This window comes from Passer montanus, unplaced genomic scaffold (assembly GCF_014805655.1).
Source record: "Passer montanus isolate IOZ18808 unplaced genomic scaffold, ASM1480565v1 scaffold38, whole genome shotgun sequence".
Lineage (NCBI taxonomy): Eukaryota > Metazoa > Chordata > Aves > Passeriformes > Passeridae > Passer > Passer montanus.
Genome location: NW_024368596.1, coordinates 7896907 through 8041085, shown reverse-complemented (window position 1 = coordinate 8041085; position 144179 = coordinate 7896907). Strand labels below are relative to the sequence as shown.

Here is a 144179-nt window from a genome sequence, read left to right as displayed (position 1 = left end):
CACGGTGACAGATTCTGCCTGACAGGTCTGATATGAATTTTGCCTGCTGCATAAATATTGATGGCCTTAATGCTCAGCATTGCAGACTTAATCTTCTTAGCAGGTACCTTTCCAGATTTGGAGCTGTGCTGGCTGCAGGGTCCCCTCCTTCCCCAGCACAGCAGTGATCAGCTCAAGGTGCTATTTAGAGTCATTAGCCCTTGAAAGGGAAAGTTAATTGACAAGCTTTCTCGAAGGAATGGTGTGTACTTGACCGTCTCAGAGGAATGGCTCTCAGCCAAGTGGATCCAAGATCCTGAAGAGCCTCTGACACAACGAAGAGGGGATGGGGAAGGCACACAGGGGAACAAGGAGGACAAGGAGCCTGTGATGGAACTGCTCTTGTCGTGGTGGGGGAAACAAGCCAGCCTGGCACTGCCACTTCACTTCCACATTTCCTGCAGGAAAATCTCCCACAGGAAATCTCTGTGATTGAGATGAGAAGGAAGCAGAGATAAACAGGATTTCAATGTGAGTGTTTGTTTTCAGACCTTGATCTTCCAACCAGCTCTCGAGAAGGTCTGTGTCCGTGGGGGCTCAGAACCCATCTCCAGCAGCCAGGTGTGTCATTTATAACTCCCTTTCTTCAATGTCAAAGCCAACGACATGAAGGACATACAATATTGAGAAAGACCTAACTTTACTGACACTATGAAATATTAAGGAAGCAAGATAGGAAAAGAATAATAAAAAAAAAACACATCATTTTTCTGGGTTTTGTCTTCTGCACACCTCCCATTTGTTTATTCCAGCTGTATATCTCAGTCCAACTTTAGGTAACTTGGCTGCTGAAAGTTTATTCTCACTTTTAAAATAAAGAAAGTTTTAACCTAATTGCTTAAATTAATGAGCTCCTCTGCAAATTTTCTATTTTCAGCTGGAGCCACTCTCAGTCGGCCCTGCCAAACCAAATTCTTTGACCCAATTTCTAAGAATAAATTTCCTCCTGAAAGCTGAAAACAGCCACACCAATCTGTATTGTCCAGCCTGCTGAAACTGGGACTTTATAATGGAAATATGCAGAGCCCTCAGCAACAGTGATGCAAATTACTGTGGTTTTTATTTTTTTGGAAAGGCTATTCTGAGATTCTGAGGTCAGTACTTACACGGCTTGATGACAAGGGAATTAACTGCACAAAGATCAGGTGATATTAGAATTAAAAAAAAAAAACCTCACTGGGAAAAAATAGAAACATCCAATATTGTATGAAGCATAGATGTGCCATTGGTTAAAGAGCTGGAATGATTTTTTTTTTAACTTTTACACGGACAAATGGATACAAAGGAAAGGAAATTATTTTGTGCTATTAGCCAATATTTTTTAAAAATCATAATCAAATCCCTATGATCAAAGCTTTAAATAAATATTCTATAGAATGGAATATCTGGGTATCATAAATTAACTGCCAGTTACCTGCAGCCATGCAGATCATTTCCCCTTGCCTCTCCTTTCTCTTTAGGCTGCACATCCATGCCAGGGATTGTATCTCACTGTCACCTCTTGCCTGCACCATAAATCAGAGGCAGTTTTGTTGCTGAGCTGCTGTGCTTAAATCAAGCCCTGTGTGTATTAATAAATATAAATTGCATAGCAGCTGAGTGCTGTAATCCTGATGGGGGTCTGAGGAGGCTGCCATCAGCAACCTGGCAGCAATTGTACCCTGGCACCCAGGATTTGTATTTCTGCTCTTGCACTGGCTAGAGCAAGACTTCTGTTTGCTTCAGCTAATGCAGATTATGCCCCTTTGATCTCTCCTGGTGGTGGTATCAGGCACTGTGTTCCAGGGGGGGTCATGATGGAGGGAGAATACACAGCCAGGAGTTCTAAAGGCTTAATCTGCAAACTCCTCACTCAGTGGGACCCTGGGGCAGAGCAAGCCTGGCTGCACTGAGCCAGCAACAGCAGGAGCACCTCAGGAAAGAGCTTTTGGTGCCACAGCCCCAAACCTCTCTGAGCAGAGTGGGAGGTGGCAGCAGCACCAGCCCAGCCTGTCAAAGAGCAGCAATCTCTGCTCTCCCAGCCCAGCACTTGCTTCAGACACAGCAATAAATGAAATGCCCAAGTCTGGAAGGATGCTGAAGTAATGAGGAATTTAACACCAGGGGATTTGACCCATAGAGAGAGGAATGGCAGCAGCACCTCAAATACTTGTTTCAGACTCCAGGTTTTCCTAAGAGCCATTTGCCTCTTTCTGAAGTTGTAAAAACACAAAGCAAATTTTGTAAATGTGAACATCTCATGAGCACAGACAAAGCACCCTCTGCAGCACATCTTCCCACCCACACATGCTGGAATGTGGCAGGATGAGGCGCAGGCAGTGCTCCAGCTACCCTGAGAACTGCCAAGGAGCCCAGCACTGTCACCCAAAAATACCACCCAGAATAATTTACGATGCACTTGTATTCTGCCTTGTTTCTTAGAGCTGTTTTATTTCTGCTGGAAGCATACAAATTTATTTTGTAAAATTGATGTATCTTAAGAGTAGAAATTCTGCCACTCCATCATTTCTGTTTGTTCCAGAGAGAGGACCTATCTCTGAATAAGGGCAAAGCAGGGATTTTATTTCCTTTGATTCAGAAACAGAGATCTGTACATTTCAAAGAAAAATATTTAACCATAGTCAGATGGGCTAAAATGGTGCTAGAAGGTCTTGTTTAGATTTAGCATTATTAGCAAAAATAGTTAAAAGCTCTTCCTTAATAAAGCCAACAAAGTAAGACAAATCTGAAAGAAAAATAGAACTATTATTCTATACAGACAGCAGCAAGGATATACTCATAATTTGAAAGAAAGAGAATACTTAATTTATTTGCAGTCTTTCTTTTAAGGGAAAAAAAAATTTGCTTCCAGCTGTAGAGAACAGAGCTATTTCCAGTCTATCAAGGGGAGAAATACAGTGCAGACCCCATCAGCCATGCCATCAATAGCAGCACCAGTGCTTGATGGAAGACCCCAGCAGCAGTCCTGAGGACTTGCATCTCCTTCAGCCACCATTTCCCAGTCAGGAAAAGGCTCTCCTGGGGCACGTGGGACTGGCATGATGCTACAGCTGAAGCACTGCAGGTGCAGCAGAAGGTCCTGTCAAATCAATATTTGGCTTTCATACAAAGTCTGAGGACACAGTCTGACCACTGCAATCTCCACAGCTTCTCCTTACTCTTTTGGGAAGAGCAGCACTGGTTTACAACCCTGTGTCATCCCAGCCTGGGGAAATATAAATGTGTTTGTGCAGAATGGGCCTGTTAGCTAAACCTCTGCTGCAGGGCACAGCTCAGGTGATCCACTGAATTTTATCTGCATCCCCTCAAAAGCCTCTGGGAAGCCTCAGGAAGCTTAAATAATGTAAGGGCACCAAGCACTGAACCCAGCCCCTTGATGCTTGAGTTCAACCACTTTGCTTTTAGCCTCATCACCCAGTGAAGAGGAGGGAAGTGGCGCTGGCAAAGTTTGCCTTGCAGTGGGGTGAGAGCAGGGAGAGGCAGGGGAGGGGTGCAGGGGAGCACTCCAGTGCCTGAACACTCCTCAGCATCATCCCTGGTGTTCTTCTGGCTGCTCAGGAGCCTGGAGCCCTGCCAGGTCTGGGAGTGAGGTGAGACTTGTACAGAACCCCCAGAGAGCAAGGGCTCTGTCAGGGCAAACCACCTGAGAGAGCCAGGAGAGGAGAGGATTTGGGGCACCCAGGTGACCTGGGATGTGGCTTTGCTTCCCTACCCTTGCTGGAGTAAAGGTACAGTAAAGATGGAGTAACTGCAAGTATCAGTGGAGAAGAAAACCATGGCAACAGAAACTTAGCTCCTATGTTAATTTATTGCTATCAAGATATTTGCCAAGTGCCAACTCCCTGGGAAAAACACATTTTTCATCAGTACTGCACAGAAATTAGCATCAGAAGAATTAATGCACTTAATAACTGACAAAGAACACTGAGAAATGTGCATGAGATATGAAGACAACTGTATTTATGTGTCCCTTCAACCTATAGCAAACACCAGCTAACTGGATAAATGTCACTGCAAGTTTGAATCATGACTTGGTGTCATTTTAAATTCAAGTGGAGCAAGGATTTTCTTTATTTAGCTAACACTGGAAGTGACATAATGAACAAAGGGCACAAGCTCCTTGTTTGTGTTGCAAATCTTCCGGCCTTTAACCTAGAAAAAGGTGAAAGCATTTCTGAAACAGGTCAGGTCATAGGCTAATCTGCTGGTTTGTACCCAGAGGAGATGTGCAGCAGACATGGGACCTGTCAGACCCTTTAAGTCCTGGGGGCTTAAGCCATCTCCTCCTCCTCACTTTTCCTGCCCCATCTAAGCCAGGAGACTTTGCAGCCCCTGGCCTTGCTGTGCAAGCATCTTCCAGCCAGGAGAGCCCCCACATTCAGCCAGACCTCTGCTGTCCCACAGAGCAGCAGCACACAAAATCCATGCCTGGCTGTAGGAAATCCAGGGTTTGTGTGCTGGGCTGAGTGCCTCCAAGCCCACTCTAACACTCTGATCCTTGGCTTATCTCCAAGGTTGTCTCCTGCTACCCCACACTCCCAACAGCACAGCTTCCCCACAAGGGTTTGATATCTGCCCTCCTTCCACACCACAGCCTGCTGATCTGAAGTGCTGGACAACAAGCAACCAGCTTGCCAGAGGATCTCTGGGCTGTTCACCTTCCTCTCAATAGAGTCCACTTGGCTTTGGCCCACAGAAAAAGAGAAGAACCATTTCCCCCCAGCTCTAATTCATTAAATACAAAACACACAGACTACAAGCAGCATCAGTACATTAATATGAATATTTTTGAAGGAATATCAGTCTCTGTATCTTTTTTTTTTTTTTTTAAATATACTGCTTCACCGACAGACAGGACTGTCTATTGTCAGATATGCACTGCAGAACCAAGTCCTGGGTTTGCTTTCAGGACCTGCAGAGACTTTAGGAAACTTGGGTGGTGATGGGCTTGTTTTTCTATCTGAAGCAACTGCTCATTCATATGTTTCTAGAAGATGGTTTTTCCAGACCTGCCCCCAGACCTTCCCCTCCCAATGATTAAGCTCTGTTTGCTTACACTGAAGGCAGTATAGCTGATATGCATTCTGTCTCTCAGCCTGTAACCTTGGAATAAACTGACCACTTTATTCAGCCTCTCGATTTCAACAGGGAACATTATTTAGTACCACATGCAAATTGGCATCTTAGCTGTGAGAAAAATAGAGACTGATTCACTGTTCAGCTGATGGGAGGAATTACCTCCATCACTGTGTGATTCATCTTGATTCATCCCACATTAGGAATCACGAAGGAATAATTTAAAGCCAACTCAATATATTGTAAGCTCTAAGTGGGAAAGCCTGTGCTGAGTACACATTGCTGATGGGCAAAATCAAAGTGTGGGGCTATCCTGTTGCAGAGGAGCAATACTGCAAAGATGGAAGCACAGTTACAGAAATGGGTTCTTTTCCCCCACCCATGGTTCACTGTGGAAAGCTGACTCTCACAGGACAAGGTGGAAAAAGAAACAAGGTAGAGAAAAGGCATAAAAAACTTATTGTAGGCAAAGCAAGATCTGTGCAGGGAAAGAGTGACAAAAATTGAACTGCTACATATCCTGATGAGACAAATAGGAGAGGACATGGTAGAGCATCCTAAAACAGTGCAAAGCCTGGTGCTTGCATGCTTGCACATGAGACAAACAGAGGACAGGTGACAAAAAGGGAAAGCACACAAGCTGGAAGAAAATGTGGGGGAAGAGGAGTTAGGAAAGCAGCAACACAAAGCAGATACTCCAGGACTCAGTAACACTGAAAGATAGGGATAATGAGAAACACAGCCAGGAAAATAACTCAAAGACCAGAAGGATTCAGGTTCCCTGATGGGGTGGGGTAGCAGGGGTGACCTTGTAGACAAATTGCAGAGTATTTATCTGCCACAAAACACCATTTCTTTCAGGATCCTGCTATGGCCTAGGCAAAGGGCTGCATGAGACAAAAAGATAGTGATTACTGTTCCCATGGCACAGGTTTAGCATATCCAGAAACAGGGGGGTTTCTAACCCTGACCTAGCAGAGACTAGAAAGCCCTGCTGTGGTGTTGGGGGAACAAAGGCAGGGCAGCCCTGCAGAGCTGGGACCAAGTTATGGATTTACTAAGTGAACACTCTGAAACACTGTAATTGCCATCTGGGCTGCATTATTGCAATATGGGGGTTTTAATGGAGAGTTAAGAGCAGTGCTGACCTTTAAATACCCTAAGTATTTTAAAGCTGTACTAGAAGATTTTGCACCAATTATTTATTAGCATTATAAGTAAATGAGTTATTATCATTCATGAATTCTGTAACAGTCAATTTGTTTCTCTGCCCAGAGCCTTGAAGTGCCTATTTCACAATTTCTTAGAGATGTAACCATAGGAACTAAGTGGTTGCCAACATAAACCCTCACAATTAATGACAATAAGCTTTCACCCTATTGAGTGATAGTGAAATGTATACAGAGCTGATGAAATGCACCTCAAGGGCCATGGGACCCTGAAGGCAGAGGCACATCAACTGGCTGTGCAACACTCACATGCTGCCTCAGTGAGGGCATTGGCTCAGCTGAGCATTTTTGAAACTCTCCCACAGAGAATCATGCAGTGAAATGAAAGACCAAGAAGGCAGATTTTCTGCCCTGGAAAGCAGAGATCCCTCTGAGCTGTGATAGAGCAAGGACAGTGCCCTTGACCCACTCCCTGAGCATCACATAGGAATGGGAAATGGCAAGAGAGAGGAGCCACAGCTCCCCAGGGACCCCGGGAAAGCTGCAGCACTGGAGGGCCACTCCTGCAATTTGAGCAGAACCCAGAGCTCCCTGCAGTGCAGCACCCACCCAGGATGAGGGTTCAGCTGTGCTGCCTCCTGCACTCATTTCTCTTCTGTGGAGATCCTTCCTGTCCCTTTCACATTGGGATGAATATTTTGCCTCTGTTCCCCTCTGAAGAGTGGGTTTGTTTTTTTCCCTGAGAATCTATTGCTGGAGGAAAGACAGCTCCACTGCAGATGATCATCCTTATGTGGGTGTGTGATTTCCAAGCAATAACATGGCTTTTCCCAAGAAAGGTTCACAAAAACTCCATCTCTGGAGGTGATAATTTTATATGCATAAATACCAGACCAAGGACAAATTCTTTTGCTCTTGCATGCCTGTGACCAGGAAGGCACAAGACCTTCTTGCAGGGGAAAATGTTCAGTAACACCTGAAAGCAAACTGGTTTCTTGCCAGGGAGACTTTCTCAGGAGTTTTTGACATTTATGGTAACAGGCACAGAGGACATCTTGAAAGACATCTCCATTTACTGCTTCAAGAGAAATACCCAGCTGACTTTTCCCACAGCAAGTTATGGTAGAAATTAGAATATGGAAATTAGAAGCATCCTTTTAAATGGTTTTGGGCTTCATGAGGTGGCTCTATCAGAAAGAAATTCAAGACTTTTCTGTTTCTGAGATTCTTCCCAGAGTGATGCTGTGGAGGAAGATTGTGAGCGTGCTCCAGCTCCAGAGAAAGAAGCAGTTCTTTGCCCACAAGGTGGTGGAGAACACAAGAGCAGTCACCTGGAGCCTGAGCAAAAGGGAGCAGAGACCTTTGGCTGCCAGGGAGATGTTCAAGGAGAGGGTGCAGGGAAATGTCAGCAGCACGTGAGGGGCTGCAGGCACATCTCCAGTCTGGCAGCACCGAGGGAGTGAGGGGCTGCCAGAGCCAATGGGATCAACCCTGCAAAGGAGCAGAACTGAGAGGTTGTCATTTAAATCCTTGTGAATGAAAACAGCTGAAAGGGGGCACAGCAATACCTTCCTTTTTTTCCTTGGGGAGCGCTGCTAGAGAAAAGTGAAGTGCTTCAAGAGGGGTAGCACAGGCAGGGCAGAGCTCTGCACACACACTTCCATTTCCATCTGAGCTCTCTGCATAAAATCCTTGCATTAAGTGATGCCGTGCTGATTTTTGCCTTTTTTTCTTTTATATATTCTCTGTATTTTTTACACAAATATTTGTGGCTCTGTTGACTATAGTTGCATCCAGAGCTAGTTTTCTCAGTACTTTTCCCTGCCGTGATAGGCAGAAAGACAAAATATATTCCAAAGCCCCTATCCTAGCTTGCTTCTCTCTGGGACCCAAGACCAAAAAACAGCTCTTAGAGACACATTTTCATCAACAGGTTCAGTTTCCATCTGAGGGGGGAGGATTTAGCAGGGGCTTGAACTGGAGAGGAATTGCATCACCACCAGTGTTCCTAATCAGAGATTTTTGTCAATTATGATAATTTAATAAATTTATAAAACTGTATGCACCCCTGTTAGGGGTGAGCTTTTGTTGACATTTTCCGTATTTGCCCCTGGAGGCCTCCAGTAAAGACCAGGCTTTATGTTACTACCTATGCTACTATTACCTCAAAAGTACATGTTGTTTCATTTCTAAGTTTCTTAAGGCATCATAAGAAGCCTCATTTGGCTTCTGCAGTGCAATAATCCTACCAATAAAGAAGCCTGTTTGAATATTTGATGCTATTGAGGAAGCTGTACTGAACCCTTAGACAGGTTTTTGGTTATCTCAGTCATCAGAAACACTCAGAATCCTCTGTGTTTAAATGTATCTGTCTTCAGCTTGGCACAGATACACAGTTCCTGGCAGATAACAGTGTCACACCAGATAATAAGCTCCTGCTGCTGGATAAAGCACTTGGAGGAAGATGCACATCTGAATTTCTATTCCCTCGCCTTTAATGAGATGCCATCAGCTCAAGTTTGGCCCCATATTTAAATGTCATTAAGAGAAGTTCTCTGCAACCATAACAACAATAAAAAAAAAATATTTCAGCACAATTTCTGCTGGAAATGGGATTGTCTTGCAAACCCACATTTCTTTGCAGTCTTCATGCAGAACTGAGTTGGCAGATAAGAAATCACACCCAGCGAGGATGGGACTGAGAGATCTCACAGGGTGACCCAGGGCTTGGTCACCCTGGAGGGGCCGGGTGTCCCCCAGGCAGGGATGCAGCCTGTGACACGTGGCAGCCCTGTCCCCACCCCGAGCACTGCTGCCAGCGTGGCACAACGCTGTGCAGTTTAATTTGACACTGACACACTGGTGTGGCCACAGCCACATAGGCAGAAGAGCTCTGGAGACTGAGAGGTTCCATTTCCAGAGGTCTGAGCTCCTCTATGCCCCAGCACACATCCATTGCTCCCCAAAGCAGCTCCTCCCACTGAGGCAAAAGGCTCAGACCAGTCAGATTTGGTGTTTTTCCTCTTTCTCTGCTTCATATGCTGCTGACTTCCAGTGTGCCCACTGCCACATCCCAAACTTGATGAAAATCTTGGTGACCTCTGAGGGTTTTAAGATTTCAGAAACTCATTTTCTCCTTCATATTCCAGCAGGAATAACTTGGAAAAATAATCATTTGGCCATATATATATATTTATATCCCACCGTATTATATTCTAAACAACTGCCTTGGGGCATGAGAAACCACATTAAAATGCATGCAAACTGAGTTAACAAATGTCAGCCAGAGGTCCCAAATACAAACTGTGCTTCTCAGACCCCAGGCTAGAAGTCTGAATAAACAGATGTTCTTTGCACTGTGCCCTGAAGGTTAAACTTAACCTTTGTTAGACAAACAAGGGACACTGATACTCTTTGCTAAATAAGAAAGGTCGATGGCATGTATAATCAATAATATTAGACCATTTGACATATTTTAGGTTAAGGGTATTAGCAGAGGAAGAGAAGTTATAATATTTCAAGAAGAGGAGAAGCAGACACACTGTGCACAATAAGTCAAAAGATTAAAGAGTTCAGAGGCACCCAGTGAGAGGCAGCAGCTCCCTGTTTCCACACCTACTTTATTTGCAGCTTGGGCTCCTCCCCAGCTGGAGGGATGGTATCCAAGCCACCTCCAAGGAGTGGCTCCTCTGACACCCTGCTCCTGGCAGGGTTTCAGGTCGACTCACAACAAGACCCAGGTTTTACTCCTTCTTACCAGTGAGTAAGAAGAGAAGTTTACTTCTCTTACCAATTTTGTTAGAAGCACTCGTATCCATAGCTCCATATCCATGCTCACAAAGAGACTTAAATGAAAAGTCCAGAAAAACCTGTAAGAAAAACTGTGAAACAATTTCCCATGATCATAAAAACAGAAGAGAAAGGTATGGAAATCCGAGTCACTGTGTTGTTTTTTCCCTGGAAACACAAAAACTAAATATGCTGGAAGACTTTGTTTCCTCACAAGTTGGTCAGCAGGGTTTGTTTTTTTTCTTGTGCTCTTTTTTGGCTTTGCAGTTTGAAATCAAGGCACGTGCTCCTCTTTGCTTTTTTTGCAATCTCCATTGATTTATATTCCTCTAGGCTGTGCTGATTTTTCCTGCCTGTGCTTCTATTCTGCTCTAAGCTACCCTGCATGCCTTAATCTGTGGAATTTTTTATTATCTTCTAACTCATGTAGATATCCCTCTTTCTAGCTCAGCACAAACTAACAGGAATATGAATGGTCTGTGTTCCAGCTGTGTGTGTGGCAGGAGATTCCTCCCACATCTGGTTGCTCTGACTTACCCGTCTGATTTCTCTTCACATAACCAAGTGAATCCTTTCTCTACCCAGGCCGTGCTTGCTGACCACGGAGATTATTTTTAATGTGGTTCCCATCCCACAGGAGCAAGGATTGCCAGGGTTGTGCTCCTTCCTGCTCGGCTGAGTTGCACATCACTAACTAGTCTAGAATGACTCTCAAGGACCCCTGTTACTCAACAGAGCACAATCAACAGAATTACTTAATGTTTTGTCATGTTGTTTCAAGAATAATGGGTTCAAGTGAGGTGACAATGCCTTGTAAACTGTCTGCAATGAGATACATTCTATTAGGAAAGTACAGAACTACAATTGTTGATCATCTAATTAAATTCCAGGCTAAGTTTGCTGCAATTTGATTAACTCATGTGTTCTGAGTGACTCACAAACATTTTGAAATAAGGGGCTGGTATGACAACTGTGCACAATGATACAGAAAATAAAGGCCTTTTCCATGCCAATTGGAAATAAACCCACATTTATTTAAATAAAGATATGAATTATTTATGGCACTTCTGAAACACAAAGATGCTGATGCAGACACTATCATAACAGAGAATATAAAAGCAGAAACTAAACATGTGTCTTACCTGCCAATAATCCTGCAAGACATCTAAAGAAATAGTGCCTTGTTTACTGTAGTGGGCTGTTCCTCCCAACACACAGTGGACGTGCGTTTTTCTATATTTCATCTCAAAGTCAACTAGAATACCTTATATACTCATGCTAAATACTTCACTCCAAAGCTGAATCTTTATTATTGTTATTATACAGAGAAAATCTCTGTTGATTACATCCAGACAAATATGCCCATTTCTATCATAAGCTTTACAACAGTTTTATTGCCTCTCACTGAAAAGTCAGCAATTTGCAAGATTTAACAAAAAAAAAAAAAAAAAAAAGAGAGAGAAAAAAGAGAGAAAAAAGAAGAAGTTGAAAACTATTAAACAACACAAGTTTCATAGCCATTTTCCATGGGAACAAAGTCTTCTATAGTCAGGGCAATTATTCCTTTTAAAGTATAGCTTCCAATGTTCTGTCGTGAGTTGCATTTAAAAGGGAATGAACTCATCATCTCACTGTTTAACCATCTGTAAATAGTCTAAATACAGGACATTAGATCTGGATAAGAAATCTCTGCAAAAATGTTCGTTGGTATTTAGTACAAATTAGAGTAAACTCCATTTTGTAGACGACATCAGAACTCTTTGTTCCTCACTGATTATCTGGAAGAGTTGATATTTCTGCCAAATGGTGGCATTTTGGCTGCCTTGAGTGAAAGCTGAGGGAGCATGGCTGAGGTAAAGTGTACCTAAATTCTAGCTAAATCAGTAGCTAGGCCATGGCAGATTCAAACCAGAATCCATGGGAAAGGGTGTGAGCCTCACAGCCCTGCTTCAGGGACCCACTGCTAGGGCTGTATCATTTCAATTATAAGCTGTCCAGCAGCCATGAATAAGATAAATATAATGATATCCTAGAGGTGTAGCACTTGCTGCATTTATAGCATTATCCCATCTGCAGCAGGGCATAATTTCACCAATACCCTTTTAAAACACAACTAGACTCTACTTTCAAGGGAGGGAATCAGTCCACTGGTGCCACACGAAGACAGAGTTGTCGTTCAGGAGCACAGCAGCCAAACATCGTTTCCAGAGGAGCCCTTAATTGACTGCACTTGTGAAAGATGCATCAAAATGTCCCAAAATAAGCACGTTGTCACTCTTATAATTTGCTGACAGTTTGCCCCCAGGTAAACCTCCAGCACACTAATAGTTTTTCTTGGCCAGCACAACCAATATAGACTTAATATCTTTCTTTGCTAAATAAGAGGAACATTTACAATAGCTGCTGGGTAGAAAATTAACCAAATGAACTCTTCAATTTGTCTGTCCCTGTCTGTCTCTCTCATTAATTTTTTATGGAAATCAAAGACTAATTCTGTCTCTCTGCTTGTAATCACATTCAAAACATGCTCATGACTCAGTAATCTGCTTATGAACATTGCTGTTCTCCGCAGTAACTCTGCAGACACCCACATTTGGGGCGGTCTGAATGTTCACACAGCTTGCAGTTGCCAACACAATTTTTATTCCTTGCTGTTTTTGTCATTTTAGAATCTCCCTTCCATTTTGAAAGCTATCAGGGTGAACAGGAAACTCATCAAGCCAAAGTCAGAAGTCACAAGAAGCTATTCACCACACTGCAAAACCCTGGTAAGCAATTTCTGATGGCTTTAGTAAAAAAAAAAAAAAGAATTTACTGATGATGCTTTTTTTTAAAGTATCCTTCAGCTGATTAAAAAAAAAAAAAAAAAAAAAATTTACTGATGACGCTTTTTTTTTTAAAAACAAGCCCAGCCTGAAAGGCCAGATGTGAAATCCCACACTTATTATCCCAATACAAGGGAAGTCTGATCCAAATTTGTTCTTTTGGCTTGAGCCAACGCTATTTGCTCAGTTCCTCTGCATACAGAACATAATGGGAGCGAGGTTTTATTTCAAATTTCAACTAGTTGCCAAGATGTTAACTTTCCTAGCTGTGTTCAGCATCATAATTACCTGCTTCAACCAGTAATTGGTTGCCTTCATACAGCAGCAATAATCTAGTTATTATTCCTCATTCCGCCCCAGTCAAAAAGGCTCTGGGGAGGAACAGCGAGCAGGTATCCATGTCACCTTCCCAGCAGCTACTGGAATAAAAAGTGGCCAAGGAGAATTTCCATTTAATGGCAATACCATAATTTATGTGCTCCTTGACGAGGAGAGACAAAAGGCAGTGATGAAGCAAGGACCAGGAGCAGCTCTGTGGGAGCACGAGGGGCACAGCTGGGCTCATCATTGTTATCCTCTCAGCTGCATTTTGATGGCTTAGCAACACAGCTAATTTTACCTAAGAGGGAAATGGTGAAGCAAAGTGATCATACTTCTTTATTAAGCAAATGCACTCTTATTTATAGCCAGATTTTGGATCACAAAAAATAAAAGAGATGAACACAGAGCTTCTTTACTATTTTTTTTTGTGTGTGTGTGCATAATTAGTACAAATGTTTTTCCACATTCAAATCATGTACCAAAATCAACTATCCTCCAGCATGTAAATGTTTTCCTGACTGTATGGACAGCACAAATACAATGTCAGGAGAGTTTGTAGCAAAATGGTTTGAACACTTCTACTTAAAACCCTGCTCTATAGACAAAAAAATGCATGTATGTATTGCAGAGATCTGGTAATGTATTCAAACGTTCTCTTATGCTTCCTGTGATCAGTCCCCAGAGCATAATATTTTGGAAGAAGCTAATTTGTTACATAATCTAAAGAAAACAATCACAGGCTTCCCAGCTTTGCTCACACAACAAATATAAAACCAAAAAGGATTTCTTTATTCTTAAAGAATGAGCCATGGGTTGCCTAAAAATAAGCTTTCATAAGCACATAAAAATAAACACCACAAATATGAGTGAGAGAGAATTCTAAATGAGACATTTCTTAGACTTGGGATGGGAAAAGAATAATGAAGTAACATGTGAAAACTAATTCTCTTTGATTTGACATGTTGATTTTTGTGTGTTTACAGCTAGACAGGGATTTGCTGAGAGGTGTCCATGAGGACATGCAAGTGGGTCAGAATGACAAGTTTCTTCAAGCTGAATTGCACCATTTTTTAAAAATTACCTTCTGGAGAAAGTCTAAGGACAAAAACACACCTTTGCTAGCTAAGCAAAACTCTCCTAAAAGTTCTTGTGCAGAATGTACTCTACTTCTGATTATTTACCATTTCTTTGTTTTATTTTGCCAAGTACAGTATTTCCATATCAATCTAGAGCATGCTCATTTTAGGCTTTAAAACTGGGTCAACACACCCTGGAAATTCACACCAAACTGCAGTTCCTGAGCACAGATAGGCAGAGTTGTCAAAATATTCTCATCACTGAGTAAATTTGTGCTTAGAGCAAAACCAACAGCCTGGAAAACACAAGTACCCTGCAAGCTATCAATTAAGCCTTACATCAGGACAAACTTGTGTCAAGAGGAAATTATTTCTATTTTACCTGGAGAGATCCAGCTCTGCTGAGACGCACAGAGAAGGACAGCTCAGGAAAGAGTCCACTTGCCTAAAGAAAGGGCACATCCTTGCTGTGCTCTTTGATGAGGTGCTACAGGGAGCTCCTGCACCCTCACTGGGGTATGATTTAACCTGAGCATTACCTGAGATTTCAAAGCATTCCCATTCCTCATCAAAATGAAGGAAAAATGCTTTCAGGACGTGCTTTTGCAAAAGCCACAAAGTGTCCCCAGAGTGAACCCAACACTTCATGACTGGGGCAGGAATTTGGTGTCTGGACTTTGCACACAAAGCCCTGGAGTCAGGGAGGTGCAGTGGGGAGATAAAGCAGCTCTCCACAACAACCTGGATGTCAGAAAATTCACCTTCCTACAAATCCTCTGGGGAGCCCCCTTTTCCCCCAGCTGGTTTCTCCCTGCTTACAGCTTTCTGTGCCCATGAACCCTTTTAGCTCAGAATAACAAGATGACTCAAAAATACTGAGATATAAGTAAAACTGCAGGAAGAATGCAACATATTTTAAATTTTTGAAGTTTCTTTCATTTGCAGTGGCTCAAATTGGACTTTGTGTCTTTTTTAAGCTTCTCTTAATGCCTCTAATTAAAGAATTCATTGTGTTTGACTAACACATGTAGAAACATATTTCATAAAATAGTACCTGAACCACATTTTTTCATTAACTTTATCAAAATTGACATCTGGTAGGTTTTTTCTGATCTTTGAAACAGATTGAAGACAAGAAAGCTTTTAGAGCACACGTATCCCAGGTTATGCTTACCAACCACTCTTCCTAGCTCCATATCAAACACAGAGCCAGATGGGAAAATCAGGTGGGTTTTCTCTCCCTGTGGATATTCTTCCTATGGAAATGGGTAGGAACTGGGTCTGCTTGGAGGACAGGATTCTGAGTGGGTGGTTCAGAGGCCAAGATTAAACCTTTGAATTAAAGGGAAGGTAGAAACATATTAAAGACTATTTCATCACCTCTGGTTCTGGGAGGTGTGTTACAATTCACTGCAAGTTGTGCTCAGATGGAGAAAAGCATCTTGCTCAAGATTCAGCTGGCACCACCAGCCTGGGAAGGGTGTCACTATTCACTGCAAGTTGTGCTCAGATGGAGAAAAGCATCTTGCTCAAGATTCAAAACATGGCACCACCAGATGAAAGGGGGAAATATTGGTTCCATAGAATCCAATAAAAAAATTCCCATAAGCTTGGGAGATGCCAGATCTTCCTCCTGAAACATTGGCCACATCTCTGCCTCCCTGCACCGGCATTTTCCTGTTCTAGTACCACTCTTTTCTCTGCTTTTACATGCCATCCTCCTAACTTAATCCTTCCTCCATTTAAGATGTATTTTATGAGGTTGCTTTTCAAGGCACCACCTTGCCCCACCTGCTCTGTATCTTTATCTGCTGCCCTTTCCTTTCATTTCACCTTTTGCATCTTTTTCAAAGCAACTGAAGAAAATTTAACCTTTACTGTGCAGCATCTTGCCAGCCAAAGGAGGCAGGAGAAATCAAGATCTACCTCCCTTTTCCCATCCCAGTACCTCGTGAATGTTTTGGTCCTAAGAGGAGTCTGAACTAACAGACATAAAATTTGTTCAAATGTATTTTCCTAGGCTGGTCCTAATTCAGTGTTCTTTTACAAAGCCACACTGCTCTGTCTTAGATTCCAGTGGGATTTAATGAACAGGGAAATATCCCTTTTGAAACACCCCATGGCTTTCAGGCCACTGAATGGGGTAAATGTAAATTGAATCTGAAGATCATATGATTTAAAAAAAACTGCAATAGATGAGCCTAATTTCCAACCAGATACATTTTCTAATAAGACACATCTTTCCCTTCCAGTTCTGGTGCTGCCAATATCGTGCTGCATCTCATAGCATGGCAGCACACAGGATGGATGGGTCAGAAGAGTTCAGTCTTAAATTTGTAGGAAAAATGATGCTGTACATATTTTCCAGTTCTTGTCCGTGCTAAACTCTCCATCTTGAGATATGCAACATTTACCAGCTTACACATTTTACATTTCCCACTTTGAATGCCCATTCACCTTCTGCTTTGAACTGTTTCAGGGTCTGTTAACAAGGGAAGATAGAGCTGCTCAGAAAAATAAATTACTTTTCAAAAAATATCGCAGTAGTGCAGGCATGTTTCTGAGTAACTGGGTTGAGAAAAGGGACAGCAACTACAAACCATGAACTTAAAAGTACCTGGACAAATTGACTTTGCATTACAAATTGGGCCTTTGCTATTAAAGGCATCAATTTTTATTATGTTAGTAGTCAATTCAAGTAGTAGTTAATAATATTTCATTAAAGTTAGTAATTAATTCAATAAAAAATTAAATATTATCAACATTATTTTAAATTATTATTATTTAATACAAATATTAAATAATCAAATTCAATAATAGCTAATGGTTAATTCAAATCACCTACTTAATGTCTAAAGGACCTATGTAAAGAGAACTTACTTTCAAGACTACAGTACCAATGAGCTATGGTATATATATATGGTATAAAACATCATTTTTTAGCTCCCCAAAGGGTGATTTCAAAAGTTAAAACTAAATTTCTGACCTTACACTGTTACCCAGAGGCAACCTTCTGTTGCCCACTAACACAGCACTAATCTGATTTCCAGGAAACATTCAGCTTTAATTCCTCTTGTCATCAGTAAAGGAAATGAGCTGGCCCATGCCCTGCTTTTACAGCTGTTGGTGATGAGGCTGGCAGGATAATTCAGGCTGAGTCCTCTGTCCCCAGACCTCAGAGCAGCCTGGTGTGTCTGTGCTGCAGAAATCCCTGCCCTAACCTGCACTGGAGTGGGGCAGGACTGTCTCAGGTGATGGGAGACCCTTCCCCACCTCCTCTCCAAACTCCTGTTAGGTGAAACCCACCTCCACAGGGTCTCTCCCTGCCCCAAGTGCTCATCAGGCTCCTGTCTCTTGTACATGGCTCTGCAACAAACAAACAGACAGAAACTGCCTCCTGCCAAAGGAGAAAATTGCAAGAAGGAAGAGATTAATGTGGAACAGCTGTGCTGTGGATTTTTTGAATAATTTCCTGAAAATAAACTTTAATGGCAAATTAAGAACAGAGATTAGCTCTGCAGTTCTGTGTCCTCAGAGGGTAACTTGATTGCACAAAAGCAAAGCCAGAGCTTGGCACCAGGGGCAGCTCAGCTGGCAGTGTCTCCCTGGAGCTGGTCAGGGATGGGAGAGTGGCTGGCAGGAGCTGCTCTGCACACCCTGCTCATCTCTGGTCAGCTCTGCACACCCTGCTCATCTCTGAGCTGCTCTGCCCACCCTGCTCAGCTCTGGGCAGCTCTGCCCACCCTGCTCAGCTCTGGCTCCTGCTTTTGGGAGCTCGACTTGCTGTGAGCTCACTCAGGAGGAAAAAGGAGGTGATGGCCCAGTGGATCAGCTTGGCTGCTCCTGTCCCCTGTGCCTGAGAGGCAACCCAAGAGGTTCTGGGCAGTGGTTGAACACATTGCCCATGGCAGGGAAGTCACTGCCTCTGCCAGTTCAGGCTTCCCTCCTGAATGTATCTTTTTTCAGCAGTTCAGAGGCCCAGATGAACCAAAACCAGACCTTTCAGGTCTCCTCAAATGTTGGTTCCCACCACAGGAGCTGACAACAAGCAGGCAGCCTGCACCCCACTGGCATATGTGAAGGTGTTTTCTGAGCTCACCAAGAACTCAAGTCCTTCAGTTTGCATCTCCCAAGTTCTCAGCCACTCTCCCCTCTGCTTTCCACTCCTAGAGCAGCTCTTACCCCTTCTCCCAGCAGCAGGGCCCCAGGAAGGTGAGCTCAGTGGTGTGACAGCCCCTTCCAGGCAGCGATGGGACACAAGGTAAGGCACTGCCTGCCTCGTGGAATGTCTGCTGCCTCCAGCAGTGTCTATTTCTAGGACCATGCCTGGTTCAGCTTGCCCAGAAAACACCTTCCTTGTGGAGCCCCCAGTCCTGAACACAGATCTGTCAATGCAGAGGGTGTCAGCTCCCCCCTGCAGCCCCTGAGTGCTGGAGTGGTGCCTCTGCAGGGACTGCTTGGGCTGGGGCTCCTGGCTGGGTGGCAGATGGAGGCTCCTCCTGGGGGAGGGAGGTTTCCCTGCTGCACTCCTGGGATCTGTGAATTAAACACCCTGGCTCCATCATCAGTTTCTCCTGTAATGACTGGGCACTGACAGAGAGGGATGAAAACACCAAGTCATTCCTCCTCCTCTGAAAGGATAAAGGCCAATAAAAGATGGATGTTGGCAGGCTGGCATGAATTACCACGCAGGCTGATGTTCTGAAAAGTCCCAGCTTTGCCAGCATGCCTGACTGCTTCATGGACATTGAATAACATGACCCCAAACATGACAGAAACTACTTGTGTCTGCAGAAATGATGTCAATTCATTTTGAAGTTAATTCATCCAGCTCTGATCACTGCTTTTGCTTCAGCTGAGAAAGGACATTAATCTGTTTAATTTCTCCCTCTGTGTTTCAGATCAGACAATCCATTTACTGAATGTGATTGATAAATGAATTAACTGTGCAACATTCATTTCTTTCACTAGTTCAGAACACACAAACTGAAAATAAGTCACTACAAAACTCTATATATGAAAGATAAACTACAGATCTTTTAGGATATTGTGGAGTTCAGTACTAGAGGAGGATTGAAAGATTGTTTAACCTTGTCCAGTCCAATTCTTCCTCACCTTGCACCCTCAGCAGCCATAAGAAATCCCCAGCATTGCCTGGTCAAACACAAAAATCTGTTTGGATGGATATATTGCATCTAGCAGGAGAATTTTCCCTGCATGCTTTTCTGATTTGTTCTCTTACTCCAACAAGCAAAATTCCTGTTTTGAAAATATTTTTGACACATCCTACCAGAATGTAAAATGAAAGCACTTTTGGTACTAAATCTTTGCCACTTTTAATGTTTGCTTGCTTGCTGAAAGAGCAAATGTGAAGTGCATGGTATGTGAGAGGAGAGGGGCAGAGGTGGAAGCTCCCAGAAGCAGATCCAGGTTCACAAAAAGTGACACTTTCTCCTTTACCAACCCACAGAGACGTGTGGGGAAGGTTGCAGCTGAGATACACCTGATTAATGGAAAATTGCTTCTTAACAATGATGAACCACTTATCAGGAAACACAAAGCACATCCAGTTCCTTCCAAACATGAAGACATTTACTATCTGCTCTATAAGCTTTATTACAGTATTTCCTACAAGTTTTATGCATGCAATCAAAGCATCTACATCAAGTTCTGCACATTTTAAACACCTCCATAAAGCAGAGTAATGACCTCCCCCCCAAAAAAAAGTTAATAAACCAATAATATTCAAGTTTTACATTGGTGAGGCACAAACATTAAGCATATGCAAATTGCACTGATAAATCGCTCTATAAGCTTTATTACAGTATTTCCTACAAGTTTTATGCATGCAATCAAAGCATCTACATCAAGTTCTGCACATTTTAAACACCTCCATAAAGCAGAGTAATGACCTCCCCCCCCAAAAAAAAAGTTAATAAACCAATAGTATTCAAGTTTTACATCGGTGAGGCACAAATATTAATCATATGCAAATTGCACTGATAAATGTGGAATGAGCATGTAGCATCCAGCACTGTGCATAGTCACTGGAGATGCTGGGAAAACAGACAGCATCAGGAGAGGCTGATGCCAGACTTCTTGAGTGAGGAAACTAATGCAAACATGTTCATAGTCTTTGGAAATGAAAGGGGTAGAGCAGTAATTCAAATGCCACCTAATCTTCACTAAAGCAAAGAAAAATTCCTTTCCCAGGGTTGTTTAAAGCCCCTCTAATGGCACATAATTGGGAAAGGCACTTAATGAGTGCCCCCCCTGCCTGCCTTGGGCTGGCTGGCACCTCAGTGCAGGTCCCTGCCAGCTGAGAGCCTCGAGCAGCCGGGGGATACAGAAAGGACACCACGGGGAGGAGAGCATGGCACACTCAGCAGGGCTGCCCTGGCTCACTGCACGCTCCCACTGCCAGCCCAAGCCATCTGCCACGGGTGGGAAAGCACCCAAAGTGCTCCTTATTTTGAACTGAGTGATCATATAAAGAGGTACAGGTAATCCCACAGCTCCCCCACAACAGAAAGGTTTGATATATGACTGATATATGACTGATATATGATATGAGGACCTGCTCATGTCTTCATGGATTTCATGCACTGTGCATCTAACAGCAAATGTTGGCTGCTTTTCTTTGCATTGCACTGCAAGCTCATCAACAGAGCAGCAAGGTCGACTTCTTTGTAAGTACAGAGAAAGCAAATGGAAAAAACAGTCATTGCATTATCCCCTCGTTCATCCCTGCTCCTTCTCCCACGCTCCAAGGACACACAGCTTTAGGGGTTACCCATGCTGCCAGTCTGGCCCAATAATTACATTTCAAAATAAAGTCACCTGTCAAGATGAAGTCTGCTTTCCTGATGATGCTGATCTTCTCTTCTTTTTGTACTGCAAAATAATACAAACAGAATGAGAGTGCTCCCCCCCCCCCCCCCCATGTTTTTTCCCTTTTAGGCTGTATAATTTTAACCTCCAAACTAGGCCAGCTCGGAGAAGGAGCATTTAATCTGTTACAGTGATTAACAAAGCTGTTATATTGTTAAAGATTACATGTGAAGTGTTCACCAAAATACCATCCACTTTGTGCAAATGCTTCCTAAATGGTGCTAAGAAAAAGCATTGCAGAATGCAGAGAAGGACTAAAGAAAAGAGCCTGACTGAAACCCACCAGTCTGAAGCTCTGACATTTTTGGCAGCCCCTCTTCCTGGGATATGAAATTATGTTACCCATCCATTAAGAAAGTCAGAACAATCCACAGCACACATAAATCAGTGATGTGTCAGGGGTGAGGAAAGCCTTGTAGACTCCAAGATTAAATACAGCATGTCTCATATCTTCTGTTGCTAACTTGTATCTTTTCAAAATTAATCAGGAAATGTAGTGTATAGCCCTTTAACATAAATAAAATAGGGAGCAAACTTCTCTTCTCCCTTCATTTCTTCCTGGCATTTGTGCTGCCTGAAGATACAAACCTCCTGGTGAGTTTTGGGGGTGTTTGTGAACAAGTCCTGGCATCTTTATTTTGGCTACAGCCTCAAGCCTTCTCCAGTGGTTGGAGGCATTTAAGCAGGCTTGGGGTCTGGCCAGGGCAGGAGGTTTCCCACCAGAAGAGCCCCATCCACCACTGTAATTTCACTTTGGTATCCCTTCATTTTGGTTTGACAGCCCTTGCTCTGTGGGCTTTCATACCTTTTTAAAATTTTTTTAGGACATTCCCTATCCCAGCTGTGGTCCTGAAGGGCCAGGCACAGCTCCATAAATTGGATGTCACCCCTTCCTGCAGCTCTGCCCCCACCCAGACCCTGCAGCCCAGGGAGCTGCCCTGGAGCAGAGCACACACCTGCTGGCTGCCTCCTTGACTGAGCCATGATGGAGAAACATTTAATTACCCATTTATTACCTTTGTTAGGAGTCTCAGCAAGGGAAATGAACATTCCCATGAAAGCCTCTGCTTTTGTGCCCAAGTCAGGCAAGCACTGTTTCAGTAGAACCCCACCTGCCCATGCTGCAGTGTTTGCTGCCTTGTCTCATTTGCTCTTCTGGATCTTCTCTTTGCTTCAGCACGGCTGCTTTGCTGGAATAAAAAATAAAAGCATGCTGGGGAGAGCCTGGAGCTCAGCCTGGCTCCCTGTGAAACACACAACGCCGTGGGAAAAGGAGCTGACCTTTAAATCTTGTGTTGCACTGGGCTTGGATAACTCAAAGCTCTTTCTGCATGAAGATTTTCCAGAAAATTAGTAATATACAACAATTCATGGAGGCTCTGTGTTAGTTCACTGCTTTCTGATTTCCCCAACCCCCCAGCAAATGACCTCTCCCACATCTGGTGTCTGAAGTACAGATGCTCTTCAGGTGCTGTGCTCATCTCTTGCCAGGGAGTGGGGGATATTTTACACCTTGCAGTGAGGGATTTTGTTGCCTTTGTAGAGATGTTCTGCAAAAGCTTCAGCTCCTTTTAGGACTAAAATTAAGCCTCTCTCACTGTGTGTTTAATTAACTTTTATTTGCTTGACATTTCATTTTTTTATTATTTTTAAGCAGTCTGAGGTTCTTGGCATTAAAATCACATGTAAACTAATTCAGCTGATAGATTATCTTCACAAAAGACATTTTTTTTTCTATCATCACACCACTAGGAATATTTTTCTGAGGAAAGAAAGTGGCTGCATAAACTCCCCTTGATTACCTGAGTACAATGGATGCTTTGCAAGGCAATAACAAGGGGAGAAAGTATCTGCTGAGAACATGTTAACACTAAATCAGGGACTTTATGCTTCTGGTTGAGCTCCTCCAGGTACCAGTAAGGGAGAGGAGGGGCTGCAGAATATTTATTTTATTGGGGAAAAAAAAGCATTTATTTCCTCAGTGGTTTAAAACCTGATTTTAACCAGACCAAAGAAGAAAATAATCCCTGTACTCCTCCACCTGGTTACTGCCAGGCTTCTCCTCCCTCCCCTTCTATTTTGGGCATATTTTGGAAAGGCTCTGGTGTCTCTGAGATGTGAAGCCTTTTCTGCCTGAGTGACCATCAGAGGCCACACAGGAGCAGGGACAGGAGCAATGTAACCAACATGAAGAATAAAACTAAGGGGAGTACAAAATCCTCTGCTTTGGACAATAATTTTATGTATACACACACACACAAATTTACCTAAGAAGCAGATGAAGATTTTAGAAGAAATGTTGCCTATCCCCCCCCCCAAAAAAAAAATTGAATCAATTAATATCCTGAGCATTACCAAGACACCAGCTTGATGAAGTGCCCTCATGAGAGGCAAGAAAAAAAAATCTATTTTTGCATTTACAGAACATCTCAACCCACAATGTTCCACCTATCCTTTTCAAAGCACTCATAATTCACCAAAGAAAGAAAACCTGGCACTTACTGCATATGAGATATGTTTACAGTGGCACAGTTGGTATATTGATTACATTGCTTCCTTTTAAATATTTTAGCACAGTCTTTGGCTAATGGAGTATTTAATTAAAGAGAAATAAACATTAGTTTTCAATTTATGGGTAAGGAATGCCCTTACAGTATGGGCTGCAGGATATGATCCTCCCTGTCTTTGCAGATTTATCACTTTTCCCAGACACGGAGGATATAAATAACATCAGCCTTAGACTGGTGACTCTCAGTAACTCTTCAACACTTCAAAATATTCTGCTGAAAAATCGGTGTTCTCTGGATTCCTAGTCCTGCATTGCCAGCAATGTCTTCTCAGCAGCAATCAAAAATTGTTGTGAGATATGCAGTGGAGGTGCAGCAGTCATTATTAGGCTTACAGACACCATAGTCTGTTTGGCTGATAATAAAGTCAACATGCTGGTTTTGAGAATAGAAAATAATGTTAAATAAGCATCATGTTTGCAAACACCCATTCTATTCCTTTTTTTTTAAATTAATTTTTTTGCTTCCATTTCCTACAATCTGATAGATTCAAAGTCAAAAAATTAATATGGCTGATTCTACTCCCCTAATGAAAAAACTATTTCAACCTGCATGGATGTGGAAAATAACTATTCAGTTTCCTGCAGAAAAATGGGCTCTCTGGAGTTTTTTTAGGCAACATCTCCCGAATTTGTTCCTAATATTTGATCTAAACCTACCATCCTTGATCTTGAAGCCACTGCCCCTTGTCCTGTCCCTGCAAGCCCTTGTGACACCCCCTGTGGCTGTTCACCAAATGGCAGCAGCAGCAGCCACCTCTCCCAAGGCACCCTCAAACTCTGGGCCTCCTATTTTGCAGTGCCACTGTAACATTTTGAGGGCTGTCACCTGTCCCACAATTTGCAATGTGACATTTCTACTTCTGCATTTTGTGACATGGTTTTTGTGGTATTTTCTGAGACCTCTGTCAAAGGGAGAAAATTATGAATCTGACTTCATGTTCTTAGAAGGCTAATTTATTATTTTATGATATGATATTATATTAAAGATAAAGAATGCTATACTAAAATGATACAAAACTATACTGAAGAATACAGAAAGGAAACAGACAGAAAGCTAGAAAAGATACTAATGAAAACTCTTCTCAGAGAGTCCAACACAGCCTGACTGTGATTGGCCAATAAGTAAAAACAATTCACATGAAACCACCTGTTGGATAAACAATCTCCAAACCACATTCCAAAGCAGCAAAACACAGGAGAAGCAAATGAGATAATATTGTTTTCCTTTTTCTCTGAGGCATCTCATCTTCCCAGGAGAGAAATCCTGGCGAAGGGATTTTTCCAGAAAATGACTGTGACAGCTTTTCACCCTGTCTGCAGGAAACCTGGAGCTCTGTGCCCACTGCTCTCCTCCTCGTGCAGCACCTTGCAATGCTCACCACTGGTTTTCAAAGCTTACAGTGCAGCATTAACCAGGAGTTGCTCTTTCTAAGGGTTTTCTGCTGGCTGTTTTTCTTCTCCTTCCCTTTATTTTTCTCTCCTCAGACAAGTCTTTGGGAGAGAGTGCCTCAGCACAGAATTACTTTGTTTGGGTGCCAAATCCTCCTCGCGGTGGGGTGTAGTCAGGAGGCTTGCATTCCTCTGCCAGAAAAACTCTGCTTTTCAGTAGCTCTCAACCTCCAGCATCCTTCTGGCACCAAGGCAGAGAAGAACAACCTTATTCCCAACCCAAAGCGTTTATTTTTTTTTCTCCCTCCCCTGCAGGCTTCATCTCCACCAGTCACAGCCATGCTCTGGTCCAGGTCTCTCCCCACAGTGTCTTCACACAACTGACCTGCAATTTGCTGCCTTGGCTCCAAATAGAGCTTTTAAAATCAAAAGGAAAGCCAAGCATGGAGGGAGAAGGAGCAAGCCAGCTCTCAATACCAGCTAGCCCAGCCAGCCTGCCCAGCCCTTGGCTCCATATCCACAGACAGGGCTCCCCCACCCTGCTGGCTCACAGCCCTGCTTCAGAGCAGAGCAGGGATCCAGAAACAGAAGAGACTTTTTATTTGCTGCCTCTCTGGAGACCTCTTGAGCTGCTCTCTGAGCAGCTCTCATTTAAGAGCTGGCATGGCAGCCATTTGAATTCTTTTTAAGCACTTGGTGGTGGAAGCAATTTTAGAAAAGGAACATAATTCTTGTAAGAGTGACTTCTGCCTGGGCACATGCTGATGCCAGCAGTGGCACAAATTAAAATGGGCAAAGAAAATTCTGCCTCTTGAGTGGGATGGGAAGAGCAAAGGCTGCAGCACTGTTCCAGGGCTTTGATCTCCCAGGGACCACAGCACTGCTCTCAGGAGAAGTGAGTTACCCTGAGCCATGGAGGTGGCACCTCACCCAAAAAACCCCGCAGAATGTCCCACAAGGCTTTCCTGTCTCTTAAAGCAAACAGATTATTTGCCTTTCTTTTCAGCCTTCCTTTTTTGACATTTCTTCCCTGATTCTGTTCCTCCCTCAGATTCATCCCTATCCCATCACCACCTGACAACTTCTAGTTATTACTAATTTCAGCAAGTAAAAGAGGACATATCTCTCCCTCTCCAGTCCAAGAGCCTGACTTTTAAAAATATGTGCAATGAGATGAATAAACCTCAACACATCACATGCCTGATCTGGGCCATGGTGGAAGAGACCTCTGCCAATGGCAGTTTCTCCTAATAAACTTTTGTAATGATGCATTTTCAGGAAAAATATATCAAGCCCCAGGAAAGAACTAAAACTGCTTAAGTGGCTGAGTCTCAAACAGCCACGTTTACAAGGTTAATAGCTGTTAGAAACAGAGCATGCAGCACCACAGAGCAGAAAAAAATGCCCCACTCATGAAGCCCAACAATGAAAACCAGTATGCAATTTCCCTTTCCAATTTGGAGATCACACTCTGCAGAAAGCTAGGGGGAAAAAAATTTAGATATTTTCTTTCCCCTTGAAATGCTCTGGGGAATCTGATGGCACCTGGACCTATCAAGCAACAGCAGCCACGTGAACCCAACAGAGACACAAGCAGGCAGTGATGGGCTCTGGACAATCTTTTGGCAAGTTTTGCTTGTGGAGATCTTCCCCCCATCCCCAGACCCCTGAATTTAGCAGAAATACTCCTAAAACCACACTGGAGAATTGGAGTTTGCATAATATTTCCTCTCCCAGATGCCTCTGGGAACAAGGAGTCCTTTGGCAGGGAGTTTGAGAGGTTTTCCCTCTGCTTAGTGCCCACATTCAGTTTATCAGTGAGTCCAGGAAAGATCTGGTGTTTGTTTCAATCCCTCCCTCCATGCCTGGAGCCACGGGGTTGGCAACTCACACCAGGTTTGCACCAGGCTCTGCCAAGCTCTACTAGTGGTGGAATTTAAAAAAAATACACTTGCTTCTATCTGCCACATTTCTCTGCTGACAAAATACAATAGCAGAGATACACAGTGCCAGCATGAATTCCATTTGCTAACTGAGCCTATTCTGCTCACTGAAACAGCTTTGGAACTATGTTTGTGTTTTGCTGCAGTGGCCAAATTGCTCAGCACAGACAAAGCTGAATTCCCAGCTCCCAGCACGGCCAGGGATGGGCTCTGCCTCTGCAGCCCCTGGAGCAGCCTGGGAGCCTCTCCTGTCTCTGGCATGATTCCTTTGTTCCTGGGCTTTCCAGAGGGGAGAGATGACCTCAGATGGGTCAGTTCAAGAGAGGACTTTTCACACCAAAGACTTCATCTCACACTTTGTATGAGCTAAGTGTTGCCTTTCTTGCAATTTTGCAAATTAAAATATTATCCAGCAAAACCCAAACATGACTCTCTGTTTGATACAAGCTAGATGCAGTATCTTTTTAAGGAAGGCTCCAAAGTGAAGGTGTATTTTAGTTAGGGCAGCAAGGACAGGTTTAATCAGTGTTGAACAGTTGAGTTTCTCCCCTAGCCCTTGATTAATGAGCATGGAAGACCATCTCCCTTATAACTACTCCCAAACACTCAAATATGTTAAGCAGACTTTTGATTCTCTCCAGCTTCTTGAGTGTGTGTGAAGCTGCAGCTGAATCCAATTTGTACCATCAGCAACTGGAACTATTCTGCATTTGTCACTGGCACTACATTTGGCATCACACTCCTCCTAGCCACAATGAGGTGACACTGAGTGACAGAACTCTTTGTACTGTGTTAGCACTGTGATCATCCAGGTGGCTGGGATCTGTAAGGGCACTTGAGCTATATGTCTGCCAGGACAGAAAGGGAGGAGTGTTTCCAAGGAATTTTGACTGGGCAAATTGAATCACAGCTGAAGCCAGGAGTGGCTCTCCTGCTCCTCCCCTGCGTCCTTTGAGGGATTTGCTGAAACATCCCAATTAAATCTCATCTATCAGTGGGAGCAAGACAGCCCTGTGGAAAACAGCTTTTGTGCAGAGGCCAAAGGCCTCGGCCTTTCACCCAGGCCTAGCGAAGCCATGCACCCTGAGGGGGCTGGAGACACCTTCCTGTCCCATGGAGGATCCAGTGGCCTCCTGAAGGTGTGGGGGAAGCCTTGCTAAACCCCACAGATGGATGCCCTGCCCAAAACAGCCACTGCAGGACAGAGGCAGAACGACACAGTGCACAGTCATGAACATCTGCAGGAACCTCTGGCCACAAGCACAGCACACGCTGCCTACCAAAGGTGGAAGGGGCCATTTTTTAAATTTCTGCCACAAAGGGAATCTGCACTGTCCTCCTAATGAGAGGAGAATGAGAATATTCACCATAAAGCCTGAACTGAAAGAACTACTAAATATTTTAACCAACTCAGTCCTCCTATGGAAAAGAAGTAATTTTCCCCTCTCAGGGCTGCATGGATGGGTGCACACTTGCTGCCTGATGTAGCAGTGATCATTTATTTAGGCTGCTTTAGCTTAACAGCTAAAATTCAGCTCTTTGACTTTCTGTGCTTAGGAAAGAAATTGATATACATTTTTTAAACCTTGAAATAGACAGAAGCTAGTAAAAGCCAAAAAGAGGGAAGGAAAAAGGGAGCATTCAGTACAAATCAGCCTAGAGTAATCCAGAACAGGTTTGAGCATGTTTCCCCTCATATTGCCTATTTCCTTCTGGACAGTTTTTACTGTCTTATTGTGCACCTTTCATCCTGTGGACTTTTTATATGTCCAGCATTCTCCTGCCTACAGGACCAAATACCAACCTCTTCCACAGCCCTTAACCCATAGCAACTCAGGGAATGCTGCTCCTTGCCACCCCAGGTATTTTCCCCTATAAATAAAAGCACTGGAGCTGCTTCCCTAGTTTTTTACAACTCTTATCCAGCTTTCTTTAATTTGTGCATGTATTTTCTAATAATTACCATATGCTCACAGTGTCAGCTCTCCTTTAAAAGCTTTAATCTTTCTTTTAATCTGAGATTTTTGGTTCTCATCTGCCTTTCTATTCCCCATCCATTGCCAAAATAAAGGAAAATAGCAAGCAGGAACCTGACACCCATTAATTAATCTGGGCAGCAGAGCACCTGAAAACAGTCAGTCCAAATGCAAATTACAGGACAGTTCATTTTCATCATCTTCCAGGAAAATCACATTTGATTCCTAATGGTAAATCTTTAATATTAAATTTATAAAACTAGTTCAACAATGAATGAATGAGAGAAAGCAGAGGTAACAGGAGAAGAGATATATTTTCAGATTATTAACATAAAAAGACGTTAAATATTCCCAACTCTGGGCTGCTTTCAGAGGTTATGTGTATGGTGAAGCCATTTCAGTCCAGCTACTGCCCTGCTGCCCCACTAACTCCAGTGACACCCCATAACATCAGAAATAGTTGGCACCAGTATTCCCACCAGTACTCCCCAGTTCAAAGCACTGATTAACTGGCTGTTCACCACTGGGAATACCAACGTGGAAAATTAGCTGCTTGTCTCAGGAGAAGGTCTCCCTTTCATCTTAAAGACCCACATCAGACTTTACATTGTACTTGGATGATAAAAAGTTTTGCAGCAGAATCACAGCTGCAGATAGCTTGAAATAAGCTTAGAGAGCCATGGGCAATGAGCAATCATTCATTGAATGTTCATTACCAGATTCATGTTTGTCATATGATATTTTTTAAAAAAATGTATCTCTTTATGAGTGAGTTCAAGTACAAAGAAAAAAGAGCAATTAAAAATAAACCCAAAACACCACAAAATCCATAAACCAACCAAACAAAAAACTCAAATACTGCAGGCTGCATTTAGAATAACCATAAACTGGATTTTTAGTTCAATTTAGACAAGTGCTCTGCACAAATATTTGTTGATAGAAAGTGCAGACAAACTTTCATCATCTCATTTTGCTGAGCTGAGGAAAAATGAGGATGCTATGGGATATATTCCAATTATATTCACCCAGAACTCATATATGTCATTCCATTATTACTAATTCAAATTTGTAGTATTGTAATATGGATTCCAATAATAATTTAGACTGGAAGGTTTTTTTGGAATTTTCTAGTCCATCTCCTGCTCAAAGGAAGGCCAAAGTCAGAGATGGACAAAATTCCTGGTGTTGCATCCTCAGGGAGAACATTTCCATTTGAAACCCTGGTGAGAGCTGCATTCAGAAAACCCTTTACAAGCTCCATGTCTGGCAGATGCATTACCTGTCCCAGCAGATTTTCCACCTCACCACCACGTTCTAAGCACATTTCCACACAGGTTGAATAATAAAGCAGGGACAACAACATGACTGTCACCAACCAAGGCTCTTTCCACAGAGAGAAGACTAAAATGTACCTGCAATGGGTCTGGCCTCAGAACCTGTGGGAACCAGTAAAAGGGGACTGAGAAACCAGCAGGGACCAATTTAGTGCCCATCTCCATACACAATGGGTCTGGCCTCAGAACCTGTGGGAACCAGTCCAAAGGGGACTGAGAAACCAGCAGGAACCAGTTTAATGCCCATCTCCATACAGATAAGTGAACCTGAAGATGTAGGTAATTAACTGCCATGCAAATGAGACACAGCAGCAGCCAATTTTGGCTCAGCCTGCCTGCTCCAGAAAACAGTTTGTGCCTTGCTATTGGCTTCATGGGCAGCAGGACCCAGCTGCCAGCTCAGCGTGAGGCTCGTTGTGATTCCCCAAACTCTCTGTGCCCTGTGGCTGCCCCTCACATCTGGACTCTGGCTCCTCGTCCTGGTTCCTACCTGGGCCACTTCTACCTGCTCTCATGAGGGCTGTGTGGGAAATTACTGAGCCTTGGATGGAGGCACTAAATCCCCGCAAAACCCTGCCCAGGAACACACTGGTTTTGGCACCTGCACAGCAAATCCCCAAATGCAAATACTCAAATGAAAACAAAGCCCTCCATTCTTATGGGAGAAAAAAAAAAAACAACAAGAAAATGCATCACTTTCTGTTTATTTGTTTCTCATTTCCTTTGTATGAGTGTTCTTTGCCAAGGTCTCCAAAGTCAGTTTTCCCCCTCAGATTTTGTAAATTCCCAGTTTCCACCACAGCAGCCAGACTGGCAGTCCATGAGGGACTGCTCAGTGCCTGGGTCTGAGCAAACTGAGCAAAAAGCTTAAGGGCTGTGTCTATAACTGGAGGTTTCCCTGGCAACATGGAGAATTTGGTACATCTCATGATTTGCAGTGTGCACACACTTCCTCACTGCAGCTTCAGCTCAGGGATCTGCAGGGCTGGAGGCAGGAAAACCTCCAGCTGCCCAAGCACCCAACCACCTCCAGCCCAGCACAGGCCAAGGCTCATGGCTATGCACTGAACAGCTTCTGGGGGACACAGCCTCCTGTGGTGGCTTGTGTCCCAGAGAATGACCACAGAAAACCCATTAGACTTGTAATGTCCTCTGTCCCAGCACAGAGCAATGCCATAAATGAAGAAAACATAGCTTGAAACACTGCTTAAATTCATTTCTTCTTAAAAAAATTGTATGTAGCTTTACTTCAAGCTTTACTTGACTTTGAAACCACCTAGCAACTTGGCATTTAGTAGAGCAAAGCCTGTGAGAAACACAGATCCCAAATCTTAAAACTATATAAATAGAAAACTCAGGCATACCATGACTAGGAAATTAGTCCCAATTCCCATAGCACAGCTGGAAGTGTAACAACAACTCCTGATCCAAGGCGAATTACACAGAGGCCTTGACCTCTGATAATGAGTCCTGGCTCCCCAAGCTGCCGTGTCAGGCAGTGGTGGTAAATGTGTGTTTGGACTCAGTGTTTGTAGAGGAAAATGCTCACCATGCAACCCAAGTAATCAAAAAACACAGAACTGACACGATGATAGGCAAGAAATGAACAAGAAGTAATCCAAATTCATCTTGTTTGCTGCTTCCCACTGAAGGTGTTTTAGCATATTGTTCTTCAATGCAATTCAAACTATCAGCTGATAGAACAATTATCTAACTAAAAGATTTAACCGTGATTAAAGTCTAAACAAGCTGCTGAACAAACACCTACTCAGCCTCACTTGAACTCCATTTCAATTCCCTGCACGTTGAGGGCTTCAGCTGCTGATTTTTCTGATGATCAGGCTGGCAGGGCTCTAGGCAGCATCTCTTACCTGCTCACCCCCATTTATAGTCTAACCCCCTGCCAAGGCAGGGTCACCTGGAGGGGCTGACACAGAAACAATTCCAGGTGGGTTTGGAAGGTCTCCATGGAGGGAGACTGCATGACCTTCCTGCTCCAGGGCCCTGCCACCTTCAATCTAAAATTCTTCCTCATGTTGAGGTGAAATTTCTTATGTTTTACTTAATGGGCATTGCTCCTTGTCCAGTCACTGGACATCACTGTAAAGAGTCTGTCACTATCCCTGTACCTGCCTTTGAGACATTTGTGTGCATTAATGAGGCCCCCAGTCAGTCTTCTCTTCTCCAGATTAAATCCTGTGCTAAGGGGCTGTCACAATGGTACTTTCCAGCAGTCTGAGGGAAACCTGGAAAACTTCTTGAAGCTCCCGTTGTAAACCACACCATCTGAGCTAGATCCAGGTAGTCACTGGTACTGGACACCAGCAGGTCCCACAGAGCCCATGTGCAGGTGTCCACATGTGCCATTTCCAGCCCAGTATCTGACCTTAGAAATCACATTCCTCTTTTCATTTAAAATCCCTGGAATTATAAAGCAGAACAGGACACCAACACAGGCAAGTGCAGGGACACCCAGGCATTTACATGGATCAGCTGCAGCTGGGAAGAAACCTTGCATTCAGGTGAGTGCAGCACAGGAGGTTAAGGCAAGACTGGCCATGAAACAAATCTTTCTTCAAATGCCTTTCCACAGCCAGGAGAAGGAATTGAAATAGAAACCTGTTCAGACAGCAACAGAACTGGGATCTGACAGTGCCAGAACAGCTGCACTGCCAGCAAACCACAATGCTGGGAGTCACTTGGTGCTGCCAGTGCCACACAGGGCACCCAGCTCAGCAATCACAGCTGAAATGGTGAAGAGATATCCCCACAGCCAGGGTGACAATGTTCTCCCCAGAGAAAGGCTGCAGTGTCCCCTCTGTCCCAGTTAATGGAGCTCATGGCAGAGCCTGTACTCCAACAGGAGTCCTGCAGAGCTCAGTGCATCCCTTTAGAAAGGACAGATGCCTTTAGCAGACGATTTCTGCAGAAAAGACAAGTCAAAGACTTCAGGCCAGTCTGCCCAGGCCTGAAGCAGAAGATAATTTCATAACCTTGTGCAATAAACAGCACCCCAGTGAGTGCTGGCAGGAGGAGGAGAGCCAGCACTCCCCTCACTTCACCCCAGCAAGGCAGCCACATCTCCCTGACCTTTCCATGGACAATGGGAGACCAGACCCAAATGACAAATGGCAGAATGCATCAGATGAAGAGTTTTACAGCAGTGAAATGGCAAAATGCCAGCGGGCACTGGTGGGTTTCTGTGTCACCAAACAGCATGTCCACATCCAGGAAATGTCATTGTCTTGTGCCAAGAGCCAGAGGTGGTCATTTGGGGACCACAGCCACACTCATCATTACCTGCCACCACGCATGGCTCAGCCAGGAAACACACCATCAAGGAGCAGGATCATCCACTCCTGAAGGAAATGAGAAATACAAACACAGCCTGGGCTTACTACACCTCCTGGGCTAACTCTGAAGCATTTGAGAAAATGCTCAAGTGCTCATATCAGCGCAGTATTATGCCATGGGTGCATCAGCTGAGAAGAAAGGAGATTAAACTGACAGTCTGTATCCTGATTTATGACATAAAAATGGCAGGATCTTTACTCATTGGGCTTGAAAAATAGTTATGCTGCTTGACTATTTAATTAAATTGTGAAGACTATTTATTATATGACCATAAATTGTTTGTATAAATACTTATGGTTTTGAGGGATCTCAGTGCAAAGGACAAACAAAATAAAAACTAATAAAAATGTATTTTTTACCATTAAATCAATAGTAATTCAAGCATGCCAAGGGTCACAATTCTATTTGAGAAAGATTGATCATCCCACAGGAAGAATTTTTTAACTATTTGGCTAGTTCCTTGCACTTTCCTTGAATCAGCTTCTCTTGGGAAACCAACAGCAAAATGTTAAAACCCGTTGATTTTAAATGGCTGAGCTTTTGAAAATCACCCACATTTGCACAGCTCAGGCAAGTGATGAATAATAGATATCTAAACAAAACTGCCCACAAGCTTGCTAAGAAGAGTGGAACACACCACAGTGGCAATAAAAGTAATCTGTAATACCTATTTCCCCATATATGAATTCCATAACAGGCATTAAAAATGAATGCATCATAGAAGAGGATCTACAGGCACAATTACAGATCTGGATTTGTACCTCTGGTATAAAAAAAATCTGTTAATCTACAATAATGTTAAGACAGCAACAGAACTGGGATCTGACTTTCTTTCAATGCCATTTGGATGACAGAAAACTGTAAGGAAAAACTACAGCTGAAAGAAGCTGATTATGGAAAATCCTGTACAACTTATTGCTGAACACAAAAGTGAGTATAGCTTCCCCTCTTTTCTGCATTGCAGATGTACAAATTTGTTTAGGTAAATATCCCTGAACAGTAAAGAGAAATTTGAGCATAAAAATAATAAATTTTGGTGGAGAAAATAAGAAGCAGCAAGCTAACACTGGTTGGGAATTCCTCCCTTTCCTTCAGTACATCTTCACACACACCCAGGGAGATCTTCCCCAAAGGACCATGTCTTGGCAGATACAACAGGTTCAATATCTTTGCTTATTTATGTGCACAAGTAAATAGGAAGGGCTGGAGAAAACTTCAGATTTTACAAAATATTAGATATGCAAGTCTAGGGAGTGAAGTTTGCAGGGTGTCAGCTCATTTAGTCCCTAAGAGGAACACAGGAATCATTACCACACCTCATGCCTTGGAAGCTGTTATTTATGGGCACTGTGTTTGAAAGCAAACCAGCCCAGAGCACTCACCTTTCCCTGGAACTCATTCTGGGGTTTGTCTAATACTTCCTATTAGAAATTGTGCCTGTCACCTGTTTTTGAGAAGGTCTCACACCTCTGCCACTTGCTGCCAGATGCTGAAATTTAGTGGGGAGAGAAGCCCCCAGCTAAACAAGCTCTTTTTCTTCAGTTCATTCTGATTGGAGCTGCTCATGTTCCTTCTGCTCCTGGTGCCAACAGCAATATTTTTTTTTTCAGCCTGTCAAAACAGTGATTAAATCCACGACTGCAATCTAAAGCCAGCCCAGCAGCCCTAGAGAGCTGCAGCAGAGGCAGACAGATCCTGCCTGTGCCAAAGGTTTCACTGGGCACCTTGCACAGGGAGGGATGGCAGGGATGAGGGGATGGAGCCCAGAAGCACATCCCACCCTCGGGTGGATCACCCTGCAGCAGCAACAAACCCACCTGAGGGTCTCACTTTCCATAAACACTGAAGCAGCAACCCTCAGCCTCACCTCTGCTGCACACCTCCTTGTGGATTCCTGCCTGATCCAGACTCCAGCAGAGGAGCCCCAGCCATGCACAAGCAGATTTCCCAGCCATGCACAAGCAGATTTCCCAGCCATGCACAAGCAGATTTCCCAGCCATGCACAAGCAGATTTCCCAGCTCGCCCTCTGCAGGAGGGTGTTTGAGATGTGAAGAGGGGTGGCAGCAAAGGCAGCATCCTCAAGGGGGTGAGGGAAGGAATAGATCTGCCAGATAAACCTTTTTCAGAGAGAGAGAGAAGATGCTGTTGGTAGCCTGGGGGGCCTGCACCACAAGGCACTGCAGGGGGAGAAGTTCTCAGAGAAATGCTGATTTACCAGACACAGAGCAAAACCTGCTATTGTGGAGCAATGATCACCTCTGGATGAACAGGATGGTCTGGACCTTGTAAACCCTAGCGCACACCTCAGCAGCCTCTCAGGACACGCCATTCATGGCAGATTATTTGCCAAGAGTCCCAGTGCCTGTTGCAGCCCATCCCTGGGGGCTGAGCACCCTCTGATCCCTTTGAGCTTGTGCATGAGCTCTGCACTGCTGCTCTTGTGCCACGATGCATTTGAAAACAAATCACCTGAAGCAGACCCCTTTGTAGGCTGCAACACTCCAAAAACACAGGTGTACTCACTAGCCCTCCAAGGTGCCATCCCATAAAGAAATTAAGCAGTTCTATAGAAAATATTAATATAAATATTATTATGTTAATGCAAATAGAAGGATAATAGATAATAAGCTATATTAAAACATCAGAAAACATGGACTTCTGCAAAGTTGAAAAACAGAAAAGGATGCTGTGACTTCCTGAACTTTGCTAAGGATGCTGTGACTTCCTGAACTTTGCTAACGTTTGTGATTCCTCTTGCAGTACCTGCTGAGAAAGCAAAGATTTTGCATTATGCAGGTCACATTTTTTCACTAATATTTCTATTCAGAGGCAAATTATAGCACTTCTAAATATCATGAAGCTATCTCTGTATTCACACTTGTTTTATGGTGTATCTTTCTCCTCCTTTAAAAACTTAATAATGCAAATTAAATTTAAAAAGCTGTGTAGGCTGGATTGGTGAGGCTTAAAAATGTTTTGGCTGATGAAGTTTGGAAAGATGCCTTGCTTTGAAAACATTTTCATTGTCCCTGTGCCTAGAGCCAAAGGTGACTCCACTTTGCAGCAGATTCCAGCTGAACTCCAGAGAAGTGGGCTGATAGCACAAGATACACATCCAGCCATCCTTTATGTCTCTCCCCTTCCAGCCCCCACTTTGCATTCCTTACACTTGCAAAGTCATATTTGTCTATGCACAAAGGCCCACGGGGGGAATTTTCAGCACCAGGTTCACAGAATTTGCCCTTTATCACCTCCTACAGATATCTAAAAGGAAACATGCAAGCCAGGGTTCCAAGGATAGTGGGTGTAGAAACCCAGGACTCTCAGCATCATGACAACTGGAATAGCAATAAGGAAGTCATATGTCTTGGCCAAAGTTCTGTGAAACCTTTCATTTTCAATGAATTGGCATTTTCAAAGGGAAAAATGCATCATTGCTCCATTTATCTTCTGAACTCATACAAAGATACACCACAATAATTTGCTTTGCAACAAATCCCTCTATGAAAAGTGCTGAGCTTGCAGAGCTGTCTGCCTGAGAGGTTATATGGAAGATTTGTAGGGGTACAATCAAAGATGAAATGACATGTTAACTTCTGGATTATAGCTAATCCCTCTGGAAATAATCATTTATTCAATCAACAAAATAAAATCAGTTATATTAACCTTGAAAGATCCACTAACAGCTACTCTCCAAGCTTCACACACAGATTATAATGTTTAGCACTGACAGTTCTCACTATCTGATTTTTCACTCTATTTCTGTCATGAAACAGTGAAAGATAACCTCAGGCCTTTTTACTGTTTTACTTATAAGAGAATGAAATTTTATAGAAGGTAATTTTCTTCTCACATGCCCCAGCCTCTCTAACTGGGCCAGCAGCATGTCCATCTTCAGAGCCATCAGGAATGGGCTCTGCTGGACATGGTGGAAGCTTCCAGCAGCTCCTCACAGAAACCATCTCTGTGGCTTCCCACCCACTACCAAAAACCAGGCTGTGCTAAACCAGCACACCCTGTCATGCATGATTTCATTGCACCATCCAGCCTGGTGTATTTTTGTCACAAAACCAGCTCTGGCTGGAGACAGCTTCCTGTGGCAAATGGCACTCTGTGCTGCCCTTTGATTCCTGGTGTGTTGCTGCTCAGTGCAGATGATGCTGTGCCTTCCCACACTGCACCAAACACCTGCAAAATGAGAGGCTTTGCAGCAATCCCAAGCTCAGCATGGCCATTTCTGGAGAGCAGCCACTTGCAGCACTGGAGCACTCCACGAGGCCTGAAAGGATGAGCACTGAGATCTTGGATCCAGCCCATCTTCAGGGGAGCAGCACGCACAGCTCTGTGAGCACACAGAGGAAAAGGCAGGAGCATTCCCCCAGGCATCTCCTGTTTCCTGGTTTTTTTTCCTCAGAAGAGAAATTCAGAACAAATGAAACGGAAAAGGTGATTCAGATCCACAGGCAAACAAGCTACAGGAACATCTGAGCTTTTTGCAAAGTCAGGCCTGTACACTGCTAGAGCTTCACCAGCCCTCCAGAGCAATAGACTGACAACAGAAAGTGCCATGAAAAGGGTGGCTCTGGAAGAACCAACAACCAGCTGGAAGGCAGCACGAGGCTGTGGTGTACTGCAGTCAGCCTCGAGCCACACTCACAAACCTGCAGCACTGCTCAGTACTGCTGGAAAGCTGTGCCACTTACCTGCTGGCTGTGAAGAGGCCCCTGGATGGCAAATTCCTGGAATTACCTGGAGAATGGGCACCAAAGTCCAGATCCACAGCAGGATTTGGGTGGTGACTGCAGTATAAGCTGACACCTGGGGAGAGCAGGTGGCCACAGGATGGTTTCTACCACAGCTGGGTGGTTACACACAGGAGCTGCCTGCAAGAACCCGAAAGAAAAGCAGATATCTCCTGTTAGCCAAGATTTGGCCACAGCATTCACATGTCCAGCTGCAAGCTGTAAATATTGAAAAATGAAAAACAGCAGCCTGAGCAGGGGCTGGATGTCAGCACTGAAGTCCAAGTCCAAAGTCATGTCCAGCTGCAAGCTGTAAATATTGAAAAATGAAAAACAGCAGCCTAAGCAGGGCTGGATGTCAGCACTGAAGTCCAAGCCCAAAGGCTCAGCTCCTGGATGCTCAATCCTGCTCTGACTGAAGCCAAAAGGAAAGCTGGGAGAGCTCTCTGCAATGCACTAAAAAAGCCAAGTTTACTGGTGTTTATGCTTATAAATATATAATTAATGTTTCTGAAAAATTCATTCTGGGAGCCATGGAAAACAGCAACATCAGAAGAAAGCAGACTTGAAAAGAGAAGGGAGAGGTTGAGTCAACAACAGAGCATCTTTATGATCCATATATTTAACAACTGCACCTTTCTGTGCTGTTTTTAAAAATCACCCTTATTTGTTATCTGTGCATTTGTGCAACACCTTTACCCTGCAATCCTTCAGGAAAATTATTAAATTTAATAGAATCCACCCACGTTTTAAAGCTGAGATGGAAAGTACTCATATTTAATAAAAAGTACATTTTCTAAATGGTTATGGAATTTAATTTGCATTCTCTTTGCTATTTTAACTGCAGCTTTATTAGAACAGCATTGTTGGCTGCAGTGTTTATTTTTCACCACCATTGTCATTATAAGAAAAACATGGAAAGCAGATGAAAAACATGGAAAATATAAAAAAACACAGCATGAGCAGAGTAGGCTGAAATGTGTGTTTTTTGGGAAAAATATCTCAGATCTCTGCAAAGCTCAAATCCCCAATCACCCTCCCCATGAGCTTCCAGGAAGAGAAAAGAAGATGTAGGATGTTGCTGGCTTATTTCCATAGCAATTAAACATCCTTTTACTTTGGCAGAGAGGCACAGACAGGCAGCAGGTGAAAACTCAGCCCTGCAGCCAGCTGTGCCCATTGGCACTGGTGGAGGAGGCCTCTCCCAGCATGTTTCCTCCATCCTTAGAGGGTGGGAATAGAAACTCCCTTTCCTTCCTGTGCTGTCTCCCTCTCAGTTCCCACTAAGCTCTGTGGGGTGGATGTGGTGCCAGATGTCTGTGTCTGCCCAGTTCAAATCCCCAAGCAGAAGATTAGACACGTCTGCACCCAGAGGATCATCCCCAGCTCCTGCTAATGAAATCACAAAGATCAAGGGGTGAGGTTGGAACTGGCCACAGCAACTTGCCCCGGCCCAGAGCAGCCACAGGACCTGGCAGAGGTGAAACGTGGAAGGAAGGGAGGAAGGATGGAAGGAAGGAACTGGCAGGAAGGGAGACAGGGAATGGGGCTGGTGAGCCAGGTCTGGGTGGGTCCCAAAGCCCTCCTGAATCCACAGCCCTGCTCCAGCCCCACCAGCCTCAGCCACAGGGATCATCAGGAGTCAGAAGGTAAATTGCAGAGGGAGAAAGGTGAGTAGAAACAGCAGCTTGATCACAGGCCCCAGTAATCTCTTTCTGAGCTGGAATCTAGAGGATATTCACCACTGGGGAGGTAAATAATCACACGGGTGAAAATGATGCAGTGAAATGGTGCTGCAGGCTCAGCATCCACATTCCCCATTGTCACAGCTCAGTGCCACCCCACAGACCCAATTACAGCAGCCCTGCCAGCCCCCCAGCCTGTTCTCCTGCCCGAGTGCAGATGCATCTCTGCCTGCCTCTGGCAGCAGGGCACCAGCCCTGTGCAATGCCTGTGGAGCTGCCAGGGGAGGAACAAGGATCAGATCCCCTTCCTAGAAACCAGCACAACCCAGTGCTGAGGAAAGGGCCATCACTGTCAGCATCCTCCTAGCCTGAACCAGGCAGAGAGCAAGGAATGAAAGAGGGAAGATGGGAAGACTCCAGAATGCCACAGCACAAGACGCTGGGAGCACTTAGCCAGAGCACCCCAATGGCATTGACAGCTCAGTCATGCAGGATGATCCATGTGCATGCAGCCAAAAGATGGTCCCTGAAACCCCAGCAAAAGAGTCCAGTTAAAAAAGGGGTGAGACCAGAGGAAGCATTCTAGAATAACTCAGATCTTTGAATCTGAAGGAAATGTGATACTCCACAATGAAAAAAAAACTCATATAGGAGACTATATCTCTGCTGGTTCTGAAAAATTAGACTTTAAATTCTCCTTTGACTTTGTCCATAGATAGGGACTTGCTTGGATTCATTTAATCATCTTTGTTGCTGAATGGAACAAGGAGCAGCAACTCCCCTTTCTATAGATGTCACTGAGTTTATGGCCCCATGTGCTACAAAGGCAAGGCACACAAAGAAAGTATTACGCCTTCATTTGCTAAGAAATCAGATTCACACTAAAATGTAATTGAAGTATTATGATTTGTTTACTGGTTCTCTTTTTAATAGAAGAAAAAAAGTTACTTTAGTGAACTATTTAAGCTGGTTTGGTGTATAACAGACTTTTTGGGAGAATAGTGTGTCCACTGATTCAATTTTGACAGAAATTGCATGGGTTTTTATGTTAACTGGTCCTTTTGCTCACTGCTGTCATGAGTTTAGACAGATCCCCACCAAAAATCAAACTTTGATCTAAAATGACACTCACCAAACATGGAGCAGAGCCAAGAATGCCTGCAATTGCAGGGCAGCAATCTTCATCTGTCCTGGGGTTCCTGTGCTGCAATACACACAAAACACTTCAGATGGAGTAATTCAGATAATATTTCAGATAGAAATGGAGTAATTCAGATAATATTTCAGCCAGAATAGCTAGTAACAATTGTTTTAATTAGCCCTTGTCAGAGATCACAGAACAAAGCACTGTAACACCAAGACTGGTGCAGATGTTGTAAGATTTGCTCAAACAGGTTCAATCAACAGCTTTGTCCTGGCAGGAAATTCAAAGATGAGAGGATAACTAAAACATTTATGCAGAGACACGTGAGCTTGCAGCTATTAAATACAAACCTACCAAAGAGCTTACTCAAAGGGGCGCCACAGATTCATACCAGAATTATTGCCAACTGAAAACAGCTCTTCAATAGTTTCTCTGTGCCTACTGAATGTCTGTCTTCAGCCCTTCTCTAAATATATTCCATGTCATCCTGGGAGAAATACTAGAAAGGCAAAAAGATCTTCAGTACTTGTACTCTTTTTTGTGAAAGGGCTGCTACCACCTCCAGCCTCCTTTTTAGATCTGCTACACAAAGTGGCCCTGCTGAGGGGGTTTGCATAGCAAAACTTCTTAAGATGATGATGCCAGAGCATGAGAGCAGTGGGCTCACCCCTGGCCTTTCCTTGGCAGCAAGAGAAAACAAGGTGCCTCCAGCTTTTGAAGTCTTCTTTTGAGCAGGTCGGTTCATCTGATCAGAGGCAGGCTGGCTACTCAGGAGTAGATTTTATAGGCAATTAAAATGGCAGAGAAATAAAGTGTAAATACCACATTTAAGTTTAATTAATGGATTCATGTACAGTTCTGCCAGGACGGCACAGAGGGTGGCTTGGCAGATCAGAGACAGACACGTGTGACCTCAGGAGTGCCCACACTGACCCAGTCCTGAAGAACACAAATCTTGAAATGCAGAATGCTCCAAATCCTCAGTGTGGCTCGTTCCCATCTCACAGTCTGACCACAGGCTGCTCACAAGGGCTGTGCTGGGCAGGTTGAGTCCTGCAGTCAGCTCTGACTTGAAGCCATGCAGCAAGCCCCTGCCCTGGCACGGATGGCTGTGCCAGCTGGAGGTGCCACTTGTGAAGGTGAAGCCTGGAAGGTCCCTCTGATCCACGAGAGGTGCCACAGTGCAAAAAGACCCCGTTCCACTGCACCCCACTGCCCCAGTTCTGGGACCATGGCTGCACCTACCTGGCTCCTTTGCTCTTTCCCAGCCGTGGCTCACTGCTTTGTGCTCCCCTCAAGGTGAGCTCTTCCTTCAGGTTTAATTGGATGTGTCGGCGTGTTTTTGTGCTCACGTTAAAGTGAAGCTAATTTTACATGGCAATATGCCAGTTCAGGAAAGCAATACGCAAACTTGTAATTATTCATGCATAATTCAGGGATTATTTGCATACAGTAAACAGGCCATCATCCTGATGAAGTGTCAAATGATATAAAGTGCTAATGAAAGAAAAGAGAATAGACAAGAAGAGAGCATGAGATCAAGAGGGAGAGAAAGTGGGAGGGGAATATATCCTCTAATGAACTTTCAGAAGTCTCCTTAAACTGTTTTCATGACAAGAGGCACTAAAACACCTTTAAGCACAGCCCCATGAGCCATCTTCTCTCCCACATTTCAGTCCAAAATCTTCCACCAAGCAAAGGCACATTTTCAGTCTGGCCCAGGGTTTATGTGGGTGTCAATCAGATCATTCCAATCAAACCAGAAATTAGTTCTCTCAAGACCCAGTAATCCAAAAGGCCCATCATTGTCAGAGGTGCAATGTTTCATTATTAAAGGGCTCCTCGGCTGTCCCAGGAGGGTACCTACACTTTATTGATGTATTATGGATGGTGAGATCATTTTAATCATTCCAACATAAGAACAAACATTTCCCAGCCTCATTCAAATCTCTCTCTCACTCTTATCCTGGGGTCTATGAGGGAGGCAGAGTCCTCACCTCCAGCAACTGCAAAAATACTCTACATTACTGAGAGTCCTTGTCAGCAACTTGATATTCACTGAGGAAGAAAGGGAGAAGTGGATTCACATGCTGATACTCAGCACTGGATTAATTCCATCATTTTACAGTGAGGGTTATCTCTCCACTGGAGAGACACAACTCTTGCTGAAAGCATTCTCTTTGCAAGGAAAAACAATCAAAGGTGTTTGCTGAGAGTAAATTCTTTCTTTTTAAATATACAGACTTCATTACTATTACCTTGAACTTTAAAATGTAAATATTTCAGAAAAGGGTTTCTAGCTTTCAAGATTCACAACAAATGTGGGGTTTTATGTGTTATATGTAAATAATATTTCTACCAAACCACAGGTGTTAGTAATTACTAAATACATGTATAAAAAAATACTCTGAGAAAAATTACAAAAGCTGTTGTAAAAATATGCTTTTAGAGGATTTTTTCAATATTTGATTTTAAAAACTTGGCTTAACTGCTAATGAAAAACTTGAGCATGGAATAGTGCAAACACAAATGAGAAAGGACTGTTCCTGATGTAAAGTGTACTAACCTGTTGCTTTGTGCGCATTACAATTGGCATAAAATTAAATAAAATAGTGATGGTACACTCCTGGTAGTAGCTCCTGCTAGACTGAAGCCCAACCAGACTGGTCCAGGCTCCCTGGGGCTATTGGAGTTTCTGGTACTTTTTGTACACATGTTACCATGTGGTTTGTCATTGATTAGGTGTCATAAAAGCCCCGACTTTGCTATCTGCTTCCACTGAAGTGGAAATCAGTGGGATCCACCCAGACTTGCTATGGATTTATTATAATTTCACTGAACTACAAACACTCCTATTGTTCGTGGAGGGGCAGTCCCAATCTTGCTAAATACAAGTACCAAAACATTCATTATTTTGATTGTTCTGTGCTTTGCTCATTTCTGCCATCACACCAAGAGCAGCAAGGTGGCTTTCAGAGGACAAAAGGAGAGACAGGATTTCTTTGTGTGCATTCCTGCTTGTTTGCTTGCTTCTTAAGCAGATAATATTGCCTCTCCACAAAATCTATTTATAATCAAGGCTTCAGTCTTGCTTTCCTCTTGGGTTTTTTTGGGGGGGTGGGGATTGCTGGGTTTTTTCCCCATGAATGGACTGCCAGGGGGAGCTGAGCCTGGGAGATAAATATATCAGCTGCAGCAACTCTTGAGCAGAGCTGAGCCTTGGCACAGTGCTCTCTTTCACGCTGCTGTATGCATGATAAAAAGGATTTTTTTCTGGTGAAGATGCTTTAGGAGAAAATGTTCTAAGCATGGTGCACAGTGGAGAGAAAAGGAAGGGAGACAAAGTCTGGAAAAGAAGGCAGGAGCACTTTGTGCCATAAGAAAAGATTTAAGCTTGTCAGAATGAAAGACAAGCATTTTCAAAGTGCATAATATCCCCAGAATTACATGGGATGTGGGTGGCTTCAAGGCTACAGCTCCTGCTCTGCCACATATAGGTTTCAAGGTCAGAGTCTAATTTTATCCTGTGATATAACAGCCTGTGCTGGAAGCTGCTGAGACAAGTCTGAGCCCCGAGTGATTAGTGCCTTGCCTGCCTTGTTTCTCTGAAGCTGAGGACAGGGAGAGAATGGGGCAATTTGGGATCACTCCATGACTTCCACGTCTACAGGTGACACAGGGCAGCCACAAACACTGCTCCAAGGCACAGCACAGCTTCCACTGCCAGCCTCTAAGGTGAGCTGAAGGTGCTGGAGGGGAGCAAACGAAAGCAGAATTTCCTGCCGTGGGCACAAGCTGTGGAAGATGCTGGTTTCTTTTTCCAGTTAACCCACAGAAGCCTCAGCTTGAAAATTAACGACTTCAGGGCAGGAACCAGAAGTGCAAAGCAAGGAGGGAACATGGCAAGGCAAGGCAGCAGTGATTCTGTGCTCATGAATTCAAGGGTTCATCTCAGATGAGCTTGGCAGGAGCCCGAGAGAAGCACTGGGATGAAATCTGACTTCAAGCAAACAACTAAAAAAAGGACAGGATGGAAAATGCAAATTAAAAGTCAGTGAGACAGGCCTTGAGAAACCTGATAAGGATTAACACTTCTGATGCCTGTTCCTCGCAGAGGAAAGGAGGGTTTGACAGGATAATAGGGCTAAATACTTGTGACCTCTGGAAATTGGTCCATCGGAGCTCCTGGATGGGCTCCTGAGATTAGGGCAGAGTGAAACCTACGCCTAAGTGGTTCCTGCCTTGGAGCAAGCACAGGGCAAAATGACTTTGTGCATTATCTGCCAGTCCTGCTACTCAATCATTTCACAAATTCTCCCTAATGCATCCATTGGCATCTGCAATGCATCCCAAAGAGGGAGGGAGAGAGAGAGGGAGGGAAGGAAGGAAAGCAGGAAGAAAGGAAGGCTTTTTTCTTTGTTACTTTTCCTATGACCAACAGAGCCACCTGCCAAAAATGAACACAGTTTTGTGGGTTTGGGGTTTTTCCCTCCACAAATATATGCCAACAGATCACAGAAAATGTTGGAGAGCCAAACATCTCCACAGCCGAGGGCCACTGTTCTGCCATTATCATACAGAAAATGTCACCACAATGTTCCAGGGCTGGCTCAAATAAATCATGGATGAAGACAAAGGCAAATTCTGGCCAGTGGTTCCCTTGCAGTGAAGTGCAGCCCCTCAGGAGAGGTCTGCTGTGAGCACCCCCAGGCTCACACAGGGTTTTTCACTCAGTGCAAGCCCTTTCTCTCCTGTGAGCTCACCTGTAGCACTGCTTGAGCTGTCTCCTAATGACAGTCTCAGAGAGAGATTTTTCCTTGCCTAAGCAAGAGCACTGCCAATTCCACCCATTAGAAGTATTGACTGCCACAGGGTGATGTGTGGAGCAGTGAGAACACAAAGCTGCAAATTGTAAAAGACAAATTAAGTCCCCACTGACAGATCTGAGCACCAGCACAGAAGAGAGCTGTTCCTGCCAGCAGAAGGATTTTTAAGACTTTGCTAGATTGAAAACAAAAACAACACATGGTGACAGTGACCTTTGGGCTGAGGAAAAGCCAAGGATGAGGTTCTTGCATCTGTAAGGGCCAGAGGAGGTGCAGGATGATGCTGTGGGAGCACCAGTGGTGCCAGGAGCTGTTCAGCCACCTCACTTCTGCAGCACAGATGACAGAGAGCAATTCAGTTTTTTGGCTCTCACTGAGCAGACACCAGACCCCAAGTTAGACACCCAGGGCCATTGCAAACACTAAAGCATCTGGTAACTGTAAATCATAAATTTTCCTCTGAAGCATTCTGTTAAAGCAACAAATTCACTATCTTTCCCACACAGCCTACATTTATTTTGCCTTGTACCTCGCCTTGTATTTAGCTGCATTAAAATCAGGTTATTCTACACCAGTCCAGGGCTGACTACAAAGTATACTGCTGATGATTATAAATTCTTCATGATGTTATTTTCAAAGTAGGAAAGATCTGCAAGGCTGGGAGAGACTCTCCTTCAATCCTTTTACCTTAATCAATCACGTTTGCTATAAACCTGTTACAAACTTGTTATGAAGTAAACAATCAGAAAAGCAGTATCAAATTTGTCTGACAAGGTCATCTTGCCCTTCTTTAATACTTTATTCACTATGAAGCAGGATTTGAAATAATGATGCCCTCAAGGTACCTTCACCCCTAGCAGATGGCAGAAGTCACAAGGCAAGAGCTGTAATTAGAAAATCAATGGTGGTCTCATCATTTATTGCCTTCTACATCAGTGCTGGAGAGAAAGAGAGGGGGTCTGTTTGTTGGTGCTGAGGGTACCCATTTTCCAGTCTGATGCTCCTTGTCCCTGGCCTCACAGAATGGTGACATCCCACCTGAGCTGTTTGGGAAGTCTCCAAAGTGCTCAGTTGTTTCCAGGACCAAGGACAGGGGAAGATGTGTCACTTTGCCTCCTAATAAGTCCCCAGTTGCTTTTCTTTAGTGCCTTTGGAGCTGATTCATGAAGATTGGCAGGGAAAGGGCACTAACAGTGGGATTGTGCCCTTTGCACCCCCCTGATGAGTTACCAGGCTCAGCTCAGAATTTCCCTAACACCAAGAGCAGTGCTTGCAGAGACTCTGCACTCCAACAAATGCTCTATGTGCATATGGGTCAGACCAATTTTAATTACACAATTATTTTATTTTTTTCTCCCAGATTCCCAGACTTATGCAGGGCATGCTGCAGAGCTGGTTCATGACTTACACACTTAGAAGGAGCTCTAGTCATAAATCATAAGGTTTATGCTCCAGGCCTACTTCCTAGAGTATCCAATCTTTAGTAGCAACACAGAGAGCTCAGGAATGAGCAGCACCTTGCCAAGCTTTTCAGCAAGGGCTGAGACCAGCTGGCCTGGCTCAAGAAGCATGCAGAACACCCAGAGCAGCAGCTGCACTCTGGCTGCAGCTGCCCCAGCCACAGGCTCCAGCATCTCCTCTTTTTGCAACCTCAGTGCAGGCTGGAGGGGTGGGAAAGCAGCCCAGAAAAGGGGCACCAGCTAGCAAAGAGAGCATCCTGTAAGTAACAAGGCAAATGGTGCAGGGGTACAGGCAGCATTCATTCAGGAGCAATTCTGGAAACATCCCACAGAGAAGATAATGCCAGGGAAGAGCATTTTCCTTTAATGGCCCCTTCATTTCTCTTTTATTGCATCTGAAGTATGCAGTAAAAGGAAAAACATTTGAAGCCATAAACAACCACAAAGAAACAGCCTGGCATCTCCTGAAATACACTGCAGGATTGAACACAGGCAATTTTAGGAAGGAGCAGGGTGGTGGCACAAAGGAAGAGTATTGATGATCCCATGCTGGGGGAAATCTCATCCTCCTGTGGGATGTCTGAATGAAAATCCCACACTGCACTCCTTACCCCTTGTTCTGCTCTGGGAGACTCCCCTTCTGGCTCCACGGGCATCAGGCCCAGGGGTCATGGTGTTCCTGGGGAAGCAGAGGTGGTGGATGGACACAGGGACAGCCCTGCAGCAGCAGCACCACGTGTTGCAGCTCCTGGAGATGTGCTGAGGAGATAAGCCAAGACAAGGTTTGTGCCACTGCACTGCAGCACAGGGAATCCAAGCAGCAGAATTCCACCCCCATGGACAGTAACAATGCAGTAATGTCAGAGCATCTAACTGAGCTGCGCCTCACTGGCAAAATTTTGGCCCCATATCTGAAATACCAAGGAAAATTATCTTTTTTTAGGAAGTAATAAGGTAACAACCCCCCACAGTGTGCAGGATGATGCAGAGCCCATCTAGTGAGCAGAGCCTCACTCACAGTAGAAGACAGAACCCCATGGTGGTGATGGTGAATTCCCCCACAGCCTGTCTCCCCTTCCCTCCCCTCAATAGTGAGAGAGATAGGAACTGCCCCTTCCAGCCCCTTCCACAGCCCAATTTCTGTGGTATCTCTGCCCCACCAAGAGAAACCCCTCAGCGAGAGTAGCCAGGGACACCCCTCCCCTGAACCGGGGCAACTTCTTGGGGCTCTCTTAAGCACCAGTCATTATTGTCTCTTAGCAACAGATGCGAGAAAATTCCCTGAGAGAAAGAAGAAAGGAGCAGTCCTGACCTCCAAGACAGATACACACATACAAACAATGCTGCTTTCCTATAAAGTTTGTAGAAAGATGTTAAACACCTAATGCTGGTTTTAGTTTACCTGGATGCTGAAAAATAATGCAAAAAGAGGAAAAAATCCACAAAATCCCAAACAATCCAAAATACCTATTTCCAGTGCCCAGGAGCCAGTAACCAAGGACGTGAAACAGGTTAATTACAACATTTAGTGTAGCTATGCATTACACCACTGATTGTCCAGCCAGCAACACCTAATTGAACTCAAATTATTCACTCTGCATACCTAATTAGAAGGCAGAGTCTCAAGGCTGTGATACAATCAGTCACTCAGCATTAGGCTTTCACATGAGACATAGCTGATGACACTCACTTGTGCAGGGCACGGAGCAAATGCCAGTGCTGGACCTGCAGCTCTGGTGTGCAGCAGATATTACTGTTTATGATGGCCTTGATCTTTTTGTTGTGTATTTACAGACCCTACTGCTGTGCACAGACATCCCACACTAAATCTATCAGAAAACATTACCCACTATAGCTCTTGGCAACACCAGCTCCGCTGTGTCAACCAGCCAAAACGGGGCTCTAAATGAGGAGAACAACTCAGATCATATGTTTTGCTAATTATGCAGAAGAAGAAGATGTAAACAAGCTCCATTAAGATTATTATGCATGAGTTCATGTTTTTGCACAATTCACAAATTACCTATAACTGCTTTTCTCAGATAAATAAGGCTGGAATGATACAGCTGACATTTTTTGCCAAAGCCTATGACTTCACTGCAGCTCTCAGAGAAATTACTCTGAGATTTACAGTCTTATTAACCCATGACCCTGATATTGTCTGATGAGACTTGATTATCATCCCAGTCTGGTGGCTGAAAAGAGTCCTTTTCTTGATCCAGAAGACTCAGAGCAGAAGCAATATGTCTCTGAACTGAATCTGAGTCTGAAAGAAACTGTCCCAGCTGTGTGTGAGCATGGATAGCCCTGCTCTGTCTAGGAGGAAAGCTGAGTCAATAGGATGAACATATAGCTCATCTTTCTTTTCTGATTCAAGTCAATCTTACACAAACTGGGAATGCTAAAATAGACACAATTACTAAAAGGCATTGATACATAATTCCTTGGTCACACCAAGATCACGATGCTCCTGCAGAGAGATTCATGGAGAGTCTGGGGATCAGGAAAAAAAAATGGGGATGAGGACAAAAAAAATAGGTTTCCTGCAGGCATCAGGATCTCCACATCCTGAACAAACACAGCTCCAAATGCATAAAGCCACGGCCTCTCCCTAGGTCTTAGATCACTATGAACATTGTTGCTTGGCAATATCATTCCCTTTTTAAAGCTCTCCATTCCCCAGCACTTCTGGCTTCACTCCTAACTGCATGCCCACTTGGGATTCCCTGTTGAAAAGTGTTGCACTGGCCCACTGTCCAACACTGGAAAGAACAGATTTGTTCTGCAGACATTGCCTGTTTTTCCATAGTATCTCCTGTCAGAGATAGAATGAAAATACCTCCCTGAGATGAGTAACGTGGGACAAGTCCATTGTTTCAGCCAGTGCTGCAGACAGGAAGTCTTAGCTAACATTTCTTAGATTTGTAAATCCCTGAATGACCTTTATGGATCTCTTTAAAATAGTTTTGAAGCACTGCCAGGTTCACTAACCTTGCATCATTTCCAAAATGATACTGGGAGCCTTTGCTTAAATCAGTGGTGGGGTAAGAGCACCTTGTCTCTTCACACCTGAAGGGCTTAAAAAAGGTAATTTAAGGATTTCTGCAGAAATCTCATTAATCTTCCAAAAATGGCCATTATGAAGGACACAGCTTCTGTAGCACTGAGGGCCCAGTGGACTGGAGGGCAGAGCAAAAGTCTAGAGGAACCCAACAAAACCTGGGTTTTAACCCAAAATTGACCCACATGTCCATGAGCTGCTGCTACCATTGAGTCAGAACAGGCCTGTGCTTTCCTGTGGATGTGTTCAGGCATTCAGCTCCCAAATCCAGCTTGCTCAAAACTGTGCCCAGACCACAAATCAAGGTTTGTTGCCAGTGGCATCGTGTTCTCCTTGACTGTGACATTCATAGCTTTAACTACAGGTATTTAGAATTATTTTAATGTCTCCTATATTATGTAAGGAAGATTAGAGTTCTGTTCCATTTAATCTTGCTCATCCATCATTTATTCAACTTTGCATATTGTCATTCAAGGCAAGTATTTTGAAATCAAAGCTCCATTAAACCTATTCAATTATCTGTTGTTCTGGGTAACTGTTATCACTGGGTGCAATAGCTTTTATTAACTGAAACAGAACATTAAGAAAATGAAAAATATGTGATTGTTAACCTTGGAGCATCCCCAGGTCCTCATTTTAAAGCAGCTCAGGCATTAATCCTACAACTTATAAATAAATGATTATTAAAAAAAAGACTAGGAAAAGTTGTAGAAACAGACAACTAAGCAATGTCTTCCATAACTGATTCTGCTTCTTTAAGCAGGTAGATCTTTATTTCCGTGCAGCACACAGAAAGGCTTTGATGTTTTATGCAATGCTGTTGCTCACTGAAAGGCAACTTGAAGTTCAGTATAAAATTCAGACTGCACAAAGAGCCCAGCTTCACAGCTCTTGCTCTCCTATTTGTGATATACTTTATATTTAAGAGTATTTATACTGCTTCAAAACTATGTTCAGGAGACACATATTGTGGTGGCTCTGTCTTAATCACTTTGTAATTAGATGTACATTTAGTAACTTCAAAGTAAGAGGAAATATTGGTCTATTTCTGTACTATTCTTACTTTATGTCATGCTTGTAAAAACTTCAAAGTGTGTAAAAACCAGTCTGATTTCATGCATAATTAGGTATGGAACTGATACTTCCAAACAGCAGCCTGAGACAATAGCAACCCACTTCCCAGTCCTTGGCAAGAAACAAATTGAGACAGAGACAACAGCAAGAACAGCTGATACCTGAAATCACCTCCCTGCTTTCTGGAGTGAGAAATCCTAGGATCAGACAACCCCTGTGGTCTGTGTATCATCAAACTTCTCATTTGGGCCAGGAAGTTATCTAGGAAATCTCACAGACTGAAATGTATGGATTGGTCAGAGAGAGGCGGCTAGATCCATAAACTTGCTTGAAACAGGGAGTTGCAGAAAAGTAACAGGCACTAAGGGAAGATTCCCAGCTCTCCAGAGGCCACAGATACCTGAGACAGGATCACATAAATAGCCAGTAACAAGGCAAAACTGCACTGTGAAATTCCACTCTGCTTAGATACAGTCGTTAGCTTTATCCTGGGGGAAGTTTAATCCAGGCTTCCTTGTAATCCTTCTCCTTTTGCTGACCAACACCACCTCCCCCAAACAGCCCAAACCACTCTTCATGGACAGCAGTGCTTGCACAGCACAGCCTGCCATCCCCTCAGCACTTCTCTGGTGCAGGAATCAATGCAAACTCCTATGAAGGCATAACTTTTCCTCTTGTTCCTCTGCCACAGTGCAGAGAACCAAAAAATACCCTTGAAGAGATGCACATATGAGATTAGATGACTTACAGCCAGCATGAACAACAGATGTGTGTGGGTATTGACTACCTTTCTTGCTCCAAGTAATTACTGCAGGCTACAGAGAAGAAGCTGCAGTCTCCCAAACACCTTCAGTCACATCTCATTGGTCTCCAGCCAGATCATCCCACAAGAATCTTTTCAATCACACAGTCCTATAAAAACCAAATTGGTTTCATGATGGTGATGAATCTGCCCTCTGACTAACCTTATTATTTGCTTGCTTGCTTTGTGAAGAGCCAGATCAGACAGCTTCAGATATATCCATATATTTTCAGTGTTTTGTTAATCATCCTATTGCTTTATCGGTGTTCCCATATTGGACAATCACCTTCATCTGAAGAACATTTGCTAATTGTCAATACTGGGGAGGCTGGACATTTGTGATCTGTCTGGTTAGCAGAACAGCATTTCTGCAATGATCAGCTGTAAAGCAATAGGATGAAAACAAGTGGGAAACAAAGTAAAATGCTATGTGTTTTCATCCATGGGAAATCATGCCTGACCAACAGCACATCATTCCTTATAAGAGAGCTTCCTTGTTGGACTGAGGAAACACACTTTTCCTCCTCTATCCAGAGTGTGGCAGTCACTGAAATCTCCTTAAGTGAGTTACTGCTTGAAGATGGAGAGGCTGGGAATTCAGAGCAGGAACCAGCTTCACTGGGATTACCAGCAGGCTGGGCTGAAATGAGACTTCCCAGAGTATTATCAGTGATGACAATCCAGTCCATGGTTGTCATTAAGGACCCTGGTCCATGGAGCAGCTCTGGTGCTCAAGGAACATGCCAGGCTCACGTTCAAGGCAGGAGCTGCCTTACACTGGGAGACACAACATCAAACCTGTCTAAAACTGCCCTGTTTTACCAGGCTTTTCTTTTTCTAAAACCTTGAAAGGGTCAGGCTGAGAGTCAGAGGAAAGGTGACATCAGAGGGACTGGTACAGATAAAACAGAGAATGCCTTGCAAAGAGGCACAGCTTGACTGAGCTCTGCTCTGCATCGAGCAGGTGATCACTGACACATGCCCATGTGAAGGAAGAATAAAAAATGTACTTCAGCTCCTGAAGACTCAAGATCTGGGGGAAAAAGAAAAGCAATCAACAGTGCAATTTGTTTCTAATTCTCAAACATTTGAAGTCTGCTTCAGTGAAATAGTTCATAATGGAGCAATTTCTACCACCACACTGAAGAGGAGAGATGTAGGGGCCAGGAACAAATCAAAAGCCACTCTACCAGAACCATTGCTCTTGAAAAGCCATCAGAATTGCTGCTGAAGTGTCTTCAGTGCACGTGACTGAGCATTCAATCAGTGCCCAGGCTGATGCCTGGCTAACCAGCCCTGTACAGGTCAGTGCATTGCTGCTGCTGGGGCTGAGCCTGGGGTGACTTCTGAGCTCCTCTGTGCAGGGCAAGAGTATGAGATACTCTCTTTGCCTCCCAGAAGCACTTCACCTCTAAATAATCAGGTGGAGGAAAAAGGGGTTTTATAATTCCAGAGCAGGATTAGTGCCTGGCTGAGGGGAGGGGGTGGTTTTGCCTCCAAAACCATCCCAATCCCTCTGCAACTTCAAGGTGAGCTGAGGGACCTCAGCAGGATCCCAAATGGCAGCAACCTGGGGCACAGAGAGTCCTGAGCTCTTCCAAGGGCAGGCAGAGCCACCCAGCCCCTCTCATCTGGTAGAGAACATCTGCTCCTCAGAAACTGCAGTTCTCACAGAGAAAAACAAGAAAAACAGCATTTTCCACTCTTTACCATTGAATTTTTTAAGTTGAAAGTGCCACCATTTTCAAAGAACGCCAAAAAGAAGAAAAAATTACAAGACAGGGCATAAACAGAAATTAATAGAAGTATTTCCACAGGCTTTTTTAAGCATGAAAACCTTTTTATAAGTATCTGTGGAAAGATTACTGCTATTTTGGATCAGCTGTGGAGTCAGCATCGAGCAACAGATTTTGCTGAGCATCCGCTCCTCTGGAAACATTTCCCAGGATAGAAAGCAAAACACCCAGAACTCCTCAGCACACTCAATTTGCTAATTTTGCCCAAGGAAATCTACCCTCCAAAGCGATCCCTTCATGTCTTAGAGCAGTCCCAAGGAGGAGCAGCAGCACTGCAGACACTTTGTCACCCATCAGCCCTTTGTCCAGCACACTGCACACACAACCCAGAGCCTTTCCCTTGCCAAATACACGTTTTTATCCATTTTAATGCTGATCATCCCTGCAGCCCCTAAGCAGTAATGAGTGGCTGAAGCACAGGCAGGGAGGCAGCAACAAAGCCACTCTAAGTTTTTGGGGAGGACTGAACTTCCCTGAGGGCACTGGTGGGATGTGAGCTCCTCCTTGGAACAAGAGGGGAGACAAATTCAGGGAACTTTTTCTTGCTGCCCAGATGTGTTCAGCATAGCAGGCAGCTCTGCTGAACTGGGGATATCCTGAAAGAAAATCCATCAGACAGCATGGAGAACAAGACCCTGGAGAGAGGGTGGAACAAACTGTACAGCCATGGATGCTGACTAATGAACACAGATTCATTATCTTACTAATGTTCAACAGTGTCACAGCACAGGACCTGTCCCATTCCATAAGCCAGAGGCAGCAGCATCTCCCTTCAGACCCTGCAGCACCGAGGTGCTCATGTAAAGGCTTTTCTTCAAGGGAATTACTAGCAAAGCCAGCAATTTCTACCATACAGATGGAATAATTATTTTAAATAATAATTTAAATAGTGAAACTACTGAGATTTAACCACAGGTTTGGGTTTTCCCCCTCTCTGGATAAAGCCCTTGTACTATAATTTATTTGTTAACATAGGCCCTTATTGCACTTGGGATGAACCTCCTGTTTGCACTGCTGGGAGCTGAACAGGCACAGGGGATGTGGGTCCAGCAGAGGGGACCCATGCCCAAGGAATCCAGGGTTTTGTGTGAGCTGTGGGGAGTGGAAATGTTACCAAAATGGCACTGCTGGCCACAAGGAGGAAAATAGCATCCATGGTGTCCATGGATGCAGCTGCAGTTAAAACCCAGGTGGGTGCAGCATCTTCTGGATGAAGACAAGATGCTCCCCTGAGCAGGGCATTTGTCCCAAGAAGCTCCCAGGCTCATCCTCACTCACACATTCACCCACAGTTTTAGCCTGTACCATGATTAAGAACAACTGCACTATTAAGACACATCATCACATCATCCACATTCAGATGTGAACACAGGGGAGAGAGCAACTTCCAAAACCATTGCAGATTTTGGGCATAAAAATGTTTTTGGGGATAGAGAAAATCAGTATACAGAGACAAATCTCCCCATCAGCTAACAGGTTTATTTTCTGACTGCATGCATATAGCAGAGCAGCACTCACTCCCAATAATTCCAGTTAAATGAATGGAATCACCCAGAAAATAATTCAGTCTCAGGAGCTGGTTGATATTCAGCCAGAGAGGATGAGTGACAGTGTGGTTCCACCCTTGGTTTGCTTGGATTTTAACAAATAAATTGTCTGTAGTTGAGCAATCCTCCACCACCTGGACTCTTAGCAGAGTATTGATGGATTTTTGGTCCAAAAGTACCATTTTTACTGATTTTGGAAGGTGTTGGCCAGGGCTCACCTCCCAGAGACTGTGCTGCCCCAAGCACCAGCCACAGGGAATGGGATTTGGAGTTGATCCATTCACCAGTCTGGGTGAAAGCACCCACCAGTCTCAGGTATCACTCTGCAGAGCAGGAACTCCACTTAAAAACCCTACTGATTAAGGCTTATACAAGCAGACTTTTATTTTTTGTATTTTTGCCAAAATTAACTCTGTAACGTGTCAATGCTACAGCAGAGCTCTGCAAATCAGGGTATTTGTAAGGCTGTTTAAAAGATTTTAAAAATTGGGAAAGTGAGTTAAAAAAGGGAGCTTCAGATGAAAATTTTAAAGCCAGTTTGCCAGCTAAATAGTACAAGGGGAAAAAGCATAATTAAAATAAAGTTATCAGGCTTTTAATACTACATTTAGCAGACAAGCTAAATATAGCAACATTAGACCAAAGCGTAGTCTTTTGCAGGCTTAAGTTTCAACAATTCATTTGCTGATTAGCATCAACATGAAATCACTCAGCACCTTGATTTTTGGAAAAAAAGGAAAATAGTGAATTTTTACCTGTTTAAAGAAACCCAAACCACAGTGGGCTAAACACAGGAGAGGAGAGCGATAACGGAGAATGATGTAAAACCTAATTAAAGACCTTTGGCTGCCGCAGAATTGAAAACCAATTAAAAACCTCTTTTTGCCGGGGAAGGTCCCAGAAGAAATCCCTAAATCTGAATTTGCTGCTGTCCTTATCTGGGCTGTGACAGGTCTCTGAAGGCTCCTGGGCCAGGCTGGGAATTGGAGAGGGCAGCGAGCAGCGGCTCCGGGCTCTGCCTCCCCTCCCCAGGCACAGCCCGGGAGCAGATCTCTAATTACCCACCACAATCGGCTGCCCCATCAGAGAAAGGACCTTTAAAGCCCCGTTTAGAACTTGATAGCCAGCCTCAATGCCCTGCCAGCTACAGCCCTGGTGGAGGATGAGGGATGATGCTCAGCCCAGGCCACACCTTGAACCCTCCTGCCAGCCCTTCAATGCTCCCAGCTCAGGCTCTCTCCTGTCCTGCTGCAGGGGGAGTGCCTTGACATTTTGCCAGACACTTGCTAGCATTTTGTTTTATTGCTGTAGGGAATTATCAGTGACAGAAGCGGGGAACCCTCAGAAAGACTTTTTACTGGTTTATACTTAATTTAAAAATCTAATTTAAATCCCTAGTAGCCTTCCCTTTTTATAAAATTAACACTTAATTCCTTCCTTGCTACTTGAATGAATTCATATCTGCGGTCAGCCAGAGAAGATGAAATTGGCAATTGCAATTCTGGGGTGTCATACTGCATATGAGTAATTAGAACCATGCATTTTGACATTGATTTATTTTCTTTATACCACTTTTTGTTGCCTATGTCAATATCACTGTGACCTGTGGTTTGAGATTCACAACTGCAGCAAGTGCAGAGACCAGAGGGAACCAGAGGGCTCAGCTCTGCTCCCAGTTCCAGCCCTGGGAAGGTGCAGCCTGCCTGCTGTGTGCCCACAGTGGTTGTCCTCCCTAGAGGACAACAGAACACAGATCAGCAATCCCAGACCCCTGAGACTCAGCACAGCATGGTTTGGGAGCTGGTGGCTTGCCAGAGGGGGAGCATCCCAGGGCAGAGGGCACACTGCCTGATGCATCCATCCCCTGAGACGTTCTTGGAAAGATATCAGAGAACCTTTTCTCCTGCACATCTTTCCCTTTTGCTGAATGCTCCCTTTATCCTGTTACTGCTCTCCTTCCCCCTTCACTTTTTTAGGTTTCTAGCATATTGTTTTTTCCTTCCCACCAAGGCAGACTCAGTCTTGCAGAGCTGCTTGGCTGCCTGGCTCCAGCTCTCCCTGCTTCAGGCAGCAGGTGACCCTGCTCACACCATCCCTCTCACGAGCTCTGGTCTTCTCACCTGAAGAAGGAGAATTAAAATTATCTTAGCAAAACCCCCTACACAACGATGGATGACTGATCATGGCACTTTTCCCCAGAGATCCCACAGTCATTGCTTGTGCTGGCAGCTTGCTGGGATTTTAATCATTTAATGTTTACCCAAGAGCTACCTGAAGAGCATCTGGGCAGTGCAGGGCCTTTCATCATTTTTTCTGCTGAAGTCCCAGGCTCCACCCAAGTCAGCATCTGCAGAGGAGCAGCCTATGCCTGTGCAGACTCAAAAAATTATCATAGTACTGATATTTACCAATTGATTAGCAATGACAAGTGCATCCACCTTAAGCAAAAGGACCACTGGAGCCCCAGAGCACTTACATAAAGCAAACTCTCACCTTGAGAACACACTGACATATATAAAACTCATGCTCCCAGTGACTTTGCTCCCTTTGCTCATGTCCCTCTCGATGGCAGCTGTGGTGGATTGCTGCCTGCAGTCTGCCATGCCCGGGATCAACACGTTCCACTGTCTCCCAGAGCTGGGACTCTTGCTTTCCATGGACAGGGATGGGTGCTTCAACTGCAGCCTCTGCCCCAGGACTGGGGCTCCAGAGGAGCAGAGCTGCTCCTGCCAGGGGCAGCTGGGATCCTGAGGCCTCACCCTGTGGAATGCCAGGCCATGGAGCTCCAGGTTCTGCTGCTCCTCCTGCTGTGGGCAGGTGCTCTCATCGCTGCTGGGCGTTTGCAGCCAGCCCTGCAGGATCATCTCCGTGGCCGAGGGCCATTAGTCACTGATCAGCTGCTCACCACGCCAGCAAGTTCTGCTGCTGCACTCCTTACGTGGAAAAAGGCAGCTTTAATTTGGGGGAGGCAGCTTTAAGGCTGCTGGGGGAGAAAAGCCATCAGAAGTTCATGCAGGGCAGTTTGATGGGAGCTCTGTGTGTCGGCTCTCACGCCATCAGAGACTCAGTGAGAAGCAACTCCAATTGGGAATTAACCCATTTTGCAGTCACTGCTAAACCTCTGGGTTTAATTATTTTTAAGAAAGTATTTTAATCCCCATTCCTGGTTTTTTGTTTTTTTTTTTTTTCCCCCAGAGATCTCTTGGCCTTAAAGCAGGTTAATTTCTACAATGGCAGCTTCAGAACCTTGTCTGAGACAGGTTGGATGCTGAGCTCAGGAGGCTCCAGGCCATCAGACACATCCAGGTATTCCAAAACCATCAGCCTCAAGGGCTCTTCTACACACAAAAATAGCCTTTAATTTTGCCCCTCCCTCCTGCACTGGTACAGCTAAATTTTATTTTCCTTTATGCCAAGCCTTTATTCCTGAACAACAGACTGCCCAGAGAGAAGGATAAAGAGGAGCTGTCCAGAGGTTTGTGTATTGTAAGGTCACAGCAGGCCTTTCCTGACGTAAGCCACTAATAGCATGGCTAGACACACTAAATGACATAAAAGTCAAGAGTGGACAATTAAATATAATTTCAAAGTGATAGGAGAAGGCCACTGGATTTACAATGTCTAATCCTTTGCAAAATGTCTGTATATTAAATAGAAATAGTTAATTCCACCATGTATCCTCTCGGTGACCTCATTAGTCTATCCCCTTGCTAAAAATACTCTTGGTTTGTCCCTGGGAATACAGTGATTCTCATTAGGAAATCATGGTTACTCTTACTTAATACAACAGCACAGACTACTATCCATGAAAAATACATCAAAGAAACTAAACAATGTCTTTCTGCCTTTCTGAGGGGTAAAAACAGTCAGAACAATCAGTTATTTTCTTGTGAGAATACAAAAGAACCACCAGACCACTCCTTGCAAAACCCAGCAATAATCTTGTGCAGGTATAAATTACCCCTCCTGTGCTCAGACCATGCATCACACCCACAGCTCCACTCTTTTATTCCCTTTATGGCACGTCTTGGAGGTCCTTGACAGGAGCTGCACTGACCTGTCAGGGCTGTGCCACCTGTGTCAGCCTCAGTTCTTGTACAAGTCACAGCTTTCCAATGTCTCCCCATCACAAGATGCTGGCCCTGAATCACAGGCAGTATCTTGTTGAATTTTTCCATGCTGTCACATCACTCCTGCCTCTGAGATGCAGCATGAGCCCTGCATTGCCCATGCACATAAAGGCTAAATTTGCTAAAAAAATGTTTACAGAAGAGTTAAAGCAAACAACTGGAAATTCTTACGACTGTACAAAGCATTTCCCGTGAGCATGCTGGGCACAGGGCTGGTCAGGATCTCCCTTTCTCCCTCTCTGTCCATCACCCAACCCAAAAGCACAGCCCAGTGAGAAGCAGCTGGAAATACCAGAGGCAACCCAAAACTGGTGAAGCCAGCCCCTGTCCCAGCTGGAACAGAGCCTGCAGGTGAGATGCTCCCCTGCTGGAGGGAGCTGTGCCCCAGAGGGGGATGAAGCTCTCAGGTGCCAGCGGCTTTGCCAAAGGGCATTGAAAGTCCTGAGTTCTTCCCTGGCCTTCACCATCCTTAAGCAGCAAAACCCTAAGATCCTTCCAAACAGTATTTTTTTCCTAACATGTCTTTAAAAATCATTGTGGCTTTCATAAAACTCATTTTACCTGTAATTTATCAAATTATTTTGGTTAAAACTGTTCACTCCCTACTTGGTGATGGCCACAACCAAAACTTGTTCATATGCCTATAGTAATACTGGGAACATGCTCCAGATTTGTTTTTCAAGCCTAAAATTATTTGAAAAAACTTTCCATCAAGACCTATAAATCTGATCTGTGACCCACACACAAACATTTCATCCAGTTCTACATCAGTCACTGAAACTGGAAGGAAAATGGACCTTAAATGAACACAAACCATAGCATCTGAGTATTTACCACTGCATCTTCAGCTGAGGAAAAACAGTTCCTCTCTTACATCCTTCCCGTTCATCACTTTTTTCAGCTGAGAACACACAATTATTGGTGATAGAGATTCTAAGAAGTAAATAAAATTAGTTCTAATTAGTAACCAAAGTACTTTTACTGAATAAGTAAACTGTAAATCTTTCCTCTGTGCCTACAGGACATATTCTCTTACATTGTCTGTGATCATATTACCAGAGTCCTGCTACTGGGCAAACCTGGTAAATGAAGCACAGAAATATCAGACATTCTGCAGGGTGTGAACAGGCAAATGCTGCTGGTGTTGCTGGTGGGGTTGTACTGTTTGCAAGAAAAAGTTCCTACTAAACTGCTGCAGCCCTTTCCAGTGTCTTAGTGGTGGAAAAATGGCAAAGCACCTGCTACAGGCATGAAGGAGAAGGCATGAAACTGCTTGAGATTTGCCACTGTGGAGGATATCGTTACAACCAAATGTTCACGTATAAACCATCATCCATTAACTATGATAAAACATGCACTAAAAATAATTTTAAAAGAAGCATTCAGCTGTTATTAACCCATTTTTTTTTAGCCATTCTAGATGGTTTGATTTTTTCGTCCCTTTTTTAAAACAATTCATCCCCCTCCACCTTGACATCTTGTTTACAATTTGTTTCTGGGTACAGAGAGCTGACAGATGTGATGTGATTAGCAAGACAAGACAGCCTAAATACAGAGCACACAGCAGAGCAGACAACACGCAAGGGGCCCGCGAGCTCCTCTGCACGCTCCATCATCCCCAGCAGCCCTGGAAGTTTCCATCTGACAGTGGAGATGGGCATTAACCCCTGCAAGTCCACACTAGGGCTGGTTTCAAATCAGGCTGCACTCAAGAGCAAACCCAGTTTCTGTTGAATTACAGAGAAGAAAGTGTCTTTCTGCAGCCCAGCTCTTCCAGACAGGAACGTTTCCAGCTCAGCTCCACTATCGTTAGCAGAGTTACTAAAATTGTTTTTGGAGATAGCTGGTGTGCTGTGACCTTGTTCTTGGTGCCACCTCAGCAGTACTGTGGGGACAAGAAGAGTCCCACAGCTGCTCTGAGCTGCAGGAGCAGAGCTGCCAGTGGGGAAACCCTCCCCTCAGTACTCAGAGCTGTCAGACATGGAGTCATCTGTGTGTTTTCCAAGCAAATGGGTCAGGACTGGGAGGGCAAAGAGAAACTGAGGAACTGTCCAACAAACCCAAATGAGCACTTCTGGTGTTGGCAAATTCAGATACCTGGGGTCTCTCTTGCCAGGGTCTTGACATTACAATGCTTTGGCTTCTCAAACCCCCCCAGCTCAAGCAACAGGTCACACATCCAGAGAAGAAGCTGAATACTTTACAGCCATTTGATGGGGGCTTTCCAAAATATTACTCCCCTGTTTTGAAAGGCACGTGAGGCCATCCAACATCCACCCCTGAGTACCACACACCTGAGAATGTGCTGCCCAGGATCTGCAGACAATGGGGTCACAAACCTCAGCAGATGGCTTTACTGACCACTCTGGTGAAGTGTTTTCACTGCAGGCTGTCAAATCACGTGGATAAGGTCCACAGAAAGAAAGCAGAAATAAAAAGTTGAACAAGAGGCATCCCACCTTCAGCAAGAACAGCACAGGTCAGTTCAGGGGGTGATGGTTCCCATCACAGCATTTTGCAGAGGCATTAACCAAGAGAGATGAGATCAGAGCCAGGAAGGGCAGCCTGCACTAGATACTTGATCACAGCAGACTCTCACTCAATCTTGTGATGAACCCAGTTACTTGTGGCAATTCAAGAGCTGTTTTCATAAAATAACCAGCAGTCATGAGGTTCTCCTGTGCCTTCCGTGGGTGGCCAATAAAGACACTCATCAGCACAGTCTTTGCTGTTGACATCAAAAATGTCACCTGACTCCCCATCATCCTTCAGGTAGATCACAAGATATTAGGGCTTTTGAGAAAAAATAAAAAGTAATACCAATAAACAGTTGGAGAAAACAAGTCTTTCAAACCTTAGCTGATAACCAGCTTCAAAAGAGTATAATAAATCTTTGTTCCCATTTTATGGGAAGGGAATACAGGCTTCCCAGGTGGCTTAGAAAAGAAACAGGAAAGAGAAAGGTCTTCCTCCAGCAAATGGAAAATAGAGCTGTATCACACCCTCTGACCAAGCCCCAGCCCCTGGGCAGGCCAAGGGTGCCCCTCTCAGACTCTGGCCCTGCTCTCCCTTCATCCCCATGCAGAACCTGAACAAATGGCAGTGCTGGTTACTGGGAAGCTGAGGAGCCACCCTGCAGGACATCACCTCTCCCTGGAGGTTCGTGGCACTCCTCTCTCAGGGCCCTGTTTTGCCCAGCAGCTACAACGTTCAGGGCTTCTCCCAGCAGGTCCCTCCCTCCACTGCCAGCACTGTGCCCAAGATTCAGCAGCACAGGGGTTTCACTTGCCTCTTAGCTTTCATATTTGCATCACACACACTGAGATTCTTCTGCTTAATCCTGACCCATCTGCAGTGGCAGAGCAGTGACAATGAACACAGGCTGCAATGGTTGGGTGCTGCAGTCAGCTCTACGTAGTATGTAGGGAGAAGGCTCAGAGCTGAGGCTTCTGTAAAAAGAAACTTCAGTAATTTTTAGTTTGTTTGCTAATTGACAAGCTGATTTTAGACTGCATGAAAGACTAATTGCTATTCCTTTCAGCCAGTGAACTGTTAATGAAGCTGGAATTTGTCCTAAAGACCATATGGCACATGTCATCTCTATCAAGTTATCTAAATTCCAGAAAGTCCACATTTATAAGTGTATAAATATGGAAGAGGAAAATGAAATGTGATTCTTTAAGCAGCATAGTTTCTGCTGTAACCCTAAGTTCCAAGCTGCAGCTGTTTATTGAATGGCATTGGTCTCTCATGCCACATGATGTTAAGACAAAAAAATTCATCTTAATTTCTAAAAGACAGCAAAAATGAAGAGTGAGATGAAGAATGTGAGGCATCTTTTAAAATTCTCAATCTGATGTCTGGTCTAATGAAAATACTGGCTTACAGTGAGGATGGGTTTTCTTTGGGAAGGAAGTAAGGACAGGGAGAGCAGCAAGGTCACAGCTTTTTCCTATCAGCATCCCTAAGTACAGGACACAGGCTTGCTGACATGAAGAGGTCTCAGTCATGTCCCTAACTACTTAACCTCTGAATGGCCCAGCCTGCCTGGAATCAGACTCACAAAATGTCTGAGAAATATTTAGGGCCTCAGCAGAAAATTGGTGGTGGGGGAGAAATCCCCATTCTCTCCAAAATCAGTGGCTGATGAGTGTTAGAGCTAGAGGAGATCACTCAGACATGCTCTTAGTGGCCTCTGTGTGCAATGATTGCAGCTCAGATTGGTCCTTTGCTTTGGAGAGCCAAGATTCAAAGTATTCTGATGAACAACCAAAGATAAAAGAGAAAACCTTTCCTCCATGCATGGATGAAGATATTTTTATGGCTCTGCTGTCCACAGGGGAGCCCTGCTGGTCCCTGCTCAGAGGGCCACAGCAGCACCTGCCTTCCCAAGCCCCACTCCATCCCTTCAGCCTGCCAGGGCCACGGGCTGGAGCCCAGTTGGGGCAGGGGTGGCCACAGGTGGCCCCTGGCTCTGGCCCCACTGAGAGGGGCAGGGAGGGGATGTGAGGCTGCAGTGCCTCAGTGCAGGTGAGTACCCATTGTTACTCCATGGGGTAACACAGAAGTCACAGAGCAGGAATAATGCAAAGGTGTTTGGTTTTTCCTTTCCCAGCACTGAGTCACTGCAGGCCAGATGGAAAGCACCTGGGTTATTACACAAGATAAGCTTGATAGGATTGTAAATCATAAAACTGTCCCAAATGGCAGAGCTGCTGACAGCAGACACTACCATTCAGTGGCACCTGATGTTTCCTTTTCTTTGTTTCTTCTTGCCATCCCCTCCTTAAAACTCCATAAAGTGAAAAGGAAAAGCAGAAACTCCAAAAAGACCTGAATGATGAACCAAAACCTGACATTTCATGTTTCCTGCATTTGACTAAATGCAGTAATGCTGAAATAATGAGATACATAAAATCTCTTTTAAAAAGGCTTAGGAAATAAAACCAGAGAAGTGTATCCTCTAATATTCCATGTAATTCAAAAACATTATTCAGAATTGACTAGATAGAAAACACTGTGACTAATGGGAACTAGGGCATCACTTATGTGATATGAGCACTTGAGACATCTCATATACACACAAAGTCAAATATTAATAGTGTGGTATATCAACAGAAGCAATCTCTCTGTTTTGGGGACAGATGCAGGAATTTATTTTATTGTCTTTATTTACAGCAACAATCCTTTCATTGCTAATATCCTCAGCTCCTGACAAAACATGCCTAAGGGACAGCAGCTCTGTCTCCCCTTTCTGGAAACTCGGGCTGTGCTTTAACTGCAATTAGGAAGCTGCTTTGATTTTCCTTCCAAGTTCAGTGCTCCTGACCCTGGTAGAGGTTCTTTAGTCACACAGGGCTGTTCCCCTGAAGATGCAAGAACATCACTCCCAATGAGTCTTTCTGGCCTCAGCACCCAGTGCCTCACCCACCACGAGCAGGGAACACACACTCTATAAACAGTGCACTGTAAGCACTCGATGCAATTACACATCTGAAAGAGACAAATATTCAAAACTAAAGTTAACAAGCACAGGCCACAACAATCTGCATTTAAATGTATCAAACAGGGCAGGCCTGTTCTTCAAAGCAATTTTTTTTCCAGAAGTGATTAAGAAAAGAGATGACCCCTCTTTACCCCCATTAACAATGCAGCACCCATCAGCAGGAATTTTATGACTTTCTGGTGGTATTTATTGACAGCTGTCAAACATTTGGGTAAAAAATATGGAAAGAATACACTGAGTAAGAAACATGGGGAGGGGACTCAGGTGATCAGTGGTGTGTTTATTTTGGTGCATAAAACATGTAAGGAAAATTATTTCCACATTTCTAAGGAAAGGTTACAAGCAATGAAAAACAAATGGAAAAGAAACCAAGCAATTTTTTTTTACAGTAACGTTGAACAAGGGAGGTAAAGGCAAAGTTGTTAATTCAACAGAAGCCAAGTATTTGGGAACAATCCTGGTTATGAGGACCACAGGTTAAAACAGACTAATTTTTCTTTTATTAATTAATACTGTTCTGTGAAACAACATTTAAAATCTGAAATGTTCCTACAGCTCTTTTTCCTGCAGTGTTGTGTAGACAGATTAGAATAAACAAACTTGCTCTCTACTGAGAGCTGGAAAGTGTGACCCAGCCCTGACCTTCCCTCCCACCATCTCCATCTGGGCACAGAAGAAAGAGCAGAATCAAAGGCCAGCAAAAAGTGTGGTTACCCAAGGAGCTTCCCCCTCCCAGAGCCCTCAGCAGCTCCTGTGCACAACTCTCCTTGCAGAGGGGACAAGGACATTCTGGTGGTCTTTAGATACCCAGGTTACTAAAATTTGCAGCCTGAATTTGCCTCGTGCACACAGATTTCAGCTGGGTTTGAGAAAATCTTGCAAAGCAGCGAGGAGCTGATGGGGAATGAAATGTCAAAGGCATGGCCCTCAATCCACAGCTCCTCGTGGTCTTTAGCTCCACAGGTACTTTGGATGGAAGAACCCAAGCTCAGATTGGGAGAGTTTTGGAACTCAATCAACAGGCAGCAGGGAAGACAGGAGGTGCTCTTACACAAGAAAACAGATGCCAGACAGCACAGAATGCTGTGGTCTGAGGGAGGATACAGCAACAGGCCAGCCAAGAGTGCAAGCAGGTACAAGTACTGAGCTTTGACTCACTTAAACAAACTATAAGTTATTTTTAAAAAATATATATAGATCACTCCCCATTCAGTCTGTGAGAGCTGAAAGTCCAAACTAACCTCTAAACCATGACAAAAAAAATCTAAAATAATATGCATTTTTGTTCCAGTCCCAAACACATTTTCATCTGAGATCTTTTCACACTGCAAAATGATTTTTCCTAAACACTCAGGAAACAGAACTCCAAATAGAAAGGGTTTAATAACCATGTGGACAGCCTGACAGCATGCAGCTCTGAAAGAGCCACCTGAACCTTTTGCTCCCACTGCAGACTCACAGAGGCATTACTCATTTAATGAATAAAAAGTTAAAAACTCAAACAGCAGCAATAAATACTCCCAAAGATGGGGGAAAAAAACCAGCACTCGAGCCAAAGTAATACTATAGTAGGAGACCATCCCCTCAGGAATGTCAGCCACTTGTGGCTCCTGCTGTAGCACCACTCCCAGGTTCCCTGGGCTACATCTCTATACAAATTACCAGGTCATTAAAGAGCTCTGGAGGGCTCCTGTGTGTCACTGATGGTGGAATTCCTGAAAAAAACAAGCCAGGTTGTGAAAACACATCCCACCATGTCTTTCCCAGAGTGGGAAATCAGCAGGTCCAACAGAGCTGGACACCAAATTTGGAGCCTACTGATGGAGAAAAGAATTTCACTTAATGACCTGTGAAAGACTGGCAACAAGAACGTGTGACCTGGCGACAGGCAGGAAAGCCATCCGGATTTCCTAGCTGGCTCTCAACTGCAATCACCTTTTCACAGCTGAACGGGTCCTGCAATACTCAGGGGACTAAAAACTTTATCAACTAAGCAAAGTATAACTCTGCCCTTTAAGACTTTTTTTTTTCCCCCTGACCACATTTGCACACAAAGAATCATTATTCACATTTAAAATATAAAAGAAAAAATACCCCATAAGCTACATATGGTGTGCAAGTAAAGAACACTTTCACAGAGCGTGGAAAGCATAAAGTGCCACGTGAGAGCTTGACTGTCCCTCCAGATCTCTGGGCCACCACTCCACACACCACAAAATGTGCAAGCCAGGAGGAAAGGGGACACACATTACTCCTGCAACATGCACATACCTTTCACTAGCTTAAAATAGCTTTTATATTTCCAAGAATGCACAAGATGAATTACAAATACATTTATGAACAATGGGCAATTCTCTCTTGATGCAAGTGCCACTAAAAAGCCTCTGCTTTACCTGTTCTGATCAGGAGCAGGGGAAGTAACAGAGATGTCAGCTACCAAGGGCATCAAGTCAAACCAAGGATTAAAGAAACAGTGACCAGCAGAGTCAGACACCAGTGTAAAGGTGAGGTAATCACCAGCTGGAGGGCAAATTAAGAAGGAACAACAATTCTGGTAGGCAGAATGGACTTTGCCAGGAAAAGTGCTAGGATCTTTTCTGATCAGATCATCCTCAACTCTTTGGTTAGAAACTTCTCCAGGTATTTGTACTGCACTTGTTGCTGTGGTATCAAATTATTTTTGATGTCCAACCAGCCCATCAGATTAAGACTGTAAGCTTTTAGGTAGATCTTTATTTATCTGCATGCAAACTGCTCTAATCCATGATTGCCATTATTCCATTACAGGACCAGACTTCTGGTTTGAGCTTCTGACTGTCACTAAAATGCTACTCCTTAGAGATCCCTCAGAAACAGAATAGGCAATTTTAAAATAGCACTGTTTATAAGAAAACAGCTCACTTTTCTCCTGAGAACAGGTAAAGTGATTCTTCCACCCAAGGGGCCTGTAGAGCCACAGCAAGGCTGGCAGCCACGTTCTGCTGCACCAGTGCTCATCTCTTCAGCACAGCTCCTTCATCCCAAGAAGCCACAAGACTGACTGGATCCTTGCAGGAATTGCTTCCCCTGGACCAGGTTCTTGGACTTTGCAACTTTCTACGGGGAGGGGTATCACAGAAAAATGGATATCTGCAGATGATGAACCCTCTGATGTTAACAAAGCAAAGAAACTTTACATAACCTGGATTTTCCCAGGTCATCTTCCCCACTGTTCTTGTCCTATCTCAAAGCACAGAACAAGGGAAATGTCACCTGGGATGTCTGGAGTCAGAGCGCTGAGTTTTGCAGGGATATCAGATGAGCCTTTGGGATATGGAAGTGAGCCCTTTTGGCATTTGCTGCTAATTGGGCACCAAAAAAGCAAAGTCTGAATGAATTTTGTAGTGTGTGCCTGCATCACTGGGAGAGGGCAGACAGCTCCCGTGGCTCTCCCAGCTGGCACACCATGCAACCCTAATTTCATTCAAGTCAAATAGCTATAATTGCTTTTTATCCAGATGCTTTTCTGATTCAGGTACTACAACTGCAACATGAGAGAGTCCAAGATTTATGAAGAGGCAGCTTGACTGGAAATGGAGATGGGTATTTGCTGTTTCCATGTGTATACCTACAGCTGTGGGTTCAGAAATGGAAAGGGGCTCTTATGCTATGGTTAAGAAAGACCCAATGAGCATCATGGCATTTTATACTACATTACAGAAGAAACCAGTTTGCAGTTTTGGGCAAGTCTTTGATGTTTGTTTTTCAATCCTAGTGAGTAAATGTTAACTAATGTAATTATAAACACTTTAATCCAGAGGGAGATTAAAAAAAACCAAAAAAACCCAAAAAACAAAAACCCCAAAGATTAATTTGATTGAAGCACTAAATTTAATCCACTGATGACAAAACATTCAAAAATAAGTCTTCCATTTTAGGTGTAACAAATAATGAGTCAAAAAAACCAAAACAAAAACAAAAAAACCCCAAACAAACAAAACCAAACATAAACAAAAAAATCTCAACATTGTGGCCATATACCAGCTCCTGGCTATACAAGGCTCAGACACAAAACTGATATCCTGGCTTTAAACCACCTCAGAATGATCAGAACCCATGTTAAGCTTCTTCCAAACAGAGAACACCAGTGAAGATACCCACTTTTAAACACTGTGTCCCTCATCCCCAGCATAGAAAGAGCAGGATATATTTACATTATCCTAAAGGAATTGCAAGTCCTTCAAGTACTTTTCAGTTTAATTAATAAAAGAATATGGATTTCAGAGGATTTAAACTCAAGCAGGGTCTAAAATCTGGTCTTTGACCATAAAAAAAAAATAAATTAGTAGCATGTGACACTTAAATGATTGAAAAATTATTAAACAACAGAGCAACATTTTTCTATCCAGTGCTTTGCACAGCATAAGAAGAGTATTCTTAGGATGATGAATCAATTTATCTTCACTGGCCAGTTTCCAGGAGTATCCACTGGTGCCACTATTCCACCTGAAACAACCTTGCACAGCCACATGGAATTGAGACTTCAATTTTTTAAAGAGGAAGAATTGATTTTGATTTTAACCAAAACAATTATGAAACCTAAAGCTTACATGTAGATTTTGGTAGTGATTGTTACTAGTAAACTGCACAAAGAATAAATATCAGTACTTCCAAAAGTGACACCACAGTAATCCTGCTGCTTGACTGCATCAAGCAGGGACAAAACACAAATAGCAAAATCCCAACAAAAGTCTATTAAGCTTTACTTGGTTATTATTAATAGGTAACACAATAAGCTGGTTTAAACAGTTTTCCCCAGAGGATGCCCCTGTGACTGTGTTCATTAGCAAAATGACTTGTAACATGATGGGAAGTCCAGAACAATCACAATGGCATAATCAGAGCTGCAGTTTGTCAGCAGGGCGCCGTATTTTGGAACAGGTAAAGATTCCTGTGAATTTGCAGGGCTGCACACATTAGCAGTTCTCCAAGGAAAAAACGTTAAGACTGGTTTTTCATCAGTCCCTAACTACAAAATGAACACATCAGACCAAAATAGTTTCTTAAAAGTAGGTCAAAAATACCCATTCATGATCACTTCTGCATTGGTTTCCTAGCAGATTCACCTACCCGCGTGGATATACGTCATGTGTATCCTGGAGACACTGAGGCAGAGGAAGAAAACCAAATACATTAATGAGGTAGCTTAGACTGGGTAACTGCAGTTAAAAGTTTTATTGAACAAAAGAAGGTAAAATGTGGTAGTCCAGGTTCACTGAGCAAAAGCAGCTCTCTCACTGAAGCTGCACTTTGTGCTAAATAACCTTATTAACTGAGACTATACAGAGGACACATTATGCAAGTTATCTCAACAGCAAAGGAGAAAAGGTAGATTAAATTTGATCGGATGGAACCATTTGGTCAAATTCAGTGGCTTAAGTTACTGATTCTAGCCCTTAACTACCCATATTCAGTACAGCCACAGCACAGAATACACAGCTGCACTGAATTCCCATTTGTTAATAGTGTGTGCTCCCATGCAAGAGGAAGCCAATTCCTGAAAAGAAAACCAAATTAAAAAACACAAATATGTTTAGAATGTGTTGTTTGAAGCATCATTCAACTGACTCAGGAAAAACACTCGATATATGTTATAAAAAACTCCCGGCCTCTACAAGGTCCGCTCCTGTACAGTGCTAATATTTTAAAATTATTTTATTTCTTCCCTCTGCCTAAGAAACTTCATATGCTCTGAAAGCACCCACAAAGTCAGGTGGGTAAACAGATATGTCAAAAATACTCTGTGTAAAGAGGGAGGTAGCTCAGGCCCCTTGGCAACCTTCAGAGAGTTCACATGATGTGGTCTACCTACCCTTGTGATCTGCAGTCAAAAATGAAAGGAAAAATGATTTCAACATGAAATTCAGTAACATGTTCAATACAAATTTGACTCACTGGGCTCCCAAATGTAAGCTACAAGGTACCTCACACCCAACATACAACATTAATAACGTACCTAGTTCATACATTTTATAGACAATACCCTCTCATTTGTTAAACATTTGGCTCGGGCGAGTACATCTTTTTTTTGTTAACCACTTGAGAGACATTCTAGGCCAAACAAACAGCACAAATAATGTCAAAGTCTTTTTTGTTTTTTCCAGTAATTGTATGAAATGCTGTAGGCTAAGCCTAACAGAAACTACTGAAGAAAAATAAGAGACCCCATGATGCAGTGCAGAGGTGTTACTACAACATCGTGAGCCAAGGGATGGTTCTAAGGTGCTGAAAGAGGAGACTCTCTGGACGGTGACCCTGTGTTGTCCTCCGGAGGGAAAACAGTGAGAGTGCAGGCTCGAATGCCACCAAGGGATTCTGGAAGGTCAAATACTTTATGCCACTCATCTTTTTCTGGATCATACTTCTGAACTATTTCCACCATACACCGGTTATTCCAAGAATATCCTCCAACAACATAGATTTTATTTTCAAAGACAGCAACCCCAACATCGCTTTGCCCACGTAACATGGCGGCAATTGGAGTCCACTGGTCTAGAGTTGGTGAGTAATATTCACAGCTTAGAACATCATCATAATCACTTGTTCCTCTAAAGTGGTTTCCACCAATAACATACAGCTTGTCTCCTACAGTACACATGCAATGCAGACCTCTGACTGTCGTCATCGGAGCTTTCTGAGTCCATTTGTCTGTGTCAGGGTCAAAGCACATGAGTTCCTTTTGGAAAGTGTCGTGGGTAATTCCCCCTAAAGAAACAAGACACATGTTAGAGGAGTGCTCACCCCAATAAGCATTAAATAACAGAAAATACATTTTGCTGAAAGAATTCCATTTTCCTTAAAACTCCTTCACTCTCGCTTGGATTACTATCACAGAAGTACTCCATTTCAAATGACATTTGTTCCTTTAAATGGGAATATGGAGAGAAGCCATGTCTCACACTGCACGTCATCACACAATTGATACTGGCAGATTAAAAGAACAAAAAAACTGTTACCTATGCTTCTACTTTGCAAATTTATTTCTTTGCTTGTATTCATTCAGTTTGCTAATTTTGTTTCTCACCATCAATAATCCATTTCCCTTTCAAATGCTGATACTATGCCACTGTGTTTTAAGTACCACATAGCAGCATTTTCATAAAAATCTTTTTTCATCAACTTCAAGTGAATAGAGAGAAGACACACATTTCAAATATTCTTCAGTTAATAGTTACCTATGGTTCCCTCCACATTTACCTTCTCCATAGCTCCCTGCAAAAGCATTTGGAGAGGCTCCAGGACAAAAGGAAAAGAAAAATCTGTGGTACCTACATGAAAAAACCACAGCAGACGGCATATGCAAGTGCCACCTGCAGCAAAACAAGCAAAATGGGCAAAACACAACTGACAGCAGCACAGCAATTAGGAGCTCAATGGACTTGCTCACAGAAAAATGAGCACCTGTACCTCACAGTAAATTCTAAAGCAAATTCCTCCTAGCCTACTGGCACAAGAGCCCCTAAATGAAGTTGCTCCAGCACATCCCCCACCAGTTCTTGTCAGCTAAGCAACTTTGTCCCACCTCCTGCCTTGAATTTCAGCTTAGTTCTTAAGAGGACATCCTTTAAAATTTCAGTGGGAAAATATAGGCCCTGCAATGATCACTGACAGATTGAATTTTCTTTAAAAATTAAGCTAACAGCAGATTTTCAGACAACCCATTTGGAAAAAAAATGTAATGAAACTGCAACTCAGTTACACACAGGACAAGCATATTTCAAATTAAAAACCAGTGAAAGTACAGATATCACTTATATGCTATGATTGACATGAGAACTTAGCCCTTTCCATTACCTCAATGGAGGGAAACGTTGTTTAAAGTTGTAAAATTTCCAGTGCATTCCAAAGTCTATAGGGAGGGTGTGTTTAATTGCTATATTATATCATAATACATGTTATAATTATTTAATACTGTTATACACAATTATAATTATATATTATAACAATATTATGTGTAATTAAATTGCTATATATAATATATAAATTATATATTATAATTTATATATGTGACTACAGAAAACTTTCTTTTGATTGGTAAAGTTTGTAACTGCTTTGGAATTCAGAGCTATTCAATCACTAAGCATAATATTATCTACAGTAATTTTGTCAGAGCCAGCAGGGTATGTGCTGTTTGACTGGCTTCAGATGAAACTGCATCACTACTGATACCATGGCAGTCCTACTGCAACCACAGACTAATTCATACTGTCTGCAGCGGCAACAGAAAAAGTTAGACAAGGAATTCTTTCAAGAGATGATGTCACAGGCACGATTTATTTACCTGAAATATACATTAACCCCCCGTACACGGTTCCAGCGTGACCATAGTGGGGCTCGTTCATTTTTGCCACGTAGCTCCACTCGTTCATTCTGGGGTTGTAACATTCCACGGTGGCTGTTGGAGACAAATGAGAGCACAGGAGTGTTGAGAGCAGCATTGGTGCTGAGCTCAGTGCATGGCACAAACATTCACAGGGGAAGTGCCAACAAGTAACACAGTGCAGCTGAGGGAGTCTCAAGGGAATTATGGAGCACTATCACAGAAACAGAGCAGATGGGGTTGGAAAAGGCCTCTGGAAATCATCTACTCCACCTCATCCAATTCTGCTAAAGCAGGGTCACCAAGAGCAGGCTGCATAGGATTGTGTCCAGCTGGGCTGTACCATCAGCAAACTTGCTCAGAGAACATTCTGTGTGCTAATTTCCTATTCTGTGTGCTGATTTTCTATTGTACTGCAGTGTTTTATTAAGGATTTGCACAGCAACATACAGCACAGCATATGCAAGTCACTACATTAATTTACAAAAGCCAAGCTTAAAAGAAAATGAAATATCCCTGAATCTGGCAAGGAGATAAGCAGTGCCTGTGTTGATGCTCAGCTCCATTTGAGCAGTTTTCCCTGCAAGTTGGAATGTTAAAATGATCAAGGCTTTTATCAGATCAGAGATCACAGAGGACAGTACCCAGGAGTCAGTGCAGAATGGATTCCTGAGGAGGAAACCTCTCTCCAGTGTAAGATGGGAGAGGTGCAGGCTGCAGGGAAAGGGATGCAATAATCACAGAGAATACAAATAGAAGGCAGATTCAATAATGGAGCAAGCTCTAGGTTTGGCAGCTTGAATACTACTGTATGATCAGAGGGGCACAAGATCCTCAAAACCCCCATAAATATGGGGACTTTATGATGCACAGAGAAATTGTCAATAATTATCTTAAAGCGAAAAGATTAAGATTGCTTAACTCTCTTGGATGTTTATGAACTATACATAGAAAAATTGAATCTGTCTTTAAAAGTGGCATCTAACTTGCTCTAGAACAAGGTTTTTATTGAATCATGAGTAGAAAATCTGAGTCAGCTCTAAGGAATCAGTGATGACTTAACAGTGCAGGATTACACATCAACCAAGAGAGAAAATACCCTTAGAATCTGAGAAACTTGTCATTATAAAGGCAGAATCTAGTTAGCTTTAGTTTAAGCCTAATTACAGAATTATCGAGCCAGTAAAGAACATCAGACAGTAACACATAGTGAATATAAGGCACCTCACCCTAACTCCAAAGCTGTTATGAAAAGATCCTCTGGATCACTTTAGCAGAGTATAACTATGATCTCAAACTACAAAAAAAAAAATCCCTAGTCATGAAAAAATTAGGATAGAGCACATTAGAGTGACCTTCTGAATTCTCTTCTAGTTGCTGCATAACCTCTTTATTGTTGCAAAACGGGATGATAATACATAATTCCATGCAATTAGTGTCTCAAGTACATGCCCTGAAAATAGAAGCTTCCAGTTCCAATGTCAGAAATCCTGTCTGACAGCCAGTTCAGCATCATCTAAGGCTAGAAGTGAAAAATAAAAAATATATTTTGCACATAAGAATTGTTAAATTGTTACAGCACACTGGATTTGCTTCAGCTTTTCCCCACCCAGCAGCCGAACTTTAAATTTATGAAATGCAGAATAGTGCCAGTCCAGAACATTAAGTTCATTATGCAAGGCAAAACACATTAAATTTCTGGATTTTTTCTAAACAAATTATATATGTTGATTTGCATGTATAAAATTATTAATTTCATATTCTTGAAACTGTTTCAAAATAGTAATGAAATCTTGAAATGCATCTGGTTCTGTGTGAGTGGCTCGCACAAGGACTCCCAGTTCTGCCAGCTCAAGGATGTGTAAGAAGGACAAAAAAATAACAAACCAAGACAAAGGAACTGAATCTGGTGTGTCTGCAGTACTGGTGATGTACCAAATTTTTGATTTAAAATTCTGCCCAATATATGGGGAAGTTCCCAAGTCTACTCTAAGAGATCTGCCTTGGTCATTTGGGTTTTCTTAATAAAGACAGAAATTTCCTTCTTAAAAAAACCCTATTATTTTCCATGCTGCAGGCTTTCAGTAACCCATCACAGACTTAGCCACAAATCCAGTGAATGCTGGAGACACCCTCTTGCCTAAAGAAGGGTATAGGCACAAAGAACTGATTCCACAAATTACACCTAAAATTAAATCTGTGAGTTGTGTTTCTGTGCAGTACCACCTTGATATCACCTGCAGTTTTTGCCCAATCCCTAAAAAATCCCATTCTTGCTCTTGTAAACACATTCATCCATTTCAATATTCTTTTTTTTTAAAAGGAAAGCTCCTTTCCACTCTGCTCTACTTAGCAATCAGAAGCAAAGATGTGCAGAAATTTCAAAACCAGTTCCACCCCTGGGGCAGCCCCTTCAACCCTTTGAGCTCCTCTGTGCTGAAACATCGCTCTGCTGCTTCCACAAAAACTGCATCCCCTGCCCAAAGTGCTCCCACTCTGCACTGAGGTGAGGACCTTGTGTTTCTAACACACTCCAAGGACAGGGGAAGCAGAGGATGTGCAAAGGAAGAGCAGAGCCAGCAGCACACAGGTGAACGTGACATTCAGTGCTGGACAGTTTTATCTCACTCTGCACTACAAACTGCATTTAAAAGAGAAGCCATAGCCAAAATATCCCTTTAGCAAGAGAAGACAAAACATGCAGAATTGATACCCATCACCCCCATCACTGTCACCATGTTTTAAAGATATCATTTATCTGAGAAAGGATGGTGCTGAGTCCAAGACCCATCTCTCTGATGTGGCTTCAAAACTGTCTCTAACATTCCTAGCACAGCCAAAGTACTGTCTGACACTATTTCAGACAAACTATTCCAACCCAAGTCTCCCATCCACTGTGCTCTAAAACAAAGCTAATCACATTCCAGCTGAAAAACCCTACTCTTCTGTTAGACTGATCTGTGTAATTGTTTCCCTGTTACCTTGCAAGGTCATTCAACTTCTCTCTTTTAGCAAGATATTCCTCTGCACTGAAAAGAAAAAAAATATTCAAAATTCCAGCTATTAAATGTGCCCATAATTTAAGAGACACAAATTCTTCTTTAGAAAATCTCCAGACAGAGCAGAGTTCACAAAACACTCTAAAACTGCCACTTTAATGCACCTAAGTGAGAGTGATGGATTTATTCTTCCAATACCATGAATGATTCAGACCAGGCTTTATTTATGTTTAACAGCAGAACTTCTGATGTGTTCATTACCATAATCCAGGGAAGACAGGCCTCATTTTAATAGAATTAAGCAATCTCAAAATGACACCAAGTTTTGACAGTCCCAAGGGATGTTCAGCCTGTACCCATTTTATAGTGCCATCTGTGATGCTATTTGAGGAGTATACAGATATTTAACACTTCTCTGTCTGTAGCTTCTAAAGCATCTTGAGGTCTGTTACAGCAGCACATAGCAACTCTGTGATGTCCAAAACCCAGGCTCTTAACTTGGTTATACTATTTCTATAATACAGCTTATTCATGTACAACTCTAAGCTGACTTGATGAAATAGTCCTGACTAATTTTGTCCTAGCATAGCAAAGAGCCACTCCAAAATAAGCCTCTGCACAAGAGGTCCTCCAGCTCACACTCTGGTCTGATATTCACAATACTACTCTGACAGTGAGCAGCCCAGCTGGATACTGGTGCACATCAATCAGTAACACCTAAAATATATTAGCTATGTCTTTATATACATACATATATATGTATACACTGACTCACAGGGCAAGTTTTTACATAAACAAGGAGTGTTCAACATCATAGAGGGCATCTGGAAAATAAATATCTGCCAACTTGATGGGCAGAGGGTCAAAAGAACAGGTAACTGGCCTGGCAGTTCTCTTTCTGTCTTTATTGTAGCATGATGAATGAATGAATGAATCTGTGGTTTATTCACAACCCAATTTCCCCTAAAGTGCTGAGGAAAAGCCCATACATAAAAACCCCAAACTCTACTCCAGCCTATCAACAGCAGAGCCTGAAGTATCTGAACAATACCTAAATGCACAAGTTTTCTAGTACTTACACACACAGCTTCTGCCATCATCAAGCACAACTGAACTCTTACAATGAGCTACAAAAATCTTCTTGTCAGAAGAGAAAACAGTCTCCAGTGTTCAGCTGGAATCTGCCAGTGTGCTGTGCTTCACAAGTGTCTTTGTGACCCACACCTGCTTTTCCCTTTGACCCTTTTACAAAAAGTCTTGGTTTTTGCACACCTAGCCTCCTCCAGGCTGGGCTCCTCCCATGTCCAAGGGCTGCTCTCCTGCCTTCTGGGAATACCTCTGGCAGGTGCCTGCCTTGACATTTAAAGGGAACTAACCAGAATTATCTACAATCCTTCCAGGAGGGGTGCTTAATTCTGCACAGCCCTAAGCTGTCACAGGGTTGAGAAATCTCAATTATCATGTCATAATTCAGGACATTTAAAGGAAGCATTTACCACATTCCAACACATGTACCATGTACATGGAAATTCATTCATCCTGTCTAGTGAACCACACTTTTCTCAGTGGCATGCACTGGTAAAATAACAGCTCATTATTACACTAATGCAAGTACTACAAATGTAGAAAGAAGCATTTACAAAGTTATCAGAAGAAGAAACATCAGAAAACTGTTTTGAGAAGGTTTGATAGAAATCCTCAAAAAGTATAACTTTTATTCCTGTGAATGTCAGGAGGAAAAAAAAAAAGTTTTAGTAACTTTAATCCTTTGGCCCTTTTCCATAAGAGCCAATTTTCCAGAAAGCTCAGTTCAGGTTTTGGGAATTTTTCCTCTCCAACAACAGACTGAAATTAGTTTGAACCCAAGGGCAACTTCTTTAATATCTGTTCAACACACATTTGACCTTCTCTCTTTGAAAAGCCTGAGAGTTTTTCTCTTCTGAACAGAATGGGAAGTTTAAGCTGGATTGCATCTTCCAGTTGTCAAGGTTTATGAAAGAAACATGAAAATGAAAAGTGACTCACCTCACAATTAACAAGGAAAGAACCTGAAGCCCCAAATCAAAGCATCAGACAGCTACAATATTTAGCATTTAGAGTGCTCTTCCCACAGAATGATCCAGTGGCATTTTTCAGGTCTGTGTGGAAATTGCTACAGCATTTTAATGATATCTTTACAAAAGAATTTTAGATAGGTGATAAATTTTGTATTTTAATTAAAGAAAGAAGAGTTGAGGTCAGCAGAATTATACTGCTTGATCTAATTTAAGGTAAAACTGCACTCAAAGCCTCCTTCACACACAGGTTGCCCTGGCTTAGTGACGATATTATTTCATATTGATTTTGTCAGGCTTGCAACTTTTTCAGTGACATTTTTATAACCCTCCTCTGTTCAGATTGTAGAGTGCACAAGCTCAGCAATCTGATTATTTGCTATTAATTCATACTGTCAGAAAATAGCTCACTGAAGCTATATATCAGGTTTTCTGATACTCAAAGATCAATACATGCTATTTTGTACATTTAGTCTTCCAGAGGATATTGAGATTGTTTAGGATGTATTTTCAGGTAAATAGTGATAACAGTAAAAAATTCTGAAAACCCCAGGATCTGCATCAGAAAATGACTAGGGAAAACAAGCTACTGCTAAGCAGCTTCCCATCTTTTTGGAACAGGAGGCATTTTTAAATATCCCATTTCATCAAACATTGGAATGGAATTAAAATTTAAACTTCCCTCTGATATGGGGTTTTTTCTTCTGTTTTTGTCTGTTTCTTTTCTTGGTGTTTTTGTTTTGTTTGATTGAGTTTGGTTTGTTTTGGGGTTTTTAGTCAAGCTAAATTAAATATCATTTGCGAGGGGGTAAAAGAAGGGGCACCAGGACCAAGTCATTCAGTCATTTGTACAAATAAGGTCATAGGTGAAATATAACATTTTTAATAATTAAAAAGTCCAGAACATCAGAATATCTGAATCTCACTAATCTGTGAGTGAAACAAATCAGAGTCATAAGACTAAAAAAAAAAACCCAAAAAACAAAAAGCAACAAAAAAATCTCAAAAAACCACAAAACAAAACAAAAAAACCCCACCAAAAACAAACAAAAAAAAACCACAAAAAAAAAACCCCAACAACAACAACAAAAAAACCACATCAAAAAACCCCTTGGCATTTCAAATACTATTCCAGAAAGTTTTGTCTTTTAAAATGCAATGGTTATTCAAGAGTGAGTTTCAGCTAGAGCTATGTATCCCTTAGTAATGAATTTTGTTTCTCAGCTGAAGGAATGATTAATTTTTTTCTTTTTAAAACTGTATTTATATTCCCCCAGACTTCCACAGGCAGACACAGATGTTTACTTCATGTTTCCTGGTAAAGGCCAAGACACTGGATAATATGCATCAATACACAAGACACAGGTATTTGGAATTTTTTTGTGGGATTCCTTCTAAAATTAACTTCTAAGAGTATCCAGAAAAAATTCTGCATTTGCAGTATTTCCAGAGATCAGCAGCACTCCAGTGACTTCAGCTTGTTTCTCTCCACCCACTCCCTGGGCAGAGGGCATTTCCAGGCCCAGCAGAAGGCAAGGGGCTGGCTGCAGGAGGACTCACCTAGCTCACCCGCTGCATTCCGACCTCCGACGGCGTACAAATGTCCTTTGAGGGCACTTAGGTGGAAGAAGGTCCGTTTCTCGTTTAAAGATGCCACTTGCATCCACTTGTTGTAGCGAGGGTCAAACCTGAAGACCGTGTCGACCGCCGTCTTTCCCTTGGTGTCGTAATTGCTCTGGCCTCCCACCACATAGAGGAAGTTGCCGATGACGGCGATGCCGTGCTGGTACCGCGGCGCGTCCATGGGCGCCAGGGATTTCCACTCGTGGGCCTTCTCGTCGTACATCCGCAGCTCCTTGCTGACCACCAGCTGCTGCCTGAGCACCCCTCCCAGCGTCACCAGGTGCGTGCTGTCCGAGCGGATCGCCGTCCGCTCCGACTGCATCACCGGCTGCATGTACGGCATCATCTGGTAATTGCTGGCCTCCAGAAGCAAGTTGACGCAGGTGTTGTCAGTTCTCATGAAGTCCACAGTCTGGACGTAGTTGATAAGATCCTGGGGGGTCATCAGGGGAAACCTGATGTTCTTCATGAGCTTTGCGGCGTACTCCATGCGAGGCTCCTCGTAGCGCAGCCAGCGACACGCCGCCTTGAAGAGCTCCAGTTCAGTGCAGTGCTTAAGGCTATTACTTGAAAGCACAAAGGCAAGACGTTCAAAGGGGAGTTTCACAAATTCACCAGTACTTAATAATGCAGGGAAGTTCTTCAGGATGAAATTATTAACATATTTATCCACTTCTGTGAGATTGTATGTGTTGGCAATTCGCCCAACCTCAACACAGTTTTCCAACGAAACCTATTAAGTAAACAGAAAAAGGAATCAAAATACTTTCTTAATTTGGTGCCTAAATGATACTGTAAAATTTAATGAGTACTGTAGAATCAGCAATATTTCAGCATTTTGCAGTGCTCAAGGTGATTTACACATGAGCAAATATTCAATGCAGTGTATATATTCATGACTGCAAAGGGAGACCCAATTTATTCCTTATTTTGAAGAAAGAACTGAGACAAGTAACAAGCAGATGGCATATATTATGTCAAATACCTTACACAATGATGAGGCATAACAGTTAGATAGCACCTCATCTTCGAAAAGCTCTGAAAACATCTAAGAAATACATGTAAAAAATAAAATTAAGGGACAGGTGATCAGCCCAAGACTACAGAGAGCAAAACAAAGGTGTCACCATTAGACATTTTCTGACACTATTAAAATTGTGTTGGCATAATAAAACCAAAGAGAATGGCACAGCTAACCCCTGAAAGCCATATATTTTGAACAACTAATATTTATAGTGTTCAATCTCATGAATACATTCCTTCAAAATAAACAAAAATGGATCTTTAATAAATCAAGGCAGTGTTCTCACAGTCTCTGTTCAAAATTAAATACGTGTCAAAAATACGACAAAGGTAGTGATTTTAGTTTATACATTTTTTTAAAAAAAGAATGAACCTAGGAGGATTTCCCCTAAAAATACTCAGCTTATTAAACGCTTTAGCAGTATGGATCACACACCCAAATTTAACTCAGTACTTGAGTACATATGTTTTACAGTGTAGCTGCATCTATCTTTTCATATCTTTGGCTCCTGAATTTCTAAGGTCACTTGGCATCCAAGGCACAGGAAGGAAGAAACATGCCCGGAATGAGGCAAACTTCTGGTGGGTTTTCAGTGAACCCAGCCAGTTCCTTTCAGGAAGCTCTCTGGTACATGTGCTCAGCAAGTCAATCAAATGCTTCTTGCTGAGAAATGCAGCTTTTTTGCATTCAAACCTTATTCCAGACCAAGCTTCATTTACACATGTTCTAGTCTCTGTGCATGTCAGTCCTACTCAGTGTCAACCATTTCCACAACTTTGTCATTCTCATTACATTCCTAATGCCAGAAGAACTTAAGCTTACAAATCTCACAGTTATTTTAAAAAAGATTATAAAGATTGAGGACTATGGCCCAACTGGAGCCTAAGAATTCAAAAACCTTCAAATGACTTGTGGTCATGACAGAGATTAGAAGACTTTAATACTGTATAACTCAATCTGATCATTGTCCTTTAATACCAGACAATTCCAATGTCTAATGAGTACAGGAATAGGAGATTTTTTAAATTCACTAGAAACTGATCCAACTTGCCCTAGAGTTAAGATCTACTGTCATCCAAAGTCTTCATTCATGCATCTTGAAATGCCTACTAATCCTGTAATCAGGTCCCATCTATGAAATGAATGTGCAGCAGAGTGTCAGGAGTTCTAGTATGAAAATATTTGTGCTTTATATACAAAGAAATAATTTCTGCATTACAAGACAGACCACATTGTTTATATCAAAATATATTCACACCAACTAGCAACAGCCTATAAAATATTCTCTGACTGGCTTTGAGGATCAACATCAAACAGATTGCCCAGAGAAGCTGTGGCTGCTCCACTGCTGAAGTGTCCAAGGCCAGGCTGGATGGGGTTCTGAGCAACCTGGTCGAGTGGAATTTCTTCCAAAATTTCTTCCAAGTTATATTACAAAATAAAGCAATGGAAAAATCATCCCTTAACAACCAGCTGACTTGCAGTATACCACAAATCTTAACCCTTGCTATATAGTTACTGTATTTTAAAATCACTTTGGAATACATTGTCTGGCACCAAACTAGAGAGATGCAGCATTTCCACCACATCAAAGTAAGTAGGCAGAAATTACTGCATGCAGGAAAGGCATGCTTGAACTTAAAAGATCAAAGCAAAACCTGTACAGGTTCTGTACCACTGGCACATGCTCAGGATGCAATGAAGTATTTGGAGCTATTGCTGACTGGCTGCCAGTTATCAAGTGCCCAGAGTGCATAGAGTTCTGTATTACCATAATAATATTACATTGTAAATCCATGCAGCTGAGCATATTCCTGGACTTCTTGCATTTGAGAAATTTATTGACACATTACACACTGTTAATGACTGATGAACATGATATCAGCAGCTTCCAGTCAACCCCTGATTCTCGGAAAATTCACTTTATACTGCCTTTATTAATCCACTGGGACTGTACTGCACTCAGGGTTGTTTTTTTTTTTTCATATACGATTGCAAGCACTTCCTGATTCTCGGAAAATTCACTTTATACTGCCTTTATTAATCCACTGGGACTGTACTGCACTCAGGGTTGGCTTTTTTTTTCATATACGATTGCAAGCACTCCCCATTAGGCTTATGAAATTGTGCATTATGTTTGACTCACCAACAAATTCCTCCACTCACCTCAAATCAGGGTGCCATATTAAATATTGTCTTAAAGGTTACTTTTCTCACAAAATTACTGTTACCCTATTTACTCTGCTCTAAGATAATAACCAATGTACCAGACTAAATTATATTGCAAATACTTAAAAGTCATAAAAATATAGATTCTTAAATCCTGAGCCAAAAAAAATAATCCTTCAACAGAAAGAAATGCTATAGCTACTTCTACTTGAATATTCAAAATTGGACAGAGTTCAGCACAATGTTATTTAAATAAATACTTCAGTTACCCAAGCACTGGGGGGTTTTTTGGTTTTTTTAGAAGCTTGACTTATGCTATGGTTCTGTGTGGAAGTCAGTCAAACAGGAGCTTTTCAAGGAAGAGAAGGAACTGCTACTCTGGAAATCCACTGAAGTGAACAGGAGGAATGGAAATACCAGGTGAAAATACACACACTGTACAGTGTATCCAATAACAAGTAAAAAATCTCACAAGAAAAGAGCTAAAAGACATAAACATTCAAGCAGCTAAGCAGCTCCACAAGGAGTTGAGAATTTCAGTTAAATAAATCCCATTTTACATGGACTTGACTACCGTGCAGAGCTGCTCACTCACATTACTCATTGTAATTGCTCATTACAAAACAAAAGTTGCAGAAAATACTAAAAAGCTTTTCAAAAAAGAAAGGTCAAGCACAGCACCATGTTACAACAGCCTGAAAAACCCAAAGCAAAAGCCAAAGTACTTTCTTGAGAAAGCAGTTCACTTAATTCTTTGAAATTTTGGTAGCAGCCACTTCCCAAGCTCTCATAAAAACTTAACTGACTATAAAATACTCCAAAACTGGACAGAGCAAAATGATTGCAAGTATGAGAGCCTTGAAAAACAGCTCAAGAAAAGCAGCATGCACAAAAAATCCAGCCCTCAAACCCAGCAGCACAAAACCATCAGGTGTCCAACTTTGTTTTGTGTCAATGGCTGTCAGACACCAAAGCACTTAATGCAGTGCTTCAAAGGGTCCGAGTTTAAAGGAGCAAACGCACCCCTGAAACCCTCAAGTTTCCTATGGGCTCCCATTGACAGAAGCCCCCAAAAATTTGCACAGAAATTTGACCAGCTCAGAAAACAGAATCCACTGTACCCCTACAGAACAAAGTCAAATTTCTGGTGGCTGTCAGAGCTGGTCCCAGGGCTAAATCCCACACTCCCACAAAACAGATTAACTTGCTCCATCCTCAGATAACCAAGTTTTTTTGACAAGACACAACTTCCAAGTATTAAGCCCTCAATATTTGACTATTTCCTAGTAGTTACAAAAGTGTAAAGCACCAAATTATAAAAGGAACAAAATATTTTTGCAGGTACATCCAAGACATTAATTTTCAATGTTTGGGAATGTTTTCTTTAATTACAGTGTAACAACCCTTTCCCCATTACCCTGTAATTTTCCTGAGTGCTGTAATTCACTTGGGTAAGTTTCTCATCTTTCTCCATTTTGTACATTGCTGCTAGTTTTGCAAAATCAGTGTTGTGTCTAGAGCTCACTACTCTGAAAACATTTCCAGGCATTTTAATGAATATTATTTACATTACAGCTCAGTTAGATGTGAGTATGAGAGTAGTCCTAGTCTATTGTACAGCTATAATTATTGAAAACCAATAGTAACAGAAAACATCTTAGGAAGTATTCCACTGTTTCTCTGAGAGTCTGTTTGGTTGCAGAGCAAAGATAATCAGAGCAATGGGATACTTGACAGGAGGGGTGTAAATGCAGAGCAAATAAAAAAACCACTTTCAAGTCAGCTACAACAGAAACTGTTCTTTGAAGGTCTCATTGTTTTTGTTACACAAATTAAGCTGTTACCTTAAGCTTTGGTTTTTCTTTGTAAATATTTCCAATACCCTCTTATGAAGTACACAATCACATTATGCCTTACATAAACTGACTTATTATAATCTCTTTAATAATGGACTCCCCAGACAATTCAAAGACAATTAAGCATTTGTCTGGGAATGGTTACCTCAGCTCTCATGCCAGCTAACTTCAGTAGAAATAAGCTCAATACTTGCTCAGAATATTTAAATTACAGAAATGATCCTTCAAGAAGAAGCTCTTTCGCTCACCAACTCTTGTTTCAACAAATTTAGGAGTAAGGTCATTCAAAAATTCTTTATATAAGGATGCTAACAACATAACTAGGCTAACAGAACAACCTCAGTTTTGTATTTCCTCTACAGCTATACCATGAATGAGATTATGTCCCGTTAGACATCAGTCTAAATGAAAGTATTCCCCAAAAGAACCCCAATAAAATTAAGAGAAATAATAAAGTCTTCCTCATTCTTTGGAAATTAAATGCAATACCAAACAAGATATTTCTTATTTGAACAAAAACAGTGACTGAGTCAACATCACAAGAGAGCATACTTTCAGAGAATGAGCATTTAAAACAATAACACGATTAAATATGAAAAAAGTTATTTCCTTAACAATGTAAAATAAACAAGGAGCTGCCCTACCCAGAAAGGGGAAAGGCCACCACAGTGTCCCCAGGGCTCAGCTCCCATCAGAAGGAGCCCTTTTCAAATACCTCATTCAAAACACCACTAAGATCTTTTTCCAAGTTGGTATTTATAGTAATGTCAAACCTGGAGAGGCATCATTTTGGAGGTAAAAAAAAAACACTGAGCAAGATAAAATAGGTGGGATGGGATTGAAGAGAATTGAGCTTAATAAAACATTATCACAACATTATCAGACAGGTCATTTAAAAATATCTCCAAATTAAAAGCAAAATGGCATTATCAAGCCTGAATATCTCTAACACATCATAGGAAACAAATTGCTGTTATTACCAGCTTAGACTCCTCTGATTTGCATAAATCCTGGTACATATTTTCAGTTAGGGAGGTCACATTTCTAAGCCTGTACTCTGCAGAGCAACAGGAATACCTGCTTCTTTATTTCTCATTACAGAGTCGAAAAGCTGATTTCCAAATAATTCTGTAATTTGTGTGGAACACACCTGTTAAAGTCAGAGTTCTAGTGAGATATAGAAGCATTTAGCATCAACAGTAGAAAACCTCCAGCGAACATTAAAAATAACTGCAGTGTCTCTCCAAGCAGAACTGTTCTTGCACCACTGCTGTTCTATAGCCCCACAGAGCAGGACAGGAAAGGTACTGAGGGATCCTGTCTGGGTATTGCTTTTATCCTGTGTTAGAGCCAGAAAACAGGTAACTGCACCCCATTGAGATGGAAGGGCTGTAAATACAGGAATACAGTGGCTGAAACTGAAGCACACCTAATGAACGCAGCAAGCAGACAAATGCTAGAGTGAGTGCAGTTATGCAGGGAGACCCTGAAACATCTCAAATCAAACACGTAAAGAATTTCACTGTGGTAAAACATTAGTATCAAACTCATGCTGTATGTAATACTCAGAAAACCAAGTTTTTCCAGGAAACTATAAAGCAAATTTGTTCTCTGTGAATCTAAGCTGTGAATAATGGCAAGTTTTAGACATAACTTTGATTATGACATAAGTCAGTGTCATTACAGAAGAAAAAACAAAACTGCATACCAAGGCTTTAAGCATTGTAAAAATGGGAAACTAATAGTCTTACCCCAGATATAAGAAATACTTTACAGAAGTCCAAAACAGGTAAAATCTGCAAAAAACTGGCAGCTTCCAGAGTGTCCTGAAGGTTGTCCATGTTAAGGGAAAGTTTTGCAGTATAGATGAAATCAATTATCTTCTTTAGGCCTATTTTGTTCACACCATGAAGCTTAATGCACATTAAATCTTGTTCCTTCATTCCTCCTAAAACAGACATGCAGGTAAATGTAAATGATAATTTTGGTGGGGTTGAAATTATTTCATAAATTTAGAGATAATGAAAATATAATTTTAAAATCTAATTTTAAAACCCCATATGCAACAGTAGAGAGAGATGTTTAGTCCACAGTGCTGTTTGCAGTCCTGGACTGATTCACACACAGCACTGAACTTGTGTCTGAGTGTCTGAATGAGAGCAATTTGGAGACAGACATGGCTTTAATGAAAACACCACCTGTGAACATGGCCTTGAAGTAATCACTTGCAGAAGCCATCATTGCTCTGTGGACAGGGAACACCTCATCACCATCTCCAGGAACGAGCGTCACATCACAGAGCAAACCTTCCACTCGCAGCTGGTCAAAGCCCTGCAGGAAAAACAAAATGCAAAGCATCCCTTGTATTTGGGAGGAGAGTAGAAATCTCTTATTTCCCTTATGTAAATATTTATTTACTTTTAGGTACATGTGTAGTGTAGGTCCAAAAAAGTGACAAAGAAATAATTTGTCATCTTAAAACCATTATCTGTAATATATTCAATGATTAGTATTCGTTGAAAACAAGCAGAATAATCATTACTTTCAAGATTTGGCTGATGAATGCCAAGTACACTAGGCCTTAGAAAGTAGTTTTAGTCAAATAATTATTTTCAGGAAGGAGTTTGTTTTGTAAGCTTTCACAATAGCAGTTGTTTCAGGTAGGGACTCCTATCTTTTTTTGGACCTACCCCTTCTGGTCACATATGCATTCTAGATACAATTCTGTTCCACAGCAATTTAAGGGGTTTGCAACCTAACAGGCTGCAAAAGTCTATGACCTGAAAGGAAAACTGTTACCTGGTTCTATGATTATCAAATTTGTAACCACAGCAACATGCTAAAAACCCCAAAATAAGCTCCCATTATACATCTGATCTCTGAATTACTTATAACATCTAACTGCAATAAAAAATAAAATTATCTACAGCGGCATCGTAGAGCAAGATTTCTTCCAAAGATGTGCCTGGTTGTGTATACTGGAGGATGGATTAAATACTCTCCTCCTTCATTCTGTGGAACAGAAACTCAAACATAAAACATTTTCCTTTGAACTGATATTTTTCTAATACTAGCAAGAATGCAAATATTGTCTCTATAGATGTTCTACAACACAGCAGTGCCATAGTCAGACCCAGCACAGGGCATTACACCAAACCTGGCAGGGCTCTGTCATCTTAGGCACATGCCTAATGTAATTAAATACTGATATTTAAATGAGCTTCTTTGATACAGCTGTCACATCAAAGTTTAAATACTGTTACCTCTAAGAACTTCAGAGTGGACTGGGATATGACCCCAAGAAATGGCCAGGTTTGTTTTCCAAGCTGCTGCTAAAAGTTGAACCCCTCTCACAGGAAAGCAAGTCCCAAGCAATGCTTGCTTGTGGGCATTGACAGCACAAGAACATGAGAGCTTTTGAGGCTTTATAGGAATTACTGGACTAATAAAATCTATTTAGTGGACACATTGTGCAGAGCAGCCAAAAATCTCAGTATAACTCAATACAGGCATGAGAATATTTAATTACCTGTAATACCACAGAACTGTGAGTATTGCTGGTGAAAAATCTGGTGGTTCCTGTCTTCGAAGACTGCAGATGGGCAGAGACGCCCATATCGCTGCTCCCAAGAGACACTTTCATATGAGGATCCTCCTCTTCCACCAGGGATCTAAGGAAATTGGGACAGAGAAACATTAAGACCAAAGTCATTTTCATTCACTGATCTTTTGTTTTAAACCCACAGTCTTCTGGGATGAAATGTAACAGCACAGAAGCTACAGGGAAAAAAAATCAGCAGGCAAGGGAATCAGTCCTTAGTGGTTCCCTTCAGCTAATTCAGGAAAGTGAAGTGTTAACAGTCTCTAAAAAGGCATAACTGCTTTTTTGATTTTAAGTTTTTCCTTTTCCTTCCATCCCCAGCTCCCTGATTTAGACACTTGCATACTATGTTATTTCTACAATCCAGTATTGTAGGATGTTTAGAGAGTTTTCATCTGGTTTCCAAAATTAAGCATCTTAGTTTTTCTTGCCAAACTGGTGAAACATTGAAACTCTAAGGGTAATATTAAAAAAAAGTATTTTCATTCTTACAGCTTGCATTACATCATCCATATACTTTCAGAATAGAAAATATACATCATGGAGTTTCAAGCCGCAGATGGAGTTTTTAACCTGCTTTTAGAAACACACAAGCAGAACTCCTTTAGGATGTGATATCCAGTATTCTGTATTCTGCTACCGTCCAGGCAAACACTTCATAATTTTATTTTAAGATTTTATCCCAAGCAATTACTGTCCCAACCTAGACAGGACGAGCTAATTTTAGGTAGAATTGTTAAAGAATTACTGCAGTATTATTAGCCTGCTATTTTAATCTTCAGATATAAATTAGGTTACATCTGAGAGCCTAACTATGCTAACCTGTAATTATTATACAATGTTAATAAAATTCTTCTACAGAAATATTAACAACTAGTTTCTGTAATTTCTGTGATCTAATGTTCTACCTATGAGCCTGTATAGAAGGCTAATGAATATGTACACAATTTTAATTAGCAAACATAAGCTGTTAATCCACAGAAGAGGGCATGTCCATTTTTAATCATTTCCATATCTCAAAGATTTATAGCTGTTTGACATAATTGCTGCAAATTTCAGATGCAGAAAGTTTTCCAAATTTTAAACAAGCAGGTTAAAACATTGGCCTTCAAACTAGTTTCAGAAATTACCTGAAGCAACAAGAATGTGCTTAAATCCCTTCCTTTTCACCAGTTTTCACTATGATCACTATGTAAGGACAAATTTGGAATTTGTAGAAGAAAAATAATTTTCATAATTTCCTTTTTTTTAAAAACATTTACCTCCACCTTCGTCAGGTAGAAAGACCATACAGAGCACTTTCTGAAACTCACATATTACCCTCATAGCATTGACATGCCTTGTTCAAAGCCATGAGTACAAAAGGTCAGCTACAAAAACATATTCAAAACAAATCCACCATTCAACAGCATACATGGGTTTGAAACAATGAGATTTTATGCACACAGACATAACATTGTAGGAACAAGGGTACATCTGAACAGCTGTGACTTCTAATGTACTCAGCTGAATAAACTAATGTGGATGAACTGCAGCATGCAAGATTGGTGCTGTTTTTGAAACACAATTATCTCTATTTTATAAAACAAATCTAGAGTCATTTAAACAAAGTTTATAGGGTATACCTTAGTCTGGAGAGCCTTTTTCTTTCTCTGCATCCAACAAATACAACTAAGCAACAGAGCAGCAAGCAGTTGCTGGCTCACAACCCAAAATATTTTTGTTCACTCTGTTCTAGGGTGTTTTGGGTTTGGTGAGTTCTGTTTATTTCAGTTTTCATACAATAGCATGGAGGCAAGAGTCTTACATAATTTCAAAGGACATCGAGTCTCTAAATTTGTACATGTCTTCCTGAGAAGAAATACAAAATAATGTGGGGAGACTTGCAAGCGTGGGCGTGAAGAACAACAGATTCAACAAGCATGAATCTGACTCTTTGCTCTCGAAGCATCTTCCCAAAATGTCAGATCAGATAGATGTTACATGAAGGAGTATTTATAATACTTTCTCTGAACTCAGAAGAAAACAGAAAGTGAACACATCATTTAAAATCATTATGAAAAGAAACAGACAAGTAAACCAACCTCCTTGGCTGTTTGGAGTGGGCTTTTTACCATCTTTGCCACATCACTACTTGACTTCCTGACAGACAGTGTAACTCATAAGTTTTACAAATGAAGGCAAAGACCTTGAGCATGATTCATTTATTCCAAGACTGGCTGGGATAATGGAAGCATTTTTCTGAACATGACACACAACTTCCCATAGCTCTGTTCTCTACAGGTCATCCTCTACAGAACACAATGCCTTGTTAAAACTGCACCGTCAACAGAGAGGATATAATAAATATTAAAATACTTCAATACCTACAAGTAGACATTTGACATGCCTGGTGTGGCTATAAGCAGTTCTCTACCTGATTTTCAAGATATAATGAGCAGTTCTCTGTCACACACATAAGCAGAAAAAAAATTTCACCATTTCTCCTCCACATTTGCTGTTATGTATGAACAGACACTTGCACATGCGAATGAGGCATTAAAAACTGAAAATTCCACACCATAAAAATTCACCAGAGTATGACCATTACAATTCTAGTCCTAAACATTAACTTGGCTGATTCCATGTGAATAAAGACAAGCAGATCATATTAATCCTATATGGGTTTTGGCTCATATCTAAACAACAATGACCAAAAAAAAATTGTGATGTGGGTTTTTTGTTTGTGGGGACTTGGGGATTTTTGTTTGATTTGTTGTTAAATACACCACCTATCTAACCTACAGCTTAACAGTTCTGGAGGGCTGAGCACCCTCTCCCTTCTGCAGAAAGTGACATTCAGGAGCTGGGTTTGGCAGAAGTTCCAAAGCAAGTCAGCAATAACACCTGGCAATAAGGCACTGATCCCCTGGACCCCAGCCCTGTGGCATTCACCAAGAGGGAAAGAGCACTCCCAGAGCAACCACAAATTCTGCCTTTGTCACTGGCTTGGTAGCAGCTCAGCATTTATCTCCACACACCACCAAGAACCCGTGTTTGTAAGACAAAGTGAAACTGCAACGGTGCTTAAGCTCTGTGTTAACTGCAATACACAAAGAACAAAACCCAAGCACTGCATCACATACCCTGCAACAAAATCTTAAAGTATTCAGAATGTAGCTTCTGTTGCAGGGGCTGTAACATTAAGATTCAGAAATAACTCTGCCATTTACACCCAGAACAGATGGGAAATGCCCTGAATGCCCAACTGACTCCCCAACAAAACCACAGTAAGCACATCTGTCTTGTTTGGACACTTACCAAAGGCATTATTTACTTTTATTAACATAGGTCTACTAAGCACTATCATTAACTCAATAGTAATGAAGGTAAATGTATTGATTTTTTTTTTTACTTTAAGTACAGTATATCACAATTAAGCATACTACCAAAGGAGAAAGTTAATTAACTTTCTAATTCTATTGTTCTGATCAATAGAAATCATTAAACAAGAAGCACAGCAGTACCATTTTTAACCAGAGTTTTAAAAAGTTGGGAAACAAAAGTTAAAAGAAGTTAAAACTACAGTAGCATGTACTGAGAATTCACAACAAGCTGCTCTAAATGTGGATGTTAAAACCACCTTCAACACACACACTTGGTCTGGAGAGGGTTGAACATCATAGTAGTTAGCCAAGGGAATGTTGGAGTCGAATGTGAAATGAATATTAACACTGCAAGAGGAAGGCAGAGGAGTTGTCTGACTTCCTGCAACCTCTGGGAAGCAGTGGCTTGCAGCTCAGAGAAAAGTGCCAGAGGTTAATTAGTTGCTAACACAGAGTAGGTTGAATCAGAATTTTCTTTCTAACCACATGTTGATTCTTTCAAGTACAGCACAGTTTTTTCCTAGAGGCTACAACCAAATGTGCTTTTCTCATGACTCCAAGTTAATCCTCCAAGTACTTCCAAATGATATTTTTATAGTGATGAAATACAGAGTATTCATTATATGGATATTAACATGCTTTAACTTTCCAGCAAATACTGACAGATTTCACTGGCTGGAGTTATAGCATGATTCACAGAGGCAAATTGCTTTCTAAACCACTTAGCAAGTATTAACCTGTTAAAACAGTTCAGAGGCATCCAGGTGATGATGATAAGCAAAGATCCTTGAAAATTGTAACAGATTTTATTCTCAACTAGAATATTCAAATCATGCAGTTGCCATTTTGTAGAGCTTAGTGGCACACATGAAATAAAATATTGTTATGACGTTTTCTTCAGAAGTAGTCGAGTTTATTCTGATGCAACAGAAACAAGGTAGCTAAGAATATTAAGGATTTGTTCATTTCCATCAGTAATCCATTCATCTATTTCTCAAACCATTGTAGAAACTCTTTGAAAACAAAGTAAGGAGATCAGCCTACAGCTACAGATATTTTAGAGCGCATGTTCTCCAATTTATGTAAAACCCATCTTTACATAACTCAGTGAAAGCTTTGCCAAAGCCAGATCGGCCACAGAGCGAGTTCTTAATTTGGTGAAGCTCAATAGCTCATTTTTGAAAGGACTATAACCTTATTTTCTCTGTCAAATTACTGTTCAATGAACCATGACTACAAGTGTTCTGGTCACTGGTAAAATGGCTTCTGGTGCAATCACCCCTGGCATGTGCCAGGACTCTGGTATTTATCAGGTAACACGGACAGAGATTTCCATTTTATATTAGGTTATTCTTATTGCAGGCCAAATCTTCATGATTTTATGACCTATCAAAAAAAACCCCTAGTACATGCCAAGGCTACCCTATGCATGCACCTATGCATGTAATTTGCTAATGAATCTATTAATTAAAAGGCCAGTAAAATACAACCAAACTTTCATTTGCTATTAAAAATACAATAATTTTTTACTTTGTATGCATAATCTACCAAAGAGTATTTAAGTAAGCTTAATCTCAAAAAAAATAAAAAAATTACTATATTGCTGTCTTCCCATTATGAACAGATGCTCCAACTTCCTGAGGAACGAATTTAGGACTTCCCCAACAAAGTACCTGGCCACCTTGGAGCTCAGTAAGCAGAACTGATAGGGCAGCATTGTATTAAAGAAAATCTCATCATATTTTTAAAGAAATTCAAATATTAACATAATGTAGATTAAAAAATTATGCAATCATGGTATTTCACATTTCCATTCCATATCTTCTACTCATACAATTTCAAGAAATCCTTTATTCAGCAAAGAAGTAACTTTTATACTTGTCCTCTCCTAAAATAACATCTCTTCCTTTTATTACTACTTTTTATCAAGAATTTCTAATTTAATTCTTTTATGGTATCAGCAACCCAGTAAAACTAACCAGCTTTTATCAACTGCTAATGATTTCTTATTACAAAAAAGTTTCTATAGGAAATGCAAGTTCACATTTTAAAACAGATACATGACTCCAGCCAGGAGAGAAAAGGAAAAGGTCATTTTTGAGCCAATGGGTTGACATAGGAAGTTAACTTCTCTCCACAGACCAAGGAACAGGTTCGAACTTCAGTTCTGGCTTTGGGGCACACAGGAACTGACACTGCTGCTGCTCAAGAGCCAAATGGAGCACGAACACGAGAACAACACTGGAAGGCAGGACCTAAACTGCTTTGCATGGATCACCTCTGTGACACACACAGTGCATTAGGAGTGGGAATCATGCCTTTTTTTTCTTTGTCACTATGACTAGTTGTCCTACACTACTGGTTTCAGATGTCACTGTTTTTACTGGATAGTGACACTTTTAGACCACATTTTTATTAGATGAACTTGAGGCTGCCGCTGAAACTGAAAACACCCTGTATTTGTCAGGCTACTGACTTTCTTTAAAATGCTATTTAATTCTGTTCATTTGAAAGGGGCCAGCACAGCCAGAAGTTTACAGACCTTCTGCCTCAAGTGAATTATCATTGCACTGTAACTACTGTGAATGCCATCTCCTAAAACAGCTAATGGCAGCTAGTGCCGAATGCTGCTCACTTTGGACAATGCTCTGATGTTTATATTTTAATATTTCACTTTTTACACCTGATGTTTTTCATACATTATATGGGCAGCATAACAGCTGAACATTTAAAAATATTTGCTTAATAAAAATTCATACTGAGGTCTTTTAAATTTCCACTCCAGGAGAACGACACAAAGTAAAACTTACTGTTTCTTAAATTAAAAAGCAAATAGATGTCCCATTTTCCACCTTTCCTCTAAACTGAGGGTGTTCTGTAAAGGAGAACATAAAAACAGGCTCTGTACAATAGACCAAAGCAGTGAGAAGTGGGTTTTTACTTTGATAAGGCTCTGGCCAGGGGAAGGAGGAGATGAGGATAGAGGACTTGCAAACCCCCAAAACCAGCAGAGAAGGACAAAGGTCGATTGTGGGCACACGGTGACAGGCAGGGACAGGCAGTGTCCCAGCTTCACCTGGTGCTCTGACACACTCACAGCACAAGGTGCTCATTGCAGTGACCAGCTGTAGAAGATGAAGGCAAAGTCAGTACAGAAGCAATGTAGCCTGAGCAGCTCTGCCAGCAGCATCAGCAGAGGCAGCAAGGCTGCAAGGAGAACAACCACCACAGCCTCACTTGAAGGACAGGGACAATGACATGTGCTTAACCACAGTCGGGCTCCAGGTGAAGCTATTTCTGGAAGCAAAGTTTTGAAGACTAGTACTTAAATGTCAAGCCTTAACCTTTCCTTTCCTTTTTCTCTTTTTGTTTTTAGTACAATCAAATCTCTGGACTTCAACATACAATCACCATATTGTGTTCAAGCACACGAAACCACATCAACAGAAATTATGACAGCTACGATAAACACTCAGGTGACTGAAGACAGTCTCACTGTTCCCAGCTCCAGTGGATCTCAATGGCAAGTAGGAGAACACAGAAATAAAGATACTCCCAACATCACTTATTAAGGCCACACTGTGACCAAAGCCAGCAGATCAGTCGCCACAAAGCCAGCAGAAGAGGACTGAGCAACATCAACTGTTTTGTATGATTTCCCAAGAACATGCACACAGAAAATATTCTCTTCAAAACTCCTTCTTAAACAACTAAAACAATCACAGGTCTCAAGCTGTTTGCAGCATAATTACAGCCTGCTGGTTAATTCAAATTTGTTTTCTACAGAAACAAAGCAATATTTGGCTCAGTCACTGCTATAAAGCTTTTGTTCCTAACAGCATTTAATCTCTCTGGGAGCCTTAGCACCACATCCACATTTATCTGTTTGACAAAGGGTTTGCATTCATTGAGCCATTCGTAGCTTAAATCTGCGGACTTGCATTGTTTAATGATGCTAAATTAGAAACAGTTCACTAATGACTTTTTGCCAAAGTTGGAGTTTGTCTGTCGATTCCTGCTATTAGAAACAGAAAAAGCAAGGGAATACACATTTTGTGCCTTTTCTACTTAAGGAGAACTATTTTATTCCCTTAATGTTGAAAAAGGTAAAATAGAAGAGTCAGAGATTTCACAGTTTAGGCTGGACTAACACTGCACGTATTTTCTGCTCTTTATATTTGGTCTTAAGTACTCAAGAGTTAAACAAGAATTTTGACTAGGCAGCTTAATACTTCCTGTGTATTACAAAACACAAAAACCACTCTGCACGCACCAGCAGATTGCACCTCATGTGTCCTTAGTTTCCACACACAAAAATTAGCAAGTTAACTGAATGCCTCCTTAGAGACACATTTAAGTCTGAGGCGGCACCTGCACATTCAATATTTGGTCATAGAACACACATCCCACTGTATTCCCGTAACCAAATTAGGAACTACTCCTTTCAAGAGTGTTAGAGGTTTTCTCCCTAAATACTGGTCAGAATAATTCTGATACCTTAAAAGTCAGTAAGATTCTGATTTTAGGGTTTGGGTCCTTATCTACCATTGCTCCTGCTCTGTCACTTCTCACAGATGTTTCAGCATTCCATTACTGCAGTCTGCCAGAGAGGATGTAGAGGGGCATCAATTACTTTCAGCTGTAAAATATTTTTCCCCTATGTGATAAAGCATTTAGATCTATGCATGCCAGATAAGAGGGGCATGTGACGTGTTCATCCCGTGAAAAACCACAATTGCAATTTAGACATTGATACTATCTTTGTCACCGCTTGACAAAATATTATGGCAGTAATATAGATGCACACTTCCACTCTAGTGTGATAGCTACACATTATTACACTACAATTCCCATTATTACCATTTAGAACAAGCAACTACTATTTTAAAACCCAAATATTCACCAAACACTGTTTGAAAATCCATAGGTAGCCCCATCCAAATGTCAGCAGAAAATACCACTTAACACTAGAAAAGTCAATGAGTAGAATGTGGCTGGAGAACAAGATTTTTTCACCTGAACAAGGAAAAAATGGCAAAAATAACAAACTGGCAGAACTGACATGCTGGCAGAACAGGCTAAGTAACATATTCTAGATAATTCAATAAAGATGCTTTACCATGTCTCAACCCAATGTCAATATTGCAACATCCTCCTGTAAAAAAAGTGTGTAATTTTGGGGACCTGTAGGCCACATCATCCCCTATAAAGTTTTCCCAGAAAAAACAGTAGCCCTGAGAGGCTTCATGATAAACAAGTTGGAGGTTTTTTCTCATTTTTATCAGTTTATTACAGCAATAAAATTTGCTGTATAAATGAAATTTCAAACTTAGAATGACTTATTGAAATACCTGTTATATAAAGAGCAGAAAAAATATCAACAGGCACAGAGTAGAACTCTATACACAAAATTTCTGGGATTAAAAGCAATCTCCTACTAGTATGATGCAAGCCCCTTCTACTCCCCACTCATCCAATCCATGTTTTTTCATGTATTGTCAGATCCATTTAAAACACATTTGAGACGAGCTGCATATTGACTTTCAACATGTTGAAGTTTGAAATATCTAGGAAGCAATGTCATAAAATGGAAATGTTGCCAAAGACAGCAGCGTGTGAATATTGTGTAACCTGTCAAATGCTCACAAGCCAAACTGAAGGGTTCATCTCCAAAAAGCGACCATTGAAGGCAGCAGACACACATAGGGTGGTCGCACCAAAGAGAACTAATACAGATGGTCTGATGAATTACACACACACACCTTTTCCCATTTAAGTATAAATCACTGTATAGGATAAATCCAAAGAGCTCATTGTAGAGCAAAGCAGATAGCTGGAAGAAAGCACAAAAGCATTAACCTGTATAACCAACATAAGCAGCTAAAACTAATACTGCTTGCTCCAGCAAGTATTAAGAATTTATTCTACCTTTCTGCACAGCAACTGATTTCCATTAGAGCAAAGCATTTCCTATCAGACAAATTTCATAACCACATGACTCAAGATAGACTGTGTAGTAAACCCTTTGATAGCAATGCATTTGGAATACCACATCTGTTTATTTCTCCTAATATAAGTCAGTTATTTATGAAAACACATGCAAAGGACAGTTTCCATTTACTACTATTCCATGAGAAAGGATAGAAGGTACCAAGATTACAAGTGGATTGTTCCGAAATAAGAATTCTTTTATTTTACATATCTTTAAAATTGGCATGCAGGTGACTAAAACTACTTAATTGAACATTTAATTTTCTAAAAACCAGCTAAGAATATTCTTATGTGACATAATCTTAACAGAACAATCCTCTGTAAAGTCTTTTTGCAAATAGTGTTTTTCCATTATTGAATTCTTTGTAGATGTTCATCATAGCACTTTAATCTCCTTAGTTTCCAAAAACATCTCTTCCATTTATATTAATGGAAGATGTGCACAGTAAAAAAACCCAAAAACATTCCTGGTGTGAATAAGAAAGAATTCTCTTAGTTCTTAATGCATAAGATGCTGTGCCCCATGAACAATTAGTGGGGCTCATGTTCCTTTATGCCTCAAAGCTATTAAATACAATTCAGAGCTGTTCCTCACCCTCACTGCAGTAGTGCTTTAATTCTTAACCTCTGCTTATGTCAGTCACTGTTGCTTTTTAAACATTTGGCACTCATGTTAAATAACAGCCATGATGCCATGGGGCAGCGCTTTTTCAAGAGTTATTCACTTTCTTCTTTCCTCTTATTCCCCTCCTGAAACTGTCCACCTAATATACGAAGTCACGTAGGTCTCTCTCCACATAGTCAACACAACCACAAATATGAATATGATTTGACTAGTGGTGCATAAACTTGCTGTAACAGCTTTCACAATGTTTGACAAACAGCATCTATATTCTAAACCTCAGCAAAGTAAGTGCCACAAAAGAAAATGCAGCCTGACAAAGGCGTGTGCATGCAGCCACAGCTGCATTTCTAACTTGTGCACTCAGCCAGCTGCACTACACCTACATATATTGGCACATGCCAGTCTTCCAAGTCTAATAGTGCCTGATTTTCCTTAAGCAATGTCACTGGATCTCTCCAGCTTGGAGGAAATTTCAAGCTACTCTGGATCAGTTTCACCAGAAGTCAGGAAATGTGTGCCTTCCTCATCCCTTTACCCTCTGTTTAATGTGAAGAGTTACCCCTTTGCAGTCAGGATGTCCTGAAAACGTCCCTAATAAATGACTGGTGGTATAGAAATCCACCACTCGAGAGGCAGCAAGCCCCTGCTGCTCCTTCCCATTGCCAGGAAAGGGGAACCAGATCCTGCAAACCTAGCAGACTTCCCAGTGACAGAAGAACATCCTCACCTACAAACTCATCACACCTCAGCTTCTGCAGGTCCTTCATGTCAGGTTCTGCCCAGCCACAAGTTCCCCACGGCACAGAACTCTGAGATGAGCTCCTCACACTCATCTTCCCCCATCAGCGACCACACAAACTTCCCAAGCAGGGACTGAGCTAAGCCTGCACAGCTGCAGGACAGCCAACATTTGGCAGTGGCACTTTTTGCTTCATCCAAGAAGCCAAACCTGCTCACAACCACCAGTCTCAGCACTTTGAGACAGGGAAAACAAGGCAGAATTCAGCTATCGAGTACACAGACCAAAAAAACTCTAATAAAATCTATGCATCCCGATCATCAGTTTAATCTATACATCCATTGGTTGTAAATCATAAGCAGGATGAAGCATTTAAAGATAAGGTCAACTTTATTAGAGGAACCTGAAAAACTGGAATTTCATTTCAAATACAAGAAAAAAAAAAACAACCACTTTTAAGACTTTCCTCCTTTGCATTCCAAACTACACTATTTTGTAAGATTTAGATGTCAAGTATCAAAGAGATTAAAAACTCAATCATATCTTTGCATATCCTAGATCCAAAATATTTAGTAACAAAGTGTTCAGCTGTGAATTCTAGAGTTTTGTGATCATTTATTTTACATCAATACATGTTGCATTTCACACACCACTTATTCCTCAACCCTTTACTCAAAACATAAGCTCTTCGGCAGTGCGCAGAGTACTACTTACAACAGAAAAGTTATAAACATGAATATGAAAAAATCCGATTATATAAAACAGTATCAAATGTACTGTTATCTCGACAATGAAGGTAATTAATCTGATCACCTATTTTACTGGCCAATCTGAGTTACAAGAGACTTTTTAATTAGTTGATTTATATTGCCTAATCAAATAGGTGCCATTTTGTAATGTTTCTCATTCTTTATAATAAAATATATGAATAATTTTTGCGTTAGCTATACGAGTCCTCCTAAAGCCAGGTCTGTGTGCCAATAAAGAAATGTCTCCATAAACACTGAGATACATTGACTCATTATCAGGAGATGATTAAGGCTGCTGATCACATATTTCTCATGCTCCAGATAATCTCAGCATCATATAGTTTAAACACGATCACTAAACCTGCTCATACTTTCACCACACTGAGATAATCAGGCACACGATCCCCATCACAAAGGCTGGAGCATTCTCAGGGCTAAGATTAGCACTTTAAAGGCGACGCACAAAAGAAATGCTCCCTTTCAGCAGCAGAGACATCACACTGGGCTAGTTCTGATTTTTCTTGCATTTAAGACTACTACAGTTTAAAAACAACAGCATAAGATAAACACTAATGAGACTCTTTCCTTGAAATAGGTTCAAATGTCTCACAACTCTTATCATCATGATACTTGCCTTATATTTAAGTAATATTTTTTAACAATTCAGAATAGGTGGCAATTTATAGGAAATAGCTTCCCTTTTGGCAGCCTTAAGTATATTTGATGCTTCCCATCAAAAGACTGAAGCACATCCACATCCTGTCATAAGATGAATTAATCTTAAAAGCAAGTGTGCCCAGCTCAGGTTTTGTACAGGGAGATTTGTTCCTCAGCCCTTCTGCCCGAGAACAATAGTGACCCTGCACACGAGAACAATAGTGACCCTGCACACGAGAACAATAGTGACCCTGCACACCAGAACCATAGTGACCCTGCACACCAGAACAATAGTGACCCTGCACACCAGAACAATAGTGACCCTGCACACCAGAACAATAGTGACCCTGCACCCGGCGCTAGATCCTCTCAGCCCCACCGTAACAATGCCACGCTCAGCAACAACAACTAAAAAAAGACATTTTAAAGGACCTGTGCACCTCTCTCTTACAGCATGTACCTCCTGTAGCTGAAGCAAAAACCTATCTGTAAGCAGACAATATAAGCTTAAAAGTACCAATATTGTAGGTATTAGGCTGGAAGTCTTTTGGAAAGTAGTAGCCTTTACAGCAATTTCCAGATAGAAAAGTCACCTACACTGCTACCTGTGCATTTTAAAGCAACTCTTCCTCCTTTTGGAAGAACTGCTTCCTTAAATAAAGGCAGAAGGAATTCAGTACCCTGAGCTTAGTAGTTTTATTTCAGAGAAGGAAAAAAAAGCCACCTGTATATGCTAACACAGAACTCACAGCAACAAAAGGTGAACAAAAGCTGCATCAGGATTTGGCAAGACAAAGGCACATTGTGAAGCTACTTTACACTGACAACCTGTATAACTACGTGAGTATTCAGATATGAATGATTCAAATTTATGTTATAAGCTTGTATTATAACTTTTTATGAAGACATTCAATTTGTATTACGGCTGAGATTTAAAGAATAAAACAAGACCAAAGCAGGATGATTTCACCTTTACAAGAACTCACACGAACAAAAGTGCAATACAATACAGCAGGTGATTTCAAGCTCAATTTCCAAATGAAATAGTCAGGAGAAGGAAACGTTCACATACACACTATATAGAAAGCCTGCCAGCCTCAAAGCTTAACTTGTCATTTCAAGATCAGCTCTACAAATTAACACCACCACAAACTTTTCAAATGAACATATACAGTATCATTATGAATAAGGCTTAATCTGCACAATTTCTCTACGTTTCAACAAAAAGGGAAAGACTTGACACGACATCCATCATGAAACATCCAGGATAAAATCAGGAGGGGGTCTACATAGCAAACAAGATAAAATCCTGAGTGCCAATGCCATTTAATATGTATCAGGGTATTTTGCCACAGGTTAGTCTCACAAATAGAATTCCCACCTTATTATCCTCATTTCTCTCACTTACATGTATGCTGGAGAAAGTGGCGATGACCTGGATGTTTTAAGCACAGGAACTGGGAATTTCCAGATAGCAGGAGAGCTCGTTTTCCATTTCAATGGCATGTTGTCACCACGGTACTACAATAACAGTAAACAGCGTTTCCATAACAGACTACCAACTAGGACTTCCATTCCACACTCTACTGACACAGCAGTGGCTGCTGCTAAGAACAAGGAAATGATTCTGCCAATGCCCTTAAACCGATGCTTCCAATCTGTAAAACAGGGCTGTAAGGCATCTCCTTTTAAATCCTGCTGTCCCCTAAAGCAATATGATGATTCTATCCTTCTAACTCAACAATAGTGCCACCTCGTTAGGGAAGCACTGACTGCAGTATATGTTAAGAAAAAAAAGAAAAGACTGCACTCTGCACACCAGCATAATGCAGCTTTATTAAATAAAAGCAGCTAATTTTTAAAGTACTGTTTCTGATGTTATTGTTCTACCTTAACAGGGACACTGCAGCACTGTACTATATTCTCTTCCTATTAACCTCATTTCTGACCAATGGAAGCAGAAAAAAAAATGGGTTTCATATGAAAATGAAACAACATACCTACTCAGAATACACTTGTCATCCTCTGAACATTCTTCTTTTGAGCTGCAACAATACAAATGGGATATAAATCTCAGCATAGCCTTAGGCCACGGCTAATAGAGATCAGTGACTAAATTCAGCAGCCTGTTTTCCTCCTGTGCAAGCTCTGACCAAACAATACAAGAATGCCATTATGGAAAAAGCCCATTGCAGAAATCAGTCCTTCTAATCCATAGCTAGGAAGACAAAATAAAGCAGAAATCGCTGCAGGTTTCTGCATGCTCTTCTAATAGCTTCTGGTTCAGGATGCTCTCATTTTCCTATTCTCATTTCCAAGGAGGAAGAGCAAAATCTCATGCATTTTACAACACGATATGGGAACACAAATATCACTCTGTCTTCCGCAGTAGAGAAGCAGAGACTAGCAGGCTGTTAATAGCAGTCTTTGTAGGAACGCTATCAACAATCTAATTCTCAACGCCCCCCCAGCAGCTCCCAAATTGCCTCCAGAGCTGACGAAGCAGATGGGGCCAGGCAGGTCCCCATCAGGGACCACTCCGCAGCTCAGGGCTCTGCTTGGTGACCTCCCGGGGCTGACGACAGCGGGGAGCAGGGAAGGCAAGCTATTAAAAAGGGAATGGGGAATTTAATGGCATCTTATGCAGAAGCAGAGCATGTTTCTAGGGAAAAGAAGGCAGAGATTCCGCTATAGTGATTACCTTGCAGGAAAAAAATACAGCACCTCTAATGTATCGCCACAGCAGACCAAATCAACACTAAGATATTTAGTCTACAGATTTCAGAATAGTGTCTGTACAGCATGACAATTTTCCTATTCATCAGGACAGCTTAATCCTCTCATTAAAAAGCCAACACCCTGTCACGCTACTTAGCAATAAAGAATTGAACCAGGAGCTATTTCTATAAATGTCTATAAATGTATTCATTCTAGTAACATTTAACAACACTCTGATAGGGTTCTGTAACTGTGAAACATTTTAAGTTTCACTGTTACAAAATGTTTTTCACAATGTAAATTCAATTTTGGGATGAAATGACCAGTGAATAATTGCTGCTTGCGATCACCATTATTGAATATGTATTGAAAATAGTTTTGGGCAAGCAGTTGCCAAATCCAAAGACAAGGAATTAAAATAACACAGGACAACCTCACTCAAAACCAGATGCACCCCTTGGACAAACAACTGAGGGCCTCTCTCCCACTTCTCTGAAGTTCTAAATCACAAATGAGCAGCACTAACCCAGGCAGCAAATTTTTCACAGGAACTGGGATGCTGCTGCTGGGATGCTGAAGAGACACCACTGTGTATGACAATAGTGTTTATACGCTGTGACTATTAAGAAACACAAGTCCTGCAAAAACATCTATGCAGTTTTAGCACAGTCATAGTTTTAGCAAAATAATTCAAGTATTTACAAGCCAACAGGCAGGCTTGGCTACACACTTGGTCAATAATGTGTTCAGTCTCTCACACACACACACAACACCAGACTACTACACCGTGCCAGCTCTGCACTGAAGGTCTAGAAATCAGGTTGAAAGATTTTACATAGCAGCTATTATAATCACAAAGTTTTTTAAAAAAAAAATCATTAATTTGCATTCACACACTCAGCTTTGCTTTTACATTCACCATTATAGAGAAAGTGTCTTAAAATACAAAAAGCAAATAGTTACTGCCTTCCTCACACCGAGTGCAGCCAGTGCAACCACCTGGTAACTGCTTGTAAAGCCTCTGTCTCACTGCTCTACCACCCCAATAAGATCTTCACATGTTTTATTTATTAAGAGCAGCATGACTAAGAATGAGGTTAAAGACAATCAATGGACCCCTTTTACAGAAGTAACTCCTGAAATACCCTTTGGATCAGTAAAATAAAATCCAACTCAAGCCATAAAGTCATTCCCAAGCATTGACTGACATTGAAGTCAATCCACACAGGCACAGAAATCAGACTTACTTCTCACTTTTGACCCCAACAAGATCATTCACCCTAGAGGGCAACATGAGTCCTCAAATACCTGCTCTCCTTTGTGTGCTCCTGGTCCTACTAACTTTTCCACTTACTCTACAAACAACATAAATAAAACCTTAGCAGAAAAAACAATAAACAGTTTTTTAAAAGTACAGGAATTGCAAGCACTGCCAACCAAATCCCCTCCCAAAATCCAGCACAAACTACTCCACCAAACAGCCCATGTACAAAATCCAGAACTGAAGAAAGCAGCAGTGCCAGGTATTCTAAAAATAGGGAAATGCTTGTCACTTGCTAAAGAACAGCCATGTGAGAAATGAATCACCTATGAACACATAAGGAGAAAAAAAATAAATCAAATCCCATTTTCTTCCTGACAGTCACAGATTGGTTACATATTCACAAGGAAAATAGTATTATGTATTTTATGCTTTGCATCAACTATTCCCAAGACAACAGAACATTTCAGTATATAATTCTGATATTTTAAGTAAGATTTTGAACTAACATTTTAGCTGCACATTTAAATATATGGGAAAAGTAATCTGATCTCCTGGAGTGTGCTGCACCACTGAATATACATTTTTCTGTTCTCACATTACATAGCTTTGCCACTCATCCTCAACTGAAGGATTCTGAGGGCCAAAAGCAGCATTACACCTCTGTGCAGAATACTCCTTGCTGAGAAAATATTTTCCCAATGAAGTGCTCTGAAAACATACCAACTTGGCACACATATTAGAGATGTGCTTTAAGTTTAAAACTCCTAAGTGCTGAAAATCCCACGATAACTGCACAGATTAAACATAATTTTGGGACCATTCGAGGGGCTTTTCTGTAATTTTCTCACAAGCACATTCACATTCAAAATTAAAAGCATTTACTATTTATAACTTGCTTGAAGTTGCATTCAACTTATTATCCAAGTCTGCCACATATCCTTAATTCTGTGTAAAAAGGATGAGAAAGTGTTTGGGTTTTAAACAACTATTTCCATGTTCGTGTTTCCACAGCTGCACTCAGCACAGACAAGGTAACAGAGTACCACAAAATTCTGCACAAAATTCAGCCATAAAGGAAAGGAACAAGTGGCATAAGGAGAACAGAAGTAAATAATGCCACAAAAGGCAGGATCCCAAGGTGCCACTTTATGGACCTGAGATGTTAAACAATGCCAGAACAGCAGTGCAGCTCTGATCCCACAAAGATAAGACTGAAAAGTGCTTGTGATTAGAGAGGAAAGCATTTCCTAACCCTCTCCCTCCATCCCTGCACCTACATCCTGTTTCACTATTGACCAACAAGCAAAATTTGGCCCCAAATGAGAAGAGCAGGCACACAGCATCACACTGAGCAAGCACATGACCAAATCATACACAGAGTTCCCTTGCCAGGACACTGATCACAGCACCTTTTCTTCTGAAAGCTCTCCCTGATTTTCAGAGCAGGAACACAGCTAAAACCACATCCCTTGTGACTCTCTTCCTTTTCTGGGGATATCCTCTTCCTTCCTTTGAATGCTAAGCTGCTGCCACGTTGTGTCACACATAGCAACTGTCAACACATTGTCCTCTTACAGCCCACTGTGTTCACAGTTCTGGGGCATCTGTGCATCCAACAAAACTTTTAAACCATCTCTGCATTTCCCATAAGACTTCCCTTCAAAGTTGTTCAAAAAGAAGAAAAAGGCACAAGGCAGAAATCTGCACCAGAGCCCAGGCAATATAAAACTGTTCTAGGCTGAAAGTATTTATCCTTAGCCTTTGAATGCCACCTGAATTTTTGTACAAAAACCAAGCAGAATAAAAGACAACTTCTAGAGATGCTGCTGGATTTTCATCAGTTTGTACAGATAATGAGTTTAACCTTTTTTCCTCAGTTCTTAAACCATTAAAAACAAAACTGAAAAAAATACTTGCTCAGTCAAGTGATTTGCTGTGGTTAAAAAATTGCTGTTCCACTTTAACAGGCTACTTACCTCTCTCCTTTTATTAATCTCTTAGATGTCAGAGGAACTGAAAGCACTAGGTGAAAAGTAGGGTTGTGCTACATCACAACTTTCTCAAGTCTTCCAAACCCTTTCTAGCATGACCTGAAAAGTCTTCTCACCTTCAGAACCTGAGACTTCTTAAGCTTTCCAGAAAGAAAAATAGTCAAAGCTACAGTGACAGTATGATGTACATCTCCCATTTTCATCTAGAAACGTAGACAACAGAAATATTTGTGTCACAAAATATTTTTTACTGATATAGTGTTTATATAAGAGACGATCCAGACTCAACAAGAAAAATACCTTAAAACGGTAGTGGTTAAACCAGTAATCATATTCAAACTTTTGAGATTTTTTTCCTCCACACCTGTGTTCTAAAAACTCATTGATAGAAAAGCATGTTTCCATTTTAAAATGCACATTTGTTATATGATAAAATCCCTGGCTTATGATATTAGCAGTAGCTGAGCTCACTCCAAACAGAAGGCAGAAAATCAGTTTCACATAGGGAGGAATTGCTCTCATCTTTTCTATATCTTCAAACCACCAGCCTGCTGAGCTGGTGCATCCTACACCACACAAGAGCATTTTGATACAGAAGAAAATAAAGCAGAACCCCCAAAATCCAGCAATATATTCCCAAAGGCACAGAGCTCAAACGCAGTAATCATTTCAATATTCAAATAATTTCAGCAATTTAAATATGGCTGCAAAGGCACAAGACTAGAAACTGAAGAGGAACAAATAATGATGTGCAACATTTCTCAACAGGTTTCCACTGTGTGATAATTTAACTGGCTTCCTTACTCAGCTCTTTCCACTGCACATGGGTGCTTCTCATGCTTCTACCTCTGGCTTTTCAGACTATTAAACTGCAGCTGTTCCAATTACTGGAAGAGAATAATTAAAAGATGGTGTTGACAGTGCTGCCCTATATATGAGTCAGTTAATTAATACAATTTCTTTGACCATACATCATCGAAATATTCATACCAAAATTCATGTGAAGGGAAAACAAATCTTTGCCTAAGGAGGAATCCAAAGGAAACCACTGCAGTCACAGCTGCAGTCCTCTCAGAGCAGCACTGAAACATTCCCCAAATACAGTACAGAAGAAGACTGGCAATATGCACCTGGCAATGCTTTTACTGAAATGGCAACTTTTCTAGAAACATCAAAAAACTTACTAAGAAACTGTCTTTGACTTAAATTTTTTTAAAATTTCATTAAGAAATTAGCTTTAAAACTGCTAAAGACATTCTGACAATTGTGCCTGTACTTTGACTTGCTACCTGCTTTGCTGTCTCAATTTTTTTTTTTAATTCAAATTTTTTTAATAACTGGGGATAAAAAGACCCTCAGACATCAGATATAAGATACAGCAGTTTTTAGAAGCAGTTGTACTGTAGACATCAAGGTGCATGTGATAGATAATACATGGATCCATCCATAATCTCATCTCATAAATGGATCAGAGATGCTTACAAAGTAGTTACTATCAAATAAATTTAATTCTTTTAAACTGGGATGGCTGCTCATGGAACAAGGAACAATCATAAAGAAGCGAGATAAACTGGGTTTGCAGCCAACCCCTCCTGCTGTCAAAATGCTGTAAGCAGTGCAGGTTCAAGTCTCTATAGCAATATGTGGGGCCATTTCTCAAACAGGAAAAAAAATTCCCAAATCTTTAAATACTAAGTTAAGCAGTCAGGGCATGTTCTATGTGTTTAACAAGAAGTGCTACAGTTTTCTGTTCACTCACTCAGCATTTTTTCCTGTATAAATGAGGAAATTGCTGCAGTAACATTTTAGGATGTGTCATTTCAGTGAAAATTATTATACCTAAATATATATATGCATACTATATATATGGGATTATGTATATAGCATGTGTGTGCATATATATACACACACTATGTATAGATATACATTACTTCTATATACGTTTGACAAACACACATTACCCTGCATCTGACACAGCCACTTTCCCTTTCCTTCCACACACTTCAGATAGGAGAGATTCAAATTCTCACATGATTTTCAGACTACCAAAATTCTTCAACAAACCAAAGATGCTGAGAAGGAATCATGTTGAAAAAGTAGTTTCTCCATTTCACACATTTTTCAAATAATCCTGGTCTTTGCATCATTCATAAATTAAAAAAAAATCTTATAGTCTAAGTTTGAAACTTCTGAAATTATTCAGCAACTGCAAACATTCAAAAAAACTCATGCCATTTCCTATAAGGTCACAATCAACTATTTTAAAAACTATTTAAGTAAAATAATTTTGCTAAAATTTTAAGTCAGGTTCCCAAAAACTTGCAGGAAAAGGGAGACAAGAAGTGCATAAATTCAGTCCCTGCAGTATTCACACTTTAAATATTTGGAAGCATTCATTTATTAAAATATTAAAGCCTGTCTCAGGTATATTTGGTAACTACATAAAGTCTCAGAAATATTTTGAATATTCTGAAGTGTGTGTTTTTTACCATGAAAGTGGGTTTTATTTTATGCCACTTAAGGATGTCTTGCATTTTCTTGTGTGTATTCTTGAAGAGAGATTTTTCTAAAATTGAGGTAAGATTTGTCAAGATGCACTGTTAGCTTAATTACAAGACACAGGTTAAAATATTTTTAAAAATCAGCTTTGCTTGGGTAAATTACTGTTATGTAAAATTTATTAGGTAAAATAAGGTCTTGAAACACTTAGTAGGGGGTAAAACCAAAGTGAGCTAATGAAGGTTTCCAATTTTTGATCCAAGTCCGTCTACTCTACTGACAGCACACCACTAAGAAGAAATGCTTTTGAATTAGTACCAATTTATTCAGAGAACTTGGCTCATCTTCCCCAGGTGATTATATTAAATAAATCAACACAGAAAACTGAATGCACAGTCACAGCAGCCAGACTGACCCTGCTGAAGATAATTGTCTGAAGCAACAGTTATTTTTATTAGGTCAAACTGTGAACTACAAAGAATTTATTTCTAAACAACTTCTCCACAGCTGTTATAGTCTGCTGGCTGCTCAATTTATTTTAGTAAAGTATGCCTAAACACATTTACACATCAGACTCAATGCTGCAAATATATTAAACAATTTAGTAATGGAACAGAAGCCAGGAGTGAGCGCCAGCCATGAAAAACTTCAGTATTTCCTGCACCACAGACTGCAAACTACAGGTGTCATGTGGTGGGTAATGTTTTTTGGAAATATTCTTAAGGTGGAAGTTTGTAGGCTTTTTCTTTTATTGTTGCATTATTTCTATGAAATCTGTTAGTCCTCTTGCATTCTCTAAATCCAGCCATCTTTATCCACTGGAGTGTGTTTCTGCACACCTACAGAAAGTGTCCCTGATAAAAAGAGAAGAGCAGGTGTGGGGAGGCAAGAACAAAGCCTTGATCACTGCTCTTGTGTGATTCTGTAATGACTCAGTTTCATTAAAGCCAAAAATACAAACCTTTCCTGAACACAGGGACTCCTACTGCATCGTCACCTCTGACACTTCCAATCCACAAAATCTCCACTGTGGACACTCCTGACACCTCTATCCAAAGGCCAGAACCCCTCAGGAAGACTGACAGAGAATGATACTGAAAAGGTTTCAAGAAAGATGCTGATGCTTCAAGTCCAGGTTGTCAGAAATCATTGTGTGCAACCTGGAAACCATAAAAACTGCAGGCATGCACCTTCCAGGATCCCATGGCCACTGCACTGCAGCTGGCTGCATTCCTTCAAGGACTCACAAAAGGGACACCCAGGCACAATCAATTTAATTACAATTTAATATTAGATACAATTTTTTACTAAATAGCAATTTGATTTTAAAGTTCAGCTTGCCTTCACACAAGGACATGTCAAAGTCTTCAGCAGCAAAATATTTAATTTCAAATTTGTCACTAATGTTAATTGTTTATGGCTAGTGTTAATTTCTCATATTCAGTGAGAGAAAAAAATAGTATAATTTCTCTACACTAGAAAAGGAGTTCCAGGACCACAGATCATTTCAAATAAATGCCATGAGAACAGGTGAAATTAGTACCAAAACCAGAACAGCTAATAGGCAGTGTGGGAAAAACAGTCTTGTACTAAATTTTCATTGTACAATCAGTGAGTGTATTCGTGACACAGAATTAGGCCCATCTTAGTGGACATCAACATTTAAAAACACTTGCAACTTTCAAAATGCTTACCTTGCTTACATTTAGATATTTCCAGAAGACAAAAAAAAAAATCACAAAAACAATTCTTCATATGAACTCGTTCCATTTCTCTGAAATACACCACTACGCTCTACTTCTAAATCACTAAATGTTGAAACTCCTGTGAAATAATTAAATTATAGACAGAAAATTACAAACTGCTTTCATCTTTAGCAGCTCTGAGAACATAAATTTAAGGAAAATTCCATGTTTCCTAGACAAAGTTTTGAAAAATGACAGTTAGTTATTTCAAATATGTTATGGTAGGCAAATATACAAGCTATTAATTCATTTCCAAAAGCAGATTTAAAGTTTTAAAATATTCACTTAGCAGACTGGAAGAACTCTGCAATTGCAATACCCCTATTTAGTGGCAATCTGGGTAATTTAGGATCAAATGAGGACACACTGCTTTGCATAAAATAATTGTACAGAGCAAGAAAAGTACAAGCTGATTTTAGAAAGGCCCATGGAAGAATGGCAATTTTACTTGCATTTTTAAAAACTAGGAACTATTTAAATCAAATACTTTCAAGTCTTATGGCTATAAACCTTTTTTTCATAAAACTTCAGATATCTGACTCCTATTCAAAAATGCAGTTCAGTGCTTTCACCAAGGTCCATGTAGGAGCTTTTACAGGACATTTTACCAGCACTCCCACACACTCCTGACAGTTTCCTGCATTTTTATTGAGACATGTGGCCACATCCCTTTACCTGGCAAAGCCCCCTTCAGAAACACAGAACTGAAAATAAATCAGTGAAGCTCAGAGGAGGAGAAGGCTGCAGAGAGGTGGGTGGCAGGCTCAGCCCAGTGAACGCCACCACCAGCACAGCTGCACCAATTCATTCCACCCACATCATCTGGTCAGGAAAAAAAGGGTCTAAATTCTGCAAATAACTCCAGGCTCCTATGCAAAACAGTCACATCCTTCTCATCTGTGCTGCTCTAGTGAATCACAGCAGGCTCAGGAGAGATCACATCAGAGTAAAAAAAAATAAAGAATCAATAGATGTGCATGGTGTAGAGGTCCTTGGGGTGAAATAGCACTGCACAGCTGTGATGCACGAAGACACAGTGCAAGAGTCAGCTAAACCAAGAAATATCTGTATTTCAGCACCTTCTGCAGCTGCAGTAGTGTACTTTTCTTCAGCTGAAGATATCTTTTTGAAGCATACATACAGAACGCCAAGCAACTTTGATAACTTTGAGCTGGGACAAGCCCTCCTCTGAAATAGATCGAAGTAAAGCAGCTGTAATTCAGGGCTTTGTCTGACAGAGGGAGCTGAAGGAAAGTGAAAAAAATCCCACGCATCTCATTCCTTCAAAAGTTTCAGGGTTGTCCTACACGTTACAATTAAGTATTCTAACAAAAAGGCAGTTTAATGTAAAATCCAGCCCAACTGTGTCTGGCACAGGGCACCCCTGCACTGACACCCCTGCTCAGTGCCCTCACTCTAGGAGTGAGTCTCTCTACATTGAATGGAAACAATACCTGCATTTAAAGTTTATTTAACCATCAACACCACAGTGGAGATAACTCCTCCAGAGACAGACTAATAAGGAAAGCATCAAATGAGCTGGTATCTAACACCTTCAAACACCAGCTTGTCAATAAATGCAGGGCAACACTGCACAAAGACTAAGCTTCCAGTTAGAAAAAGACATTACCTGAAAATAGATTGTCATTAAAAGGCTCCTTGGTCTTTTTTGCACACTCTTTTCACATAGTGCTTCTAACACCTAATGTTGGTACACCTAAAAATCTGCCTGTGTTTAGAGGTGCTACCACACCAAACTATCATTTATATGTTACCATACCAATAATTTATTTTTATGGCATTTGCTAAAGAGCTTAAAAGAAACAGGAATTTGTCTAATTTCACAAATTGATAAAGCAAGCTATTTAAACAATGTGTTCGTGGGAAACTGGGATTCTGTAAAACAGCTCAGGAAAGAATTTCACTGCACACATACTGGATAATCCCTTTCTTCCCCCCTGCATTTCCAGGAAAGCTACTTCCACCATCAAAAACTTTACCTATAAAAACCTGCACAAAAGCGTTTTGCAGTTTGAAAAAAAAAAAAGGCAGATGGGCATACCTTTAAATAACTCTTTTAAATGCTAAGGTCTAAGCTGATCCAGCTTCCCCTTATATCAAAATTTCACCAATATCTTTAAAATCAGCGCAGTAGCATCGTGTGCATTTCTTGCAATCAGAACGCTTTTAGGAAAACCAGTTGTGCCACCTTCTGGTATTCACAAGAACTACGCAGCAAGACAAATATTTTAATACATTCCCATTTTAAATGGAAAAATTTAAAAAAAAAACAGTACAAACAGAAAACTCATTTTATCTATGAAAACAATGAAAAATACTACTTTTTGAAAGCTTTGGTTGATCTGTGCAACATCATAGCTAGGACTAGCTAGATTGGACTAGTTTGTACCCAGCCTTGAAGTTCCTGAGGCCGTACTACCCAGGAGATGGATTTGATGATCCTTAGGAGTCACTTCCATCTGAGGATATTCTCTGACACTTGCTGACAAACACAGCACCCTTCTCACACATGACCTGGTCTGAGACGTGAGCTAATCTGCTCTTTGCCCCATCCTACCACTGCAGCAAAAAGCTGGGAAAGGCAAAGAGTGAAAAGGATGAGAAAATTTGTGGAATGATTTCTATACAAGAATCAACTTTCAGATTTGACTTAACAGTGTGGAAAGCAGAGAGGAATGAAGAAATACATTCAGAGTATACAGTGTCACAAAAAGCATGGTAAATGTGGGGTCCTTATTCAGCAGCTCTCCAATACAATAAAGTTTTACATGAAACTAACATATGTTTGGTGGAAAAAAATGAAACCAAGGAAATGTCTTCAAGTAACATGCTGCAGCTATCTCACCAGCAGCAGCTCTTCAATATTTGTTTTTTACTACACAGATTCACTGAAGCAAAGCGAGAAAAGCAGTTCAAAACAGAAGTGGTTGTACGCAGGGCCCCGTAGGTGACTCCAGCACTCACACACAAGGCCAGCAATCAAATGTCTCCACCTTATCTCCCCCTACCAAAGCATCCCTAATACTGCAGTGGGACACACACGTGGTTATGTAAAAACAACTATAAACCCCCTTCCTCCTGTATTACACCTGGATCTATGCAATTAATTCTGTACTTATAAAAACACAAGGGATGGTGAATTTAAGCTATGACTTCAAGAAATTTGTTTTCATTTCCAACCTATGTCTTCAATATAAAACTGTTTCTAGATGTCAAATTCCCACCAACAAGTTCTGAAGCAGAAAAAGCTTCAGTGAAAGAAGAATGAAGGCATAGAATTAGGTATGAAATAACATTAACAAATTAAGTGAATAACTGACTCCAAAGTGTGTCAACTGCTACCTTACAGCCCCTCCCAAGATAAACATTTAGTGATTCTCCAATCTTGGACAATCTCTGACACAGAAAGTAGGTATTTCTGACTATAATTTTCCACTGTAACTTGGAACTACAAAATTTAACTATAGGAATTTAAAATAGAATTTGGAAGTTTGGTGTAAGAATCAAGCCCAAAACCATGCTCAGTCACTAATGTACAAACAGCAGAAACAAGGTAAGACAGCTAAAACACAAGGACATCTATTTGCATGCTGACCTGCTCATCACACCTTCCACAAACCTCTGCATATTATTTCAGCCACGTTTACTCAGCTCTCTGTGGTATGTGTCCCATGGTATAACCAATCTCTGGATCTCTAAACAAAGCAAAACTTACATTAATCAAAGCTTTGCTTTGACATGATCTTCCAAGTGCAGTATTTTTACTCATTCTGAAGTTTGGCAGTTTCATTTTCTGGAGATGCTGAAATTACAATTTTGCCCACACAAGACAGAATGATAATATCCAGGAGGGTATACAACACCATGAGAAACACAAAACATGATTTTCATCATAAGCAACACCATAAATCATGCTGCAAATAAGATTTTACAAGAACCTCTGAAATAACTAATATAACAACAAAGTTGCCCAATAATACTCCAGGAGAATCATAAGAGTAATCTCAGACCAGGCAAAATGTGACTGCAACCACCTGACAAAGTCTTGCATATTGCACAAAGTGTTGCCAGGAAAATGCAATGCCATAATCCCACATAATTAACTGTTAAAATAATTTTTTTTAAAAACCATGCACTAACATCAGTCATGCCTGAGCTGCTCCTGCCTCCCCATGTATCTACAGACATTTAGAACTGGAACTGAGTAGATTCCTGCAATTTACCAAAGCATTTCTTCACTCACTTGGAACACTGATTCTAAATTTCAAACCCTATACTGAAAGCAGCCTTGGTGTCACAGATTCAAAGGCAATCTCAAAGGAGCTCAGTATTTTCATGACAGTAAAATCCTTGAGAGCTGAAGCCTTTGAACAGCCCATACTGAAAACATGAAAAGAAGGCAAGATTAATTCTGGGGACATGTGGGAAATCTCTGCTGAGACAAACATACATTACTGCAAAAGCACAGGATACAGCAGCCAGATTAGGAAGGGAGGAAGGCAGGGCAGTAAACCAGATATCCAGATATTCATTCAGTAGGGTCAGTACTGAACTCAAAGCAAAATGCAGTTGGTAGCTTAGGATAAGATGAACATTTTCCACAAGAGTTTCTGTAAACACTGAAATAAAAACTGTTCAGTGAATAATAAAACTCTGCAGGGAAACCAAGAGTTACAACAACTATGAACCCAGGAGTTTTACATAAACACTGTTACAGAAGACTGTTCTTTAGTGCTTCTCATCAAATTTCTGTGAGCTGATGTTCTGGCTCATATCCTGAATCAAGCAACAACATGCACAAACATACCTTCTTCTGTTTGAGTCTTTGACTGAAGCAGAAATATAAGCAAACTACCAACCCCTTGCTGTCAAAAAAACAGCTGCTGGGGATAAATTTCTAAAACATGACAAAGTTTTGCTGGATCTTGAAATAAACGTCCATTCAGGGACATTTTTTTTGCTATGAGAGAGGGGGTGTTCAGATGGCACTAATCAAAGACTGATTTATTTAAAGGAAAAGGCTTATTTGAAGACTATCAAGTATTTTAAATAATTATATTCAATAAATAGTTAAGAAGATTTTTCAGAATTTTCAGTCGTATCAGGCACCTGTGTGTAAATAACTAAATGCAGGATTTGCAGATAAGCAGCCTATTTATAATTGTCTTTTATCAACACCCTAGAACAACGCACAAGGCCCAGTGTGACTAAGCTTTTACTTCAGGGCTTTAATCTGATGAAAGTCTACAAAATCCAAAGGGCAAAAGTAAAATTAACTAAAATTATTGAGCCATAGCCTTCTGGTGTTGAATGTACAAATTCTTTTTCAGAGCAAAATCTAGCGATGTGATTCAGTTCATTTACCCTCCTCCCTCCCTCTGCATCAGTCTCTAACCCAGTTAACTGGCTGGAGAACAAGGCCATTCCTGTTCTCCAGCAGAGCTGCTCATTACTCCTGAAGCTTGTACAGCAGAGGGATGGCTGCTCCCACTGCACGGCAAGCCAGCAGCATCACATAATTACTCCTCATCAACCCAAGGCTCTGCCACACCCCACTGCAGGGCAGCAATGAAAAGGATTTCCGGATGCCAATGACAGACCAGTGATGTCCTGGCCAAGGCCCTGAGCAAAGCCCAGCACAGACAACCATGTACTTTGCTGTGTGGGCCAAGCTCTAATTATCTAAAAACAGAATTGAACAGAGTCACACTGGCGCTAATTACCGGGAGACTGAACGAGAGAGGAGAAAACCTGGCTGTGAAAGCAAAGAAGGACCCAGACAAAGGCAAAGATGCTGCTCCAGCCCAGAGAGAGCAGCTTGACAAAGCCTGCAAACTCCTCTGCTGCAGCTCTTCACTCCCACATTGCTCTGACTCACTCAACTCACATCAATTTAAGCAACAGCAAACACGGCTTTTCTCCTTGTCCAGCTGGGCTTCTGAGGGACTTGCTGACTTGTTGATACATGACCTCTGTGCTCTTTGGGACAACAGAAGCAAAATGAGATCTAACACATTCTTCTTAATTTTTCTCCTGGATCCTTGGTTGATCCACCTCCACCTACCCGGCTGTCAGCTTAGATTCAGCCACCCTGTAACAGGTGAGCTGGAGCAGAAGAATGAAAGCAGAATTCAGGAATTTGGAACAGGGTGTTTGCATGCTGAAAATGTTTGGAATCCAACAGGATGGAGCTGGATGTGAAAACATAGCTTGGGAAAATGGAAGGAGATTAGCAAGATGCTCAAGTTTCAGCAATGCCATAGGAAGGTCAGGCATAAATATACACACAATGTTGTGACAAGGCAGAACAGCATAGTTATAGCTGAAGGTTTTCCGTGGCAGACATGGACATTTAAACAGTGCAGTGTTATGTTCCATTGTTAAAATTGCTATTATCAGCAGGAATCACACTGATGTCTAGATTTCAGAGTGTTTATTTATGGGATTGGAAGTCACCAGGCTGTAGAACACACTGTTTGAAAAACTGAGCTGTTCACTGAACAGCCTTTGCTGGTCCTGCAGGATACTTGTATAATACCTCTGAAGATCACATGAAAACTTAATAGTTGCTTCAACTTTCATTCTCCAGGACAAGACATTAATGCAAATACAACCCAACACTTCTCATTATTACAAGATGTCCTGAACAACATTAGTAAGCTTAAAGTGCAGCTCATTAAAACAGATCAGTTTCAGATGCAAAACTGATCTCCCCATACAACGAACACAAGCAAGACTTTTTCCAGCACAGTCTCCACCACTGTGTGATTATTTTCCAAGATATGACTGATTTTGCAACCAAGTGAACTGCAACCTGAATCAGAGACATCCCAGATGTGCAATGACAATGGAATAATGGGAAATGTATTACCAAGCTGCACACAGGAACATACACAGGCAGAACATTTCTAGCATAAAAAAAGAGTGGGATGTATACGTAGGAGCTTTTTGATGGGTTGGGGTTCAGAGTGCAAGGAAGATTTTGTGTTCAGGTGTGGAGAGTTTTTCTGTTCAAATAAGGCAAAAATATACATATCCTTCAGTTGTTTTGGGGTGGGGTGTGGTTTCTTTCATTTGTTTTAAATGTAAGAAACACCAAACTCTTTGGTAACCATGAAGAAAGGGACACTTCTCTTTTCAAAATTAGATCACTTCTGTTAATAGCAAAATTAAATAAAACAGATAAGACACACTCAAAGAAAAGTCCTCTTTTTTCCTCCTTCCTTTTATGAACAGCAAATCATGTAATTCTTCCATTTTGACTAAATGGAGGGACATTGATTAGAGCTAAACTTTATCACCAAAAGAATTTTCTGGGAGTAAGCAATTTAGACAGCATTGTTGCTTTTCAAGATTACAAATTTTATTTCAAAAGTGTTAATTGGTATGATCAGCTGCTAGCTAAGGCAGATTAAACTGTGTGTTACAATGACTCATTTTTGAAACAACAGGGGCAATTTTTGAATATTTTGTACATTATCAATTTAAGAATTATGCCAGTCTGTACCCAAAAGTGATACACACAGTTTAAATATAAGGTCACAATCAATAAATTGCATGCAGACAAACAAATACCATACTCTCTCTCAAAGGGACCATGCTATACACATGGTGGGAGTAGATTATTTTAGATTTAGGATTTTAAAGCACCTTACCATAAGCATAAAGTTGCTTTGGTTAAAGCCCTTTTTAACTTGATGCATTCAAATAAACAGGAAACAGAGCAGGGAAACAATTACTCAATCCTACAACCACCACTCATCAGGTGAACACCCATAATCAGCAGACACCCACCTTCCCAAGTGACAAAAGACAGAGAGAAAACAAAAGGGAAAGTGACCATCAGCATGAAATTACACTACACTGCTAACAGGTGTCATCAGATGGAGACCTTCCCAAAGTCAGCTCTCCAGAAAAAACCTGCTTACAGTTTGTAGAGCATCCTACACGCCAGCCAGACCTTCCAAGCAGCCAGGGCAGTTTGGGAGCTAACCTATCCCAGTAAAAGCAGCTGCTGACCTCCTTTGAATGAAATATGAACTATTTTAGATCCACACCTCTCTGCCTCCCACATGAAGTTCAAGTTGCAAGCAGTTCATGTGCAAAAGGACTGGCTTACAAACCACACACTAAAGCTGCACTGGGACAGATGGCAGGACCCACAGCCATGTCTACAGGAAACTGAACTGCATTTAACCCAAAACACACCCAAACCAAAACTCAGCTTTTAAATACGAAAGAGAATGTTTCTGCTTTGAACCACTGTTCTTTCTTCATTAAAAAAAGAAAAAATTAACAGGAGTACACCTGTGTCGTGTTTCAATAAATTCATTTAGCCTGGATGTTAATTTCCAGTCACAGAAGAGGAACTTTGGCTTTTTTACCAAATATTCCATCACAAAGAAAACATTACTTTTACCTAGCCAATCTTAAAAAAAATTACAGCTACTTTCTTTTAATGCAAGTCAACACTAAAGCTGCAAGTATTCACTCTACTAATCTTTAGGTCATTTCAGTGGTTGGTTGAAAACAAAGATTATTTGGAGAGCTAAAAGCATTTACTGGAGAAAAACTTTTTACCAAAGAGGTTAATTCTTCCACTGAGATTAAGAAACCTTTACTCCTTAACAAGCATAAACACTGTCACACACATCATACTGAGACCAGATGTAACAAGTGTCCAATAAATAAGGTAAGAAGTTTGTCATCGCCTTAAAAAAATCCACTGAATTTTTTTCTAGGTCTTTTTCTTCTAATTTTAACTCTGATATGAATAAAAAAGGCTTCATATGGCAATGCCAACATTCACATTTTGAATGACATCTTCTAAAGTATTCAAGTGCATGTGCCTGGGAACAAAGGACAAAATCATTAACCTAGTGAGGAGTGAAAGTGCTTGTAACATCACTGCTATGAACACAGAAGTGTTCATCTGCTAAATAAAATGAAGTACAAAAGATAACTTGAAGAAAATAGGACGGAGGAGGTAATGGTTGGGATTACTAGAGACTGGAAGCTTTCAGAGATGGAGAGAACACATACATAGGAACTCTGCTCTCTAAGGAAAGCTTTTATAACTTTTTTCTTCAGAGTTTCACAGAATTATTCATTAAAGAGCCATTTTTTCACACTAAGCAGAAACATGACTGACCAAAACACTGCTAAGAGGTTGTGTGCACTCAGAGTGCAAGTCTGAAACGTGAAACTTGAGACTGAATATGCTCAAATCACCATAAATGCATCCAGCAGACAAAAGGCATTCTTGTGCCTGTTTTGGGGGGGAAAAAAAAGAAAAAAAAAAAAAAAGAGAGAGAGAGAAAGAAAATCAGAAAATCCATTGCTTCTAATCCAAGATCAAACCTCTAAGGAAAAATCCCCCCAGCAGCAGGGAGCAGCATACCAATGAGTTTGATCATTCTTCAAAACTGATTCAGCTGCTGCCAAAACATAACTTTAGTAATTTAAACTGTTGTCCTATGAATTATCTGTTTAGACTGAGACAAAAGCACACAAAATCAGTCAATGAAACTACAGAAACTATTAAGATTTCTTCAGTCTAAACTTGCTAAAAGAAGGTTGTTTAACATCAATACATGCCTTGGAACAGAAATAATTGAGCATTTATTCTTAAGATGAATGCTCAAAACAGTTTTATTAATCTGGTTAAATGAAAGGTTTAAAATGCCATTAGCAATCCAAAGGAAAAAAAGTGGAAGTCTTAAATGGCATTAACAGAAAATCCTAGCCATGAATGATGCCTCTTGCTGCAGCAATATTTTCAATCACCTATAAAGGAAAATAAATCCTACCAACATACTGAAACACTCATAGCCAGGCTGCTACATTTCACACAGTGGTGAGGAAAGGAACATGATGGATCCGTCACTTTCTCAGACAAACACTAAATCAAAAGTATGATTCCTGACAGGATGTAAAGTTCTTTAACAAAGCAGTGTCAGAAGTTGTGCCAGCAGCACATTTCATCATAAACTTATGACCCCAAATCTTACCTTTTCCATGTAAGTATGGTGTCCCTATTCAATTGAAAAATGCATGAAAACTAATAAAGTTATTTATATTTGAGCATGCAGCTCAAAATATTTCTACAGAAACATACTGCACTACAAAAATAACTATTTTTCTTGTTTCTTTGAAAGAATGAACCCAACATAAATTAACCACATCAGCCAAACTACCATTATGGGCATGCAAAGTACAGCACAAGATAATATAAACAATGCTACAGCTTCTTTGTCCATATTATAAAGGAACAATTACGTTTTAAGTGAGGATTTAATTTCTAGACACTGAAATAAGGCTTCTGGAATTTCTGTTGGGTTAAGGTGATCAATTCTGCATTAAATGACTGCTGAAGATCTGTGGAGTCCATCTCCTGTTTACTATAAGAAATGAAGTCTTGTGGTTTCAAAAAAACCTACATCACAGAAAGCCACAAAACAGACAAGACTTTCTAAACCATAGAATCACATTGAATCACAAATTTCCAATATCTAAAATGTACTTGTAGAGAAGATGGGAATTGTTCCCTTCACAAGGATACACTTGTTTTTCCATCAAAAATCTCTCTTGAAAACATGTTAAGAACCAAATTACTTTCCAATTATTAATACTGATTAAATATTAATATTGATTAATATTGATTAAAATCAATATTAAGTCACTTTTGTCACCACAAAGAATTCCAGACAATGAAAATGTTCTGTATTACAAAAAAAGGGGGGGGAAAACTACTGAACTTTACTAGTTTTTGTCTTTGCCAACAAAGCATCAAGAACCAAAATGAAATTCCAAAGTTGAACCAGGCTTTCAGACATTTTAATATCATAAAGCCTTGGGTGAAAGTGACAGTATTTATATCAAAATAATCTTCTCATTTCTTCTCTTCTGCCCACATGCTACCTCAAGTTTTGGACAGATCTTTATTTCTGCCTTTTATCTTGCCTGCAGCAGTACATCACTAGGGACGTGCAGTTTTGCCTGACTGGTAATTTGTTTGCTGGGAGCACTAAAGAAAGAGTGTTTTGTTTGCAAGATCCTGTCCCTTGGCACGAAAGTGAAGACATAGGAAACATGAAGGATGCTGTTTCTTTAAAAAACTTACATATTCAGAAAAGCAAGGCCTTAAATAAATGCTGTTACATTGCTAAATTATTTTTATCAATTTATGTCATCAGTTAGGATAAGCCCTCTTCTTATGTGCAGGCATAAAGAGTTACTGGCAAATAGACAACCATTTTCCAAAACTTTCTCTAGAACATCTTCAAGATGCAGCCTTGTTATCTAGGTAGGTAAAATCCATCTTTCACAAAATTAAGTTCTTCTGGCTTCTGACAAGCCCCACATTTCCTAATCTTTGAAACTACTGAAGTGCTTCCTGCCTTGTCTCTTCAGCCACATTAATTTACTACAGCACATCCATCCAATACTCCTGCTCCTCTCACCACATCCAGCACATAAAACTGCTTTCTGATGCCCTTCAGGGCTCAGCTTTGTTTTGCAACACTTTTTCCCCTCAATTAGATCAACCTTTGGCAAAGCATCCAACAAACACTTCTGTGTTCTCTTCCACGGGACCCCTAAAACACAAAGGCATCAGAAAAGAAGAAGCAACAATAATTTCTCCTTCAAAACACCAAGCTGGCAATGGCACATGGCATCCAGAGTGATGATATATGGCAACTATCACTTCTTAGGCACTGGAGTAGACTTTGCACAGATCCCCAGACAATCCACAAGCCCTTACAGCAAGAATTGGGAGCTCCAGGCTGGCACAGCACAGGCACAGCTTTAGAAGTGCAAATAAGCAGCAAGTGTTAAGGTAACACTTTGCATCTTGCAAAAACTTGGTCATCTCTGATCAAAAGCCACCAAAACTAACTATGACAAGGGGTGCAAGCTGACTGCAGAGCACTCTGCTAGCACAGCAACAGCAGAGACTCAGCCCTTCCCATCAGAGGCTATCCTGATCCAGCTGCAAACACCCACGTGCAACATCTGTTGAGTTAGGGCTGCTTAGGAGCAGGGATTAAAGAGGGCATCAGACAACATCCTGAAAAATATTCCCCGTGGATTTTTCTCTTTAACTGAAAATACTATGACACCATTCCTTATTACAAAAAGGAAAAAAAAAAATCAGCAAAACAACTAAAATCCGTTTGGCTCCTTGAAGTGAAAGCAATTTTTATTAAATTGTGCAAAACTGTCCAAAGACAAAATTTTAAGGAAGCTTTGTTAATAAAAAACAACAACACACTTCATATTGCACTGAAGAGTTCATCAAAATCCAGCTGTAGGCAAAGTCAGCATGTGTTGGATCAGTTCAGACTTCCTGAAATGCCATTTACAAGCACTGAATTTCAGGTAAATCACATACACTAAAAAGGAAGGGAGACTAATGGAACAGGATTCACTACAATGAGCTCCATAACACAAAACCATATTTAAAATCAGTGCAAGCAAGTCTCGTTTTATGTAAACCATTCTACTGCAAAATTAGCTCGTACAGCATAAACACCTGGCTTGTGAAAAATACACTCTGGCAAGCAGGAGGCAACCCAGCAAAAGACACATTTTCAATGTGAGGAGAGTAAAGCTCCAGAAGATCTGTTGCTTTGCCCTCACCATCCTAAAACACTTCCCAACACAACTCAAGACACCTGTACCAAATCAGAATACAAACTGCTTCACTGCATAGCCACTGCAACCTTTAATAAGACATTGTATAGCAGCAAAATAAACCTCTTGTGCTGTTACTTGGAGAAAAGAAAATCCTTCTGCAGTCTTAATGAAATCTAATCTATAATCTAAAAACCATTGAGCAATTTCAACCCCTGCATAACATTTGCAGGAACACAACTGTGCCTCTGTGCTCCCAAGCTACCCAGGATTATTTCACTGCCTAAGTACACTGGCATCTTGGCTCTCAAGTCAATCCCTGTCTTGGCAGTTAGGGGCCAATTCCTAAATTGAACTCCAAGAGGGGCAAGTCTGACAATACCACAGCCATTGTAAAATTTCAGCACAAACAGGGCTGCATTTTACAGAAAGATTTATGTAACTGAAGTTTAAAAGCAGATCTGCCTGTTAATACATTGAGGGAGATATAGGACAACACATAGCTGGAACTCATTTTTAAAGAAATTTTAATCCACTATCTCATGTCTGCCACAAGTCATCTGAGACCCCTCCTCTCTTTGTACATTACTGCTAAAGTTTATCTGTTCCAAATGAGCTTTTCTGTCCATTTTCATGGCCTAGAAGATGACACTGCTTCCATCCTCTGACTCGTGTCTAAATGCAGCCTCAGACAGAGCAGGGACAGAAGCTCTTCCCAGCAACACCTCAGCTCAAACAGGGCAGGCACCTGAAACTGCCCCATGTCTACAGGCAGCACATGGCCTCAGGTCAGGGCTCCGTGCAGGGACAGCCTTAAACCACTGCATTGAACATAGGGCAGCAGAAAGCAGAATTTTTACAATGCTGAGGTATGTGTATTAAAATACTGTCTTAAATATTCTTCTGAATTTTAAGTCATATCAACTTTTTAATGCCTGGATTTGCATAATGAACCAAATTTAAACTCACATATCTATGGTGAAATTAATCAAATTATCATTAGCTGGCCCAAAAGCATCTAATCAATTTATAACTGCTTTAAAATGTAAACTTAGAGATTTTCCATCTCTTCAGTATTCTGTAAAGGACTTTCATCTGCACTTTCCAACCCTCATAAAACCTTTCCCTGATATAAGTCACCTGTGGCTACAACAAATTAAAGCTCATTCATCATCACCTACACTTAATAAACCCACAGTGATGAAATAAACTCTGCTGATAAAAGGTTGATTAGATAAGCATTGCATGTAAGAAAAAACCTGTAGATAAGAAATCCAGCAAAGTGAAAGAAAAACCTGAATTGTCTCCACAAAGACAACAGGACCATGACATTTGGATCCAACCTTTTCCTCACTACAAAGTGAAAAAAATCCTGCTGTGAAACCAGCTGCTGACTGTCAATTATTTTGAGAGCATAAAGCTTTATGTGGTTACAGAGAGGAAAGGCCAACAGAAAACATTAATCAGTCCATTCATGAGGAAACTGAATAGCTTAGATACAGCATGTCCCTTCAGTGTCCAGCCTGTCACATACAGTCCCTGACTACCAAGGGCACAGCTCAAGCACCTTCTACTATTGCACAAATTAGACTCAGACACGGGCAGAAGTCAAGCAGAACAAGGCACCCTCAGTCAGCCTGTCCACAAATAATCAGCATTGGGAACGCTGTGCATCTCTGCATTTCGGTTAAACTTCATGTTAAATATTATCCACTTAAGAATTAATATTTCTGAAAGTTATTAATTTAAGAGTCAATACTACATTGAAAATGAAAAAGCTAATGAAGAACCAATGTCCAATAAAAGCTAAGTTACTTTTTAACTTAATGGACTAAGTTGCAGTGTATATTTCAAGCACTTAAAAACCTTTGAGCATTCAAAAGGTGAAATGTTTTTCAATTTTTCACCAGAAATTCTACACATCAAGTACACAGTAATAACCACAAAAAGAACAATAGTAACAGATAAAAAGCAATTTCCTTTATATAGTCCACAATACTTCTCAAGATGTTACAGCATAAAGGTTAAAGCCAAGGTTATGATCATACAGAACTGGCAAAAGAACCAGTTCCTTCAGCTCCATCCTGCACCAAAAATTAAAATAAATTCTCAACTTATCCCATTATATTTTACACACATTCACCCTTGCAATAATGCTGTAAGACCTAATGGAACTGTCCACAAAGATATTACCTGTTATTGCAGCTACTAATGCTGACACAGAGGAGTACTAATGTAGGGAAATCCCAAAACACCCTTCATGGGGGGTGTCACTGGCTGTGAGCCTCATCCACTCAAGCATCAGAGCACAACCTGACCCAGCCCAGGGCTGCAGACCATGAAAAGCAGTGCAACTGAAAGGTCCTTAACAGCAACCATCTGTACAAAGTAAATGCTAGCCCCACAAAATAACTGCTGCCTATTGTATAGAAAGTCTTTTCTGAAAATGACCTCACTAAAATATAGTCAACAGCTGTAAATAAGCTCCAGGAAAAATTTATGTATTATCAAATAACTGTAGCATCACCATAAGAATACTTCAAGGTATAAAGACTGACACTTGGAACATTTATACCTAAATTTCTTGTTTAATTAAAACAACAAATTGATCATGTTCCAATTTTATTAAGCAGATAATATTAAATAGATTTAAAAATATTTAATGAGATTATTTAATTAAATTACTTAGATTATTTAAATTAAATTATTAAAGATTTTTCATTTTTTAAAAATAATGAAATAATGAAGAATATTGCATATATCATTGCTACTCAGCCAACTGCAGCTAAAACTTCACAGACTTTGTCCACAAAAGATCTCAACATAACAGAGTAAATCAAATCAACACCATCTCCTGGGTAAGTAAGCTGGATCAGGACAAGGATTTCTCCTGCTGCTTCATAAAGAATCCAGCATCTGGCCAGGAGATTGTTATAAAACAATCCCCACACAGCCTTCCTGAACCAGCAAGCAGAGCCTGGAAGAAGCCAAGGGAAAGATGACTAGAAGCCAACATTATCTTTAAGCTGATTTTCTCTTGAGTGAAAGCAAGACAGGCTTTCAAATCAGGCACTATTTGCAGATGCCAAACCAGGATGAGAACATTAAGCAATAGTGACTTTTTTTAATTAGTTACTAAACAAATCACAAAACCATATCTAAGAAAATATCCAAAAGTCTCCAGGAAGAGGGAAGTCTAAAAACCATTTAACCTTTCACTTAGATCCATGTAACAAGAAAAGCAAGTCACGTGTAGGAACCCAAACTGGTTCCTACCTAGGAGCTGAAACAATTACTAGTCTGTTGTAATAAAAGGATTTTTATTCAATTTAAGAAAAGAACAAAGAAAAAATTTTCACTGTGTAGCTTTAATGCTACAAACATAAGAAAACTTAGAAATCAAAGTGCCTGGGGTAAGAGCAGTTCTTCTAACTTGAGCTCTTCCTTGCCAAGAAACTGAAGTTGTCCACAAAGGCACTGTTCTCCTAGATAATTATCATTAGAACAAAGCAGCACCTCCAGTGTATCAAAGTTTATGGTTTAAAAGAAAGCACTCAAGAACACATTACTCATATTATACTTACACAGAAAAAAAGAAAAGAAGCACAAAGACTATCACGGAAAATCCTGAAATAACATGTTGCTTTAATTCACAACTGTTACTGGAAATCTGGCAGAAAAAAGAAACACTGGGACTAATTACTCCAAAGGAATGAGCTGGCTGAGGAGCCTACAGCACTAAAAGCACAGCATTTTTATGGAATCCATCTGAAAAATAAGACATTGCATCACCTAATTGTGCTCTTTAAAAATTACCTTGTCTCCACAAAAGCAAATCCTTTAAGTACTTATTTAGGTACAGTTATATTTCATCACGGAGGTTCTTTCTTTCCTGTAACAATTTAGGAGTGTGGTTTAGCTGCTTGATCCCAGAATATTGTTGTTTATTCCAGCAGAAAACAACTGAAAACTTTCAGGAAAGCTTCTATTGACTGCTACTATTCCCATCATCTTTACAGCAGATATAGCAGACATGCAATCCAAAACTGGACAAGGACAATAAAATGTCAAGAACCTGACACATGCAGAATAAGCTTCTCTAAGTAACAAGATAACCCTGCTAAGGGTTCCCCATGCCCACCGTGCCAGAGGTTTTACTGCTGTCTAGAACACTTTCAGCAGCCAACAGTAAAAGCCTTTGGCAGACTGATCACTACAGACAAGTAAAGCATTGTGGTTAATCCCTTATGAAACCACACATTGCTCTGTCCTCCAGCTCTTTCCTTCAACAATGAGCTTTGTCTATGGTTCCCATGAAGGGCTCTGCACTCACAGTTTCCCAGACCCAAATGAAACTCAGACAAATGGTACAGTTATTCTAAGTTAGAGAATAAAAAAAATAATAATTCCCACATGAGCATTTTTTGGGCTTTTTAGAAAACACACATCAGTTACTCACAAAGAGTCTCTCCACATCATCTCTGATAAGCGGAAATATCTCCTCTGTTCTTCATGTACCTGTAGTCAAACAGAAAACAACTGAAGCAGAGTCACAGACAGACATCCCCAAATAGCACCTGGCTCTCTGATCCCATGGATTTTCACAAAACAAACTGAGATTTGTTCCAAATGTTCACCCATCATCTGTTTCCCCATTTCACTTACTTTCTCTGGTAAAATCACAGAGATGAAGGAGCACAAAAGCAAGAAAAGTGCTTCCTGTTTGCATGCATTAGGCTGCTCTTTGCTGTGGAAACAAGGATGAATTATGAAAACTAATCAAGTGAACAGAGAGCACATGCCCTAGATTTTTCAAATAATCTCTTGGTTTAACCCAGTTGTTCCTGAGCCTGCCTATCCCATGAACAATTTACTAAAATGGAAGCTGTGACTCATTAAAGCCACCTTTTAAGGGAGAGAGAAACAGCTCAAATTATTTATAAGCAAGACGTAATCACATTAATTTGTACAGAAGAGGCCAAAATCTTAATGACTTCCATTTCTAAGATCTAATGCAGTTGATAAAGTCCTAATTCATTTTTTCTTATGTCTCAGAAGTATGGTATCTGACAGCCTTTAGCCAAAATTAAAGACTACAGACTATATTCTGGTTTGTGAAATCATACCTCCACTTGAAGAGACTGAAAGAATTGTAACATTTCTATTTGCTGACATTTATTTATCAGCAAACATTGTAAAATAATAAACTATGCAATACCCCTGAAAAGAGCCACACTTCAGATTTTTGGTCTTTTATATATTTTACATTTATAAACATAATTGAATTATAAAAACTTAGTAGCTATATGCATGGGGTATTTCTTTAAAGCAATTTGCTATTAATTCACAGCCCAAAGAAGAAATTCCATTTTCTTAGTCAATACTTCAAAGATACAGAAGCAAATTTTTAGATAAGGTCACAGTGGCAGTTTATATATAACAGAAAATAAAAGCTTCTGCAAATCATCCTCTCCCCTTCAAGAGCTCTGTACCATGACATATAAAATTTTGACTTCAGAGAGTAGACATAAGCTCTCCAAATTTAAGAGCCTGTCTAAAATCTTATTTTGCCAAAGCAGACTGAGACATTTAGTGGAAAGAAATAGCACACAGTATTTGTAAGCATGAATTATAAATTCAGTGTATGCTTTGCAATACTTTAAACATGCCACAACTGAGACAGCATCAAACAGAATTGTTTAATAGCACCTAACTTGCCCACTCCCTCCCACTGATACTACAGCAGCTGGAAGAATAAAGTGGTTCTTAACTCTTGGTGTTGCTACACCTCAGGACATCCTCTTGTTTCAAATAAACTTTAGATTCTCCTCTATTAAGTCTGCTGAGTGAATGGGATGGGTTTTATCCATGCTCCATCACAAAACTAGCATTCAGAAAGTGCCACATCACCTGAGCTGTTCTGCTACCATCGTTACTCCATTATTTGGGAAGTGCTGTGTGAAGTGTAGTGTGGTTACTGCAATCATGATGGGTGCTTAAGTCTCAATCCTTTTTTTACCAACCTGTGGACACTACACAGGTTTCTCTAATGAGACCAATACATTACACAACAGTACGAAGGGATCCAAAACTTCCATGCTAAAACAGAATTTTTCATACTCAGAAAAATTTTGGTTAATTTTCATCTTTAACAATAGAGCTTCTCTCATCCTTAGTGTTGATTCTACATTCCCAGTATACAAATACCAGAAATTCACACCTCTGCTTATACCTTTGCCACAGAAAGGACAAGTCTGATCACTAGCACAAACCTGCAACCCCCTGCCAAGAGCTGAATTTCTCACTACTGTGCAAGGTCCTGAGGTCTCTGGTTTGCAGGGTTTGCTCTTGCAGCTGCTGTTATATTTTGCCATCATTCTTTCAGAAATGCCAAAAGAAGTATGTAAATTAATGAATAAGGATTAATTTCCTATATAAACCATTACATTTGTTCTAACCATCTTCAGCCTGAATATAGGAAGACAATTTAAAAGAGGTGTGGTTGGGACCCATGTAAAATTGTTCAGCATTCCTGAGAACTACTTCTAATTCCAACTCCATAAAGCAAACACACTACATGCATTGTCATATGCCACTCAATGCAACTCATGTGGTGGATACCCTGTGAAGCTTTTTTTACACCTGTAATTCATCTGTCAGGAAGCTCTAGATTATTCAGGGCTGATAATGCACACTGCTTATGTAGGTTACTTGTATCAATTACAGCCAACTCTTCAGAAACAACAGCAAATGAGTGACACAAGTCGTGCCAAGGAGTGACAAAGTGTGCAGGGCACAGCCTAGGAAGCCATTAAATGCACAAGCCCACACATCCGCAGGGGCAAACGTGAGCATCCAGGCATCATATGAGAAACATATGAGAAACAGCCATCAGGTCAGAGGCCAGACCTCAGCAAACATCACTCCTACAGCAGGCAAGCTGGGTTTAAATGAGTGTCAGAAATCACAAAGCAGATACTGGGACTTAGCCTGACCTACAGTGGTAACACAGTCCTTCCTCCAGCACAGCAGACAACCTGAATCAAAAACTAACAACACACGGCTGCTGAAAACCAGAGTGCTCATGAAACGCAGCACGAGAGCAAGAGGTTGAGTTCTCACTTGGGAACACCACTGAGGGCCACAGCCCCAGGGTACTTAGTTTCACCCAACTACCCCTTGCCTACCTCGTGCTGGACCAAGACACCAGCCAAACAGCTGTGAGGGGACAAGCAGAGCCAGCACTGCCTCCCACCTGAGGGACAGGGAGATGCTGCTCTCCAGGCAGCAGCAAATCCCCGGCACCCACTGGGCAAAGAGAGAGGGAAACAGCACTGTCCCTTCCAGCAGCAACTGATTAAATCTGACATTGAACTGCTCTTAAAGGAATGGCTTTGATCTCTAAATAAGCAATAACAAGAGAATCTCTCTCTGAATACAGAGAATATATACCTAAAAGAGTATTATCATCTTAGAAGTCGAATGCAGACCAGCCTGATGTAGGCAGTTTCCAGCATGGACTTCGTACACTTCTGTTTCTGGAGAACAGCACAGCCTCCCAGTTTTTATAACAGGCATCAGAGTTGCATTACTCAAGAGCACTATTACCCTATATCAACTATCACCTGAAAATCATTACCAAGTAAGATAATTTACTAACTTCCACCCATAAGCCGCCAGTATATAAGAACTTAAACATGTTCTATAAAAATTGAGTCCAGACACAAAAGAAACCCTATATCATAGATGACAGAAAATACAACTGAAGCTACCAATTAGCTTCACTCAGACAAAGTGCTGTATTTTGAAAAACTCAGTGCCATAAAGGAAGCCAAAAGTCGAAATACAACTCTAGGTAGCAGAACAGATCTTATCCTAATGGAAATTTTGCAATTGTGAAGAAATCTTACCCACCAAAAACATTGCTATCATGCTTGTCAACTGCAGTTACAGGAAGGCCTTCATTAATGTACTTTTAAAATATGTTTCATAGAAATTTTATTCAACATTCTAGAAACACAAAATAAAACAAGCTTCAGCATGTTCACACAAGCTTAGAAGTCTGCAGTAATACTTCAAGTATTAAAAAACTCCAAGCTTCTTGGTGTAGCATTTCACTCACACAGAAAGAAAAAACAGTTCCCTGAAGCAGATGGAGTCATTAATACACCACGTACAAATCACATCTAAGTAAAACACCTGCAGTTTAAAATGGCACCACAGGCAAGAGGAAAATGCTGTGTTGTATTGAATAGCTGTGCTAAGCCTAACAGACCTAGGTTGGATGCCTTTATATTATACTCTCAACACTGGGAGCTTCAGCAATTACAGCATAACATTACCCAGTCCCAAGGAATGAATGGACTTCTCTCCCATTCCCTTGAGCCCTAACGAGATCATCTTCCCACACTGCAATCCCAGCCTGGGACCAAAGAGAGGGGCAGAAGGAACAGGCTGCAGATGACACACCACAGTGACACTGAGTCTACGATGCCAGCACAGGGAGGGGACAAGGATGCAGCAGGGACCAATGCCCCAAAACACAAGAAAGCAAGTGTGAGACAAGCCAGCTCCCTGGGAGAGCCACAATGAGCTGACAGGTTAGAGACTCACCCGGGTTCACATCAGCTCTGGTCCTGGACAGCAGCACTGCTCTGTCTCTTCTGCCCTTGGCTCAAACATCTGCACCCTCTTGTCATCCCAGCTGCAGATCCAAGCATTGTTCAGGGCTGTGCACAGCACCCAGATGGTCTGTCAGTGGCAGCTGCCCAAAATGCTGCTGTCCTCCTACAGCCACAATGCTGAGCAGGCCCCTACCAGTGACAATGCCCACAACTCCTGCTGTTTGCTGTGTCCAGACCACAAAGCAGCTTCCATGCCATCCCTCTCCTAAAGGTAATGTGAGCTTCTGCCTCTATGTTTATGACTGGAGGAAGGTTTTTAATCATTCTCTCCCACGAGTGCTAACAGTACAAAGTTAGGAGTTTCATTCTCCAGGATCTCCATTCTGGACAGTCTGTGTCACAGAGGCACCAACTGCTACTCTGGAAGCGTTAATGAAAAGGCCAGTTCACACGAGATTGGAAACAAGTGATAAAAACAGGAAGTAAAAGCCTGTGAAGCCTCCTAGTAAAACAAATCACAGATACTCATTCTCTCCCACGAGTGCTAACAGTACAAAGTTAGGAGTTTCATTCTCCAGGATCTCCATCCTGGACAGTCTGTGTCACAGACTCAGAGGCACCAACTGCTACTCTGGAAGCATTAATGAAAAGGCCAGTTCACATGAGATTGGAAACAAGTGATAAAAACAGGAAGTAAAAGCCTGTGAAGCCTCCTAGTAAAACAAATCACAGATACTTCAGCAGACTGAAATCTTTCAGCCTTCACAAGTGACTCCCAAATAGCCAGTATATATTACCTGGCAATAAAAGCAAAAAAAGTTCACAACATTAAAGCCCATTTCCCCATTTTCTGCTGTAAACCTTTTGGCACCCTCTCCTACATCACACACCAGAGTATCAGAACCACCTGCATCACTGAGAAATTGAATCCTTGGTGTTTCCTTATTGCCACCATTCAAGTAACCTTATGACAAGGCACCTTGGAATCACTTTCCTCTGAACTCCAAGCCTTCCCACCTGCTGTTACTTCCATCAACAATGCCCTTTACCTGGAGGCTTCTCCTAATCTACATATGCAAATAAAGGCCTCAGAAAAATGCTCCTAGATGAAGTTAGTCAGTATGACTTCCAACAGCAATCACTGGTAGCAAGCTTCCTAATTTTGCAGCACTGTTATGGGCAAAGGTGGAAGCTAAGGGAACACCAGGCTGCAGATCAACTTAGAGGCATTAGTTTTCCTTTATTTTCTTTCTAAAGCTATTCTGAGCAGAAATGGCACAAACACTGAACTGACAACTCAGGACACACTAGGTCAGAAATGCAGCCAGAGCACAACACAGCTCACACCACTCACTGCCTTATAAGCCTCACAAATGACACGAGAGCTGAGCAAGATGCACTTCACATGTTGGTCATTCAGCTTTAGTTAGTGGCACATGGATGTTTTCTAACACAACAGCTTTAAAAGCAATATGAGATTTGGATTTCTGATGATACTTGTGCTAGAAATGGACATCAAGGACTTCCGAAACACAAGGATCTTGAACACCAGTACAACAGTCCAGCTTTTTTGGTTCAAACAACCACCTTGAATGGAACACCAGAAGAGAAGCCACGCAACCTTTAGATAACTGATTAGCAGGGAACAAAAACCCCAGGATCATTCCAGATGTCTCAACCTCTCAAACAGTGAATTTGCTAAATAAGACAGTTCAAAATGAAGCAATATTTTACCTCTGAGCAGCACAGCTCAAATTGTTAGCTCAGTCAATCCACGATCAGAAAAAGTAAATTGAAGACTTAGCTGCATTCTGGAAAAATTTCAAAGCTATTTAATATTCTACAAATATATACATTTATCTTTCTCAGGCAAGCTGAACAAACTTCTCAGAAAGCCAAAAGTAATCAGTCTTAGCAGAATCTGCTTGGAGTTCTATACCCTACTTTGTACAAGGCACTAAGCTTCCTGTGTCTTTATCAGCTCTCCTAATAAAGAACACATCAGCTCTGTCACTTGATCTACAAGAATTTAACAATTATAGTTTATTCATCAAAAGAGTCCTGATATTTTCAAGATATTCACAGTGCCTAACATCTCAAGTCTATAAACCAGCTTTTGAAAGCCCTTGGAAAAAAACTGTTCCCACAGAAGAATTAAACAATATATGGTCAGAGTCCTACAAAAGAAAATAAAATATTTTTTTTCATTTGAACATTTGCATGTTAAGTATTTACACACCTGCGAAGAGCTTAGGTTACAGGAGTTTTCAGGAGATGTACATTTCCAATGGACTAATCCAAATTATTATATGTAACAATACAAAAGCCTTCTAATTTCTGTCTCAGTGAAAGCTGACAAATTGTGTAAGTTTTCTGCAGACAGTGTTGACACTTTACAAACATGTTACTCACCCACACAGTCTCTCAAGTAATCTATTTTGTACCAGGAAAATTAATCAGAATAATTTTCAATGTGTTAATTTAAGGATGTCTACTGCAACATCTGGAAAAGGCTATGTAAAGAGTACAGAGCATGAACATACATAAATATTTATGCATCCTTCAAACTAGGAAGTCTCAGGCTACCAACAACAGAAAAATATCTGAATATTTGGATCAACACTCAAGAATATCTTCAAAGATATCTTGCTTTCTTGGCTGCATGAACTGCTTAATCAATCTCTGTTACACACTAATTTTCATATAAGAAAAGCACCACACAAAATTCAGACAGGAAAGCTCAGACTGAAGACCTAATCAGCCAGGCTACCTAACAGCAGGCAATTCAGGAGCAGTGGCAGTGAAAGGACACTGCCTTCTGGCAGCTTCCCTCTGTCAGGGTTTTAGGGACTTCCTCCCACAAAGAGTGTCTGGAATTCAGCCTTGAGCACTTCAAAATTCACTTTTTTCTTCCACTAATTTGTCTAATCACATTTCAATCTAATTTGCACTCAAGATATCCCATTACAACGGAGTCTTGATATAATTATACACTGGGTAACAATGGAGTCTCACAATATAATTACACATAAAAAGCATCCTTCAGCTACCACCTCAATAATTTCCTAGTGCACCACCCAGAGCAGCTTCCCACCTCCAATGCCATACTTCTGCAGACTTCCCCACTACAGTTTCCCAAAGAATGCTCCCCTGCTGGTCCTCCCCTCTGACCTACTGCTCTGCCTCTTTACTGCCTGGAAAGCTGGGAGCACCTCCACACCCAGCTACACAATGTGTGCCTGGTTGTGTTAATTGAACAGGAATGGTTTCACTGGGGTTTAGTCACTAAAAGAAAATTATTTGAATACACAAAGTATCTCAACTTTCTTACTGTTCATGGCAGGATCCCAGGGCTACGTTTCGCCATTCCCAAGCAGTCCAGGTAAACTTTGACATCTAGAACAAGGTTTGGGAAGAGAAAAAAATTGTCACACACGTTTGCACACTATTATCCACTGTAGATGTTATTTTAAAGAACTGCAGGGCAGAGCATCTCCAGCAGAGTTAACTATTGGCTTCTGCAGCCCTTTGAGCTCTGTCTCTAGTGTGAGTGGAAAATTGGATAGCTCCGCTTCTTGCCTGAAGGGAAAGTTCACATAACTCACTAAAAATCTGTGGCATCCTGCTCTTTTCCATGTGTATGGAATATTTCATACAGCATCCCACAAGATCACAGCTCCATATAAAAATGTATTTCAACAGTAGGGCAGAAGCAAAAAAGTCAGATCTAATTTTTGCTTTGAAGCTACTCAGGCAGACACTGTTTCAGAATCACAGCCACCACCTCATGTCAATCACTAAGTGCATACAAGCCACAGGAGGTACACAAGTCCTAACAGAAGTAAAACCTTGCACCATGATCCCAAGCCAAGCCCCCTTCTCAGAAATTCCCCCCAGCAGCTGTTACCACAGCAGGAAGCTCTGGCTGGGCTTGCACAGAGAGCACCAGTCACAGCAGAGCTGAAACAGCACAAAGTTCCAGGGAAAAGTCATCTTACAGCCATGAACAATGGGATAGAGGGATTTAGGAGGAGACACTGCACTTCTTTTTAAGGCTGAAAATACAGCACAACCAATTTGAAAGGAAAACAGCAAGCAGTTACCCCAAAACACAAGGAGCAGTCAGCAGTTCTGTTATTTGCACTGGCATTAATTTTTTTAAAATTCATTCTAATGTAAAGCAGAGTGAAGAAATGCTGGCAATAACGCTGCTGGCTTTCATTTCCTCTGCACTTCCTCTCAGAAAAGAAAAAACCAAAAACATTGCACTTGGTAACCCATATTCTCACACCATTAGCACCAGAAAGTGAGGGTCACTCCTATAATTCAATGAATGAACAGTATTTTTCAATTACAAGCCCTTGCCAATCAAATAATTCATCCAGTTAAAACAATAAAGCAATATTAACAACAAAATCACATAGGAAAGTGCAGGTTAACTAATAATAATGATCAGAAGCACTATGGGACATTTAAACTTCTTAACCAAAACAAATGGTTTACCTGAAGATAAGGGGCTATGGCATCTTATTTTATGAAGCTTTTGGTACCCCTCCTTAAAATGTGTCAAATTATTTTGCTTTTATATATGCACCGCTATGGATGGCAGCCATCAGAATGATTGATGTTCCAGAACTAAAATACCATTGTGTCAGGAATGACACACAATTTACCAGGAAGCCTCTCACACAGTTTGTTTTGGTGAAGAAGGCCAGAAAGACATGAAGTTAGAAAGTAGTTTCTGATGGTTTCTTACTCCCTTTAAAACCAGCAGTAAGATCCAGCTCCCCCCCATCCCCTATGAGCACATTTTTCCCACCCTGCAGGGTGGCAGCGCCGTGTCAGGCTGCTCCAGTGACACACATGAGCATTACACTGCAGGGCCTTGTGAAAGGCTCTTAGTAATGAAAATCTCAAACAATGTCAGACTTGTTAGACACATCTGGGATGGCACTGAAACAATAAAGTCAATACAAATACAGCATTTTCTCCTCTGACCCACTCATTTTTTCCTCCTCCCATTTCTTTTTCTGCCATTATTTATTCCTGACTCCTTGTTTAGGACTGTGAAGTGTTGTCCTACAATCTCTTACCTTCACATTCATGTTTTCCAGCCCAACCCCCTCCCACCATTAATTTTACTAATGAATAAACAATCTGAACTAGTAGTAGGAACTGCTTACAACCAAAACATGGACTCTTCTGTACACACTGGGGAAGACAAGGCACTGCTGCACAGCAACCCCTCACCCTGGCACCAGGCAGCACCACCACTGGGGTGCCAGCTCTGCCATCCCCTGCTTCCACATGAAATATACCTAAATTTAATCTCTTCTTTCACTCCACACCCGCAGATCATTACAGCCTAACCAGAAAAAACACCACTCCTCATGAGGATGATGAAGAGGTATTTTCTTATTTCAGCTGTAATCGCAGGGTTATTTGCAGGGAGCAACCACATTTCTGCCTCCAAGCAGCCCTTCAGCTCGTGAACCTCTGCCCTAGGTTTGGATCTCCTTCTCTAGGAACAGCTGTGCCATGGAAGAGCTCAGCACCCTTGGCTGCTTGTCCCTGCTCTCTGCCATAAGGCTCCAGCTGAGCTCTCTTAAGTACTTTCTAACCTATTTACTCAGGATCAACCAATACAAAGAGTGATTATTTAGGCTGTTAAAACCAGTCCAGCTTATTTTGGTTGACATTCTGCAGAACAGCTCACATAAATGTCTAAGCTGCCAGAGTTAAGGTTTACAACCCCCTTACTGAAATATTTTCTGCTCCTACAAAGCAGGAATGGTATCCAACAGCAAGAGAAAGCCAGCAGCAGACAAGAAATCCCTGCTGTCATCCCAAAAGAAGCCAGGGCATTTGGCACACTCATCACCGAAGAAATCAATTTTAAGAGGAGGACAAGTCCAGGGTACATCTGCTCAGCCCTTTCTCTCAGAGAAGACATAACTTGGAGCTCCATGAGCCAGGAGAGCCATGTAAGCACCTACAATAACACTTAACACAAACCCCTGCCCTTGGAGGAAGGCAAGACATACTATGCTGGTAAAGTCCACCACATTGCCTTAAGGCTACAGGAAAGAGAAAAAATGTTACCACCACAGGCCAGACTACTTGCTTACTAAGGTCTCACCAACAGTTGCAACTGTTCCTGTATACAGTCATACCCACCCCCACCCACTGCCACCAAACCCAGAAAAATAACCAGTGGAAGAAAAGACTACATCAGCACAGCAAGGTTTGGGAAGGGAACAGAAACTGCCTTTTGTTCTGCACATGGGAGCACTGTCATAACGAGGTCTTGGTGCATCTCTGTGGCTCTCAATTATCATCAATAGACACTCCAGCTAGAACACTATGAAAGAAAGGAATGGCAGTAGGAACACAAAATCTCAGAGTCCTTACCTTCTTGCTAAAGGAAAGTGCTAGGGGGGTTGTACTATGGTTCATTTAAAGCATCACAACAAACTCCTCCACACAGCAAAATTTAAATTAAGACAAGGTACTAGAGCATCCCTGAAAAAATATTTGCAAAGATACAGGCCAGGCTCTCTTGTAGCAAGTGGTACTACCAACATCACTGAGATAAATGATGAGATAACAACACTTCTACCAACCCCAAGACAGGTGATAACATGATCATCTCATTACTCTTATCCTTTAAACAACAGAACTCTGTTTGGACATTAAGGACAAAATTCTCAGAGTCAGGGGTAAAATATGGCACCAAGCCTCACTTGGATCATAAAACTCCCTACAATAGTCCTTTTTATCATTATAGATGTCAGTGTTTGGTACTAATAAGGAATAGAGACAGTGAATGCTGGCACATTTACTTTCCTATGACAAAGGTGAGCAACCACAAGAGACTGGTCAGATTTGCAGAGCCACCAAGGGAGCAGCGTAAGGCAGCTCAAGCAACCTGGTAAACTCAATATTGCTGACTTATCTAGATTTATCCTTCAATTCCTTTGTAGTTTAAGCATTTAATTCCTAATTTCCAGCTTCAATGTGTAAGCTTGCAAAGTCTTTTGTTTGTATGTCTCATAGGACATACATCCTGGTGGAAATACTTTAATTCCACTCTATAAAAACAAGGTTTACTTAGAACAGCAAACACAAGAGCCCAGATTAAATTTCTAACCATAAAATCATTGCTATTTTATAAATTGAACACTGAAGAGAGCAAAATCGGTAACACTGCTCCTGTTAAAAGCTTGCAACATAAACAAGCAATAAAACACAGTTGTTAATAAGTGTCAGCAATACAACCTGACATGTATTTTGTAACTTGTAGTTGCTACTACTTAAGAATTTACTCACTAACGCTGAGATAAAAGATGATGGGAGGGTGGTGGGCATAAACTATTAATGCAAGTCTTTTACAATTCTGGCACCGTAGTGGATAATCAGCTTCTAAAAAAAAGAAATATATACACAGAACACATGCCCACGTCTGTAGGATTCTAGTGCTGCTCGCAGCTTTCTTTAAATAACGGATGTGCTACTCACTTCCTCAATTCTATTCAAAAACTGTGGGCAGTCAAAAGCTTGCCCAGAACCACGTGTTTTGTAACACTGAAATTGGTTGAGTGTCAGGCACTGAGAAGCCAAAAGTTGACAAGGCAGAAGAGCAACCCATTTCTGCCTCTTGGTTCCCTTCAAGAGCCAGGTATCTGTCAGCAGGATGCAGGGCAGTGTTTGAATCCTCCAGAACTAAGAAAAAGTTTTCCCCCTTCCTTAATGTGGTGTAGAATTTCTGCATTAATATAAATATTTACCTGAAAACATGAATTTAAGTGTTACATGGATCATTCAGCTTCCTCACAGATGGAAAGCTAATTGGAGAACAGCAGTCCCAGGAAGGGTTCTTTAATGGCATCTGGAAACATGACAAGTTTGAAGTGGAAGCAATGTCCTGGTCCTGCTGAGCTGAGTTTGATGCTCCATCCCCAGCATCTGCTGGGACAAGCTGTGCTCTTTTCCCTCCACTCACCTCCTGACGTGATTCCTGCCTCTACCTGCAAGAGCAGTAGCAAGGTGTAGCCACAGGGTGAGTTAGCAAACTGATAAAAACATTTCTGAGTGGGTAGGTTTCCCATGAGCTAAGCAGCATGAAAGAAATCATCCTGCAATCCCTGAAGCATTAGCTCTGCCAATGGAGCTGCCCCAGGAGATCAGGGCACAAGGCAGGACCACCCAGAGGCACAATTGATCAATTACCTGCAACACCAAACTGTCTCCCAAGTCTCCAGCATCAGATTTTGCTGTCTGAGTGTGAATCTTCTGCTTAATTTTCAATGCCTAACAAGTTTATGAAGAAGTTTGAAACCTGAAATATTTTGCATTGTTTTCTTACAGAATTGTTTTCAAATGTAAAAAACATACTGCAATCATATATGACAGAACCAGAGCTTCAACTTCAGAATGCCAGTACAGTAAAAACGTGCTGGGCATTTCAGATCATCATCTTAACATACTGCTGGATACCTCCATTAACATTATCAGATAAGGTCAGTTATTGAAAGGAGTCAAAGTTCTCACAATACTGAATTAAACGCATGTGGAACACATTCAACTTAAACTAGAACACACCACTCACATGGAGATCCCAAAGAACAACCAGGAAAAAGGAACTGGGTTGCAATTCATATTTATCCTTGGTTTTTTTCAGCCTATAAAATTCTCTCTAATATTAAATCATAATTGCTCACACTCATTCTGCTGATTTTTTTCATCACATAGCACCTCACCTTCCTCATAACAATTTGCACTTGACCAGATGGTTATGGTGTGAATTAAGCTCATTTACCATGCACCATGGTTTTCACTTGTCATGATGCTAAATCCTGGTCTGTGATTTCTGAATAACAGACTGATAAAACAAGTTTATCTTCATCACCAAGAAAAAAAGGAACAAAGTTCTTTCCCCACCGCCCTGCAAAGATGGAAATTAACATTCATAACAGGACTCACATGACGAGCAGCTGAGTACTGCAGCATTTGTTAGAACACCTACTTTTAAGTCCTCTGAGCAAGGACAGGCACTCAAACCACCCCATCCCTAGTTTTAACCATGAGATCCACACACCACAGTCCCATAAGCTTTGTGCCAACTGTTTCCCTTCTTGCAAGGTGGAACAGCTTAGACAGGACCTCTGTCCTAAAGCAGCTTACACCTCCCACTTCAGGCAAATAAAGAAACTTCTGAGAGGCAGGACAAACTAGTCCATATGCCAGGAGGCAGGAGCCAAAGGAAGTGTCTGACATCACAGGTAAATAGTCCTGCTGCTTTGCCTACTGACAAGCAGGTCTGCTCTGCTCCCATCCACACACAGAGAACAGCAGCAGTTCTGCCCTGTCAGTTCTTCCATGTGCAACACTGTCTGGGCACCCTCCAGAGAAGGAGCTCTTGAAAAGGGAGCAAAATGTGCAATGTGACAAACCAAGCAGGCATGGGGCACCTGGTAGGACTGATGCTCTTTAAGAAGGAAATGAATGGAGAAATGTCTGAAGTTTTCCACAAAATTTAAGCAGCTACAAGTCAGGGCAAAAGCTCTAAAAACTTATTTAAAAGCAAAACTTCTGTTCACAAGCTATTTTCATTTGTACTTTCTCCTGTACATAAGTTTGTTCATATTTAAAATATTTCACATTAAAGAAACCAAGCAGAATAGCTGGCATTGCCAAACAAATCTCGCATTTCACAACTACAGAATACACCACCAAGCAGCTGCATCAGTCACAAAGAAGGTAAAACAAAAGCCCCAAGGAATCATATGACCATTGTCATTAGTATTAACAAAGCACTGTTTCCATAAAAAGAAATTGAATTACGTATTTCCTACAGCAAGTTTAAAGCAAAAACCTCAATAATATAAATCAGTAGCTGGGGCGTTCTTCAAAAAGCAGTACAGCTAACTCACTTGAAAACAGCTTCTCAGAACAGGCATCGAAGACATCAAATTCATGACAGGGCACTGAACATGGAAAATCACCCAAATTTTCTTAGTTAGTCTTTTGAAATACACAAGTCAGTTAAAGGAGTCAGGTTTAAATTTTGTCGCAGGTTGCAAGCTCCTCCTGGGTTCAAACAGGTCCCTTTCCACCTCAAAATTCAAAAGATATGTCCAGGAAATCCACTTCTGGCACGCTTCTGTCACCAACACCAAGTCACACATTCCAATTCCCTGCACCTCCCACCCCAATGCACTCATGGGTTCCCCTGCCAGAACCTCCTGGTACAGGACATTGGCACAGGCACACTTTCACCCCAAAACACCTCCTACTCTGTAAAGCCCTGACAGACAAATCTTCATGAAAATAATTCATAATATTTCACAATCATTAATAATTTCATAATCATAATTCATAAGAATTCAGATAAAACTGGAAAATTTTTCAATTCCACTGAATACCCACTGAAAGCGTGCCTCTGCACCAGAGGCTACAATCTAACATTGGTTAATTACTTTGTAACTTTTCAAAGACACTTAGCTTAAGGCGAGCCAATACACTGAGAAAAGTTTCTTCCACAGCAGTGTTTCTAATTTATCCACAAAGCTCTCATCTCACAATTTTAATAAACCTATTGCATCACAAATAGTTAAAAAGAAAACCATAAAAATGCTTCCAGTCAGTACTCTGACAATGCAATACAGCTGTGAGAATGAAAAAGACCTGAAAGTAGAGAACCTTGAAAGGAAAGCAGAACATATGTTGCCCCATCTATTTAAGCTTTTACCTCCCACTCACACTGACACCCATGAACACTATGCCAGATCTGTGATAAAAGCATCCATCCCTGTGAACCCAGCCCCAGGCTGTCTAAATCAACTCTGATAAGCTATTAAGAGTCATTAGAAAAGTTTTCCACTATTGATATAGTGAAACAGACAAACACTGAATACATTCTGAGGCTGCTATTCTTAAAACACTTCATAATTGTTCAATTTTTGCCATAGTGCAGTTTCAGAGTAAGTTTTGCCAGCACAGATATATCATCTAAAGGGAAGGGAGGAAAAAAAAGCCATATAGTAGGCATCACAACTATTTCAGCAACCTAACAACCATGAAAAACACGAGCATTTCTGACAGCTTTGCTTGTGGTGTTTGTGGAGGTGATGGAGTAGTGCTAGCAGAAACACTCCCAGCAGAACACACTGCAGATTCCTTTGGAATCCCTACCAACACTTTCTTTGTAGTGTTGATTAATGATCCCTTTCTAGCAGCTAGACCACACCAAGAACATAGAGCCCTGGAGGTAACTTCAATGATACCTTTAGATCCAGACAACCTGGGCTTGATCACCACTGTCAAAGAAACCAAAGAAGTATTA

At 41.3% G+C, this 144179-nt stretch overlaps 1 protein-coding gene across 3 annotated transcripts; it reads right to left on the bottom strand.

Moving 5' to 3' along the window:
- Positions 1-69377: 69377 nt before the first annotated feature.
- KLHL13 (kelch like family member 13) lies at positions 69378-136233 on the bottom strand. Of its 3 annotated transcripts, none has more exons than XM_039717418.1 (8): positions 103338-103737; positions 102746-102858; positions 89140-89281; positions 87809-87941; positions 87362-87558; positions 80499-81294; positions 73847-73960; positions 69378-72270 (listed from the first exon to the last, which is right to left on the bottom strand). In XM_039717418.1, exons 2-8 carry the CDS (start codon positions 102841-102843, stop codon positions 71783-71785), a joined length of 1968 nt encoding a protein of 655 aa, XP_039573352.1. In that variant the 5' UTR covers positions 102844-102858; positions 103338-103737; the 3' UTR covers positions 69378-71782. The 3 variants fall into 3 exon arrangements, with proteins under 3 accessions (XP_039573352.1, XP_039573355.1, XP_039573353.1); XM_039717419.1 differs by lacking the exons at positions 102746-102858; positions 103338-103737 and adding exons at positions 128671-128729; positions 136167-136233 and having other exon boundaries at positions 70053-72270; XM_039717421.1 differs by lacking the exon at positions 102746-102858 and having other exon boundaries at positions 103338-103738.
- Between the last annotated feature and the right edge of the window lie 7946 nt (positions 136234-144179).

Coding starts and splice junctions, on each gene's coding strand:
- KLHL13 (XM_039717418.1), bottom strand. CDS start 102,843: ATGCCATTGAAATGGAAAACGAGCTCTCCTGCTATCTGGAAATTCCCA. Junction 87,942..89,139: donor ACAGTTCTGTGGTATTACAG/GTAATTAAATAT, acceptor TTTTTCCTGCAG/GGCTTTGACCAGCTGCGAGT. Junction 73,961..80,498: donor GAATGCAGCGGGTGAGCTAG/GTGAGTCCTCCT, acceptor TGTCTCCAACAG/CCACCGTGGAATGTTACAAC.